The sequence below is a fragment of the Lampetra planeri genome, chromosome 29 (assembly GCF_965212315.1).
Source record: "Lampetra planeri chromosome 29, kcLamPlan1.2.h2, whole genome shotgun sequence".
NCBI lineage: Eukaryota > Metazoa > Chordata > Hyperoartia > Petromyzontiformes > Petromyzontidae > Lampetra > Lampetra planeri.
In genome coordinates, this window is record NC_136135.1 from 3,879,811 (window position 1) to 3,999,677 (window position 119,867).

The window sequence follows — 119,867 nt, forward strand, 5'->3', positions numbered from 1 at the left end:
AACACCAAAAATAGAAATAAATGATCGTTTTCTACGGTCTCTTTCTCAGTTTTAGGTTTTCTATAGATGTTTTGGTGCTAAGTGCTTTCATGTTGACGTCCCCCATCCGCTTTCCGTAACGCGATCTGACCCAAAAACCTATATTAGGAATAAAATATACAAGCAAGTACAATAGCGCAACATATTCGTCGCTAGAAAAATTATATATTCTAGATTTGAAGCTTTCGTGACTGCAAGGATTCATACTCTTAGGTTTTTTCGGTAAAGTCACGTAGGTAAAAATCTATTATAAAATAATATAAGTAATAATATAAATGTTTATAACTTCTATTATTTCTAGGTAAAATAAATAATTAACTATTTGAAGTTATAGTAGAAATAAAATAATTATTACTTCTATACTTTTATTTTTTTTTCATCTAGGTGACTTTACCCAAAAAACCTAAGAATAGAAAAATATATTGCCCACGATTCGGACAATGGCCCAAAAACGCATGCCGTTTAAAGCGCGATTAATATTGGTCGCGAAAGCCTCACGTGTTTAACAAAAACACTGTTATTGCACAACCTGGCAGACAATGTTTTCGAGTGTTACTCCATCTCGCATGCTTTGTGGGGTTTCTCCGGTTTCCTCCCGCATGAAAGCCAAGCTCACGTTTCGATTTAAAACTTTCGTGACTGCAGGGATTCATATTCTTGGTTCTTTCGGTAAAGTAACTTAGACAGGAAATAATAAAATAATAATAATCAAACATAAATAAAATTCTCACACGACGTTTCGGCCACAACACAAGCAGCTGTCCTGCTTGAATTTTATTTACAACACAAGCAGCCGTCGTGTATGATGTGTGAGTGAGTCAGTGGTAGTTTGAGTGAGTCAGTGTATGATGTGTGAGTGAGTCAGTGGTAGTGTGAGTGAGTGAGTGTATGATGTGTGAGTGAGTCAGTGGTAGTGTGAGTGAGCGTATGATGTGTGAGTGAGTGAGTATGATGTGTGAGTGAGTGAGTGTATGTGTGAGTGAGTGTATGATGTGTGAGTCAGTGAGTGTATGATGTGTGAGTGTCCTCCCCCTCTGCTCGCGCATCTCGTCCACCACAAACGGCCACGCCAACCGCTGGGAGCACGCGCCTCGTGTAGCCATCTTTCGTGGGGAGGAGAGTGGGAAGAAGAGGTAAGAGGAGAGTGGGGAGTGGGAGGAGAGTGGGGAGTGGGAGGAGAGTGGGGAGTGGGAGGAGAGTGGGGAGTGGGAGGAGAGTGGGGAGTGGGAGGAGAGTGGGGAGTGGGAGGAGAGTGGGGAGTGGGAGGAGAGTGTGGAGGATCGTGGTGGTGCTGGCGTGTTAAAGCGCACGCCGACGGCACTCCGCACGGCGTCCTCACGCCGTGGTCGCTGTCCCCCGGAGGTCGAAGAGACAGACACAACCACACACACAATCAGCCGCACAGCCACACACACACGGCCACACACCCAAACAGCCACACAGACACACAGCCACACAGACAGACACACACACACAGCCACACACACACAGCCACACGGCCACACAGACACACAGCCACACACACAATCAGCCGCACAGACAATCAGCCACACACACACACAGCCACACACACAATCAGCCACACAGCCACACGGCCACACAGACGCGGCCACACAAACGCTGTCCGTGTCTTTGCTGGCAGCGATGGCGAGACAAGGGGACTACGGATATTACCGGGTGACCATCTTCGCCGCGATGTTCGTGGGCTACACGCTCTACTACTTCAACCGCAAGACCTTCTCGTTCGTCATGCCGGCCGTCATGCAGGAGGTCACGCTCGAGAAAGACGACTTGGGTGAGGAAGGGGGGCCTGGGGTACAAGAGGGGGGGGGGGGCTGGGATGGAAGGGGGGGGGGCTGGGGTACAAGGGGGGGGGCTGGGATGGAAGGGGGGACCTGGGGTACAAGGGGGGGGGGCTGCGATGGAAGGGGGGGGGCTGGGATGGAGGGGGGGGGGCTGGGGTACAAGGGGGGGGGGGGGCTGGGATGGAAGGGGGGACCTGGGGTACAAGGGGGGGGGGCTGCGATGGAAGTGGGGGGGCTGGGATGGAAGGGGGGGGGCTGGGGTACAAGGGGGGGGGGGCTGGGATGGCAGGAGGGGCCTGGGGTAGAAGGGGGGGCTGGGATGGAAGGGGGGGGGGGACTTGGGGTAGAAGGGGGGGGTGGGCTGGGATGGAAGCGGGGACCTGGGGTAGAAAGGGGGGGGGGCTGGAATGGAAGGGGGGCCTGGGGGAGAGGGGGGGGGGCTGGGATGGAAGTGAGGGGGACCCTGCGTGGCTTCTTCCAAGGACGCCCCTCCACCCCCGTCCCCAACACAATTGATTCAGAATCAAGATTCGGGACGCGGTGCCTTCATGCGGTTTGCAGAACCCAGCCGAATGACTGTTCGGGTCCCGGGGAGGGATGTGAATTAATTCATGATCACCATCATCATCAGCCGTGATAAAGCCACTGCTGGATGATGAACGTGCAATAATTCACCGTTACATAATCAATCGTAAGTGCTTGGAGTTGTCAGTGCTGAACTGGTCGCGTTATTTTCCGGTCCGCTTTTAAATCCATCCAAAGTATACCAAACATTTACAACCACTGCGCATTGCATCCTTGCTGGGCTGCACGAGAAACTTAACCGGAGTAACCACAGCCATTGGGCGAGCGGCACAACTCGATGTTGTGTGCCGGGTGTGGATATATTCTACAGGTCACTAACCCGGACAGGCTCAGCTGAAACAAATAAGTATAACCCGTAAAAACAAAGTTTTTCACTATAAATCCTTTATATGCTTGGCGGCTAGAGTCCTCTCGTCCTCTGGCTTGAGATGGCTGCCACCTATGGGTCAGATGATTGCATTGCACCATTAAGCAATTGGTAATTAAATATAATATTTTTGTCCTAAAAAGTGTAACATTTTGGAAAAAAATTTCACGAACATTAATTGTCACGCACAACGAGTCTGTGTGGAAAATGTCAGCTCGATTTGATCACGGGAAGTGGGTTTAAAAACGACCGAAAGATTTGCACGGTCCTAAGCAAGCAAGCGAACTTAATATAAAAGATTTAATAAAGGGCTGGCAAGAGACAGTGGTGCTTGGTGGTGGTGGGTGGCACAGGAGGGAGCACATTCATGTGTAGCTGGGACACAGCGGGGATGTTGTGTGCAGTGTCAGGTCGTCTCTGAACAAAAATAATAAGTTCATACCTCTGGGCTTTACCTGGTAAGGTAAAAAAAACAGTTTAGTTTTTATTTGTATATTTTTCGATTTAAAGCTTTCGTGACTGCAGGGATTCATATTCTTGGTTCTTTCGGTAAAGTCACGTAGAAGGGAAACAATAAAATAATTAAAATATAAAACAATACAATTCTCACGACGTTTCGACTGCAACAGAAGCAATCATCATCAGGTGTGAAACCCACAGCAAGAAATTTTGAAAAAAGTGGCGGTTTTTTCTTAACGTTTTTTCTTAACGTTAAGAAAAAACCGCCACTTTTTTATATTTTTCATTAATTTGTTTAACTTTTCCTATACTTTGCGCTCCTGTTGTGTTTGTTGTATTGTTTGTTGTAACGTTTTGACCCCGTGCCCCTACTGGACAGCTGTGAAAATAGAGCTTTATACCTCATCGGATTTCCTCCAGTGTACAGAAATGTTCTGACAGAGTACTGTATTCTCTTCGTACGTGTGATGAATGTTGAGGTCTGCGTGCCTGGTCGAGAGGAGAATTCGTGTCGTTTTCCTCTCCGACCACAGTAGTTCACAATATACGGCCCAAAGTGTGGGTTTGCATGGCCACACTCGCACCACTGTGGCTTGTGTCTTTAAACACATTCCTGCGGAGGGAGCTGGTAGGAACGTTGGGTTGCTCGGTCAATGGCCAGGGTCAACGGCGGCGTGGTGTATTCCGCAAATATGGCCGACTGTGAGGGAGGGCACAAGCCGGCGTGAGTAGGTTCAACGTTGAGATTTATAAGGGCACCACGGGGTGACCAGCCCCTCCCTCCCTCCCCACCCAGCCCCACCCCTCACCCAGCCCCACCCTCCCCACCCAGCCCCTCCCCACCCTCCCCTCTCCACCCAGCCCCACCCCTCTCATTTTTGGATGCACGACGGACGGACACAATAATCCCCTGTGGGCTGGTGGAACCAGGTGGTTCCTACCAGTATGTATCTCTATTAATCTCTGTGAGTCTCTGTGTATCAGGATGTGTCACTGTGTTTCTTTGGGACCACTATACGGTCCACAGTTTGGGTTTGCATGGCCACGCTCGCACGACTGTGACTTGTGTCTTTGGGGCCGTCCATAAATGACGTCACGCACCTAGGGTGGGGGGGGGGGTCAGACATTTGTGACGATGTGTGACGAGGGGGGGGGTTTGAGAAATGTGACGTCACCTCAAAATGCACGTCATTTATGGACGGGCCCCTTTATTGTATCTCTATTAGTCTCATTGAGTGTCTATGCATCATTATGCCTCTTCGGGTCTAATATATGGCCCATAGTGTGAGTTGCATGTCCACAATCGCCACTCTGGCTTGTGTCTTGTGGTGCGACATCGGCCTGCTTGGTGTGATGTTCTGATGATGCAGTTGATGATCCCACCCCCCAGTGTCGTCGAGGAGGACGATTGCCAAAGCCAGGAGGTTGCGATGTCTGGGTCTCGAGTGAGCAAAGTGTTTCGTCTGTGTACCTGTGCTGCACTCTCTGTACGGCCGGAAAAAAAACTACGTTTAGAAAAATACACGGCGCACAATTAACACGTAACTGGTCAAATCAAAGAAAGTTACGAGCGTAACTGATGGGTGCGGATGATCTTCATTGTTGCCAGTTTGTGCGTCTTGCCCTCTCTTTTGGCTATGGCGAAGTGAAACTTAATCTATCGCAGCAGTCTGTGATTGATCGCTTGCCATGCATGCTATTCTATTCTTATCTATTCTTGCATTTGATCTAGGCCGAGGGACTGACTCCGTGCATATGGCTAACGGATGTGCGGCCGCTGTGCCATGGCCTGGTTTTCTGATGCTGTTCTGGGTAGAATAACATCTTGTTGGCTGGTGTGGTTATAGTCGGGGGTAAGGCTAGGGTCTAGATGGCTAGTGTGGTTATGGTTAGGATTACGGTTAATGCGTGGGTGGTTTTTGTGTGTGTGTGATGTTATATTAGCGTTTGGCTGTGGTTGTCCAGCGGGCATTGCCTGGTCAAAGAAACAAAGTCGCATTAAATAAATAGTAGTAGGCCAGATGTCGGGCGAACGTCTTGTTGACTGATGTGGTTAGTGGCTTGTGTTGACGAGAATGATTAGGCTTCGTGGTATGGCTAAAGTCTGGTTGGTGAGTGAGCTCTGCCACCCAACCCTAACATTACCCCCCCATCGCTAAGTTGAGCCGTTTCTCTTTGCATTCACTTTTCACTCGTGGTGTGTTCAGAGCTCTGGCAGCCCCTGGGTTGTGAATGACCCTGACCCCGTCCCTCAACCTCTCCCTCACCCCATCTTCTCCGCCCGACTCCAACACATTTTGACCGCCGTGCAAAAACCCAAATGTACCATTGGAACCTCATTTGCCAGTAGAAAAATATGATAATTGGTTTTTTACCCTTTTATCTTTTTTACAAGGAGTCATGTTGCGCCTTTTGGTGTCATCTGGTCCAACACCATGTGAGACTAGGCTCTAAGGAAAGCTGCCTCGGGTGTGGACCAATCAACTTCAAGGACAGTGCATACATTATCAGAGTTATGTTTTTTGTTTGCATTACGACTGCAGGTATTGTGGTCAATGCGAACATGACTCCTTGTAAAAAAGTGTCAGTTTTGTTGCCATATAAAAGGGTAAAAAAACCAACCCAAATGTAATATCCCCCCCTTCCCCTCCCTCCGCAACCTTCTTCTCCACCTCATCAATCTCCCACCCACCCTCTCCACCACCCCGTGGGATGCGCGCAGGCCTCATCACCAGCAGCCAGGCCCTGGCCTACGCCATCAGCAAGTTCGGCAGCGGCGTGCTCTCGGACCGGCTGAGCGCGCGGGCCCTCTTCGCGCTGGGACTGGCCCTCGTCGGCCTCACCAACGTGGCATTCGCCGGCGCCGGTTCTGCGTCCGCCTTCGCGGCCATCTGGTTCGCGAACGGCCTGGCGCAGGGCTTCGGCTGGCCGCCCTGCGGGAAGATGCTGCGTAAGGTGAGGGCGCCACGGCTCGCTCGCTCGTCGCTCCGCTCGCTGCTCGCTGCGAACACGAACTCCGTTCCTCACCCTGCTGCTCACCGCGATCTCCGTTCCTCACCCTGCTGCTCACCGCGAACTCCGTTCCTCACCCTGCTGCTCACCGCGAACACGAACTCCGTTCCTCACCCTGCTGCTCACCGCGATTTCCGTTCCTCACCCTGCTGCTCACCGCGAACTCCGTTCCTCACCCTGCTGCTCACCGCGAACTCCGTTCCTCACCCTGCTGCTCACCGCGAACTCCGTTCCTCACCCTGCTGCTCACCGCGAACACGAACTCCGTTCCTCACCCTGCTGCTCACCGCGAACACGAACTCCGTTCCTCACCCTGCTGCTCACCGCGAACTCCGTTCCTCACCCTGCTGCTCACCGCGAACTCCGTTCCTCACCCTGCTGCTCACCGCGAACACGAACTCTGTTCCTCACCCTGCTGCTCACCGCAAACTCCGTTCCTCACCCTGCTGCTCACCGCGAACACGAACTCCGTTCCTCACCCTGCTGCTCACCGCGAACTCCGTTCCTCACCCTGCTGCTCACCGCAAACTCCGTTCCTCACCCTGCTGCTCACCGCGAACACGAACTCCGTTCCTCACCCTGCTGCTCACAGTGATCTCCGTTCCTCACCCTGCTGCTCACCGCGAACACGAACTCCGTTCCTCACCCTGCTGCTCACCGCGAACTCCGTTCCTCACCCTGCTGCTCACCGCGAACTCCGTTCCTCACCCTGCTGCTCACCGAGAACTCCGTTCCTCACCCTGCTGCTCACCGCGAACACGAACTCCGTTCCTCACCCTGCTGCTCACCGCAAACTCCGTTCCTCACCCTGCTGCTCACCGCGAACTCCGTTCCTCACCCTGCTGCTCACCGCAAACTCCGTTCCTCACCCTGCTGCTCACCGCGAACACGAACTCTGTTCCTCACCCTGCTGCTCACCGTGATCTCCGTTCCTCACCCTGCTGCTCACCGCGAACACGAACTCCGTTCCTCACCCTGCTGCTCACCGCAAACTCCGTTCCTCACCCTGCTGCTCACCGCGAACTCCGTTCCTCACCCTGCTGCTCACCGAGAACTCCGTTCCTCACCCTGCTGCTCACCGCGAACTCTGTTCCTCACCCTGCTGCTCACCGCGAACTCCGTTCCTCACCCTGCTGCTCACCGCGAACTCTGTTCCTCACCCTGCTGCTCACCGCGAACTCCGTTCCTCACCCTGCTGCTCACCGCGAACTCTGTTCCTCACCCTGCTGCTCACCGCGAACTCCGTTCCTCACCCTGCTGCTCACCGAGAACTCCGTTCCTCACCCTGCTGCTCACCGCGAACTCCGTTCCTCACCCTGCTGCTCACCGCGAACTCCGTTCCTCACCCTGCTGCTCACCGCGAACTCCGTTCCTCACCCTGCTGCTCACCGCGAACACGAACTCCGTTCCTCACCCTGCTGCTCACCGCGAACACGAACTCCGTTCCTCACCCTGCTGCTCACCGCGAACTCCGTTCCTCACCCTGCTGCTCACCGCGAACACGAACTCCGTTCCTCACCCCATTCCTCACTCCGCTGCTAACCTTGCTCGTCACCTGACCGCAGCTTCCCGCTCCTCACCCCTCATCACCTCAGTGTCCACCCTCCAACAGAGGTCGCAACCGGGTACCCGATACCCGTACCCTACCCGATACCCGGCTACCCGTACCCGGCCGGGTACGGGTACGGGTAGCCGTTTGCGACCCTGGTGCGGCCGGGTACGGGTAAGGAATCAAAACCCCGTTTGCGACCTCTGCCCTCCACCCTGCTCAGCCTCCCTTGTTGCTCACCACCAATCGGCTTGCCCCCTGCTCCCTCACCCTCACTCCCCTCCTCCTCACCTCACTGTCGTCCCTGCTACTCACCTCCCCTCCCCCACCTCCTCGTGCCTTGATTAGACTACTATACACACTACTATTATACACTATTATAGACCACACTACTATACACCACACTACTATACACTACTCTTTACACTACCCTATACACTACACTACTACTATACACTACTATACACCACACTACTATACACTACCCTATACACCACACTACTATACACTACCCTATACACCACACTACTATACACTACCCTATACACCACACTACTATACACTACCCTATACACCACACTACTACTATACACTACTATACACCACACTACTATACACCACACTATACACTACCCTATACACCACACTATACACTACCCTATACACCACACTACTATACACCACACTACTATACACTACCCTATACACCACACTATACACTACCCTATACACCACACTACTATACACCACACTACTATACACTACCCTATACACCACACTACTATACACCACACTACTATACACTACCCTATACACCACACTACTATACACTACCCTATACACCACACTACTACTATACACTACTATACACCACACTACTATACACCACACTACTATACACTACCCTATACACCACACTACTATACACCACACTACTATACACCACACTACTATACACCACACTACTATACACCACACTACTATACACCACACTATACACTACCCTATACACCACACTATACACTACCCTATACACCACACTACTATACACCACACTACTATACACTACCCTATACACGACACCTGCCCCAATCGCCTCCTTCAGTTCATTCCCTCTCACCACCACCTGCCCAACCCCCGATTTCCTTCCTCGTCAAGATTCGTTGAAGTGCCTCCGCGCTCTTCACTCCCGGCGCGGAGCCCTCTGTTCATTTCTCCTTCGCGTCCGGCTTCTTGATGTTCTCTGCTCCCAACACGGAGATTTCACACAAAAACAGAAGTCTATGGGAGCAGCAGCAGCAGCTTCAGCAACAACAGCAGCAACAACAACAGCAGCGGGGTGGGGCAGTTTGGTGGCTGACCCGGCCTGTAGCAGGGTCTGGGTTGGGCCACATTATCTGTTACCAGCAAAACATGTTTGCTGCCCTTTTTACGCACATTCCTGCTGACACACAAAGACCTCGGCGATTGGCGGGAGGGGGTAGGGGAGGGGGGGAGTAGGGAGGGGAGTGTGGGGGGGGGGAGGTCACGGTTTGAGTGGCGGAGGGAGGCTGGTGGCGGAGGGAAGGAGGGCGGGAGGGAGATTTGTCGTGGTTTGGGACCCTTGCCATCGGCAGATGCCGTTGGTGGGCTTTCACGCCGCGTCACGTGGCCACCTTTGAGCCGCTGGCTGCGTTGAGTGTCTATCTACAGGGCCGCCGCCCAACCGCCGTGCCGGGGCGCTCGGCCCGGGTCAAATATTAAACAGCTCTGACCTCTGCCCCCGGGAACGACACCGAGAGGCAGGGAGAAGAACGCGTGGACATCATTTTGAAATCTTCTTGAGGACGGATGCTTGCGTTGTGGCCGAAACGTCGTGAGAATTGTATTTTATTATGTTTTATTTTTATTATTTCCATTCTACGTGACTTTACCGAAAGAACCAAGAAGATGAATCCCTGCAGTCACGAAAGCTTTAAATCGAATTCATTTTTAAAGTTAACCCTTTCCCGTACGGAGACGTCTGCAAGTTGCAGGGTGGGGTTCCCCTTTCGCCGCTGAATCACGGAACGGGAAAGCGGTTCGCGATAATTTTATTTAGGGAGGCATAGCGCCGGTTTTTTTCTTCAACACATTGTACTCACCGCAGAGAACTATAGCGACATGACCGGACTTTATGAAAGCTGGCGCCAAATTGTGCCACACGCCCTCCCTCCCTCCCTTGTGGGAGCCTCGGTACCGATAAAGTTAGTTTAGTTTGTATTCTAACGCCATTCCAATGACGTACGTGTACGTACGTGTAACGTCATTGGAACAGTACACGTACGTCATCAGTACACGTACGTTACCGTGTACGTCATCGGAATGGGAAAAGGTTAAGACGAGTGAATGGGCCTGGGCAGGACGCACGACTGGACGCAACGGACGAGACTGGCGACGGAATGGCAGCGAGGGGAGGGAACGCGTCCAAGAGGACGGTGCTACCTTAGGCCTCCAGCGTGTGCATGGCGTCTCTCTCACCGGTGACGCATTATTCTCACGGTGAAGTGCATCCGGCAAAAAGGTCACGGCCAAAACCGTTCACCGTCAGAAGTCGAGCACGGCTAATGCTGGCACCGCACTTCTGATGCCTGTGGGCAAGTCGAGTTAATATTTGTAATGGCTTACTGCGGTTACCCCGGGGTGGTTTATCTGTTACCCCGGTAATGGCTGTCAAGCCAAACGTTGCTGAGTGTAAGTGAAAGTGATGTACAGCCCCGTGTCGATCCGCTGCTGGATGAAGGTCTGCCCACGCCGTATCGGTTATTGGGGCGGGGCGGGCGGGGGGAGGGTTTGGCCATACTTCACCGTCATAATCGGTGTGCGAGGTTGTTGAAGGTGGGGGAGAGCCCAACGTTAGGGATGGAACTCGCATCGCCAGGCTCGTAGTGCAGTGCGCTCGCCGCCAGCCCGCCTCCGTACAATATACGGGGAAAAAAATCTCGCAGTAGCCAGACTCACTGTCAGCTGGATTTCGGCATAGGAATGTGGAATTCCCGCCGTGGGAGATGAGCACCGATAGCTCAGTGCTCATTTGAGTAGGAAATCACTTTGACTTTCTAGCGATCATTAACTGCTGTAAGCCGTACACCCCCGTAACCAGAAAGACTCTCCCTCGAATGATTGTGGCTTCTCAAGGTGTCACTTTTATGAACGGCGGGTGTCACGGTGCGGTCCCCCGGTCCCACCGCCGGTGGTCCTTGACGGTCCTCCAGGTGGTCCGTGGGGCTGTGATGTAAACGCAGGTTTATCCGGACAATAATGACATTCATATTTTACTTATGATATTTAAATGGGTAAACTACCCTGGTTAAACCACCCTAACCCTAAGGTCTAAATGCCCCCCTAAAAAGAAAATTATGGCTGCGTAAAAAAAAAAGTGCTTTTATGTTCCGGTAAATACGAATCGTTTAGTACGAGTGGTATTTAGAGAGAAAAGGAATTCGTTTTGTCACCAGGAGTGGTGGTGGTAGGGGCTGGGCGACCCACGCAAAGTGTTTGCATCGCCTGAGTGGTCCGCGGGCCTAAACAAGTCTGAGAAACAGCTGACTTGTTGGCGTGAAGAAAAATCAATTACCACACAAAATTATCAGACGCAATTATTATGCGAAATAACGAAGGGGTGGGGGGGGGGCGGAATGGTACCAGGACCGGTTCGGATATCACTGGCCATTGACATTAGCCGTGGCTGGGATTTGAACTCAGAATCCGCCGGGTTCACAGCGCCCTACTCGCGAACCGCTTCGCCCCATTGCTCCGCAGCGCATCGCCTGCCCTGGTTAACACACAACGCCTGTTCTTATCGAAGGTGCATTCGGGGCATGCTCGCTCGGTTTTACTTGCGCACCTGTTGGAATGTTTTACCTTCCAGCGTTCGTGTGGCTGTTCGGAGTCTCTATAGAAAGGCCACGGCTCACATCCAGTGGCGTACATCCGCACCGGTTCTGGACCATGCGTAGGTTGACTGGGTTGAAAATGAGCACCTGGCGTGGGGTGCAAACATCCAGCACTGGGGAGAAAAAGGTGGCTGGGGCGTGGTGCTCGTCACACCACCCCCTCGTGCGCCATGTGCTCGCTAACAGCACTTGCCCGAACATTCTGTTCAGGCTGCGTGGGGATCTTTGTCTTTTTGTGTTGAGTGCGGGGGAGCGCTACGACAGTGATTGTCGCACTGCGCTAAGAGCTACCTCGGTAAAAAAAAAATTGCGCACCGCCAAAATCAGCGGCGAATATCTTAACCACGCCCTGGGCATCCATCCCTGATTACCTGGCGCAATGTGAAAAGCAACATTGGCGCCGGATCTCCCGAGGCGGCCAGGCGTAGCATTGCCCACACCCCACACACCGTCGTGTCGTGCGCGGCGCCAGTCTCAATCGGTGTTTGCTAACAGAACTTTCCCCTCGAGCCCGCGTGGCTATGGGGGGGGGATCTCTGTGTTGTTCGCGTGCCCACTAATCACTCGCAGCCCACGGCGGTGTCGCGTTCCGCTTCCTCCCCGCCCGGGGACTCGCCGTGCCCACTTGCGCGCCTGACCTCGCAGTTCTCTTGCCGCTCCCCCACCCCCCCCCGGCGCTGTCACGTAACCCCCCTCTCCCCAGGCCGGCCGCCGAGGGGCGAACGCCCGCGGCCCAAAAATAGGCGGCTCGAGGGACACGTTGCGCCACCGCACGCTCTCGTGAGAAATATCATCGCCGCCGCCACCGCTAATTGCGAAGTTTTCGCAACGTTTCATTCGAGCCAGCGGCGTAAACACGCTGCTTGCACAGAGACAAAGATCCCACCCGCCCCCCCCCCCTCTCGTGTAGCCTTAGCAGACTGTTGGGGGCAAGCGCTGTCCGCGAGCAACTGTGAAGGCCGGTGCGACGTACGAGGCGGTGGGTGGCCACCAACGCCGCGCCCGGCCGTCTTTGTCTGTTTTACGCAGATACTCAATTAAGGCCGAGTCGACCTAGGGAAGGCCCTGGACTGGTTCAATTATTATTCAACAGTTTTATTGGTCGTGAGCGGGAATTGAATTCGGGTCGCCGGGTTCGTAGCGCAGTGCACCAACCACCACGCTACCGCTCCCCGTACACACGCGAGTGCACACACAGGCTCACAAACACATTCATAATCAACGTTTTTGGGTTTAGATCGCGTTATTTATAAATGTGTCGTAACCCTCCACCACCCGACACGGCCAATCAGTAAAAAAGTGTCACGTTTGCAAAAGACAAATAGTTCACTGCTTTAGCCCACCGGTGTGTTGAAGCGTGAAACCACAACATTTACAATTTGAGCACGACGTTTCGCTGGTAATTGCATCCAGCATCATCGGGCAATTCGCCGTGTCGGGTGGTGGAGGGTTTCGACACATTTATAAATAACGCGATCTAAACCCAAAAACGTTGATTATGAATAATATTGGTCGCGAAAGCCTACGTGTTAACCTCACAAACACATGTTCGCACGCGCACAACAAAGACAAAGATCCCTTATGTAGCTGTAACGGACTCTTTGTGGCAAGTGCTGCGAGCGAGTAGCACCTATGAAGGCCGGCATGGCACACGAAGGGGGTGGGTGGCCAGCACCACGCCCGGCAACACACAGGCACACAAACACACATGCTTATCAGAGCCCTAATAGGCTTTCGTCATTTCAGATGAACAAAATTGGTTTGCAATGGATATCTGCTTCTATGAATGAATTTGCTTTGACTGGAACATTAGCTCTGCGCTGTGAGCCTGTAAACACGAGTTTGATTCATCTTCTTGGTTCTTTCGGTTAAGTCACGTAGAATGGAAATAATAAAATAATAAAAATAAAACATTATATTATTTCTATTCTACGTGACTTTACCGAAAGAACCAAGAAGATGAATCCCTGCAGTCACGAAAGCTTTGAAACGAGTTTGATTCTCGGCCACGGCTAATGCCCATGAATGATATCTGGAACCGGTCCTGGGCCATCCCTCTTCAACAACCCTGTACCGACGAGTGTGGTGAAGTATGGCCAGACCATCGACATGACATAAGCAAGACTCGGCTGAAATAAATAAAGCGTTGGCAAGACAGTGGTGGGTGGTGGGTGGCACAGGAGGGAGAACATTCATGTGTAGCCGTGACACAGCGGGGATGTCGTGTGCAGTGTCAGGTCACCTCTGAACGAAAAAATAAGTTCATACCTCTGGGCTTCACCGGGTAAGTTAAGAAAAAACAACATAAAACAGTCTGCCTCAGCAGCAGACCATGCTTTCCCACCTGATGATGGACGCTTGTGTTGCGCCCAAAACGTTGTGATTTATTTTTATTTTGTACCTACGTGACTTTCCCAAAAGAACCAAAGAGTATGGATTCCTGCAGTCACGAAAGCTTCGAATCAAGATTAAAAAACAACATCGTTTAGTTTTTATTTGTATATTTTTAATTAATTTGTTTAACTTTCCCTATACTTTACAATCCTATCGTGTTTCTTTTGTATTGTTTGTTGTTGTAACGTTCTGACCCGCCCCCACTGGACATCTGTGACAAAAGAGCTTTGTAGCTCAACGGATTCTTACAGTCTAGATAAATAATCTCATTCTGATATTACGGCGCTGGGCGAGGTGACGCAAGTTGCTGAACCGGCGCTTTTGGAGGCAAGGGTTGGTGGATCGCTTGTGAAACTCTGCGAGGTAGGCAAGATGTGGGGTGTTGTGCGCATTCGTTGGATTTGCTCCAGGTTTTTCTGGTCTATCTGCCACGCACATAAAATAGCCCTTAAAATACGAAAATGAAAAAAAACGAAGAAAATGAAAAAAAACGAAGAAAATGAAAAAAAACGAAGACAAATTAATGGCATTTTCCCCCCCAAAAAATGTGCTTATACTGTAACAACACGACTGATTTTTAATTGGGCAATGAGTCGGCCGTATATGAGGAAGTACAGCAAGTAAGTCGTACGCCCGTTAAATCTCCCCTTAAAACGGGTTGGGCTTTCTCTGGACACAGCTTCCTCCAACATGCACATCACTTGATGAAGCAGGAATTGGCCAGACTTCTGAATATTGGATTGGTCAGATATTTTCTCATATTGTGCGTGGCCCTGCTGTGGTCTAAGCTCTGGGATGGGGGAGGGGAGGGCCTTGAATCACTTGTCCTTGCTAGTCCCCTCCGGCCACCCTCTCCTGCTGACGCGCGTCCCTCGCTCGCCCCTCGCTCGCGAAGCCATCTCTCTCTCTCTCGCAGGCAGCAGCGTGCTGATCATTCCCACCTCGGTGTGAACTTAATAACTCGCACGCCATGTGCTTGTCTCGCCAACTGCACTTCCTTGACCCCAATCGCCTCTCCCCCAGGTCTCCTCTCGTCTCTCCCTGGTCCCCATCTCCCCGCTATCTCTCTCCGTCTCCAACTCCCTTAATTTCAGTTGAAATCCTAGTCGGCTTTTCGCGACCAATATTATCCATGAAGATTTTTTTACGGGGTTAGATTGCGTAAATATAAATGTGTCATTAATCCACCACCACCTGACACAGAAGATTAGTAACGTTTGTGACGTAAACAAAACGTGTCAATTAGTTACTACTGGAGCACACTGGTGTGTTGGAGAGTAAACCCACAAGATATACAATTTGAGTCCGACAGAATTGTGAAGATGTTTCCCTTAATTTCGTTGTCATATCTCCCCCATTTAACTTCATATCCCCATCTCACCCCATCCTCCTCCCTCCCCATCTCCCTCCATCTCACCGCCAACTCTCCCCCATTTCACCCCACCATCTCACCCCATCTCCCCCCCCCCCCCCGCATCTCTCTAAAATCTCTCTATTTGGCTCTCCCATTGCCTTCACCGCCATCTTATCCACTTCCACCACGTTGTGCGAGGACTGCTGCTGCCCTCTATTTACGGACACCCTTCTTGTGATTACTAAAGCTTAAACAAAATTACTTGCAGGACAGATGACACCTTCCATCACAGAACCACTCGGGTGCGCCTCCCCACGCCTTGCCAGTCACGGGGATATTTTGACCGACCTTCGCCGCGCTTTTCCGCTTGCCAGTTGGTGAAGGGAGCGACCGAGGACAGGTTCGGTATTCACTCGACACTCACGTCAGCCGTCAGCTGTGCCCTGGAATCCGAGTTGACAACGGCTGTGCTTTTGCACCCACGGGCTTGCGGGCGGTGGTGAAATGTTAACTAGCTTGCCTGGTGTACAAGAGGTCGTGGGTTCGATCCCGACCCTGACGCCTTTTATATGTTGGAGTTTGCGTGTCTCTCTCTCTCTCCCCGTGATCACGTAGATTTTCCTCCGGGTGCTCTGGTTTTTCCCTCCACATTTAGAAGCATGCGTTTATAGTGTTTGGCTGCTGTAAATTTCCACTTGATAAGCCACTTTGTTGTCACGCTGTCATTTGTGGCAGCCAGGTCGCTTCTGAAAAAGTGCTATAGTATGTAGCTAGGTGTGCTTGACCTGAATAAAATAAAAAATAGTTTAGTTCAGTTTATCTCGCTGATCTGAGAGGGACTTCGGTCACCACCGTCAAGGCCGCCGCACCCCTGACCCTCCACCACGACCCAAACCCATCTCAACGCCGTGTCCGGGGGGAAGGGGTGAGGTCTAAACATACAGAGGCGGGGCCTAAACATACAGAGGCGGGGCCTAAACATACAGAGGCGGGGCCTAAACATACAGAGGCGGGGCCTAAACATACAGAGGCGGGGCCTAAACATACAGAGGCGGGGCCTAAACATACAGAGGCGGGGCCTAAACATACAGAGGCGGGGCCTAAACATACAGAGGCGGGGCCTAAACATACAGAGGCGGGGCCTAAACATACAGAGGCGGGGCCTATAGAAGAAGGGGCTTGTCCTGAAAAGGAAAGGAGCCCTACATAGGAGGAACTTGTTGATTTAAAGTGATCAATGTGTGTAATCAAATACCCACAGCAGGCAGCAGCACCTTTAGTGCCGCGGATGGCGGCCACTGGTCCCCTAATTATCGTTAACTCCTGGTACCACCCCCCGCACCCCCCACACCCCCCACCTCCTCCTCCACCCCCGCCGTGGCCTAGTGGTTCGAGCCGTCCCAGTTCGGCACGTGGTGGGCCGTGCTGTCCACCAGCATGAACCTGGCCGGCAGCGTGGGGCCGCTGCTGGCGGCGCTGCTGCTCTCCCTGGGCTTCGGCTGGCGCTCCGTGCTCTCGGGCTCCGGCGCCGTCGCCGTGGTGACGGCCGTGGCGGCGGCTGCGCTGCTCCGCGACCAGCCCAGCGACGTGGGGCTCCCCGACATCGACGTGCAGCCCGGCAAGGGTGGAAAGGGTAAGGGTGGAAAGGGTAAGGGTACGGGCGGCACTGGCAAGGGTGGAAAGGGTAAGGGCATGGGCAGAAAGGACACGGGTGGCGAGGGCACGGGCGGGAAAGATACGGGCGGCATGGGCACGGGCGGCAAGAGTATCGGCTGCAAGGGCAAGGTTTTGGGCAGAAAGGGAATGGGTGGACATCTGTAAAAAATAACTTTATAGCTCATTGCATTTCTCCAGTATAAATACATTTTCTGATTCTGAACTCTCAAAGTGACCCCAACGCTGAAACTCATCAAGACCGCTGGCACCCCCTTTAACACTCGGGCCGACCCGACCCCTGACCCCGACCCCTGACCCCGGCCGTGACCCCGACCGTGACCCCCGGCTAGGGTCTGGCGGCGTGCGGGACAGCACGCTGGGCGAGCTCCTCACCTCGCCGTACCTGTGGGTGCTGTCCGGGGCCTACCTCGTCGTGTTCGGCGTGAAGACGTGCCTGTCGGACTGGGGTCAGCTGGTGCTCATCCAGGAGAAGCTGCACTCGCCGCTCATGGGTAAACACGCGCACACACACACGCACGCACACGCACACACGCACGCACTCACCGCTCATGGGTAAACACGCGCACGCACACACGCACGCACACACGCGCGCACACGCACACACGCACGCACTCGCCGCTCATGGGTAAACACGCACACGCATGCGCACGCACACACACACGCACGCGCGCGCACACACGCATGCACGTGCACGCACGCGAGTGGAGCCGCGATGTAATCCGATCACTTGGGTGTAGCCGATCACCGTGCCGATTATTGGCTCGTCTACTCGACTGAGTGCGTAACCACGAAAATAGTTGCGGGGTGGGGGGGGACAAAATAAGCTGCCGTTCACGTGTGTGCCGCTGGTCGGGAGGTCATGGGCGGGGGGCTTGCAGGGGGGGGTGGGGTTTCCCACCTTTGGGGAAGCAGGTTGTGGCAGGCGGCCGGAATATATTTTTGTCTTGTGTGTGTTGTTTTGTTTGTACTCTAGGTCTCATCTGCACGCTGTGTTGCTCCGTCTCATTCATGTTGTTTAACTGTGTCGTGCGTACCGTCAATATCATTCGTGTACCGCCCGTCTCGTTTGTACGCTCCGGGGCGACGGCTGCCACGCGGAAATTCCACATTGTTGTGGCCAGAGCCGCCGGGTCCATATTCCAATCTCGCTCACCGTTGATCGTCTTCACCTTTCGGCGTGCGGCGCGCGTGCGGACACCTCGTTGTCGCTGGACACCTCGCTGGACGACGACGTCTCGGCGGCGGCGGCGGCGGCGGACGGCGCAGGCAGCTCGTTCCTGAGCGCCCTCGAGCTCGGAGGCCTCATCGGCAGCATCGCCGCCGGATTCCTCTCCGACCGCGCCGTGGCCAAGGTGAGGCCCGGCGGTGACGGTTGGGATCGGCGGTGACGGTGGGATCGGTAGCGCAACCGTGATCATTTATGCAGCGGTGATCAGTTGAGCTGCAGGGGATTGGTGGTACAAGTGGGATCGATAGTGCAGCAGGAATCGATGGTACAGAGGGGATCGGGTGGAACAAGTGGGATCGGTGGTGCAGCAATGATCAGTTGTGCAGCAGGGGTTCGGTGGTGCCAGAGGAATTGGTAGTGCAGCAGGAATCGATGGTACAGAGGGGATCGGTGGTACAGCAGAGATTGGTGGTGCAGGTGGGATCGGTAGTGCAGCTGGGCTGGTTCATTACCACCGGTAGTGCAGCCGAGAGCGTTGCCAAGGCGGTAGCCGAGGCGGCTGGGTGCCCCTCGCCACGCGGGTACCACGGTGGCGAGGGCGACTATCTTTACCAGCAGCTGTCGACGTCGTACAGCTCCAAAATCCATTGCTTGGCAGTTTCTGAGGCTCGAGGAACGCACGGCGACTCGAAGTGAGTGGGGGGTGGGCAGAGAGAGAAGCGGGCTCGGTGTCCGGTTACCCTGGACGCTCTTAGCGCCGTCCGTGAATGTGATCGTAAGACGCCCCTCCGATTGGCATGGTTGTGCGTACGTATGTTGGACTTTATTCGCACCGCACGTAGCCAACCGGGGTACGCAGTTGGCTACGTACGGTGCAAAAGAAGTCCGGAATACGTACGTGCGTCAAATGTAACCGTTGCAGAGAAAGGGAGGGAATTTCGGATGAGCTCGTGGTTTTGGCCTCCCTCCCTCGAAATGTGTTTAAAGAGTACGTTTGAGAATCGGTCCTCATTTTTGAACCCCTCTCCCGCATACCAGGCGAGGTAGGTGACATCATCTCGACACCGTGGCAACCCCTGTTGCCTTGACGACGTGCGCCCTCCGGTCCGTGCAGGTGGGGCTCAGCTCCCATGGCAACCCCCGCCACGGACTGCTCATCGGCATGATGGGTGGGATGGCGGTGTCGCTGTGGGCATTCCGCGTGTTCATCGGACCGGACTCACACCAGGTGCCCAACTCCAACCACTAACTTTCAACTTGGGGGACTGCGGGGGACAAGGGAGGTGGGGTCGGTGCGGGGGGGGCGCGACGAGTCCCTGGTTGACGAACGTCACCGACTGTTTGTTATGGAACGGTGGTGGTGGTGGTGGTGACGGTGGTGATGACATTGACCGTGGTGGTGATGGTGGTGGTGATGACAGTGACGGTGGTGATGGTGGTGGTGATGGTGGTGACGGTGGTGATGACATTGACCATGGTGGTGATGTTGGCGATGATGGCGGTGGTGGTGGTGATGACAGTGACGGTGGTGGTGGTGGTGGTGGTGACGGTGGTGGTGGTGACGGTGGTGATGACATTGACCATGGTGGTGATGGTGGCGATGATGGCGGTGGTGGTGGTGATGACAGTGACGGTGGTGGTGGTGACGGTGGTGGTGGTGACGGTGGTGATGACATTGACCATGGTGGTGATGGTGGCGATGATGGCGGTGGTGGTGGTGATGACAGTGACGGTGGTGGTGGTGACGGTGGTGGTGGTGACAGTGGTGATGACATTGACCATGGTGGTGATGGTGGCGATGATGACGGTGGTGGTGGTGGTGATGACAGTGAGAGTGGTGGTGGTGACGGTGGTGGTGATGACATTGACCATGGTGGTGATGGTGGCGATGATGGCGGTGGTGGTGGTGATGACAGTGACGGTGGTGGTGGTGACGGTGGTGGTGATGACATTGACCATGGTGGTGATGGTGGCGATGATGGCGGTGGTGGTGGTGATGACAGTGACGGTGGTGGTGGTGACGGTGGTGGTGGTGACGGTGGTGATGACATTGACCATGGTGGCGATGATGGCGGTGGTGGTGGTGGTGATGACAGTGAGAGTGGTGTTGGCGGTGGTGGTCATGGTGGTGATGTCAATAGATGATGGTGCGATGGTGGTGTTAGTGACAGTGGTGGTATTGATGGTAGTCATAATGGATGGTGGTATATTGGTCACCATCACGATGACTGTGATGGTATAAATGAAGATGATGATGATGATGGTGATGATTTTCATGATAGTGGTGACATTGGTGTTGTGAAACAGTTAATAATGGTACAGAAGGTGGTGGTGGTGATTACACTCATTTTTATTATTATTCCTTGACTTTAAGCTTTCGTGACTGCAGGAATCCATACTCTTTGGGTCTTTCTTTCAAGTCGCGTAGATAGAAAAATAACATAAAAATCACGACGTTTCGATCGCAACACAAGCAATCGTTTTAAAGCTTTCGTGACTGCAGGGATTCATCTTCTTGGTTCTTTCGGTAAAGTCACGTAGAATGGAAATAATAAAATAATAAAAATAAAACATAATAAAATAATTCTCACGACGTTTCGGCCACAATGCAAGCAGGACGGCTGCTTGCGTCGTGGCCGAAACGTCGTGAGAATTATTTTAATATGTTTTATTTTTATTACTTTATTGTTTCCATTCTACGTGACTTTACCGAAAGAACCAAGAAGACAAGCAATCGTCTTCAGGTGAAGAAATACAGCAGGCGAACTGCTGATTATTATTTGTAGTAATGTTGATGCTGATGATGACATTATGTCGTTAGGACAACGCCTATTCAAGTTTGCAGTAACGATGGTAACGGCGGTGGGCCAACGATGAGAATGCCGGCAGACGTAGCTTGCGGCTCACTCTAGGAGCGGTCCCCCCCCCGCCCCCCGCTTACCTGTTCTTCTTCTTAACCAGATACTGATCCTGGCTCTGGGCTTCGCGTTTGGATTCTGCTCCTACGGCCCCATCGCCCTGTTCGGGGTCATCGCCAACGAGAGCGCCCCCCACAACCTCTGCGGGACGTCCCACGCCATCGTCGCGCTCATGGCGAACGGCAAGGCAGCTCCCCGTTCACCCGCTCCGCACGATCAGCGAAGGGATGCCCGCGATTAATAGCCAAAATTTTTTTGAAAAAACGTAACTTTCATTTTTTACTTACTCCCAGGTAAGGCCCACTGTGATATGTGCCTATTTTTCAGAGGCGGCCTGGCTATTACAAATGATAGCCCAGCGAAAGGGCTTATCACGTGTACATTTATGGCACCCAAATACTCTAAACGCACGTTGATTCTAAATGTGGGAGGGGAAAAACACCCGGAGAAAACTCCAAGCGACCACAGGGAGAACGTGCACACTCCAAATATACAGCAGGCATCAGGGTCGGGATCGAGCCCACGACCTCCTGTATTCCAGGCCAGGTAGTTAACATCTCGCCACCGCTGATTCGACCTAGGCGGAGGCCCGGCACCGGTCCAGACGAATCGCCTACCGATGTCCGTCGATGGCGCGCAAACGACCAGCGTTGATTTCGTCAAAAAAATGATCGCCGATGAAAATGTTCGTCCTCACGTTTTTGTTTATTGTAAATAAATACCGGGGCGCAGAACAATTTTTTTGCTGGCGCGTTTGGTCAAAACCTAAACGAACGCTGCTCCCGCAGTTGGCGGCTTCCTGGCGGGGCTGCCGTTCAGCACCGTGGCCAAGCACTACGACTGGAGCACGGCGTTCTGGCTCGCCGAGGTGGCGCTGGGCGCCACCACCGTCGCCGTGGCACTGCTCAGGAACGTGCGCACACGCATGGGCCACGTGGGCGAGAAGGAGGACTGAGTGACGGAGCCTCTTCCCCCGCCCCAGCCGCTCCCCACCTTCCTTCTCCAGGTGCGTGTCGGCACGGCGGCTGCAAGGATGTGATGATTTGTTTTCTCATCAAGTGCTAAGCGGAGGTGCGGGGAAGGACAATGAACTAAACTCAAAAAGCGGTTCTGAAGAAGCGAGATTTCAAAGTGCACAGGCTCCGGTAGATAGCGTCAAGGTACACGCGCTCCCCACATATGGGGCTCGCGGATGATTACACTGGTCAACAAAAAAAACATTTTTTTCTGGCCTGGACTTTTGCAGCTGTTTTAGACTAATTTCAGGGTGCTGATTCCAAATCTGATCTCAGATTTGCTCTATCACATCTCATTTTATGCTATCGGCATACCCCATTTTCATTGATTTTACCCGAAATTAACTCTGTCACTTATGATTGCAAGTTGTTACGAGTCAGTGACTGCTTTAGTGTTAAAATATGGTGCTGTATTATTAGGATAGTGTGTTTATAATATCATGTTATGTAGATATCCACATTTATTTAATATTTTTCTTCCGCAGTTTTGATTGAAAATGCAATATTTGATATCTCAAAAACCTGATGCCAGATTTGGAATCAGCACCCCAAAATTACCTTAAAACCGTTGGAATACCTTGTGCCAGAAAAAGTGTGTTGACCAGTGTTATGGCAGCGGCGAACATTTGTGACTGTACTTGTGAGTCCTAATTAAGACGACACCAATCTACAGTTGTGTCACTCTTTACTTCACCGCTGCCTGTTGATGGGACGGCCTAAGTTTCATAAACTTTTTTGAGTCGGTGGTCTAAAACGACAACACGGCCACACATGCAGTTATTTTGAGCCAGTGGTCTGGATAAGGCTGAGAGGCTTTGTATACGCACGAGTGCGTTTGCACGCTGCCAACGACGCAGTAAACAGTCTGGATTTGTAAGGCCGGTAGTTTAGCACTGGTGTGGTGTGTGTTGTGAGCCGCTGTAAAATTAAACTATACTCGGTTGCTTTATTTACCGACTTACCGGTAAAACCCACTTACCTGTTAGCTTTTTTTTCAGAGGCAACCTGGCCACACGTGACGGCTCATAGAAGTGGCTCGTAACATTATCGCGCGCGGGAATTATAGGAGCAGCCAAACGATCTAAACAATGCGTGTTGATTCTAAACGTGCTCGAGGGCAAAACCGGAGGTTCCTGGAGAACAAGCCACGTGACCACCATGGGGAGAGAGAACACGCCGACTTCAGTTATACAATAGGCAGAGTCAGGGTCCAGGTGGAACCCACGACCTACTGCGCACCAGGAGAGGGAGAGAACATTTTCTTGCCACCAGGGTCGCAAACGGGTACCCGTACCCGTACTCGGCCGTACCCGTACCCTACCCGTACCCGGCCGGGTACGGGTAGGGTACGGGTATCGGGTACCTGATTGCGACCTCTGGGATGAAGCCATGTTGCAGGCGCGGGTGTGTTGATTCTAGGAACTTGAATTGTGAGAAGAGACAAGACGTTGGGAAATGAGTGACAAACAGTGACTCACCAGTGACTCACGGTCTACCCGAACCCGGCCACACCAGGGTCGCAAACGGGTAGCCGGGTATCGGGTAGGGTACGGGTATCGGATACCCGGTTGCGACCTCTGCTTTGAGTGCAGCGACACTTTGGCTGCCGTTAGATGAACGCGTCCCCCCTGCTCACAGGAGCAATGGCACCGCACTCATCTTAAATTGGTGGTTCTACACAACTTGGTGGACGCTCCAAGTTCCTCTGGCAGGTCCCAGTCCGTAAAGAAAAGAGCGCCATTTACTTCCCGGGATGATTCCTCGATTAAGTCGATCGATCGACCTAAACACTGTGATCGACTGATGCTTTTCTAGTCGATTATTAATTCCCCTTAAAAATCGCCGGCCACCCTGACGTCCTGCCTCCAGAAGGTAGGAAACCCTCCGACAAGCCACGCCCAGCGCGACGCAACACCCAGCCCCGCCCCCCATCACCTCCCGTCCAGCGGCACACGTGGGAACAGAGGTGAGCTGTTTTTTCCCCCGAGCTGTTTTCGTGTTATCCTCTTCGTTGAGTAACCGAACTGATCATCGTGTCTTGTTGTGTTGTGGCACCACGGTGGCTAGGAGATGTTAACTCACTCGCCTGGTATGCAGGAGGTCGTGGGTTCGATTCCGACCCTGACGCCTGCTGCTGTATATTTGGAGTTTGAATGTTCTTCCCGTGGTCGCGTGGATATTTCTTCGTTTTTTCCCTCCGCATTTAGAATCAACAAGCGTTTTAGAGTATGTGGCTGCATTCATTTTCCACGTGATAAGCCACTTCGTTGAGCTATCATTTGTGGCCATTTCCCTTCTGAAAAAGAGCTACATAGCTTAGTTGGCCTTTCCTGGTAAAATAAAATAAAAGTGCCTTTCGTTCTTGATTTGAAGCTTTCGTGACTACAGGAATCCATACTCTTTCGTGCCCGAATCACGTGACCTCTGCCCATAACACGACCCCCCCCCCCCGCAAACTCTCGTTGCAGGCCGACCCCCGTCGCACCACGACTGGGAGTCGAACCGGGATCCGCAAGGTTGGCCGGCGGCGGGCAGCATGAGCTTACAGCGGAGGAGGGTGGGGGCGGATACTAGGAGTGAGTGTGAGAGAGGTGTGCAATGTGTGCGTGTGTGTGTGTGCGCGCGTGTGTGAGAAACACCGAGGCTGAATGTGAAAGCTAAGGCCGCGTGAGCAGATCAAATGTGTTTTATTGTCAGCGACAGCAGTATTCAGAGTTGTTCGGCGAATGCGTCTTTGCAAAAAAGAAATGTGAGCGACTGCAAAAGATTGCGAGAAATGTTGACGCACTGGCCGCGTTTGCGCTGCGCGTTGGAAAAACGCCTGGCGACTTCTCGTGCAATACGACCACGGTAATTTTAGCTGCTGTTTTTAAAATGCGATGCTGGAACTAGGGTAGCATGCTATTAATCGTATTTTAAGATAATTTTAATTTAATGGAAAAAAAACTTAGATTGTTGAGATTTGCTGCTGTTAACAATAGGATTTAGATAATTTCGACGGTAAGCGGTGTTGAGTCAGTGGTCGGCAAACTCCAGTCCTAACAACCTATCTCCAGTCCGTATCTTCACATCAGCCAGACTTCTGTCCACACGCGTTACATGGCTGCACTCTTACGCGTCTCATCCTCTTGGAGAACCCTTCACAGCGATACACTCCCCTGCTCCTGACGCGGCTGTCTGGCTTGACCACCTGCACGTGAAATTGTAGTCGCTGCTCTGCATCTACATCAGCTGTACGACGACGAGCAGGAGGGACCATGTAACGTGGACCCAGAGTATGGCCTGAGGAATTGTGAGTGCGAAACCCACCGGCATAGCATATGCATCTCTGGAAGAGATAATGTGGAGATATTTCATTCCTGTGCATTTTCCCCTTATAGAACACGGACTCTCGCAACTGGCTGCTGTGAACGATTTTGCCAACCTTTGATGCCTTGTGTGTGTCCCCCCCAAACCACCAGTAGGGGGGAGCTGGCCTAGCTCAAGAGCGGCTGGCACGAGGCTGGGCCGGATATCCCGTGTCTCCACAGCAGTCCGGCCAGGGCCGCATCAATCCCAATTGGTTCACCCCCCACCGCTCCCTCCAAGTAGATCCCCCAAGGACCCTTTGGTAAACGAATTTCCACTACCTCTCGGTTATTGCACCTCCGATTAGCACGGTTGGCTACGTACGGTGCGAAAGAAGTTCAATGTACGTCGGTGGGCGAAAGGAATAAGCAACATATCTCTACGCGCAGGCTGGATTAATTATTGGTTGCTGCTCAACGCCACGGCAAGTAAGCCACCATCGGCACACACAAAACACCACCATCGGCACACAAAGACCCAGGTGACTTGAACCTTGCACATTTCACCCCAATCCACGCCTGCCTATGAACAAATCGGCCGGAGTGCTCACGATCTCGTCACATATTGAGAGCCGAGCAGAAGTGGCGGGGGGGGTCAATCCTGGACGATGTTTCGGGATGGGGGGTGATCACCACGCACGGCTGGTTGTTAGAGGTTGCACACCCGGTCAGGTGACCTGCTCTTCTGGGTTTGTATTTGCTTTTGCGGTTAAGGTTGAAAGAACAGGTGGATGGGGCAACCCCACCCCCTCGGATGGGCGGCGACTGCCACGCACGACGGCTTATTATATTGCCGGCCGCCTGCACGGCTACGTCATTTTGGCAAACGGAGGGAAGTGCGGCGATTCCTTTGCTATTATAAACTTCTATGCAGCCCACCTTCACCGGCCCTGCACCGATCAGCGTGGTGAAAGTGTGGGGAAATAACCGCCACAGACTGCCCTGCGAGGCGAGGCCCTCATCCAGCAGCGTGTGGACAGAGGGGCTGTACACGCAGATGCGTGCGTTCAAACTTTGTCGGCAACTTGTAAGCTCGATTTCCAAGCGCCGCCACTTGCGCATTGGTTAGGCGGACGGGAAGGGTCAGGGGTTTGTAGAGTAGGACGGGCCGAGTGCACGGAGCATCGTGGCTCACGCACCGTGGGGACACGTAGCCAAGGGAACGCGAAGCCAGGCCCTGGTGCTATATACCTGGGCTAGAACTGGGCCGGCAGGAGGCGGGTTTCCCAGTGGTCATGAAAACGAGGTGCGACATTTTCTGTATACGCACCGTGCCAAAACCGCTCCTCGCGCGAACTACTTCCAACGCGGTTGTGCCACGCGGTTGTGTGTCCGAGACTCGGTTGGAGGCACGACCCGGTTGGACATTGGTGTCAGCTCAATAAACGGAGCCATGTCCCCCACAATGTGTAGTGCTCGGTTCGTGCGATTGTTCGTTTTTAACGCCTCGCCAAAACTCCGGTAAGAGCGTGTGTGCATTAACTTTGCCCATCTGTTTTACCACCGGTCCATCCGTAACAGGGACACGAAGACGCCCGTAAAGGTGATCCAATACAAGTGAAACGTTAGTATGTTGTTGCCATTTGGGACTTAACTCTAAAAGAGACTGGACAAATTGATCAGAGGATTGTCTTCATATTTTTGAGATGTAAACCGGCACTAAAAAAGGGCCCAATTTTCGTGTCCTGACCCTGCTGTCCACGATGCACCCTCCCTGGCAAAGCCGCGATCCAAGCATCATAGTCAATCAACACTTTCCTGCGGAGGGAGCTGGTAGGGACGTTGGGTTGCTCGGTCAATGGCCAGGGTCAACGGCGGCGTGGTGTATTCCGCAAATATGGCCGACTGTAAGGGCGGGCACAAGCCGGCGTGAGTAGGTTAAACGTTGAGTTTTATAAGGGCACCACGGGGTGACCAGCCCCTCCCCACCCCACCCTCCCCACCCAGCCCCTCATATTTTGGTAATACAAGAATAAATTGAGACTTGTATCGAAACTGGTAGTGAATGCTGCTGGGAGTATTCACTCCCAGAAGGCCGTGGGCACCATGGGTTGTGTAAAGAAATACTTTCGTTACGTGGAGATAGGTATGTAAAGGACACGTCTGGTGATATATACACATTTTATAAATACAATGTTACTAGTGATGTGATTTGCCAATAGATGACATTAATTTTCATACACACGAGGGCTAGCACATCCTTCAGATGGAACGACACGACACCTTGACATTCACCACTCACCTGACTCGCCACTCAGCTGTCATCAACCTCACCAGTGTATACAAGCTGAGATTCAATGCCAGCTGCTCTCTCCACACACGGCTCTCCATCACATGATTTTTAAATGATGATCCAGTCGGAAGTCGTAGAACACATGCGCAGTGCTCGGAGCTGAATTATCGGGTCATGGGTCAATATTTTTGTTGACAACTTTCAACCTACACCATTGGAACCTCATTTTCCAGTAGAAAAATGTTTTTTTTTACCCTTTTATCTGGCAACTTCAAGGACAGTGTTATGTTTTTTGTTTGCATTATGACTGCAGGTATTGTGGTCTATGCAAACATGACTCCTTGTAAAAAAAGGTGTCAGTTTGGTTGCCAGATAAAAGGGTAAAAAAAACAATTATCAACTTTCAACCTGTCGGCATGCAATACATATCGCAAGCTTTCAAATGACTCATTGAAATTGGTAGATTGGTCTACGAGTTATCTCCATAAGGATATGTGCGTGCAAAGGTAAACAGAATCAAAGTTCAGTGAAAGTGTCAAGTCAAAGGGGGTTGCCTGCCCAGGTGAGTGTTGAAGCAGCACTCATCTCCCGTTTACAGCCGAGCCAGTGATGGTAATCCCACATTCCCATGGTGGGGGAAGGTGTAGCATAGTAGAACTGCTGTTAACTTCTACACAGAGTGGCGCTCATGTTGATAAACCACCAGAGGGGATGATGGGTCGGGTCAACCTCCCAATCAGCTTTTGAGCTTGCAACCTTCCGATAGCTCGCTCTGTCACCACACCACCTGGGCAGATCATCCACGTTCTGTACACAGTCCCCTGCGTCTAAATAGAACGTAGAGGGAGAGTGCTCATGAAGAAAATAAAGGATGAACATCTAAGAAGAAACGTCTGAAACAGAAGTAATTTATTCAAGGGACCAACAAAAAGACATAAATAAAAACGTGTTTGTTAACTGGCAAACATTTATACATATAATAATAATAATTACATTGCCCAAAGTTATCCCGTGAGATCAGTACAAACGGTTGGGAGTAGGTGTCGAGTTGCCGCGATATGGTAATACTACAACATACACATCGTACAGATTGTACATTTGCTATGAATAGATGATGTATTACAGATGTAGTAGGTTAAAATTAGGTGCACACACACGCAACTTGGAGGCAACACTATTTATTAAACGGTAAATAATATAACACTCTACATGAGGTGGTGACCACCTTCCTCAACTCACTAACACTCTGGAACACGACACAGACTGGACCAGGCAGGCAACGGCCTGCCTGGCCCAGGACGACGACTCGGGACTTGACGACCGAAGATGTCTTCACCTTGGAGTACAGTACAACAGCCGCCTCGCTCTGCGTTCACACCACGCTTATATTTGGTTTGGCGTGGCTGGCTCCGCCCCGGCGTGGCTGGCTCTCTTCAGGCCACGCCTCCCTTCCCAGGACACGCCTCACTTCCCCCACCTCTGGGAGGGTCCGGATCCCTCCACCACGTGACCCCCCAGGCACCCCCTTGGGGCCCCCAGCCTTCGTACGGGCCGACACAGTAGTGACCTTTCTCTGTCACTACATCACCCCCCCCTGTATAAACACACAGCCGTCCCCGGCTGTAACACAACTGTGAAACATCGAAAAGGTGTGCCTCCGAACCAACAACATCAATAAATGACCGGCGACCGATAAGAAATACAATCACGTAATATATACAGAATCGACGAGGGTAAAAGGGAACCGCATAGAAAACGGGGAATTAACAACAATTATACATGAAAACTGGCTAACCCACTTACGCTCCAGCACAGCCCCCCCCCCCCCCGTTAGAATCACGCATGCAATGACAGTCACCCGTTAGCACCCCCCCGCCTTTCCGACGTGGCGTCACAACTAGTAGCACGCGTCGGCCATATCGGGGGGGGAATTTCCATGTTACCACCCCACCGCCTTTCCGACGCGGCGTCACAACCAGTAGCACGCGTCGGCCATATCGGGGGGGGAATTTCCATGTTACCACCCCACCGCCTTTCCGACGCGGCGTCACAACCAGTAGCACACGTCGGCCATATCGGTGGGATTTTAACCCAGTCTCTCTCCAAGACTCGCATCGCAGCATATAGCTGTACCGACCGAGCTGAGACGACCCAGTCTCTCTCCAAGACTCGCATCGCAGCATATAGCTGTACCGACCGAGCTGAGACGACCCAGTCTCTCTCCAAGACTCGCATCGCAGCATATAGCTGTACCGACCGAGCTGAGACGACCCAGTCTCTCTCCAAGACTCGCATCGCAGCATATAGCTGTACCGACCGAGCTGAGACGAGCCAGTCTCTCTCGAAGACTCGCATCGCAGCATATAACTGTACCGACCGAGCTGAGACGACCCATCGTTCACTCATTGCACAACATGCACCCTAACAACTGAGGGATACAGTCCCAACGTAACAGGACAACTCCACCTGAACCTTACGAATCCCCAGCCCACTGTTTCAACGCACCTCCGAGTGTCTCACTCTCCGGGCCGTCAGGTCAAGCCATCAGACACAGCATGATGGGACCACACTCTCTGAGCCATGTGAGCGCACAGCCCACTTGGCTAGACAAGCCACGGAGTGTCTCGATCTCCGGGCTGTCAGGTCAAGCTGTCAGACAGCATGACGGGACCACACTCTCTGAGCCATGTGAGCGCACAGCCCACTAGGCTAGACAAGCCACGGAGTGTCTCGATCTCCGGGCTGTCAGGTCAAGCCGTCAGACACAGCATGACGGGACCACACTTCCCGAGCCATGTGAGCGCACAGCCCACTAGGCTAGACAAGCCACGGAGTGTCTCGATCTCCTGGCTGTCAGGTCAAGCCATCAGCCATTGCATGACGGGACCACACTCTGAGCCCTGTGAGCGCACAGCCCACTAGGCTAGACATACCACGGAGTGTTTCAATCTCCGGGCTGTCAGGTCAAGCCGTCAGCCATTGCATGACGGGACCACACTCTCCGAGCCATGTGAGCGCACAGCCCACTAGGCTAGACATGCCACGGAGTGTTTCAATCTCCGGGCTGTCAGGTCAAGCCGTCAGCCATTGCATGACGGGACCACAACGTTCATGTTAGACACGCAACACTCACTGGGCCATCCTGGTCAGGACCTGCGCCCCAAGATAGGTGACAGCCAGCAGCACAATTACAAATCCCTGGCAGCATGTCACCATCGCAATTTAACACCATCACAACACATACAATTTGAATTATGATCCCCCACAGAACTGATCCAATACCAAACAGGTACGCACAATTTGTGACGATCCCGAATATTCAATGGTCACAACAATACACCTCACATCCCGTATCCGTACACATCATCTCAGAGACTCGCATTGCAGCATGCAGCTGTACCAACCGAGTGGAGAGAGCAACGCAATTTGACGGCAATTAACGGAAACGCACCCCCGATCCATACAGAACACAAGGAGCATTCCCGCACAAAAGACATCATCTGTGCAACAACGGACAGGAACCAACCAGCGAGTTTGAAACAAACCGAACCTGTCATTTCTAAATCCCCTTCAACATTAACCATGGGACTCAGGGCATTCGAATTTTGAGAGCAAAAAAACTATACACAAACCCCAAGAATCGCCGAATTGATTAATACAGTATATGCAGTATACGAAGTTCGTACAGTAAATCGTTTGGCGCAATGCTCCATCCAGTCCCCACATGGCAACACACACAATCAATACTCCAGACAATCCGTACATAGTAAACAATCACAAGCAAGTACCCAACATTCCATACACTGTTAACAATTCCAAGCAAAGCTCCATACGGTCTGTACCTTGGCAACAATGACGATCAAAGTTTCTTACAGTTACACGTGGCAATCACGAGCGAAACTCCATACAGTATACACAATAACAACGGCGATTTCGCAACAAAACGATGTAACAACACGAGTCATTAACACGGCAACATACAGGATATCAACGGAGCTCGGGACACCAACACGAATTAATCATTAACTACACCCAGAAGATACCGATCTCGACGCCGTAATTAACAGCAACACTTGTTACAAGCAGAAACCCCCATGGTCGCCGCGTCAATTTATCACGCACACAACCGGACGAACACGCTCCGCAACCCAGCGAGTTAAAAAAAAACACACGCGATCGCAACCCGGCGCACGTAAGATGGGTGAAGATTATTATTATTTTTTCTTGGGGCCGGGTGCTTGTCATGTCACGACTCGCCTGGCAAACTGTGAATAGTGGAGGGCGGCAAGGTGGAGCACTGGGACGGCCCGAAGAATCTTTCATGGTGAACACGGCCTGCTCTTGCGAACCCATCCACCTCTCGCGCTCGAGCTGAAGACTGGAACTCCCCCTCTGCAGGCGTTGATGTCGGCGGGAGCGGCATTTCAGCAGCAGGAGCGGCGTTCCCGCCGCCGAAATGGCGGGAGCGGCGCTTTGGCGGGAACCGCGCCCCGACCAGCCGCCGAAATGGCGGGAACCGCGTGGCCCGCATGGCCGGGCCTCCCCTGCCAGCCCCCGCAGCGACGATGGTGTCCTCTCCCCGCGGCTCCGTCGCTCCATTCCCGATGGCGGCAAAGCAGCAGTGTGGTGCCAGTCCCGCCGCTCCGCGCGCAGCGCCATCTCTCTCTCTCTCTCTGTCACCGGGGCTGCCATCCCCGGGGCTGTCCGAAGGATGGTCGTCACACCGTCCCCGTTGTACGAAGGCGTCCAGGTGAGTTGTATATTTGTTTTTCGTGTGCCCATTTTACTTCCCTAGGATAACACCTAGCAATATTTATTTTTCCAACTTCTGACGCCAAATGTAGTAGGTTAAAATTAGGTGCACACACACGCAACTTGGAGGCAACACTATTTATTAAACGGTAAATAATATAACACTCTACATGAGGTGGTGACCACCTTCCTCAACTCACTAACACTCTGGAACACGACACAGACTGGACCAGGCAGGCAACGGCCTGCCTGGCCCAGGACGACGACTCGGGACTTGACGACCGAAGATGTCTTCACCTTGGAGTACAGTACAACAGCCGCCTCGCTCTGCGTTCACACCACGCTTATATTTGGTTTGGCGTGGCTGGCTCCGCCCCGGCGTGGCTGGCTCTCTTCAGGCCACGCCTCCCTTCCCAGGACACGCCTCACTTCCCCCACCTCTGGGAGGGTCCGGATCCCTCCACCACGTGACCCCCCAGGCACCCCCTTGGGGCCCCCAGCCTTCGTACGGGCCGACACAGTAGTGACCTTTCTCTGTCACTACACAGACAGCGAACTGCAGTCGAATGACTTTTTTTACCTTTATTCGTACTGAAAGCATAGAAACACTGGTCAACAAAAAAAACATTTTTTTCTGGCCTGGACTTTTGCAGCTGTTTTAGACTAATTTCAGGGTGCTGATTCCAAATCTGATCTCAGATTTTCTCTATCACATCTTATTTTATGCTATCGGCATACCCCATTTTCATTGATTTTACCCGAACTTAACTCTGTCACTTATGATTGCAAGTTGTTGCGAGTCAGTGACTGCTTTAGTGTTAAAATATGGTGCTGTATTTTTAGGATAGTGTGTTTATAATATAATTTTATGTTGACATCCACATTTATTTAATATTTTTCTTCTGCAGTTTTTATTGAAAATGCAATATTTGATATCTGATGCCAGATTTGGAATCAGCACCCCAAAAATTACCTTAAAACCGTTGGAATACCTTATGCCAGAAAAAGTGTGTGCTGACCAGTGTTATTTGTCATGTCGTGTAAATTTACATGGAAAATTCCCGAGCACGAAAAATGAGATTACGGAAACCCTGGGCGTGGCGAGACTCCATTGGGAGAGAACGGTGTCAGGGGAATTGCAGTTGTGATGTCGTCGCGTACGGCTCAAGGTCATATACCCGGCCCTGCCGTGCCCACTTTCTCAGCGGCTTCCAAGGCGGCCTTCAAGTTCTGGTCAAAGAGCTCGCACCTGCAAGGGGCAGATTATCGGGGCGAAGGTGAGATCATCATGAAGAATGAGTAACTTGCAACGGGGCTCCCTTTGCATGTCCATTAAATACTAGAAAGAAAAAAAAAATCACACGTACGCATGGATTCTGTACCGATTTACAACGTGCGGTTGGCTTCACAAGCGTGATTAATGAATGATAACGTAAGATTACGTGGCCCACGAATTGTTGTCACGCGGCACGTGACGTGTGATTTCGCAAAATGCACCACGCTCAATTCCGTCATCTCGCAATGCCACATTGTGATGACAATGTCGCCTTGGCGAGCAAAGGCAAACACTTTGGTTTTAACCATCATCAAAAGGGCAGATGGCCAGGTGCAGCCTATAACAAGCTGCATGTGCGTGGTGGTCACCCATCCGAGCATTTTTTAGGCCTAAAATCCTATATTCTTAGGTGTTTTCCACTTGATACAGCTATCGTGCTGTGACGGTTCCACCTGAAGACGGAAGCTTGTGTTGCCTCCGAAACGTCGTGATTTTTATTGTATTTTTATTTTACTTTTATTAATTTAAATTTTTTACCTACGTGACTTTACCGAAAAAACCTAAGAATATGAATCCTTGCAGTCACGAAAACTTCAAATCTAGCTTAAAATCCTGCTGAGCTTCTGAGATTTGACGAGATTATTTAACAGCACTGTGGGTGTTCCCGTGGTAACCATGGGTGGCGAAGATGGGAGCTTTTTCAAAACCCAACATACCAACAAGCGAGTGAATCTGTGAGCCTACGACAATGCATACCAGTTAGTGTGGACTCGCGAAAGGGGGGGGGGGGGGGTAGAAGCCAGGACGGATTGAGATATCACCACTGATGTTAGTCGTGGCCGGCAATCTGACTCAGGTCATCGGTTTCAGAGCAGTGCACAAGTCGCCAATCACTGCGCCAAATACTCCACCCCTGAACCATGTTACATTTCCCCGACATTATTTGCTCCGATGTCTTGGATATTCGGCCAGGTTTCGCCCGCAATGACGCTCACTGGTGTAGGGGTGTTACGGGAGGGAAACGGACAAGCACACAGGGGTGTCCACGTCCGCAAACGGTTACCGCCCTGGGGGGCTGTGGGTGGATGCTGGGATCCCACACAGCCCCACCCCTCGGTGGCAAATTGGTATAAAAGGCGGGGAGCGAGAGGGCTCGTGGTGCAGTGTTGGGGAGCTAAGGAGCGAAGAACCAGTGAAGACTGAAGACCGGGCAGATAGGCCCTGGAACTCCTTTGACTCGCCATCCTCAGAGCCGATGTTCTTCTAAGAGCCGGGTCTGTCTGGCTGGGTGTCGTGACCCGTGCCTTGACCAGGGCCGGGTCAGATAGCCTCTCCTAGCACCCTGAGCGGAGGACCTGGGAGCAGAACAGTTAGGCAGAGAGCCTAGGGGTGTATCCCAGTCCAGTACGGGTGAAGGGGCCGTTACCCCTTCAAGTGTTGTATACGTTGCCCTGTGCCGAGTGTGAAGTTATAATAAATAGTGTGCCTCGACTACATCGTCTCTGTCGCTTGTGAACCCACTACACTGGCAAGGAGTACCCTGTGAAGGAGATACCACCGTGTGCCCCAGAATGCAACGGCTCTCACCGTATGGGCATCTCTAGGGAGTAGAATGGGTTCTTGAGGGCGTAGTCCGCATACAACTCATACACTTTCCTCAGCAAAGCGTCCATCCCTGCTTGCCGGGGTTCACAGAGCACCATGAACTTGGTTCCTGCACACAAAGACAAAGATCACCCCGTGTAGCCTTAACAGACTTTTGGGACAAGTTCTGTTAGCGAGAACCTGTGAAGGCCGGCGCGGCACACGAAGGGGGTGGGTGGCCAACACCACGCCCGACCGGCTTTGTCTCCCCATCGGCGATGTTAACAGACCCCACTAGGTACTCATTTGAGGCTGAGTCGACCTAGGGGAGGCCCAGGACCGGTTCAGATAATCGTCATTGGTGTTGGCCGTGAGTGGGAATCGATCTCGGGTCTCCAGGTTTTTAACGCAGCGCGCTCTAACTGCTACACGACCACTCCTGCACACAGTACACAACACAGTACACACGCACATACACAAAGACCATGATACTTGGTGTAGCCTCATAGGCTTACATGTAGGTTTTCGCAGTTGTGCTCTATGGCTCTCCGATGAGATTTCCGGTTGTACCCCACCCTGTTGTTCAGCACGATGTCTCAGCATGATGTCTCAAGTGAAACTAATTCAATTGAATGGAATTTAATTCGTTTCCTGAAGCTCCCAGCATATTGGAGCCAAACGCGGGACATCATGCCGAAAAGCGTGCCCTTCAAATCGGAAAGCGCATCAAAAAGCCGCTTGCTGTTGAGGCCTAACTGCGGTTAGCGAGCACCTAATAAGGCTGCGATGGCACCAGTGGAGGTGGTCTTACTAGCACCACGCCCAGCCGCATACGTCTCCCCTATGCTGATGTTTAAACACCGCTCCACACTCATTTAAGGGTGAGTTGCCCTAGGGGAGGCCCAGGACAACTCGCTAGATGGTAGTTGTGGCCGGGAATCCAACCCAGGTGTCTGGGTTTGTAGCGCAGTCCGCTAAAGGTATCCACAAGCCCTAGTCACTTACAACCACTGAATTTCATCGGGTTTCCCACCACTTTATTAAATATGTAAAGCATGCGAGCACTCACCCGTAAGAGTTTGGTAGCAGTGCAGCTTGAATGTGTCGGTCTCCAGGACTTCTATGCCAGTGCTCTTGAGCTCAGGAGACAGCTGAGACCCAATAGCATAGAGTCTGCATAACACAGACAAGGCAAGGCGTGTACATTGTTAAACGGTGTAATAACAATAATGCGCCCTAAATTGTCAGTATTAGAGCAGTGCAGAAAAATTAATTGAACTGTACTAGATCAGAACGTCTATGTTGCCCGCCTTCATCAGCACGCACTGACCAATGTGGATTGACAAAAGGTCGTACGCATGCAATGTTTACGATCTTAATCCAGCAAAACTTCACGGGGTCCCGAGACCCTTTTTTCTGGAAGGTCCTGCTACATTTATTCAGGAAGGTCCTGCCATCATCCAGCAGTGGATTGAAAATGGCGCTGTACAAACGGATGAATTGAGTGATTCTCGGCAATCACTTATCCATGGATAAACACGAATAGGACAAGTTTTCATTCACTTCCAGGTGACTCCTCTTATCTGGATTCGTTTAACATTCCTGGGTGACCACTTCTGTGTGACCTATCCATAGACAAGCACAAACATGTGATTTTTTGACACTATTTAGGCCGTAAATAATAGGAGTATACAGGTATTAGGGTCTCAGATGAGAGGAGCCATCACCATTATATGTCACATATCGGTTCCATAAATGCCCCATGGCTGATGAGGCCTCTCATCACCAAGGTGGATCACTGCGCCTCACCGAGTTTGCCGGCTTGGTCAACTGTCCCCGACCCGGCTGTCGGTACGTGGGACACTCACACTAGTGGCGAGATGTTACCTACCTCACCTGGTATACAGGAGGTTGTGGGTTCAATCGTGACCCTGGCACCTGTATATTTGGAGTTCGCATATTACCTCGTCCCGTGGTCGCTTGGATGATACTCCGGGTTCTCCAGTTTTTCCCTCCACATTTAGAAAAATACGTTTAAAGTATTTGGCGGCTATAAATTTCCACATGATAAGCCACTTCGTTGGGCTACCATTTGTGGCCAGGTCGTTTCTGAAAAAGAGCTATACAGCTCAGTGGGCCTTACCTGGTAAAATAAAAAAGTGTAATTATATATTGCTGTATTCTTAGGTTTTTTCGGTAAAGTCACATAGGTAAAAAATTAAAATTTATAAAAGTAAAATAAAAATAAAATAAAAATCACGACGTTTCGGAGGCAACACAAGCTTCCCAGGTAGAACCGTCACAGCACGATTGCTGTATCAAGTAAGACTCTTACTTGATACAGCAATCGAAACGTCGTGATTTTTATTTTATTTTAATTTTACTTTTATTAATTTAAATTTTTTACCTACGTGACTTTACCGAAAAAACCTAAGAATATGAATCCTTGCAGTCACGAAAGCTTCAAATCTAGAATATATATTGCTGAGCGATATAAGTGACTATGTCATGCGATGCAGAACTTACTTCATGTATGTATGCATGCAGAACTTCCTTCGCACCGTATGTAGGCAACAGTGCTAATCGGAGGCACGGGGAGACCGTTCAATATGTACGACCTTGATGCCGATCTCGGCTTCGTCTGGTCGCTCAAGTCGCACATCACGACTTGGGGGGAGGGAGGGGTACTTACGAGTGGAACATGGAGGCGAGCATGAGCTTCTCGTTGGAGGAGAGGCGCGGGCGACCAAAGCGCAGGTTCAAGGGGTAACTGTCAGGGTTGTTGATCACCGCCAGGACATCTCGGCCATCCGGCAGCGTGCGTCCCACCGCGTCCAGGCCATTCACGGCCAGAACCGCGTGCCCCACTGTTGCGGGAGAGAGTGGCGCAGCGAGAAACAACACGGCGGCGGGCGTTGAGAGATTTTCAATTTAGAGCGGGCGGCAATTATTGGCATGGGCCCTGACGCAACAAATTAAACCTACGTTTTGTTCTAGATTTGAAGCTTTCGTGACTGCAAGGATTCATATTCTTAGGTTTTTTCGGTAAAGTCACGTAGGTAAAAATTTTTTTAAATAAAAAGTAAAATAAAATTCAAATCACGATGTTTCGGAGGCAACACAAGCTTCCCATAGTCTTGGATGGAATTTGCTTGTGAGCATTATTTTTTAGTGGACATACTGTATCGACATATGGAGCCCTTTCAATGTTGGATGAGGGCGTCCTCACGCTGCAAGGGACGTGGGGGTTGTTTGAACATACTTCACTACGCTGGTTGGTGCGAGTTGATGAAGTGGCTGGGGGCGGGCGGAATCGGTTTAGCTAAGACTCAATCTAGATTTGAAGTTATCGTGACTGCAGGGATCCATACTCTTTGGTTCTTTTTTTTGCCCACTTCAGCAATTGTTTCTCGCTGTGGTTGTCCCACCTGATGACGGACGCTTGTGTTGCGCCCGAAACGTCGTGATTTAATTTAGCTAAGACTCACCAACAAGGCTTCATTTCACTATTTTACAGACGCTGTTAGGCTGTCTCATAAGAGTAATTGTAGGCGTAAGGCACTACCACTAGAGTACAAGGTATGCATTTGCATACTCCTATATTGTACACTATAATCATATTAACAGACGTATGAAATTGGACGCATGGACTCACCCTATATATTAATATTTTGACTATTGTCAGTATATATTTTTTCGAAATCCATGGCTCAATACGAATAACTTCAAAATATGTAATTCTCGTAACATTCCGGGCTGGTCTGGCCAAAATGCCACAGATGCTTGCCACAGATGCTGTCTGTGGCCGGGTCTCTCCGTGTCTCCGTGTTCTCCTTCGTGTCTGCACGCAATGTCTGTCTCCCAGTGTGTGTCTCTCTTCATCTGTGCGTCTCCCTGTGGTTGTCTATCTTCCCGTGTATCCGTGTGTTGTTGTTGTTGTCTCTCCCCGTACGTCTCTCCTGCCCTGGGTCAATGTCTCTCTCACTGACCCTACGTGCTTCTCTCTGTGTGTGTGACCCCACAAAGTCTGTTAAGGCATACACGGGGGATCTTTCTGTACGTGACTATCTCTGTCCACACTCCGACCACACACACACAACGTCCGTGTGTTGGCTATCCACAAAGCAGTACTTATTTTATATACCACAGATGGTGATGATGGTGGCAATGACAGGAAGTAACACAAAGTCTACCACAAGCAGCAGTTTCAGCATCAACATTACGATTGCGAATTGAAGGTTAGCCACGGGTCTTTTTATCGACACAAATGTCAATTTAAGCATACCCGGATAGAACGATAATGTAAAGCCACACGTATAGTAGTGGCAGAAGCGTTATGTTTACAATTAACACCAGGGAGGCCGTTGCTAGACCACGGGCTCGGCTGGATCCTCATGCCGCCCGAGGGGCCTTAGACCCGGTACCGCCTCTCAGGCAAACACGGAGGGACGGGCCTAACCTGGGCCTAACCGGGGCCTCACCTCTAATGCCGTCCCTCTGGCCGAAGGCGACGACTATCTTCTCGTCGTGCACCTTCAGCACCAGATCGAGGGGGTAGCTGAAGGTTTTCTCCACCTCGGTTTTCGGGGCGTAGTTGTCATACTGGAATATGAGGCCCCCCGCCTTGTTGACAATGTAGACGCTGAAGATCGCCATCTTGGTGCGGGGTGGGGGGGAGTCGCGGGACGTCACGACGATGGCGCCTTTGGGGTCCCATTCCCATGTGCCGCCATCTTGGTAGGGGGGATTGTGTTAGTGACGTCACCGACCCCCCCCCACCCACGACTCCCCCCCCCACGAACCCCCACCACGACCCCCATTCAATGATTTCGACTTCACAAAATAAAAAAAAATCGATTTTGTCTCGTTTCTCGTGACACGTTTGTACGATCTGTCGTCTCGTTGTTGATCATTTTTATTTTATTTAAATTGTACTCAATGTCCCGCGTGTCTTAACCTCGAATTTGTTTTCTTCTTCTCCTTTCTGAACATTTGTTGAAAGGGAATTAATTTTGCACCAAATTAATATAATCGAACACCCGTCGTTGTTAATCTATTAGTACAAAAGAAGCCGAAAGCTCCAGTGGGCTTGACCTGTTACAATGAAAACATTGTTTAGTTTTTATTTGTGTTTATTTTTGTAAGTGATTTTGTTTACCTTTCCCATACTTTGCACTCTGTTGTGTTTTTGTATTCGTGTTGTATTGTTCTGACCCGGTGCCCCTATTGTGGGGGGTGGGGTGGTGGGAAAGCGCTTTATAGCTCATCGGATTTCCCCCAGTTCTAAATAAATATTGTGATCTCTCTAGAGGCCTCTAGATCTCACGCGACCCTGCAATGGATGTCAACAAACCATCTCCTGCTGCTGCTGCTGAAAACGAGCTGATTTCTCTGCTCCATCTCCGCGCAAGTGGTCGCGTTGCCCTCGTGCGCGGTGAAGTGTGTCGATCATTTGCCTCCTTCACGCCCTCGCAACACGAAACGCCTCGGCCGGAGATGACAAACATTTTGATTCTAATGATTCTACCAGGGCTTTTCATTCTGCGAAATGAACATGTGATCGTTATAATTGTACTCTCCATTTTGCTTCGTTCTACGACAAAGTTTAAAGTATTTTTTATAGTTATAATTACTTTAAATATTTTATAATTATGAGAGAATTTCAATATAATAGTGTGAACATCTGCAGTTTTAGTTAGACGCTGAATATTTTAAAGTGAATTTTATGCTCAATTGCAGCTTTCCCACGCCTCCTTTGTAATGCGTGTTTTCTCCTACAACATCAGAGTGCAGCGCCACATTAAATACGCACTACAATGACAATAGTTTAAAGCGATTTGAAGCATGTTTAATTTTCAAAATGGAAATATGGTTTCGGGGGGAGGGGGGGGGCAGAGCTTTGTGACGTCATATTTGAGGCGGGGGGGTCTGACTTTTTGTGACGCCGTGTGACGAGGGGGGGAGGGGGGGGGTCAAAACTCGTCCAAAATCGCGTGACGTCATTTATGGACGGCCCCTAACACCCTGACATTTAACACCCACCTGATGACGGACGCTTGTGTTGCGCCCGAAACGTCGTGATTTATTTTCTTTTATACCTACGTGACTTTACCGAAAGAACCAAAGAGTATGGATTCCTGCAGTCACGAAAGCTTGACATCAATACTATTAGGTTTGTTTCGGTAAAGTCACATAGGTAAAAATAAATAATGAAAATAAATAATAAAACGAATAGAAATAATAATAGAAATAAAATAATAAATCATGTTTCGGAGGCAACACAAGTCTCCGTCATCAGGTGAATTTACTGTATTAAGCTTCAAATCTAGAACTTCAAATCAATATTGAACAATCATTCCCGGGAAGTTGTTTGCTGTTATTCTTTGGTTCTTTCGGTAAAGTCACGTATAAAGATAAAATAATAAATTAAATAATAGCATACACACGTATAAAGATAAAATAATAAATTAAATAATAGCATCTTTATACGTGACTTTACCGAAAGAACCAAAGAATAATTCCTGCAGTCACGAAAGTTCCAAAATTAAGATTGTTTGTTGTTGTCTCGGCTGTCTCAGTTTTTCCAACTTGGCCCATAAAGTGGCGCTCGCGTCTCGCCACATGGAGCCTGGCGCTGGTTGTCTCAAGCCACGTCGCGAGGGTGGATGACTTCGGAGGCAGCTCTCTCGCTCTCTCTCTCTCTCCTCTTGTCTCTTCATCTCGGTGCGCAAAGGGGGCGTCCATAAATGACGTCACGCGATTTTGGACGATATTTTGACCCCCCCCCTCGTCACACGGCGTCACAAGAAGTCAGACCTCCCCCCCCCCTCAAATATGACATCACAAAGCTCTGCCCCCTCCCCCCAAAATAAATAAAACATGGTTCAAATCGTACTCTTTGGGTTTTTCGGTAAAGTCACGTAGGTAAAAAAAAAGAGAAAACAACTAAATTAAATCACGACGTGACTTTACCGAAAAAACCCTAAGAGTATGAATCCTTGCAGTCACGAAAACTTCAAATCTAGAATCAAATCGCTTTAAACTATCGTCATTGTAGTGCGTATTTAATGTGCCGCTGCACTCTGATGTTGTAGGAGAAAACATTTATTAAAAAAGTCGATTTAATTCAGTGGAACGTGTTGTCTATATTTATTTAAAGTTGCGCATTTTGATGTGACATCACATTTCTCACCCCCCCCGCCTCGTCAGTTGCCTAATCTTTTTTTGCTGGGGGCTCATAATGTCGTGAACAATGTCTGATGGTAACTTAGCTAGCACTGGTGAGACACGCTGGGTGCCAGTCCAGTGCTGGATCTCTCTCGGTGTGAAGTAGTTGCGACCGTCTGGACCTTGACAAACGGAGCCAGCATCACTAAAGCCCTGGCTTTACATGCCGGTGTAACAGGCCGTAGTACACCCCCAGACCGTAGTATACCCGGGGTTAAAACGACCTAGGCTAGATTATACCCGGGTATATTATGGCCTAGGCCAATTTGTACCCCGATAGGCCAAATCATACCCCCATGATAGTAATGGTGTTGAGCGATAAACACATGAATTACTAAATTTTTCCAACATTTTATTTAAAACTGTAAACACATAGACTGTGATTGCTTCAACCAGAAAAACTTTAATAATAATAATAACCCTGTCCCTAACCCTAAAAATGTTTCAATTGATCAAACTGAGATTCTTACTTCCATTTATACGCTTTTTAGATATCGATTGAAGTTCGTTTGAACTTTCACATGGGGCATATTCTGGCCTGGAGGGATATGGTCTGGCCCAGTCTAGTTTAAACCCCCGGGGGGTAGAGTTCAGCCTAGGACACTTTATCCCCCCGGATATACTCTGGCCTGGGACAAACTTTCATGGCTTTATTTTGGTGATTTCGAAAAGTGTATTGGTTTAGCCATGTTTGTTTGTTGTAGTACAGAGTTAGACTGATGGCCTTAATCTAAGTTGTCTTGTGGTTGTTGTTGTTGTTGTTTGACTTGCATCCCACTGGGATTTTTGCACACAGCGTTGGTGTACGGTGCTTTTTTCTGCAATATTTTGCTGTCTTTTCTTGGATTTTCTGTTTGCACTTAGTGACATATTCACTTTAAGATGTTTTTTGTTCATGTTAGTTTTTTGTTTGTTGCGGTTGCACCCGATTCAAGAGCCGAATGGCTCACAGGGCTATACCTAATAAATGAACTTGAAACTATACCCGGGTTTAGTCGGGGCAGGGGTTATATTAGCCTGCTACACCGGGAACCCTCTGGAGATTACGCCAAGTTCGGCCGCGTGAATTGTTTTGACGTGTCTGCCAGGTCGGTTGCCCGGTCACACGAAGAACAAAGGCCTCTGTGGTAATACAACATTTGACTTCATTTAATTTTGAGTGCGATTTCATTATTGCCCAACGCTTGTCTCCCCGTGCGATGTGCGTCATCTGAGGCGCCTTTTCCCCGAGAAGTGGAAAAAGTTGTTAAAAGTTAAGTTCATCTTCTTGGTTCTTTCGATAAAGTCACGTAGAAGGGAAATAATAAAATAATAAAAATTAAACATAAAATACAAATTCTCACGACATTTCGTTAAGTTGAGATGTTATCTGCCAGCCTGGTATACAGGAGGTTGTGGGTTCTATCCCGACCCTGACGCCTGTTTCTGTGGAATTTGCATGTTCCCTTCCGTGGCCGCGTGGATTTTTGTCCCGGTCCTCCAGTTTTTCCCTCCACATTTAGAATTAACATGCGCTTCGATTATTTGGCCGCTGTAAATATCCACACGATGATGAGCCACTTCGTTGAGCTATTACTTGTGCTAGCCAGGTCGCCTCCGAATTTTAGAGCTATATAATTCTAGATTTGAAGCTTTCGTGACTGCAAGGATTCATTTTCTTGGGTTTTTTCAGTAAAGTCACGTAGGTAAAAAAAATAAAATTAATAAAAATAAAATAAAAATAAAATAAAAATCACGACGTTTCGGAGGCAACACAAGCTTCCGTCTTCAGGTGGAACCGTCACAGCACGACTGCTGTATCAAATATTTTTATTTTATTTTTATTCTACTTTTATTAATTTAAATGTTTTACCTACTTGACTTTACCGAAAAAACCCAAGAATAAGAGCTATATAGTTCAGTGGGCCTTACCTGGTAAATAAAAAAAAAAGTTAAATAGATCATTTTCCCTTGTCCCTCAGATGTGCTGCGTGCGGCTGGACCACGTGGTCCAAGTGTGAGTGGGTTTAGCGCCACCACGTGCGATGGCTGTGGACGGCGTTGTGCCCAACAACCGGCGACAAGATCTTGAATTTTATTGTTGTAAATATTGTGACTTTGGAGGAAATGTGTAAATAAAATGACAAAATATCAAGTCTTGTTGCATCTCTTATTGTTGTTTTATCTGTACAGCAAATAGAAACATGTTCGTGGATTGTACACCATTCACTCTTGTATAGCACTGCAAATCAGTTATTTATTCATAGAATAGTTTATTGCAAAATGTATATACAGGACTACATATACAACAATCAAGCACCGATTACTGGAATGTTAAAAAGTAAAAAATATATTTGGACACAGACATGCAGTGCCGGATGCAATGATGTGTTTATAGACACAGAGAGCTGCTAAACAGTTATACTGGTAGGAACCTCCTGGTTACACCAGCCCACAAGGGATTATTGTGTCCGTCCGTCGTGCATCCAAAAATGGGAGGGGTGGGCTGGGTGGAGAGGGGAGGGTGGGGAGGGGCTGGGTGGGGAGGGTGGGGAGAGTGGGGCTGGGTGGGGGGTGGGAGGGGTGGGGGTGGGGCTGGGTGGGGAGGGGCTGGTCACCCCGTGGTGCCCTTACAAAACTCAACGTTCAACCTAGTTACGCCGGCTTGTGCCCGCCCTCACAGTCGGGCATATTTGCGGAATACACCACGCCGCCGTTGACCCTGCAGGCCATTGACCGAGCAACCCGACGTTCCTACCAGCTCCCTCCGCAGGAATGTGTTTTCAGTCTAAAACGCAAACCTTATCAATGGTGTGATGTGGTGTTAACAGAAGACACTCATACAGAACAACAATGTTATTCTCAATAAAATATATTAATGTCATTTTTGCAGTTTGGTACAGAACATGAGATGCAATGCGATGCGTAATATTTAGTTACAATATTCCCACGAGCAAATGTGTCCACATTCGTGCTGCCTGAGCATGCTTATTTAAAGTTTGCATTACCTTCTGCAGTGCACTGCACTAGGAACCGAACAAACAACTTTAGTTGGTTTTCCGGCCACAGCTAACACCTGCAGCAGCAGCAAGTCAATATCTAAACCATTCCTGGGCAGGCCCCTGGTCACCAAATACTCGCACTGACGACCGTTGTGATTTACCACACAACCCCGTGACAGAATTGGCCAGGATTAGCCTTTATCCAGCACTGGATAAAGGGCTATGCAAATTAAATAATTTTAGGCAATGGGACATAGCCATGAACAGGAGCAATATACGCCACAGTTCATGTAAACTAAACTTTTTTCATTTTACCAGGTAAGACCCACTTAGCTCTTTTTCAGAAGTGACCTGGCCACAAATGATATTTCAACGAAGTGGCTTAAATTTCTGGGGGCCAAATATTGTCAACGCGTGATGCTGATTCTAAATACGGAGGGAAAAAACCCGGAGGATCCGGAGAAAAATCCACACGACCACGGGAAGAGAGAGAGACATGCAATCTCCAAATATACTGGTGTCAGGGTCGGGATCGAATCCACGACCTCTTGTATACCAGGCGAGGTAGCTAACATCTCGCCATGTAGCCAGGTGAGAACTCGAGCCATCAGCAGGGTCTTATTTGCACGAGTGACCTGGGCCAGTTGAATCGGCGACTGGCACCGCCCAGGGCTCGCGGGCAAGGTCTCGGTGGCCGCTCGCCCATCGTCTGTCGCAGAAGCTTCAACAGTGAGCAGTCTGGCTGGGCTATTCCGTCTCGGGTATTCATTGTAGACACTCCTCTTCGCTGTAAATATTCGACGTAGAAAAAAAAAAGACGCCGAAACAAAAGACATCATTGTTTTTGGTCTCGTACATTTTCTTCATGTCGATGTTTTATATCGATGCCTTTATTTCGGCGTGCCATTATTCCCCGTTGCGATATTCCACAGGCAAGCTTCCTGAGCGCAGCGGCTAAAAGGGCCGGAAAAAAACATCATCGCGTCAGTCACGGCAGCGTGACGTAGCCACACGCGGAAACAGCTCCTGCGCGAGCCAGAGGGAGCGCGCTCGAACAAGCGACGACGCCGCACAGAGCCTGCTGGGGGTGCCCTGGTACCCAGTCGCCCGTCGCCTGTTCCGTACACCTCAACGGAAGGCAGTGAGCGCCGGGATACTCCACCACCAGCACGCTCGCGTAGCTCTGCATCGCCACCGCGTCGGCGTACAACTGGACGGCGATCGCCGAGGGCGGCTGCGGCTGCGGTGACGCCGCGGTCGCCGCACTCGCCGCGGGGCAGGCGAGCCGAGTCAACGAGGCGGCAAATGAGCCGCCCAGAGGGAGCAGCGCGGAGCCGGCGCCGAACTCCGCCGACGCGGCGAGGCCCTTGGGGTCATCGGCGGCGGCGGCGAGCGCCGGGCGACCTCCGGCGAACTGCTCGACGCCGCCGACCATGCGTCCGGGCGCGACCTGCTCCGTTTCGTTGCCTTCGGCGAGCCGTGGCGCCGTCTCCATGCGGATGTACTGCGGGGCGTCGCCCGCGCGCACCACGATTGCCGAGGCGCCGTCAAACGCTGCCGCCTCCGAAACGTACCCGTTGTGCATTTCAACGCCGTGATTGAAGGCGCACGATTCAACCCGTCCGCTGCTGGCCACCTGTTCAAGCGGTTCCAACCTTTGCCGCTCGTGATAATTTGACGTTGCGGTTCTTTTTTCAGCCGCAATGTGATCCCTGACGCTTTGGCAAAGCTCACCGCCTGAGTTTGTCATTTTGCATTCTGGGCCAGACAGGAAAGCTTCCCTGCAGTAATCAGCCAATGAAAGCCGCTCTTCAAATTCCACGCAGCCAGAGCGGCGATCAAGCTGTCCGTCGCTACTCAAGGGCATCAGGTTGTGAATCAAGGTCACGTATTTTAACCCGCCGTTTGCGCCGTTACCCTCCACGCCGGTTGCCATTTCAGACGACGCAGCCGCGCTTATCGAGACGACGAGGCCGGCAGCGCCCGCCTCGCCGAAGCCGATGATCGGCCGAACGTCTTCCCTCCAAAGCGCCGAGGGAGAGACGTAGTCGTCAGCGCCACTCGCGCCGCTCACGGAGTAGCCTCCTCCTCCTCCTCGTCGCGAGCCCCCTCCGTCCAGGAGCCTGTCGTAGGCTTGCGCTCGGCCTACGTTGCGCGGCAGAAGCCCCTGCGGCGGAGCGGTCCCCCGCGCGGCCAGGGCGGCGGCCCTAGACGGCGCCGCCCGCGTGCCGTCGAGGAACGGGAGCTTGTCGTCGGCGCGGCCATAGTACGGCGTCGCGTCGTCGTCGGTGTCGGTGTCGCCGCCGGCGTCGTTTGATTCGCGTGAGGCCGCTGGCAAGGGCCGGTGCCCTGGCGGCACGATGGTGAAGAGCGGCATTGTCTTTTTATGGCGCGCGATGCTGCTGTATCGGACTTGCATATGTTGGAGTTGACTGAGGTGGTGAGGCAGAGGTACCGGGAGGCCGAACAGCTTCTCCACACTGTTCACTTCCACCTCCGAGACCACTTCCACTTTACTTGGGGCCTGGTCTTCAACGATCCAGCCTTGAGGCTTCTTCTGTTGGAAGAGCTACGGGATGAAGAGAAAGTTGCAGGAATCACAATGGCGAACCGCTCTCACCGCCGCTCAAACGCCGTTAAATAAAAGCGATGGCCAAGCCCGGCTGAAGGTCGTGAGACGTCGCAACGACAGCGCCAACGTTCACGGCATCGACATGCAATCGGAGCAAAGTACAGGGTGGTCCAGATGTGTTGTGACCCCCGTTTAGTTCTCCAAAACTTCTTAATATTTTCACATACCAACAGATGTGAAAGCAGAAATCAATAAGCGAAGGGGGGAAACTAAATTTGGGGGGGGGGGGGGGTCAATTCATTGTGGGTCACAAGACATGCGGACCACACTGGACATTCGTGAAGAAGGAGGATTAGGGGCAGAGGGGTCAGGGCAGGGCAACGCTGCAGAGAGAGAGAGAGAGACGGAACGCCGTGGCACACGCAGCAACTGATGGCGAACGCCTGTGAAGGCGGAAGAGGGTTGGTGGGTCGCACCGATGCTGCGAAACTGCCTCCTTCCCGTGGGCATCGAGGCATCGTTCGGGTGCTCCGATTTCCCCCCCCACGCACGAACACTCATTAATCGGCCGAAAATATAAAAAAATATATGTAGAGAACCGTAGAGCTTGGGCAATTGTTGGTAGCGCCGGCTCACCGCCTGGTTGCTGCCTTTCCCGCTTGTCGATGATTCATCGTGCCTCCAAGTCGCTCTCCCTCCCTCTCTCTCTTCGAGAGTGAGGGAATACCGTGTCAATTTCGATTTAAAGCTTTCGTGACTGCAGGGATTCATGTTCTTGGTTCTTTCGGTAAAGTGGCGTAGAAGGGAAAATATTTTATTTTTTCCCTTCTACGTGACTTTACCGAAAAAACCAAGAATAGGAATACCGTGTGGCAACGCGTTACAAGTTGACATCATTATTATCGTAAACTATTTAAAAACGTATTTTATTTTACCAGGTAAGGCCCACTGAGCTATATGGCTCTTTTTCAGACGCGACTTGGCTATCACGAATGATAGCTCAACGAAGTGGCTTATCATCATCGCGTGGAAAGTTATAGCAGACAAATCCTCTGCACGCACGTCGATTCTAAATGTGGAGGGAAAAACCGGAGGACCCGGAGAAAACTGAACGCAACCAATGGGAGAACAAGCAAACTCCAAATATACAGGCGTCAGCATTGGGTACGGTACCACGACCTCCTGCATAGCAGGCAATGTAGTTAACAGCTCGCCACTGTGGCGCCTCTATTATAACAACGAGCCCTAGGGACAGCCAGTGCCGGCAGGCAGTGCCAAAGCGTCCCAGGGTATCCTCGAGAGAGAGAGAGAGGGGGGTGCCATTCGGCAAACGCGACAAATGACGGCACGAGTAAAGATGAGTTACCTGAAAACGGAGATCGTCGCCTTCCAAGATGTTCGTGATGAACGGTTCGAAGTTGGGGATATTCGGCCAAAACTCCTTCTTCAGCCTGTGGACGAACACAGATGGTTGAGATGGATGTGGAGGGAGAGACGGATCCCGATTCGTGTCGAGCAGTAAAACATCTGCGTTGGATAGTGTGTGCGGTATATACGCAGAACACACACACACACATGCGCCCGCATGCGTGCGCGTGTGTGTGTGGGGGGAGCGGTGGTGCTGCAGCAGATAGCACGATGCGCTACGAACCCGATGACCCGAGTTCGATTCACGCTCACAGCCACCACCAGTGATGATTATCTGAACCGGTCCTGTATAAATGTACGTTGAACTTCTTTCGCTCCGTAAGCAGGCAACCGTGCTAATGGGAGAGTGCCGACTCTGTGGCAGGCACTTTAGTATGTGGTGACCATCGCAAGGCCACGTGCCGAACGTGTGCAAGAACGGTGATGCCATCCTGAAATGCAAAGCATGCTGCGGGTTTCCGAATGAGTGTTTCCACTGAGTACACTTACTGCGTATAATAACTGTCATGTGCTTGCACTGGAATGATTTTGTTCGTAACATTGGTGAAACATAGCTAAGCAAGTGCTGCACGTGTAGTTTACGCAGTATAAACTTTACTCTGCAGTGCAAGGTGCAAATGCATACGTAGTCATTGTGTCACTGACGGATGAGGGCCATATGAGCCTTGGGAGGTTAATTGGACAATTTTTCACCGCGCTGCTCAATGTGGGGTTAACGACGGGGAGCGTAGCAAAAGGGCGGCTGATGGTTGATCAAGGGACTAATGAAGTCCAAACACATGGTATTAACTGGCTAACTGTTACCCATGTCACACCACGGGAAGGGGAGGTAGAGTCAGCAATATATTGTCAAGGAAAAAGAGAAAGGAACGAGAGAGAGAGAAGAAGAGGAGGAACGGGGGATGAGACGTAAAGGATGGGAAAGGAACAGAGACACGGGAGCAAAGGGAGGAGGAGGGAGAGGCTGCATCAGGGCATCGGTGCTTCTGTAGAGGTGTTACGGGAGGGCGAACAAACACACCAGGGGTGGTTATGCCGCACGCGGAAGGATGCTTACATCCACGTCCGCATCGGTTAGCCCTGGGGGGCTGAAACGGCGCTGTGATCCCCCATGGCCCCACCCCTCGGGGGGGGGGAGTTGCTATATAAGGCGGTGAGCCGGTGGGCTCGGGGTTCAGTGTTGAGCTTAAGCCAGTGAAGAAGGAAGACCGGCTAGATAGGCCCTGGGACTCCCCTGGATCGCCGTCCTTCTAAGGAGCGACCAGGGCAAGCCAGTGGCGTGGCCCCGAGAGCCCAGAGCCGATGCTCTTGTAAGAGCCGGTCTGGTGACTAAGGGTGCCGTGATCCCAGCTTGGCCAGAGCTGGGTCAGCTAGCCTCCCCTAGCTCTCGAGTGGAGGACCTGGGAGTAGGTTAGCCGGGATAGAGATTGTGGGATCTCCCAGTTAGACGGGTGAAGGGGCCGATACCCCTTCGAGTGTTGTATACCTTGGCCTGTATGGAGTGAAATGGTTAATAAATAAGTGTGCCTCCGACTACGTCGTCCAAGTCTCATTGAACCTACTACACTTCTGCTGCTGCTGTACGGAGCAGCGTCCATTTTGACAGTGGGCGGGGAGAGGGGTTCAGAGTGGGGGTGGCCACGTAGACGTCACGTGATATACGGGAGGCTTGAGCTGATTTAGCTATATGGGTGTGCTGTTCATAGCAAAGTTGATCAAGAGGGCATTTGCTGACTTTGTTGAAGAGTCATCATCAGCCACATTCAAATGGACATGAGCAAATGTTATGGGCTCATATTAAACAGTCTCAGTCAGACACAGCACCACTGCACTGTGGCGCACTTGCCAAGCCTACCTGTTTACGCAGTAGGCTAATTATAATTGAGGGCAATCGTACAGCTTCATGAAATAAAAATAAAACCTTTGGGGGAAAGAAATGCCTCGACACAATTTTCTATTTGAAAATCGGTACGAGGGTTTTTTTTGCAAAAAAATCGTAAGTCTTGGCATCTGCGCCAGTAGTTTTGATAAAATCCACCGCTTCTTCTTACCTCTTGCGATAAACGAGACACATCACCGACAATACTCCGCAGACGATGAGGCAGGCGAAGATGGGAATCACCAAAGCGATCAGCGAGCCTTCTTTAGGAACCGTGACTGAGCACACACCACAAACAAATCAAAAGACGAAAAGAGTGAACGTTGGTTATCGCCAGTGCTGGATTATCCTCGTCGCAAAAGTTGGTACATATGCTACGAGGTCCCGCACTTTCAAGTGCCCCACGCTAAATGCTTTCAAGCTATCAATTCCAGTTCAGTGATTCTGCGCTTGCTCTATTACTATAGTACTATACTGCCTTCAACTTTTATGAATGACTGAGTGTTTAAGGTTATAGCGATTTGTCGTATTACCTGGCTGTAGAGCAAATGAAAAAATACAATTACTTTACTATGCAAGTAAAAAAATGTGTGTTTTAATATTTATATATATATTTTTTCTTATTTAGGGCCCCTTTATAACATATGCTACAGGCCCCGCATTAGCTTCATCCGGCACTGGTTATCGCGCCATCAGTGTCGAGCGAGGCGCCGTGCTTCATAGGCGGGTGTCGTCTGCGGTTGTTTCACGGTCAGGGGGGGGGCGGGTGGGCGTGGGAGGGAGGCGATGTTGTGAAATGGCTTTTACCCGAATGGGTGTAAAGGTGTTATAAGGATAACAGTGAGCATACGAACAAAAATGCCATTCATAAATAATGCTTGGCACAAAGTGTGCAAAGGGGGACGGTGATGTCACCATTAAATGGTAATGCTAATCATAATATATATTACTGGTAGGAACCCACTGGTTCCACCAGCCCACAGGGGATTATTGTGTCCATCCGTATGTCGTGCAGGGAGGGGTTGGGTGGGGAGGGAGGGGCTGGGTGGGGAGGGGAGGGTGGGGAGGGGCTGGGTGGGGAGGGTGGGGAGGGGCTGGTTAGGGAGGGGGTGGAAGGCCTGGGTGGGGAGGGTGGGGAGAGGCTGGGTGGGGAGGGTGGGGAGGGACTGGGTGGGGTTGGAGGGGTGGGGCTGGGTGGGGAGGGGCTGGTCACCCCGTGGTGCCCTTATAAAACTCAATGTTTAACCTACTCACGCCGGCTTGTGCCCGCCCTCACAGTCGAGCATATTTGCGGAATACACCACGCCGCCATTGACCCTGGCCATTGACCGAGCAACCCAACGTTCCTACCAGCTCCCTCCGCAGGAAGAATGTGTTTATACAGGAGGAATCCGATTAACTATAAAGCTCTTTTTCACAGATGTCCAGTAGGGGCAAGGGGTCAGAACGTGATAATGATAATATGAAAAAAACATGCATCCACATTAGCCGCTTACTATGCAGATTATTCATAAAAATGTGTTCGTGACGATGTCTATAATAACTTGCCGAAATTCTCAATGACCCTTAAGGCAAGGTGGCACTGCAATTTACATACCAAAATATCACACTAAGCCATGTTTACTCCTCCACAGCTATGATAACACAGTAATCTTAACGATAATGACACATTTTCCAGTCCATTATCAATCCACTGCTGTATGAGGACCTCATCATGGTGGCACTGTGCCCCCTCTTCAACACGATGGTTAGTGCGGATTCATGACGCTTTGTTTTGAATAGAACGCATTCCGATACGCAGGGATATCTCAGGACACTTTGACATCGCATCGTCTCATCGTCACGCATTTGAAATGGAATATTTCAGTGAAGGCGGGGGAGTGTATATTCCACGTTAAATGTTGCCAACCATGCTAATTGGAGGTGTGGTTTGTATGCATGAATGTTGAATTTCTTTCTCACCGTACATAGCCAACCGCGCTAATCGGAGGCGTGTGGAGTGGGGGAAAGGACAACAAACTAAACACAAAAAAGCATTTCTAAAGAAATGGGTTTTTAATATAGATCATTAACAAGTATAACCCGTAAAAACTAAGTTTTTCACTATAAATCCTTTATATGCGGGGCGGCTAGAGTCCTCTCGTCCTCTGGCTTGAGATGGCTGCCACCTATGGGTCAGATGATTGCATTGCACTATTAAGCAATTGGTAATTAAATATAATATTTTTGTCCTAAAAAAGTGTAATTGTCACGCACAACGAGTCTGTGTGGAAAATGTCAGCTCGATTGGATCACGGGAAGTGGGTTAAAAAACGACCGAAAGATTTGCACGGTCGTAAGCAAGCAAGCGAACTTAATATAAAATATTTAAAAAGAGATCACCTTGATATGGGACCACTGCGCTCCATGGGCCCCAATGCCCAGTGTACAACGTTGTGTTCCTTATTCCTGCTCGGACTCGCAAGTTAAAGTCGCCGCCGCTCCCGAGATGATTCTTATTAAACATCAGGTAGTCCATGTCGGTCTCACGCATCGTCTGCATTAAACAGTCACGGACGCGGCAATAACGTTTGAATGAATAGACGGTAGGCATGACCCGCATTTCTACCGCGCCCGTAACGCAACACAACTCCCCGCACAATCCTGAGCCCCGCTCTCGACAACCCCGTGAAAGATCCCGGACGCAAAAACGGCCACAATTAATCTCGCCTAGGGGACCCCCCCCCCTCTCCTAGGAGGATGAGGACCATAGGGGCATGACTTCAAGTTCAAGTTCATTTATTAGGTATAGCCCTGTGAGCCATTCGGCTCTTGATTCGGGTGCAACCGCAACAAACAAAAAACAAAAGCATGAACAAAAAAACATCTTAAAGTGAATATGTGACGAAGTGCAAACAGAAAATCCAAGAAAAGACAGCGAAATATTGCAGGAAAAAAACACCGTGTACACCAACGCTAGGGGATCCCTGGGGGGGGGGGGTATGCCGTAGGGGTGGAACTCGCCGAATGGCAGCTTGTCCCTGCACAAGGGATATGCAGCGCCGACCCTGGCAAGTGGACATTATCCTGCCTGTACGAGGAGGGTGTGGGGGGGGGGCGGGGGGCGAAGTTCCTCGTCAGTTGTTCCCATCACATACGCGGGCGACTTGGAATCGATGTCGCAAACAATCCCAAAAAATCCGAAACAAACTGTCAGACTGCACGGATTTCAATTCGTCTCCGGGTTCGTCGTGCCGCGTGGCCCACGGCAACGGAAGACGGCGCGTGCCGAGACACCGCGGATGAAAACAAAATCGGGCCAAAGGGTTTAATATCACAAGGCGCAGCCCTGCAAGTGCTCGTTCGCAGCACTGCTGGGTGGAAGGGTTGTCCCACTGCAGGGAGCTCTAAGACAAACAAACTAAAAAATTCCGTTCTCTCGAGGGGTGTTTGGCCTACTCTTCTACGTTGGCCGGACATTATTACGCGAGGTGCGAGTGCCCACGCTTTACACCCAACCAGAAGCAACCCACCGATCGATTGTAGAGTAACCGACGGTAAATTTCGATTTAAAGCTTTCGTGACTGCAGGGATTCATCTTCTTGGTTCTTTTGGTAAAGTCACGTAGAAGGGAAGTAATAAAATAATAAAAATAAAACATAATAAAATAATTCTCACGACGTTTCGGCCACAACGCAAGCAGCCGTCCTCAGGTGAAGACCAGGTCTGTCAGAAAGACAGACCTGGTCTTCACCTGAGAAACGTCGTGAGAATAATTTTATTATGTTTTATTTTTATTATTTTATTATTTCCCTTCTACGTGACTTTACCGAAAGAACCAAGAAGATAACCGACGGTAATTAAGCAGGTGTTTATCGTGCCACAACCATTGAGAGTACTGGTAGTAAAATTTCACTGTTCATAGTTGTTCCATCTTATATACCGGGTATTAGTCTATTTTACCGAGTTAATTGCATCCTCAGCGTTTAGCAGTGCGGCTATTTTGCTTTGGACGCCATCATCGATCTTGGCAGTGATCGTGGTGCCTCTTTGCTCTCAGCGTCCCTGCAATACTCCCACTCCTCTCCCCATTCGCCCGCCGCCCCCCCCACCCTCCCCCTCTCTGACTTATTTAACTGCCCTAACCCTGGTTTATCTCCCACTTCAGTAAAAATGTCCTTGCTGTGATGATGAATGCTTGTGTTGCAATCGAAACGTCGTTGTTTTTTAATTTCTATTTTTTTTTCTATTTTTTTTATTTTTCGCCTACGTGACTTTACCGAAAGAACCAAAGAGTACTGGTGGTTGTTTACCTTCCACTTTCCGTCTGGAGCCTTTTGGTAGCTGACCTCATAATTATGAACGACGTGAAACCCATGTTTTTCATTCCATGACACTCTGTACATCATGTTGTCGGTCTCTTCCACTCGTAATCCAGTCGGTGAGCTCGGAATGACTGCAATGAAATTGAATATTCCCGCATTAAAATCTCGACATGCACACGCAGCCTGTCACACGTAACATCGTTCGCCAAACATTTGACAAACTTTATTAAGCTTTTCAAATAAGGCTGAAAACATGTTCGAACAATCTCTGTGCGTCCGGACATTACAGGTGGGGAGAGAGGGACTGTGACTCGTGTTAAGATGATCAAATATGCAAACAACTTTAGCAGTAGTACTAATCGCATATCTGCATTTCCCATAAATATGCTAAATTCCTCTTGATATGCAAATTATTTTGTCTAGGCTCTCTTCTCCCTCCAACCCAGCTTAAATAGATGCTCCAAACCTGGGGTGTTTCATTCAGACGCTGTCTTTCCGACAGACCTGTTCTTCACCTGAGGACGGCTGCTTGCGTTGTGGCCGAAACGTCGTGAGAATTATTTTATTATGTTTTATTTATTTTACTTTATTATTTCCATTCTACATGACTTTACCGAAAGAACCAAGAAGACGAATCCCTGCAGTCACGAAAGCTTTAAATCGAAATTTCACTTTTGCATAGAGTGGCATAGAGTTGTGTTGCTATTGGGGAATTAGCCCAGACAACACACGCCAAACGCATAAGAATTGTAAAGTTCAGGCAGATACGATGACTGATCATCCGGTCATCCTCGCAGCAGTAGCGGCTTTTAGGCTGCCATCGAAAAAAGCCGGTTACCGCATCGCGCGTTTTCGGGTGCGCTTGTGCGGCCGTCTGGAACGCTCTTCCCTCACGTATTAGGAAGCCACTGGAGCTCTGCACTTTTAAATCTCGATTTAAAACTTATTTCTTTAAAACTGTTTTTTCGCGATTAGTTCTTCTTCCCCCTGCGCACCTCCGATTAGCACAGTGGGCTACGTACGGCGCGAAAGAAGTTCAACATACGTACACAGATGCGTATATCAGCTATAAAATGAGTGCAGGGTACCCACTGTATCTGTACAGATTGAAGGGGTGGTCACTGACACCGTCCAGCTGCTTCTCGCTCACTCCATGGCTCCAAGGCGCCACGCTCACGAATTCTATTGAGCTAGAACTTCCGAAATAGTTGTTGATTTGGCAGTGGTCCCAGCAGCCCTTACTGCCACCGGCCACAGGCGACGCATCATCTTCGCACTTGCACGACAGGATCGCTTTCCTTAAAGGACGGAAGGGGTGAGCGGAATAAACGAGAACGTGCGAGCATGCTTCCTCATTAACGTCGTATTCACGTATGACTGTAAAACTGCGATATTCCAGTATGGAAATGACACTCCAATTCAATGTACAGTAGACTCTCGATTATCCGTTATGATGGCGGGGAGGAATGGCCACGGATAATTCAAAATCGCGGATAATAAAAAAAAGCTATTTTACGCGGAGCTCTATGCCAAAAACCACTAATATAGGTAGACATGATGTTCACGTTGAGAAATTTGGGTTAATGAACAAATACTGACGGTCGACCGATCGATGCGCGCACTCAGTGATGACACTTTCCTGAGCCCGCGCAGAAGACTCGATCCACTAAGTGGGTGACAGCAGAGCCACGCCAATCAACATCAATCAAACTCCGCCCACCGTTGTAGAGATATGCAACTACTGTACTGTAGAGGCAATCACGTGGATTTCGGATTTACCAGAGCACATTTGTTCTGTTTAAGCACGCGACTTGCAATCAACATTTCCAAGAATAACAATGTATAGCTGTTTTTAGATTATGAATTTGAGCTGAAATGAAAATCCACGAGTTATTAATTTATGTCAAAATGTCAGGTGTGCGGTTTTGTCCGCGAATCGGATAAACCGCATGCGGATAATCTGTAAATATATTTATATAAATATATATATATATAAATATATTTACAGTACGCATCTATTGGTTATGTATCGATCTCAGGCGTGCTTCTTTATCGAGATAACTCCTCCTAGTCTGTTCTACCGATTTCAATGGATGAGGAGTCAATTGAAAGCTTATGATGTGCAAGGTTTTGGGGATAAGGTCGAAGTCAGCATTTCAACGTAGTCAAAGAGAGGTCAGCAGATTTCCAATTTCACGTTGATTTCCACGTAACAGATTTGAACGCCAGTGGGAGCAAAATGCTGAAACGATCACCACAACTTCTTGGTTCTTTCGGAAAAGTCACGTAGAAGGGAAATAATAAAATAATAAAAATAAAACATAATAAAATTATTCTCACGACGTTTCGGCCACAACGCAAGCAGCCGTCCTCAGGTGTCATTCAGACGCTGTCTCCCCGACAGACCTGCTCTTCACCTGAGGACGGCTGCTTGCGTTGTGGCCGAAACGTCGTTGAGAATTGTTTTATTATGTTTTATTTTGATTATTTTATTACTTCCCTTCTACGTGACTTTACCGAAAGAACCAAGAAGATGAATCCCTGCAGTCACGAAAGCTTTAAATCGAAAGATCACCACAACTTCAAATGGTGCAATTCACGAATGCAGGGGGCACACATTATAATTAAATTCACTTCCTTTTTACCTTCGATGGTCTAAAAAGGAGACTCTGTAGGTGACGTTCAATGCTTTGGCGTCACGGCCCGGTGTCCATGTGCACCGGGCATCCCAGGTCAAGTTGACATTTTCAGACGAACACGACACGCGCGTTGCGTGCACGCCATCGTGGCCTGCAGGTCACACAACGACAACGGCGCACGAGACAGATTCCCCCCCGTTTATCTCGCTCCCCGCGTAGCCGTCAACGGGCTGGTTTGAGGCTCGTTCTGTTTATGAGCAGCACAACACCAGGGCGGTGGCGTGGCCGAAAAACCACGCCGCCAGCTGCACCTTCTCCCCAAGTGCTTATGTTTTATACACACCGCACCAGATACTACATCAACCAAGGGAAGGAAAGACCCAGCACCGATTTTGATATCATTCGTTCACCCGTGTTAGCCATGGCCGTGAATCTAACTCAGGTGTGTGGCTTCGTAGCGCTGTGCGCTAACCACTGCGCCACCGTTCCGCCAGAAGAGCACACGCGCACGCATGCCTCATGACTGGGAGATCGAAGTGCAAAATGTTACGTTAAAACTGTAGCAGGAATCGGAATATGCAGTTGAACATTTGCACGTAATATATTTCTTGGAGGAGGGAGGTGGGGGTGGTGGTGCTAAGCAGACTGCACCATGGAGCCAAGGTGACCTGAGTTGGATTCCTGGGCAGAGACAACATCAGTAGCGAATGATATGTGAACCGATCCTGGGCATCGCCCCTCAACCAAACAACCATCATTACCAACTGGGTGTGGGAAGAGGCCTGCAAACGACAGTAGATTGACACAGGCCTAGTAAAATATACATAAATTGTATTATGACAAAAGTGAGAAAATTGTAATCGCCACCTTTTGTTGACGTATTTATTGCTGTTGCGATTGAAAACGAATATTATTTGGGTCTTTCGGGAAAGTTCACAGCGTCTGAATGAACCTGTCTTTCCGACAGACCTGTTTTTCACCTGAGGACGGCTGCTTGCGTTGTGGCCGAAACGTCGTGAGAATTATTTTATGATGTTTTATTTTTATTATTTTATTATTTCCCTTCTACGTGACTTTACCGAAAGAACCAAGAAGATGAATCCCTGCAGTCACGAAAGCTTTAAATAGAACACAGACCGTGAGGTGGACATATAGAGTGGTGTCGTTCAGAGCCAAAGCGACCAATTTGAATGTCCTCCGAGTAAAGGTGGTCAAGCCGGTGGACCTACCCGTTGCCGACGTGGACAGGGCATGCAGGGTCACCTGGGACTCCAGACCCACGACGAGGAGGAAGAGGAGGAGGAGGTCACCTGCTCCCCTCATTACGGCCACCCAGCAAAGGCACTTTCTCAAGAAGCTGTGAATAAAGGAACGGCAAGCGGGGGGGAGGGGCGGATTACTGAGTCAACGTACATTATGCATGTGCATTATGCGAGCCCTTTGAACTTGATCATTGGTTTTTTTACCCTTCTATCTGGCAACAAAACTGACACATTTTTTACAAAGAGTCATGTTTACATAGACCACAATACCTGCAGTCATAATGCAAACAAAAAACATAACTCTGATGATGTGCACTGTCCTTGAAGTTGATTGGTCCACACCCAAGTCAGCTTTAAAGCTGAAGTTGATTGGTCCACGCCCGATCATATGTTTACTGGCAAATGAGGTTCCAATGGTGTAAACCCTTTGAGCTTGTCCTTCCTGTCTATTGTGTTGTTTAAAATAGCCCGACCAACGGTAATCCCTAATGAAGTATAGTGGCCTGTATAAGCATGCATTTAAACAATGTATTATTTGATGATTCGCCTCCACGCAGCACTAAATCGGTAGCTATCCGAACGGTTCAAATAATTGTGATTTCCTTAAATTTCGATAGATTATCTAATTAGTCTTGGCCAGTAGTAGCTAGTTTTGCACAGAACTTCAACATTATCAAATCAGTCACGTGAAGTTACGTCACATGTTGCTCTTACGCATATTAAAATATTCCCTGATGTGTGTGGCCTCTCATACCCATGCCAACGAAAGCTGAGAAGATTAGGAGTAGATTGCAAATGTATATACAGCTTGACTCATTTCCATGAGACCATTCATGTGCGTAATATATCAACCCACACTGCATGCTCATTTCTCTGATCACAATCTCTATTAAAAAGCATTTCATTGACAAATCTACGAATTGATTCGTCAAACGCTGCCCTTGCTCGTGTCAGCACCATTGCTGACACGTGTTTTGCCGAGGTTGTGAAACCGATTAAAGGCGAAAATGGTAAAAAAAAAAATAAGAGTATGATTTCCTGCAGTCACGAAAGCTTCAAATAAAAAATAAAAAAGAAATGTGTGATGACATCACGAAAAAGGGTAAAGTAGAAAAAAACACATTTAGTCAAGCAACTATGCAATGTCACGGACCACGATGGCAAATGTGTTCGGGAGCTGAATGCCAATGTTGAGGCCTGCTAGCCACGAGAGCGCTTGGGGAGAGATGTCTCGTGCAGTTATTCATTCGATTCCTCCGTTGAAGGGGCCCATGGCCACATCGGTCCACTATATGGTCCATTCGTTTGGGTTGCACGGCCACAATCGGACTACTGGGGCGGCCTGTGTCTTTGATTTTTTCATTCACGGAGAGATGCGCGGTAGCCTTCCCGTGGTCCGACAGTTAAGTGAGTTCGTCTTACACTGAACACAATACTGGTTTGTATCGTCATCTAGGCGAAATTGAACATCGTTAATTGGAATAACGCAGGAGGGGTTTATGGGCTTTTTAACGGCTGAAACGCCATCCTGTAGTACTCTGAAACATCCTATAGGTTAAATTTCGATATAAAGCTTTCGTGACTGCCGGTATTCATCTTCTTGGTTCTTTCGGTAAAGTGAGAATTATTTAATTATGTTTTATTTTTATTATTTTATTATTTCCCTTCTACGTGACTTTACCGAAAGAACCAAGAAGATGAATCCTATAGGTTCTGTAGTAATTAAAGCCGCAGCATCACTGTGCTTGTTATACTACTACTACAACTACACCAGTCGTGTGCCGAAATTAAAATGGCTTGTTTGTTACAGTTCGTCCGAACGCTGACGTAGCTTTACAATGAGTGGAACGAAGTGTGCCGGTTAAACAGTGAAGGGGCCGGCCATAAATGACGTCACGCGATTTTGGACGATTTTTGACCCCCCCCCCCCCTCGTGACACGGCGTCACAAAAAGTCAGACCCCCCCTCAAATATGACGTCACAAAGCTCTGCCCCCCCCCCCCCAAAATAAAAGATGCTCAAAGTCGCTTTAAACTATTGTCATTGTAGTGCGTATTTAATGTGGCGCTGCACTCTGATGTTGTAGGAGAAAACATTTATTAAAAAGTCTATTTAATTCAGTAGAACGTGTTGTCTACATTTATTTAAAGTCGCGCATTTTGACGTGACGTCACATTTCTCACTCCCCCACCCCCCTCGTCACACATCGTCACAAATGTCTGACTCCCCCTCCCCCCCCTAGGCGCGTGACGTCATTTATGGACGGCCCCGAAGGGAAGGAAATGAACATGCAAAGAGGAGCCCCTCTCAAAGATTTAAACAGCCCCGTGCCCTCCTCCCCCGTATCAAACATAATCTGGTCCTGGTCATGCCACGCATCAGATGCAGCTCATCGTCCAGGGCTCGACAACCTGCGGCTCCGGAGAGGCGCACGCGGTGGCTCCTTAAAGGACCGCTTCGTGACGCTACTTATCGAAGACCACGACCGTCTCGTTACCACGTTGCAGAGGTGGGACAAAGTCATTGTTATGCAAGTCCAAGTCGAGTCGCAAGTCATCAAATTCATGACTCGAGTCTGACTCGAGTCCAAGTCACATGACTCGAGTCCACATCTCAGAGGTGGGACAAAGTCATTGTTATGCAAGTCCAAGTCGAGTCGCAAGTCATCAAATTCATGACTCGAGTCTGACTCGAGTCCAAGTCACATGACTCGAGTCCACACCTCTGCCACGTTGCATTGCGGCTCTTGCAGTGCCGGATTTTCCTCGTAGCAAAAGTAGCTACATCACATGTAGTAGCTACTACTACTACATATGTAGTAGCTACTACATAGCTACTGGCCCCGCACTTTCAAGGGCCCCGCGCTAAATGCTTTCAAGATATCAATTCCGGTTCAGTGATTCTGCACTTGCTTTATTACTATAGTACTATACTGCCTTCAACTTTTAAGAACGTCAGACGTTGTTTTTTTTTACTTTTATTTTAAACTTAATTTAGTGTAAAGATACTAAGAGTATGAATCCTTGCAGTCACGAAAGCTTCAAATCTAGAATTAGTGTAAAGATAATTGATTAAATATGGCAGGGAACGGGGTCACTATGGAATGTCTTGGTGAAAACGAAATGTACAAACTGCATTGTTAAAGATTAATCAATGGAGGATTATACACTAAACAGACGCGGTTTATTCCATCACCTATTTTGTTTATTAATTCAGACTGTGTGTTGTTGTTGTTGTCTTGCTGTATATCTGTTGCTGCTGCTGCTGCTGTTTGTGGACAAGCAGAGTTGTGCGTGTGATGCGGTTCTCAAATGATTTTGGTCAAAGACTAAAAGAGATGACAAATGTATCTTCTTATTCTTTGAGAGGTTGTCAACCCATGCTCTCTACGGCTAGACTCCAGTATTTGCAGTCCGTACCTTTTACCTGCAAATGATGAAACGTACCTACAGAATGCATCCCCGTCAACCCCTTGTCAGTGCCCTACCTTATTATAGACCAATTCAGAGCTTATTGGTCACCCCGTGACCCTTATAAACCTCAACATTGGAGTCTATGAGAGACTTTAACATTGGAGTCTATGGGAGAATAAAAAATTGGAGTCTACGGGAGACTTTAAGATTGGAGTCTATGGGAGAATAAAAAATTGGAGTCTACGGGAGACTTTTAGATTGGAGTCTATGGGAGAATAAAAAATTGGAGTCTACGGGAGACTTTAAGATTGGAGTCTATGGGAGATTTTAACATTGGAATCTGAGAGACTTGAACATTGGAGTCTATGAGAGAATTTAACGTTGGAGTCTATGGGAGACTTTAACACACCTGTAAACCCCTTGTCAGTGCAATAACTTATACAGACCCAATTCAGGCCTTATTGATGACCCCGTGTCCCTTATGAATCTCAACGTTCGCGCTACGAAACACAAAACAAATTGACAAACAAACACAAAACTCTGTGTCCGTATTAAAACGGCTGTACGCCGTGTGGACCTGCAAACTCAATTTCCCTGCACAAGAACACGGCTCCACCCGCATTTGGTGCTGTTGACAGCTAAGAAACGTGCAGTCGGGGACACCTACGGGGTTATCTGCCCGTAGTCCGAGTGTGGCCGTGCAACCCAAACTAATGGACCATATCGTGGACCGATGTGGCCATGGGCCCCTTCAACGGAGGAATAGTTCAAGTTCATGTATTAGGTATAGCCCTGTGAGCCATTCGGCTCTTGAATCGGGTGCAACCGCAACAAACAAAAAACAAAAACATGAACAAAAAACATCTTAAAGTGAATATGTGACTGAGTGAAAACAGAAAATCCAAGAAAAGACAGTAAAATGTTGCAGAAAAAGCACCGTACACAAAAATGTGCAAAAATCCCAGTGGGATGCAAGTCAAACAACAACAACCACAAGACAACTTAGATTAAGGCCATCAGTCTAACTCTGTACTACAACAAACAAACATGGCCAAACCAAAAAAACGTATCGAAAATCACCAAAATAAAGCCATAAAAGCAATGAAACAGTGATCATAGGAACTGTGACCGAATTTTCACAATAAACGACGTAAACAACACGTACCACCAAACTCTGCAGCCATCGCTGGCTGCATGAGTCACTCCACAACAGCAGGAGCATCAGTCGGAGTATCAAAATTTTCCAATGCACCTTTAAGATCAGCGCACTAAATCAAAACACAGATCATACTTTGCAGCGATCATCCGGAGCGAAACATTTTATTTTAGGCCACTAAATTGCAGTGGCAGCTAGGGGGGTGTACAACTCCTCTAGAGCAGTTTTGAGTGAAGATCTCATAAGTAGTGACTCAAGTTGCAGAATAACTATACACGAGACATCTCTCCCCAAGCGCTCTTGTGGCTAGCAGCCCTCAACATTGGCATTCAGCTCCCGAACACATTTGCCATCATTCGTACGAATAGAATGCGATGATAAAGCCCCTGACATTGCATAGTTTGCTCGACTAAATGTGGTTCTTCCCACGACCTTGTTTAACCTGTACCCGTATACAACAGGGCCGGGCTCAGGGAGGGGTCCTAAGATGAACTTGTTGTTTCAGAAAATCGCTCTCAACACATATACAGCAACCGAAACTATCTTTGGCCAGCAAGGGATTTTTTTTCTCACTCCGGCGTGAAGGAATTAACAATCGCGTTGAGTTGAAATGACGAAATAAGACGTTCTATAGACGATTATTTAGAGAAAAAAAAGTTAATATATCGACATGGAGGATGAGCTTTAAAAAAAAGAATTTACCCGGTAATCGGAAAAACGTTGAGTGTGAATGAGTAAGTGTGTGGTGCGTGAGTCATTGACTGTAGCTCTGTGCGAGTTTTAGAAGCTTAGCAACTCAACTGTGACACGTTGCAAACATGTTTTGCTTGTCCCTGCTGTGCGCTACGAACCCGGACACTCGAGTTCGATTCCCGCTCACGGACACCAAACACCTGGTCCTGGGCTTCCCCTAGGTCGACTCGGCCTCAAAACGAGCACCCGGTGCCGTGTTTAAACGTCGCCACCGGGGAGACAGATTGCTTCTGGCTTTCATAACTGCCCACAACAGTTTGTTAAGGCTATAGGGGGGATATTTGTATGAGCCCAATACTACATGAGTAATACTACGGCGTACGTGTTTGTATGACTTGTGGTGTTGGGTGGCCTGGGGGGGGGGGCTGTGGCTTGAATAGGGCTTTACTGGAACACGCAATGAAAGGCTGGGAAATTCCCCTTAATGACAGCAGCACAGCAGGAACTCACTGGTTTCTCGGAAACATCTCGCGTGTCTCTCTCTCTTCCCCAGTGCGATGCCTGTCTGCTGCCTCTAACGCGGCCAGCACCACACGAGGCAGAGGTCGCAACCGGGTACCCGATACCCGTACCCTACCCGATACTCGGCTACCCGAATACGGGTACCCGTTTGCGACTCTGGTGCGGCCGGGTACGGGTAGGCCGTGAGTCACTGGTGAGTCACCGTTTGTCACTCATTTCCCAACGTCTTGTCTCTTCTCACAATTCAAGATCCTAGAATCAACCCACCCGCGCCTGCCACATGGCTTCATCCCAGAGGTCGCAATCGGGTACTCGTACCCGTACCCTACCCGATACCCGGCCGGGTACGGGTAGCCGGGTATCGGGTAGGGTACGGGTACCCGTTTTCGACCCTGGTGCGGCCGGGTACGGGTACGGGTAAGGAATCAAACCCCGTTTTCGACATCTGGCATGAGGTGGCCGGACGTGGTGCTGGCCACCCCCTCCCACGTGCGCAAAGAGCACTTGCCCCAACAGCCTGGTACAGGATACACGGGGGATCTTTGTCTTTGTACGAGCACTCGAAGTATGAGTGGAACACGTGTGCGCGTGTGTCTGTGTGTATGAGTATTAGAGTGTATCTGTGTAAGGGTTGTTAGAGCGTGTGTCTGTGTATGAGTATTAGAGTGTACTAACTGTGTAAGAGTTGTTAGAGCGTGTGTCTGTGTGTATGAGTATTAGAGTGTACTAACTGTGTAAGAGTTGTTAGAGCGTGTGTCTGTGTGTATGAGTATTAGAGTTTACTGTGTAAGAGTTGTGAGAGCGTGTGTCTGTGTGTATGAGTATTAGAGTGTACTACCTGTGTAAGACTTGTTAGAGCGTGTGTCTTGAGTGTATGAGTATTAGAGTGTACTAACTGTGTAAGAGTTGTTAGAGCGTGTGTCTGTGTGTATGAGTATTAGAGTGTACTAACTGTGTAAGAGTTGTTAGAGCGTGTGTCTGTGTGTATGAGTATTAGAGTGTACTAACCGTGTAAGAGTTGTTAGAGCGTGTGTCTGTGTGTATGAGTATTAGAGTTTACTGTGTAAGAGTTGTGAGAGCGTGTGTCTGTGTGTATGAGTATTAGAGTGTACTACCTGTGTAAGACTTGTTAGAGCGTGTGTCTGTGTGTATGAGTATTAGAGTGTACTAACTGTGTAAGAGTTGTTAGAGCGTGTGTCTGTGTGTATGAGTATTAGAGTGTACTAACTGTGTAAGAGTTGTTAGAGCGTGTGTCTGTGTGTATGAGTATTAGAGTGTACTAACCGTGTAAGAGTTGTTAGAGCGTGTGTCTGTGTGTATGAGTATTAGAGTTTACTGTGTAAGAGTTGTGAGAGCGTGTGTCTGTGTGTATGAGTATTAGAGTGTACTACCTGTGTAAGACTTGTTAGAGCGTGTGTCTTGAGTGTATGAGTATTAGAGTGTACTAACTGTGTAAGAGTTGTTAGAGCGTGTGTCTGTGTGTATGAGTATTAGAGTGTACTAACCGTGTAAGAGTTGTGAGAGCGTGTGTCTGTGTGTATGAGTATTAGAGTGTACTACCTGTGTAAGACTTGTTAGAGCGTGTGTCTTGAGTGTATGAGTATTAGAGTGTACTAACTGTGTAAGAGTTGTTAGTGCGTGTGTCTGTGTGTATGAGTATTAGAGTGTACTAACTGTGTAAGAGTTGTTAGAGCGTGTGTCTGTGTGTATGAGTATTAGAGTGTACTAACTGTGTAAGAGTTGTTAGAGCGTGTGTCTGTGTGTATGAGTATTAGAGTGTACTAACTGTGTAAGAGTTGTTAGAGCGTGTGTCTTGAGTGTACGGCGTAATTGCCGCTGTGGTTCCTGTTGTTCTCGTGGCTTGAACGTGAATCGCCTCCGTGACAATCCCTCCGAGGGAGAGCTGTGGAGTTACTGATGGTCATCGGTTCGATTTCCACAGCCACCGAAATGGTGGGATCCACACAACAAAACCAACACCTCGGCTGTCTCCTCCGTTCAAAATAGAAACTCGAGGTGCCGGTTCTGTTCGTCAGGAGTCACGGCTAACGTCAGCGGCGAAGTGATGTACCGGTATCAGAACACTTATTGACATTGGAGGAATCCGATGAGCTATGAAGCTCTTTTCTCACAAACAGTTACAAACAAACAATGTAAAAAAACACGATAGGAGTGCGAAGTGAGCCGGTGCCCGATCCATCTCTTCACCATCCCTCTGTGTGACCAACGTGGTGAAGTATGGCTCAAACAAACCCCACCCATCAAAGGCATGTAGTGTACAGGGTGGTACAGATGTCGTGTGACCCCCCCTTCCCCCCACATTTAATTCTCAAAAACGGTATTCATTTATTTAAAGCAGAAATTAATATGTAAAAAGAAAAAAGTTAGGGATCAATAATGATTAATTGGGGGGGGGGGGGGGTCATAAGACATGTGGACCACTCTGTACAGTCAGTAACAGGCATTTATCCCAACAGGTACAGCAAAATCGAAACTCGAAGCAAGCGTCGATACGACACTGCCTAGAATAAATGTTAGCCGACGTTTTGGGTAATGGGCCTTCACAGCGCAAAGAGCGGTCAGCGGTAGATTGAATTAAAGAGCCGTGAATCACAATTGCGTGATTGTAAGAGCGTAATCATTCTAAAAGGGATTTTTTTTTGCTGATGGAAAAAAACTTTTACAACGTAAATGTAAATAAAGTACAACTACAGCAAAAACTCCCATCGCCAACTGGTGTGGTTTTCACTTTATAGTTCCACTTAGCTTGCGTTACTCGTAACCACCGCTTCTCAATACTGTACAACAATATATAGATGTGGATCGTAGTCTACAGATATTGTATAGTGTTTGCAATCACACGTCTCTGTGAGATCATTTAACTCTACACACCTATATGAGCTAAAACGACTCCGCATAGCTATATGAGATAATTTCGCTCGACGCGCAGCTCGTAATATACTTTCAATCAACAACACATCCGTGTGAGACAATTTAACTCAACACATCTGTGCAGAATAACTTAACTCATCCGCGTGGAATAATGTCAATCGACACGATCCGTCTTCAACATATATGATGGCGCACAATTCACAAAAACGAAACGCACCCAAATCAAATTCGCACAACCGCCGTGCCTCTTGGCCGCTCTCGTCCCTGAAATTCCACCCGAAACGGTTACCGGTTTCCCGACTCGTGTGAACCGGTTGTTGTAACGGACTGCGGGGCAACACGGGCGCGTGTTTTGAGTGCGACTTCGTGTCCGTTTTTGTTTTTGTGTTGTTCGTGCCGACGATGACCACGTGCGTGCGTGTCGTGCCCTTTAATTCCACTCACCCTCTCGAGCTCCGGCAGATGCTCGTGGAACCACGAGCGGCGGACGGAGGGCGCGCATGGGTCCGGGTTGTCGTTGTCGGGCTTGGTGGTGGAGTTCGTGCGGGAACCGACGGAGAAACGAGCAGCAACGACACAAAAACGACCAAACAATCGGCGTTGGGGGTTTTCTCTCTCTCTCTTTACTTTTGGAGTCGCGCTGAGCCGAGCGGGTTACGGGGACGACCTTCTGCGAAGTGACGCGGACGGAAATCCCCGCCCTGTTTGCGCGCCTCCGGCCAGACGCGCATTGGGCCACGGTGAGAGATGTTTAAGGTTGTGTGGGTGAGTGGAGGGTGAGTGGGTGGGTGAGTGAGTGTGCGTGAGTGTGGGTGAGTGAGTGTGGGTGGGTGAGTGTGGGTGAGTGAGTGTGCGTGGGTGAGTGAGTGTGGGTGATTGTGGGTGAGTGAGTGTGCGTGGGTGGGTGAGTGAGTGTGGGTGAGTTTTTGGTGAGTGTGGGTGGGTGAGTGTGGGTGGGTGAGTGTGCGTGGGTGAGTGAGTGTGGGTGAGTGTGGATGGGTGAGTGTGCGTGGGTGAGTGTGGGTGGGTGAGTGGAGGGTGAGGGGGTGGGTGGGTGAGTGAGTGTGCGTGAGTGAGTGTGGGTGAGTGAGTGTGGGTGAGTGAGTGAGTGTGGGTGGGTGGGTGGGTGAGTGTGGGTGAGTGAGTGTGCGTGGGTGAGTGTGGGTGAGTGAGTGTGCGTGGGTGAGTGTGCGTGAGTAAGTGTGCGTGAGTGAGTGTGGGTGCGTGGGTGAGTGTGCGTGGGTGAGTGTGGGTGAATGTGCGTGGGTGAGTGAGTGCGGGTGAGTGTGGGTGAGTGAATGTAGGTGAGTGTGCGTGGGTGAGTGTGCGTGAGTAAGTGTGCGTGAGTGAGTGTGGGTGCGTGGGTGAGTGTGCGTGGGTGAGTGAGTGCGGGTGAGTGTGGGTGAGTGAATGTAGGTGAGTGTGCGTGGGTGAGTGTGCGTGAGTAAGTGTGCGTCGGTCAGTCGACCCGTGGCACCTGCTGGGTCTGCCCCGTGACCTCCTGCCAGCGGGCGTTCGACACTTCACGTGGCCTCAAGGTGCACATGGCCTGGCACAAGCGTCGTGGTGACGTCACCGCCACTTAGTGGCGAATGGCGGTTGTTGTTGTTGTTGTTGTGAGTGAGTGTGGGTGCGTGAGTGAGTGTGCGTGGGTGAGTGTGGGTGAGTGCGTGGGTGAGTGAGTGCGGGTGAGTGTGGGTGAGTGAATGTAGGTGAGTGTGCGTGGGTGAGTGTGCGTGGGTGAGAGAGTTTGCGTGAGTGGGGAGCGGTGGTGTAGCGGTTAGCGCGCTGCGCTACGAACCCGGCGACCAGAGTTCGATTCAAGCTCACGCCAAACATCAGTGACGATTATCTGAACCGGTCCTGGGCCTCCCCTAGGTAGACTCAGCCTCAAATGAGTACCTGGTGTGATGTTTAAACATCGCTGCTAGGGAGACAAAGGCGGCCGGGCGTGGTGTTGACCACCCACCCCCTCGTGTGCCGTGCCGGCCTTTATAGGTGCTCGCTAACAGCACTTGCCCCTACAGTCTGTTAAGGCTTTACGGGGTATCTTTGTCTTTGATCTTTGTGGGTGAGTGAGTGTGGGTGAGTGAGTGTGAGTGAGTGTGCGTGGGTGAGTGTGTGTGCATGGGTGAGTGGGTGTGTGTGCATTACGCCTGTCTCTACTGTACGGCGTATCCCAGAGGTAGTGAGCGTGTCTGGTGAGTGTCTCGTCAGTTGTGATTGCTTAGTGAGTCAATCGTGTTAGGTAAGCAACCAAAGTAACAAGAAGAGCCATTCATTCAAATTCGGTAACCCCCTCCCCCCCTCTATTTCAAGAGTGGGAATACACTGTGTGTGGTGAATACGGGGCTTGGGTCCTTCATAAATAAATAACGTCACCAAGCAGTCTTTCATGAGCCGACTCCTGCCCATGGTAAATTGGACTTTGATGGTGAACTGGACTCCCATGGTAAACTATACTGCCATCGTGAACTGGACTTCCATGGTGAATTGAACTTCAATGGTAAATTGGACTCCCGTGGTGAACTGAACTGCAATGGTAAACTGGACTTTGATGGTGAACTGGACTCCCATGGTGAACAATATTCCCATCGTGAACTGGATTTGTATGGTTAATTGCAGAGGTGTGGACTCGAGTCATGTGACTTGGACTCGAGTCAGACTCGAGTCATGAATTTGATGACTTGCGACTCGACTTGGACTTGCATAACAATGACTTTGTCCCACCTATGAGATGTGGACTCGAGTCATGTGACTTGGACTCGAGTCAGACTCGAGTCATGAATTTGATGACTTGCGACTCGACTTGGACTTGCATAACAATGACTTTGTCCCACCTCTGGTTAATTGGACTCCCATGGTAAACTGGACTTTGATGGTGAACTGGACTCCCATGGTGAACAATATTCCCATCGTGAACTGCACTTCCATGGTGAATTTGACTCCCATGGTGAACTGGATTTCCATGGTTAATTGGACTCCCATGGTAAACTGTACTCCCATGGTATCCAATATTAAGAAGCGACTCTTGCGGGTTTTTTTTTAAAGAAACGGATATCCAGTAGAACAGGGTCCCGTCGAGGATTGAAAATGCATCGTTCATCCCACGCAAAATCTGGACTGTAAGTTGTTGTTTTCGTGGCATCAATGGCCGTTGTGGTCTTGCAAATGGATCATCACGAAGTCCGGGGCAAGTCTGTTGAAGCATCTACCTCAAACGCTAACCGAAACTATTTCACGGAGCTTCCTTTAAACGTACGCGAACAATCGTGGTGCTGCGGCAGTAAGTAGTTTCCATGCATGTTCAACATTGTACAGTACTAGTAGGGGCCGTCCATAAATGACGTCACGCGATTTTGGACGATTTTTGACCGTCCCCCCCCCCCTCAAATATGACGTCACAAAGCTCTGCATGCCCGCCCCCCAAACCATATTTCCATTTTGAAAATAAAACATGCTTCAAATCGCTTTAAACTATTGTCATTGTAGTGCGTATTTAATGTGGCGCTGCACTCTGATGTTGTCGGAGAAAACATTTATTAAAAAAGTCTATTTAATTAAGTAGAACGTGTTGTCTATATTTATTGAAAGTTGCGCATTTTGATGTCACGTCACATTTCTCCAACCCCCCCACCCCTCGTCACACATCGTCACAAATGTCTGACCCCCACCCCCCCCCACCAGGTGCGTGACGTCATTTATGGACGACCCCTTACACAAATTGCACACAACGTGCACGGCACACACGCACACGCTGTACTGCCGGGCAAAATGTTTGCGTTAGTAAACTTGCATCGCTCTCAAGGGAAAGGGAGCATGTGCACACAACACAGACACCCGAGCCAAGCTATTCAGACTGCATGGACATTCAACATACACACACACACCGGTGTCGCTGTACTAGTAACGGATTGCCATTTTCTGTTTACGTGACAAACCTTACTAATTGGCTGTGTCGGGTGGTAGCGGGATTTATATTTATGTGATCTAACCCAAAAAGAAAACTATATTATAGACATGCAATATTTCGATTTAAAGCTTTCGTGACTGCAGGGATTCATCTTCTTGGTTCTTTCGGTAAAGTCACGTGGAAGGGAAATAATAAAATAATGAAAATAAAACATTTAAATAATTCTCACGACGTTTCGGCCACAACGCAAGCAGCCGTCCTCAGGTGAAGACCAGGTCTGTCATTCAGACGCTGTCTTTCTGACAGACCTGTTCTTCACCTGAGGACGGCTGCTTGCGTTGTGGCCGAAACGTCGTGAGAATAATTTTATTATGTTTTTTTTAAATTTCCCTTCTACGTAACTTTACCGAAGGTACCAAGAAAATAACATGCAATATCATTTGACAATGCTGTACTGTATGGGCAGTTCACCAAATAACAATGACGAATATCTCCCGTGTGGCCCTGAAGTTTTGTTAGCGACAAACACCCATGAAGTCCACGACCCACGGCAGCCTGCCCGTTGTCACCCCAGTGGCGATGTTTACCCACCGTGCCAGGGTACTCATTTGAGGCTGAGTCGACCTAGGGGAAGCCCCGGACCGCTTCAGATAATTATCGTCACTGGTGTTGGTGGCCGTGAGCGGGAATCGAACTCTCGTCGCGGGGTTCGTAGTACCCACTGCACGACGCTACTCCCCAGTAAATAACACACGCACTAGACACTGAATTCGCCTGTTCTTGGTTCTTTCGGTAAAGTCACGTAGAATGGAAACAATAAAAAATAATAAAATTAAACATAATAAAATAATTCTCACGACGTTTCGGCCACAACGCAAGCAGCCGTCCTCAGGTGGAGAACAGGTCTGTCGGGGAGACAGCCACCGCGGCTCCCACTGTTTGCAGTTTCGGTTCTCTGCGTGATTTCCTTCCTCGAGAAGCATCAAGAAGGATCAACGTGGTTAAAAGAGAGCACGTGCACATGTAGAGATGACGCATTGACTGTTTCGAGAGGCGAGTGAGAGAAGGGCATAACGACACATCGTGGTTAAGAAGGTGAATGATTATATTATTATCGATGGACGAGACTGGCGACACAGTGGATTTAGTCACCGTGATTTCCTGCTCAAATGAGCAGAGGCGGTGTTCGTCTCCTGTCGACATCCCTGAGCCCGTAGTGGAAATTCCACATTTCTATGACGGAGGCGATTATCTTCTTGGTTCTTTCGGTAAAGTACTCGCCGAGCTGCTTTACCGAAAGAACCAAGAAGATGCATCCCTGCAGTCACGAAAGCTTCAAATCGAAAAAAGGAGGCGATTATATTCACTGGACAACCAAACTTTCCCATAAAGTGGTACTCTTTTTTATCAATGCCTTAGGGATGATGGGGCTCAGTCAAACCATAAACCAGGAATTGAACTCGCAAGCTTCCCATTCCACTCGCCGCCTGGTGCTTAGCCACCGGGAAGCACACGCTGGGAACCTTGCCAGCGATGCAGAAAGAGAAAAACACAGATCGGAGTCAAACACGCCAAAGTGAAGAGACATCACATCGTCAAGAACAGTCACAGGGATTGGAGCACAACACGGCGCTAGAATGGATGATTATGGCTGATGGTCAAGACTCAACAACAAAAACCATGACCAGGCTGCAGTGGTGGACAACATTCTCTGTGGCGTGCCGTGACGGGTGCTGCAAGATCTCACCGTGTCCCTCCAGTACTCGCCGAGCTGCATAATAGAGGTGTTTTGGGTTAGATCGCCATGTAAATATATAAATGTGTCGTTAAAACCCGACACCACCCGACACAACCAGCTTCATCAGGCTGTCGCCTGATGAAGCTGGTTGTAATTACTGGCGAAACGTCGTACTCAGATTGTAAATGTTGTGGCTTGGCTCTCCAACACACCGGCGTGCTGTACTAGTATACTACACTATACACTACATTGTACACTACACTATACACTACACTATACACTACACTATACACTACTATACACTACACACTACTATACACTACACTACACACTACTATACACTATACACTACACTATACACTACTATATACTACTCTATACACTACACTATACACTACACTATACACTACACTACACACTAGTGCTGTACTAGTGACGAATTGGCCACGTTCTGTTTACGTGACAACGCTTACTAGTTGGCTGTGTCGGGTGGTGGCGGGTTTTAACGACACATTTATATATTTACGTGGCGATCTAACCCCAACACCTCTATTACGGACACATTGCCAGGTGGCACTCGTTAACACACACGAAGTGCTTGCCCACAAATGAACCACAAGACCTCGGCGATCTCGGTGAAGAAGCATGAACCATCACGCGAACTCCGATCATCCTCGGAGCAGCGGCTTTTGACTGGAACATCCAACAGAGACGGGTCACTCCATCTCGCGCTTTCAAATGTTGCTGCTTTTACGGCCCTCTGGACCGCCCTTTCGATGCTAGTTTAATGCGAGCAAGGAATGAGGGGGCGGAGTCTGGGTCACGTGAGGAGAAGGAGGAGTCAGGGTCACGTGAGAGAGAGGATTTAGGGGGAGAACCGGAAGGGATCTGGGAGTTGAGAAGGAGTGGAAACAGGAGGAGGCCACGCTGGGCAGTGGCGAGAGGGTGGCACGATTGCCACGTGGTGGGAGGCCACGGCACCGTCGGCCGGTGGTGTACGTGGGGCACAGCAGAGCTAGCGGAGGAGAGCTAGTGGAGTGTTGGAAGCTAGCCGGGCGTGAAGAGCTAGCAGAGTGTGCGGGGCACACAGAGCAGCAGTGTGGCTGCGGACCGGAGCAGCAGTGTGGCTGCAGGGTACACAGTGGAGGAGGTGCGGGTCTGAGCGAGGACGCCGTAGGGGCGAGAGAGACAAGAACCCGAATAAAGGACAACGGAGATCTACGCTGTTGAAGAGTCCTTTATTACACTAGGAAGCCACGGGAGATGTGCACCTTTAAATCTAGATTGAAAACTCACTTCTTTAGGAATGCTGTTTGTGTTTTAGTGGGTTGTCCTTCTTCCTGCGCACCTCCGATCAGCGAAAGAAGTTAATCAATCTGTACAAACGAGATAAATGACGGAGTGGTAGCCACGGAAGGGTAACGTTCTCGTAGAGTATGACTCAGAGGTCGCAACCGGGTACCCGATACCCGTACCCTACCCGATACCCGGCTACCGTTTGCGACCCTGGTGCGGCCGGGTACGGGTAGGCCGTGAGTCACTGGTGAGTCACTGTTTGTCACTCATTTCCCAACGTCTTGTCTCTTCTCACAATTCAAGTTCCTAGAATCAACCCACCCGCGCCTGCAACATGGCTTCATCCCAGAGGTCGCAATCAGGTACCCGATACCCGTACCCTACCCGATACCCGGCTACCGTTTGCGACCCTGGTGCGGCCGGGTACGGGTAGGCCGTGAGTCACTGGTGAGTCACTGTTTCTCACTCATTTCCCAACGTCTTGTCTCTTCTCACAATTCAAGTTCCTAGAATCAACCCACCCGCGCCTGCAACATGGCTTCATCCCAGAGGTCGCAATCAGGTACCCGATACCCGTACCCGGCCGGGTACGGGTAGGGTACGGGTACGGCCGGGTACGGGTACCCGTTTGCGACCCTGGTGCGGCCGGGTACGGGTAAGGAATCAAAACCCGTTTGCGACCTCTGGTATGACTACTGTGGAGATGGCAGCGATGATGATGATGATATCAGCTCGTGTACGACGGCGGGGGAGGGAGTGAGATAGATCGTGAGCATCGCATGATTATCAGGGCATAGTACACGACGTGGGAATGGCGAGCTCACGATGCATTATTACGAATGTCAAGTGAGATGACGCGTCCGTGCTGGGGATTAACCTGGGGTGACTTAAGAGGAATACGAGGTGCTAGTGGTGTTGGTGACAACACGTGACACAACTTGGAAAGTAAATACAATAACGTCGTGCAAAAAAAGTATCGGGAACAAAACAACATGTTCACTTCACCATTGGAACCTCATTTGCCAGTAAAAAATATGATAATTGTTTTTTTACCCTTCTATCTGGCAACAAAACTGACACCTTTTTTTACAAGGAGTCATGTTTGCATAGACCACAACACCTGCAGTCATAATGCAAACAAAAAACATAACTCTGATAATGTATGCAATGTCCTTGAAGTTGATTGGTCCACACCCGAGACAGCTTTCCTTAGAGCCTAGTCTCACATGGGTTGGCTCTAAGGAAAGCTGTCTCGGGTGTGGACCAATCAACTTCAAGGACAGTGCATATCATTATCAGAGTTGTGTTTTTTGTTTGCATTATGGCTGCAGGTATTGTGGTCTATGCAAACATGACTCCTTGTAAAAGGTGTCAGTTTTGTTGCCAGATAGAAGGGTAAAAAACCAATTATCATTATAACAGAACAACATGTTCACTTCAATTTTGATTTTAAACTTTCGTGACTGCAGGGATTCATATTCTTGGTTTTTTCGGTAAAGTCACGTGACTTTACCGAAATAACCAACAATATGTTCACTTCAGGCGTGAAAAGGCTTTGGCCACTGACAAGGGGGAGCTTTATTGGCCATATTATTCCTGTAAAATATTTTACAATAAATACAGAAATATATGTTTTTTTAATTATGTGACAATCTTGTTTGGTGATGGAGAGTTTAATTACCCCCCCCCACCCCCCTCTTCATTGTAAATAGCCCCTCGCAATCCCTAAACCTCAAATTACATAAAAGTCACAAAAAATACCCAAAGTTATCCTCTTTCAAAGCTTCTAGAACTCACTTTTCAAACAAACACAGGAGGGCATCGCTACCCACGCCCATAGATCCCCCGAGTAAACTCCCTTCCCTTCATTATACTTTCTTTGAAACCACATTAAGCGCGCGTGATGTGTGTTTGCCAGTTATATTTCTGAAAACGAAACGTGCAAAATGAATTGCGAAAATATGTCCGGTGAAGGCCCACTGCGAAACTGATTTAAATATAGTACTGTACAGAGTACATGTTTACATGCCGGTACATTTGCTGTGGTTAAGTCTTTGGTAAATCCACTGCTGGTTGGAGGTTTTCCAAGCCGTGTCGGTCAAGGGAAGTTGTTTGACCATACTTCACCACAATGGTGGGTTGGTTGATGTCCCGGGATCCGGTTCAGATACTACTCGCCACTGGTGAGAGCCGCGGACGCAAAATTCGAATTCAGGTCACGCACCTAGGGGGGGGGGGGGGAGGGTCAGACATTTGTGACGATGTGTGACGAGGGGGGGGCGTGAGAAATGTGACGTCACATCAAAATGCGCAACTTTAAATAAATACAGACAACACGTTCTACTTAATGAAATATACTTTTTAATAAATATTTTCTCCTACAACATCAGAGTGCAGCGCCACATTAAATACGCACTACAATGACAATAGTTTAAAGCGATTTGAAGCATGTTTTATATTTGTGGGGTGGGGGGGGCAGAGCTTTGTGACGTCATATTTGAGGGGGGGTCTGACTTTTTGTGACGCCGTGTGACGAGGGGGGGGGGGTCAAAAATCGTCCAAAATCGCGTGACGTCATTTATGGACGGTCCCATAGTAACCACTGCGTCGCCGCTCCCGTGTGTGTCACGTGTCATGTTACTCGATCGATTGAAGGATGGATTTTAACCAAGTGAGAACACAATGAGAATTGTCAACTCCTCTTACATTTAACGTGCAAGTGTGTATGTTATTTTTGTGTGTGTGTATGCATTAAGTATGTATACGCAGAATTTGTAGATTAGCACGCGTACATTTATCTGCATGGATGTATATGAGTACATGTATGAGAATTGCGTGTGTATTATGTACATGGCACATCATTTTAAAGCCGTTTTTTGGGAGCTTGGTGGTTAAATGAATAGCATTTAATAAACTCAATTCACTTTGGCAATGATTTACTTTCATTTTCGTGTACGAATGGTGATGGCGATCGTGATTGACTTTTCATTCTTGTGTCTGCGTTATGATCATCAGTCATGATCCATCCGCTGCTGGATGAACACCTCCACCACTATCCGTCGTGGTTCAGCGACGCAACCGCGCGCTCGTGAACGTGATAAGAAAAGTCTGCCAAGTGGGGTGCAAGATTAAAGTATCACACGAGAACAACAACAGTCGCCTTCAACGAGTTTCGCTGAACGTGAATCTGACAACTGGAAACACACGTCAAGAGTGACGTCGGCCACTCTTTACGTGTGGAGAGGCAGATGATGTCATTTTGGAAAACTGAAATTGACAACGATGAGCAACGTTAGTGCGGTATAAGTGGAACAAATTGTTTGGTGATGCCGCTGCATTGGCAGAGGCGCACACGCGCAGTGAACAGCACAAGTTAACGTAATAAGTTTTACCCTTTCTGGCAATAAAACAAGTTGTGTTGAGATGTTCAAACGCCAAATAGAAACCTTTTGCAAGGAATCAAGTTCGCATTAACCACACGTACTTGCGGTGAGCATGCAAACAGACGTGCTCAAAAGGTTTCTATTTGCTGTTTGAACATGTTAACCTGTTTAATTGCCAGAAAGGGTCAAACCGATTCTTTTTTTTCATACTCAACACTCTCATGGGCAACACTGTGCGCCCTTAACATAAAGAACTAAAACTGCCAACGTTTCAGGCACCGGGCCTCTCTTCATAGCACATAATCAGATGCGCCAGGACGATAGAATTGATAACAAGAGTTGGAGACTACACTGCACACCATGGGACCTGATGAGAATTATATATATTTTTTGTGTTTTCTGATTACCATTTTTTTAAAATAGGCACTGAGTAGCAAACAAACTCTTACAAACTCTTTGGTTTTTTCGGTAAAGTCACGTAAAAAAAAATCACGACGTTTCGGAGGCAACACAAGCTTCCGTCGTTGGGTGGAACCGTCACAGCAGAATTACTGTATCACTTGTATCAATTTATTTTAATTTTTTACCTACGTGACTTTACCGAAAAAACCAAAGAGTATGGATCCTTGCAGTCACGAAAACTTCAAATCTTGAATAAACCCTGACAAGTGTTGTCGGCTTACCGCGAGAGTCCAATGTTCCATGATGGCCTGGCCATACGATTCCACAAAAATACTTACATCCTCATAGCAATCTTAATTTTTAGAACTTTCGTGACTGCAGGAATTATTATTTGTTTCTTTCGGTTAAGTCACGTCTAAAGATAAAATAATACATTAAATTAAATAATAGAATACGACGTTTCGATTGCAACACAAGCAATCATCATCAGGTATAATGAAATAGCGACATAAAATCTAACCAGAAAACTATAGACAGACATATTAGCAGACAGATATCACCAAGATACATAGAGAGAGCAACACAGGTAACAGAGAGAGGTGGTCGTCTCTGTGGGGTGGCCTTAAATAGACAGAGGAGGGCGGACGCAGAGAGAGGGAGGGGGGTTAGAGAAAAAATTAGCATATCAATGAGTGGACAACAAAACGTGGTGCTGCGAATGCGATGACACGGCAAGCAAGCCTGAAAATCAGGAGAAGGACACACTAAAATTAAATAACTTAGTAAAATATCGAAATGTAATGTAATACAACACAGAGGGTCGGTCAACACACAATTAACGCATAGCCTGGTTGATTACGTATTTCAAAGATTGCTAAGTTAGAATTTAAGTGTGAACATTCCAAAGAGAGGACACAGGCAGAGAGAGCAAGTAGTCAGAGAGAGAGAAAAAAGAAGATAAGTTAAAACTTCCCCGTAGAAGTGGTTAAATTCTAACTTAGCAATCTTTGAAATACGTAATCAACCAGGCTATGCGTTAATTGTGTGTTGACCGACCCTCTGTGTTGTATTACATTACATTTCGATATTTTACTAGGTTATTTAATTTTAGTGTGTCCTTCTCCTGATGTTCAGGCTTGCTTGCCGTGTCATCACACTTGCAGCACCACGTTTTGTTGTCCACTCATTGATATGCTAATTTTTTCTCTAACCCCCCTCCCTCTCTCTGCGTCCGCCCTCCTCTGTCTATTTAAGGCCACCCCACAGAGACGACCACCTCTCTCTGTTACCTGTGTTGCTCTCTCTATGTATCTTCGTGATATCTGTCTGCTAATATGTCTGTCTATAGTTTTCTGGTTAGATTTTATGTCGCTATTTCATTATACCTGATGATGATTGCTTGTGTTGCAATCGAAACGTTGTATTCTATTATTTAATTTAATTTATTATTTTATCTTTAGACGTGACTTAACCGAAAGAAACAAATAATAATCCTCATAGCACTTGGCATAACCCTGACATTTCTTACAATATACGAACGAAGACGAGATATCGTCACCACACCTCTGATGTCCAACAAGGACTTCACTGTGTCGCGTGATTTTATTCATGTTAAAATCACGCAGGCTTTTTGTCTGAGCATTTTGCCATTGTAAGTTTCGCCACAACCCCCTGAACTAGGAACAGCATGACCACCAGGAGGAATTAATCACTGAAACCCATTTGAAGTTCCCCTTCAAAATTTCCGGTTTTTCGACTCCACATTTTAAAAAAAAGATTTGTAAATGTTGTGGTTTCACGCTTCAACACAGTGGTGGGCTAACGCAGTGAACTATTTGTCTTTTGTCAACGTGACACTTTTTTACTGATTGGCCGTGTCGGGTGGTGGAGGGTTACGACACATTTGTAAATAACGCGATCTAAACCCAAAAACGTTGATTGTGAACCACATTTAGAAACGTGCGTTTTTGAGATGTTTGGCTGCTGTACATCTCTGCGTAAAACCACCAGTTCTTTGAGCAATCATTCGTGGCCATGTCACTTTGCCTGCTCAAAATAATAATAATAATAGTTCAATTTGTAACGGGCGCAAATTTGCAGACGTAGTGGCCGCAACTCAGAGGCGCGGAGCCAAGCTCAGAGTCGCTCGAAAGCACATGGTTATAGAGGTGAGTTTTTAAGACTCTCTTGAAAGAGGCGATTGAGGTGAGGCTGCGAATGTGCAGAGGGATGATATCGTTCCAGACTGTTGGGGCTGCCACCAAGAAGCGGCGCATAGACATGCCCATCCTGGATCTTGGTATCAAGAGGAGGTCGTGAGTCGCGCTGCGCAAAATCAAACATTCCGTGAGTCATACTCGCTTCCGGTGTCTCAGGCACCTGAGCCCACCACTTGAAGAAAAGGCCATAACATCGACGCAACTCAAGCCCGAGTTACGAGAGCCTTACTTCTACAGCTCTTCAAGGCGTCGAAAGAAAAAAATTTACGAAGCCGCGTTGTCACAAGCAGATGGTGTCATCTTCTTGGTTCTTTCGGTAAAGTCACGTAGAAGGGAAATAATAAAATAATAAAAATAAATATAAAATAATTATATTTTATAAGGGAAATAAAAAACATAATAAAATAAAATTATTTTATTATGTTTTATATTATAATAAAATAAAATTATTTTAGTCTTTTTATTTATCTTATTTTATTATTTCCCTTCTACGTGACTTTACCGAAAGAACCAAGAAGATGAATCCCTGCAGTCATGAAAGCTTTAAATCGAAATTTAAGCAGATGGTGCTTTCGGCTCAATCTCCCCCCGCACGTAAACGAAACATGCCGATTGGTTACTGGTTCAGCACACCGGTGTGTTGGAGAGTATGTCCACTCCACGACGTTTACAATTCGATGACTACTATTTACTATTTTTATGTTACAAGATAAGGCCCACCAAGATATGTTGCTCTTTAGTCAGAAGTCACGTGGCCATCACAAATAACAGTCCTCTGGTTTTTTTCCCATCCACATTTAGACACATCCGTTTAGAGTTTTTAGCTGCAGTAAGTTTCCACCTGATAAGCCACTTGGTTGAGCATTCATTGCCAGTTCGCTTCTGAAAAAGGGGGCTAAATAGCACAGTCGCCCTTACCTGGTAAAAAAAAAATAGTTTACCATTTTTTTTATTATTTAGTTTTTTTTTCTTGGTTCTTTCGGTAAAGTCACGTAGAAGGGAAATAATAAAATAATAAAAAATAAAACATAATAAAATAATTCTCACGACGTTTCGGCCACAACGCAAGCAGGACGTGAGAATTTTTTTTTTACTTCCATTCTACGTGACTTTACCGAAAGAACCAAGAAGATGAATCCCTGCAGTCACGAAAGCTTTAAATCGAAATTGATTTAGTTTATCTTCGTCTGTTAATGTCGTGTACTTTGTGAGTCGTGCATGTCTGCATGAGTTCCTTGTTTACACCAATGTCCATGTGCCAATAGAAGAATGTGTGTAGTACATCAGCGTGGGCACAACTGCTGTGCCATGGATCAGACAAAATGGACATTGACAAAAAAAATGTTTACGAGAAGCTGAAAGATGCACAACGTTGCAAGAGGCAGCAAGAGGAACACGGACATTCAAGGAAATGCGCAAATTAAAACAACCCCTACCCCCCCGCCATCTTATTGACTGTTGAGAAATGTAAAGTAGCCGTGGGCATGTGTATGCACGCCTGATATGGTCATTTTCAGTCTCAACGCCTCGTATCTCGTTTGGCTACCACATCTTGACCGATAGATAATTTACGACCACGTCTTCACCATTATCGCCATTGCTGAGAATATAAGTGGCAAAATAAATAAGCGGAAAATATGTTTTTTTACTATATCTGTTTATCAGGCAAGTAAAACCCATTTCACAGTATTTGATTTACACATCCCTTTGGTTACTCGGCTTTTTGGGAGTTCACTTTTTTTCCACAGCTCGTGGTGTGTGCAGTTGTGGGGCGGATTGCATGTGTGTTTGTTTTATGTATGGATTTTGGTAGTACATGTTGTTTATGTCATTTATTGTGAAAATTCCGTCACAGTTCCTATGATCACTGTTTCATTGCTTTCATGGCTTTATTTTGGTGATTTCGAAAAGTTTATTGGTTTAGCCATGTTTGTTTGTTGTAGTACGGAGTAAGACTGATGGCCTTAATCTAAGTTATATTGTAGTTGTTGTTGTTGTTGTTTGACTTGCATCCCACTGGGATTTTTGCACACAGCGTTTGTGTACGGTGTTTTTTCTGCAATATTTTGCTGTCTTTTCTTGGATTTTCTGTTTCCACTTAGTCACATATTCACTTTAAGATGTTTTTTGTTCATGTTTTTGTTTTTTGTTAGTTGCGGTTGCACCCGATTCAAGAGCCGAATGGCTCACAGGGCTATACCTAATACATGAACTTGAACTTTCGCACCGTACATAGGCAACCGTGCTAATCGGAGGCTCGGGAAAGCACAAACAGCTCTCCACAAAACTCAGTTGTAAAGAAATGCGGTTTTAAATTTAGATTTAAAAGTGGCCTAGCTCCAGTGGCTTCCTAATATCGGAAGAAAGAGCGTTCCAGACGGCCGCAGAAGCGCATCTGAAAGCGCGCGATGAGGTGACCGTCTTTGTTCGATGGTGAGCCGAAAGCCGCTAAGAGGATGGCCGGAGTTCGCGTGACGGTTACTTTGCAGGATCGTGGTGGCAAGAGATTGGGGAGGCTTTCATCCGGCAGCGGATTGAGCATGGCTGCTGCTGCTGCTGCTGCTGATGATGACCAAGAAACTCTGCATCTTGCATATTATAAAAAAAAAATTAATGTCTTCATCTTCTTGGTTCTTTCGGTAAAGTCACGTAGAAGGGAAATAATAAAATAATAAAAATAAAACATAGTAAAATAATTCTCAAGACGTTTCGGCCACAACGCAAGCAGCCGTCCTCAGGAGAAGAACAGGTCTGTCGGAAAGACAGCGTCTGAATGAACACCACCAGGCTTGGCAGCGTATATTTAAGCTGGGTTGGAGGGGGAAGAGCGCCTTGACAAAGAAACAAAAATTGGATGCTTACCTTTCTCAAAAGCCTGCTGCAATGTACATGACACATTCGATCGTGACGTGCGGCTATGTTTCGAGGGATATTTTGGCCGATTTTGTGGCGCTGTCTACATGTTGTTTCCGCTTGTTACTTATTTGCTTGATGTTTTGACAAAAATACAGAACATATTTTTCTTGGGTTAAAAAAGAAACCCCACTGGCTCCGTGTTTAGATTCGGGCTGCCGCTTGCTCATATCTCTATGGTCCAGCAAGAAATCTCTAAGAACGCGTGGGTAAGTTTACCACAAAGCGAGTTGATACCAGTTTGAACTTTATATCTCAACCTGACCACAAAAACCCCTGCACACGTCACGATGTTGGGAGGGGGTGTTAATACAAAGCACTAACATCTGGGGGGAAATAAGGAAATTCACCTCCGGTGTTTAAGTACGCAGACCTGTCTGTTCCTGTGCATGTACGGTGTACAACTACCTATTTCAACGGGGGTGGGTGAACAAGATTCAACTGTGGCCCCCACTCCTTTCTCCCGAATCACTTTTACTGAAATAGCTTCGGATATGTTTAACCCGCATGCAATAATACGCTCGGCTGCAACTACATATCCATTTTCGTTCCACCCGTGTATTTGGGTTTTAGAGGAAGACAGTGTCACGGTGACAGTGTTAACAAACAGACTGATTTAAAGGGTCAATACTCACAATATAGAGTCATCATTGCGTCTTCCTTTCACGCGCATGTCAGTTCGCAAACAAGCCGGTGTTCAGTAACACACATCAGGAGCGCTACTCGATGTTGTCATTCGTAACGATGCTTTTTTTGTCGCATTCGTGGGTACTTGTTGGAAAATATGTAATCGGAATAATTTTTCTTATATTTTTTTCAACTTGTTTAGCTGTTGATTCGGGGTTCCCGTTTGGCTGCAGGGTTTGGTGGTACATGTTGTTTATGTCGTTTATTGTGAAAATTCGGTCACAGTTCCTATGATCACTGTTACATTGCTTTTATGGCTTTATTTTGGCGATTTCGAAAACGTTTTCTGGTTTGGCCATGTTTGTTTGTTGTAGTACGGATTTAGACTGATGGCCTTAATCTAAGTTGTCTTGTGGTTGGTGTTGTTGTTTGACTTGCATCCCATTGGGATTTTTGCACACAACGTTGGTGTGCGGTGATTTTATTCTGGAATTTTCGCTGTTTTTTTCCTGGATTTTCAGTTTGCACATAGCCACACAGTCACTTTAAGATGCTTTCTTGCTCATGTTTTTGTTTTTTGTTTGTTGCGGTTGCACCCGATTCAAGAGCCGAATGGCTCACAGGGCTATACCAAATAAATTAATTTGAAACTTGAAAACTTGTGGCCGACTTGAGCCTCTATGCGTCGCATAACGCTGCCACATACCCGCTTAGTCGCGTCCCTGGTGCCTGTACACCAGCCCTTTAGACTACCCATTGTACGGAACTTCTTTCGCACCGTACGTAACCAATCGTGAAAATCGGAGGTGCGGAGGGGGGGGGGGGGGAGCTGGGCCCCAGCCACGGCTAATCGTAGTTGCGAATTATACTTAAACCGGAGCTGGGCTGTAACGATTACATACGTACCGCAGTAGATGATGAAACTGTACCGACTGTCGGTTCAATTGCTCGATTAGCGTTAAATAGATGGCTCAACAATGAGGGGTGGTGTAACACATGGAACTGGCATCCGAGTGCGGATTGCTGGCCTGCACCCGAGTAGATCAAGTGTCCCTTGAACGTGAAGTAACTACCTCGCTTGGTATAACAAGGGGGGGGGGGGAGGGGAGACATGGGTTCGATCCCGACCCTGGAATTTTGCGGTGTTTCTCTGTGGTCGCGTGGATTTTTCCTCTGGCGGTAACCCCGGGTTTTCCCTCCACAACACATTTAGAATCGACATCCACGCGGTTCAGAGAGGACTTGGCGGCTGCTGCTGCTGCTGCTGCAGCTGTAAATTTCCACAGATGTTGATAAGCCACTTCGCTGGGCTGTCATTTGTGGCAGACAGGTCGCTTCTAAAAAAAAAATAGCTACATTGTTAAGTGGGGCCTTACCTGGTAAAATAAAAAGCCAAAACATTTAGTTTTTTAGTTTAGTTTGGAGTTTACAAAAAGAGCCGTCGGGTAAATAAATACCCAAGTCGATGAATTGACTGACGTCTCAAATATCGTGCAGGTCGATGATTCGGGACTCCAGTGTGGGGAGCTTGACGTGTTCACGATTCCTCTTCTTCTTGAGTGCTGCCTAACGGCGTGTGCCACTTCACGATGATATTGGTCCCGGTCTAGCACGGCGTGTAGAGTTTGTGCTGCTGTTGTTAATTGTAGCCATGTTTTGATGTTACTGAGCCATGTCGTTTTTGGCCGCCCTGGTCGTTTTTTCCCTTCGATTTTTCCTTCCAGGATTTGCTTTAATAGCCGGTATTTGTGGTCGTTTCGGGCAATGTGGCCTAGGTAGTAACACTTCCTGCTAATGACGGTCTTCAGCAGTTGCCTGTCAGTGCCCATATCTTGCAGAACTTGTGTATTGGTGGTTTTGGCTGTCCATGGGATTTTCAGCAATCTTCGATACAGCCACATTTTGAAAGCTTCGAGCCTTTATGTTGCTGTTGTTCACGATTATTAGGATTAATTCGAAAACCGGACACTAGTTAGCTTACTAAATAAACCAAATCGCAGCACAGGAGGAACCTAATACTGAACAACTTATTACACGAGGAAGCGCTGGGTCCATATACCGTCTACTTATAACACAATTACGCTATTACACAACCCCTTATCAGTGCCTGCCTTATTACAGACCAATTCCGACCTTTTTAGCCAACCCTGTGCCCGTTATAAACCTCAACGTTCATCCCCCAAAGTCTCATCACAAGAGAGAACAAATAGACAAACACAATTCATGTGCCCGTGTTGAAACGCCTGTGCGCCGTATGGACCTGACAACTCAATTTCCCTGCACAAGAACACGTGGTCAACCGTATGGGTTGACGGCGACGATATCAGGTGCATGAACACGGTGCAATAATACATCGCTCTGTAGTTTCACAGTAAAATGTGGTCGCACAACTAGCAGCTCGAGGCGCCGTTTTGGTTTCAAAATGTTTATTACGGCACCGTACACGCAACTTGCAGACACTGTACACGCATGCACGTGTACAACACGAAACAAACAAGTCGCGACATCTACTTACGTCAATGTCACAGCTCTGTGGCAACCTACTGGTGAATGGTGAAGGCCTTTCTCCCCACGCCGTGCCGGGCGTGGGTGTTGTTTCGTTGACCACCAAGCACGTTGCCCACCCCTCATTGGTATCGTCGGTTGCCACTGGATCGGTTCAGATATCAAAATTGCAAATAATTGTAGCCATGGGCAAGAATCGAACTCGGGTCACAGAATTAATTGTCCAGCTCGCTGAGCTATGCACCAAGGCAGACTTTTGGGGGCAAGTGCTGTTAGCGAGTAGCACCTATGAAGGCCGGCACGGCACACGAAGGGGTGGGTGGCCAGCATCCCCCCCCCCGAACGCCTTTGTCTCCCCAGTGGCGATGTTTGTACGCACCGCATCCAGGTACTCATTTGAGGCTGATTCGACCTAGGGGAGGCCCAGGACCGGTTCAGATAATCGCCGCCTTTGTTGGCCATGAGCCGGAATCGAACTCGTTTCGCCGGTTTCGAAGCACGCTACCTGCTACACTACCGCTCCCACCACCGCCACACACACACACACTTAATAAGATTAAAAAAAAATGTATTGAGAACTAATTTCTTTAGAACTGCTGTTTGTGTTTCGTTTGTCGTTCTTCCCCCGCGCCTCCGATGAGCGCGGTTCGGCTACGTACGGTGCGAAAGAAGTTCAACGTCCACACGGTACAGTGTCATTCCCTCCTCCCGTAGTGCTGAGAAGAGGACCCTTTAAAACGATGGCCACGTTCCACTAAAATCCGGGCCAGTGCGGTGAAGCACGGTCAAACTTGAACCGCGAAGAGTTATTCATTCAACAACAGCAGCCAGCACATTTAATGTTCTTAGGTTTTTTCGGTAAAGTCACGTAGGTAAAAAATTAAAATTTAAATTAATAAAAGCTCATCCCCCCCCCCTAAACCAGTATATATACGGGGTAGTATCTCTTGGAATTTCTCATTTACTTGATACAGCGAGCGTGCTGTGACGGTTCCACCTGAAGACGGAAGCTTGTGTTGCCTCCGAAACGTCGTGATTTTTATTTCATTTAACTTTCATTAACTTTAATTTTAATTTTTTACCTACGTGACTTTACCGAAAAAACCTAAGAATATGAATCATTGCAGTCACGAAAGCTTAAAATCTAGAATTAGCGCATTTAATGTTCGATCAAGAGCCTTAGCCCGGTGGGTAACGAGCCTTAGAAATTATCAAGAAAGTCTCAATCTCTGGATTTCGGTGAGTCAGTGTCGTAGTCCGGTCGGCTAACGCAGTCAAACGATTTAGTTCACTCCGAGTTATTAATGCTGCTGAGAAATCCCCAATATTAGGTCAGTCGATTCGCAAACGTGATCTTCCTGCGAGTAATGCAAGAAAACAAATATAGTAAATTATATGTAGTAAATTACCACAATCTGGCCTCCCGCAGTCCACTGTCGTCTCTGATAAACGACAGCCTGTTCTCCTATAACGCAATTGTTGCGTACCCGAAGAACGCCTCGTTATGGTAAAATCGCGTTATTATCAACAATATATAATATAGGGGTGCATAGCGCTGTCCCGCGATAAAACGTGCGAAATCCCTACGCAGACTGAACAGAGACGAATGCGCGCAGGTAGCATCTAGAAGCATCCAGCAGCATCCCACTGCCTTGTGTGATGACGCTATGCCGAGGCAGCCGTACGATCGCTTATTCCTACTCGCGAGACGTAGTTCCATTCACACTATGAGACCTCCTTTACCAGTGGCAAAATATAGTAGTAGGTTTTTACCCTTTAAACTGGTACAAAAACTGGCACCTTTATACAAGGCATCATGTTTGCAATAACCACAACACAAGCAGTCAAAATGCAAACAAAAAGAAACAACTCTGATAATGATAATGATGCATATCATTATCAAATGCAAACAAAACAACTCTGATAATGATAATGAAGCATATCATTTTTATAGTAAAATAAAATAAATGATGCATATCATTATCATTATCAGAGTTGTTTCTTTTTATTTGCATTGTGACTGCTTGTGTTATGGTTATTGCAAACATGCTGCCTTGTATAAAGGTGCCAGTTTTTGTACCAGTTTAAAGGGTAAAAACCTACTACTATAGTTCCATTCACTCAATCGCGTTATTTCCAAATTCGCGTCCGCGTTATATATATATAAAAATGTGTTCCCTTAATACGTTCATCGCGTTATATCCAATTCGCGTCGTGAACGCGCGCGTTGTAGCAGAACAGACTGTCCTAGATTATCTCGGTGTGCGTCTTTCGACTCGCTAATCTCGTCTCGTTGCAGTCGTTGGCGGTTAGTCGTAGTCATCGCCACGCTCGATGATTTTCGTCCATTCGTAACCATCGCCAGGGCTCGATATTTTCCGGACCGCTGTTAGGCTTGGCTTGAAGTCAGGATTATTCGCATGAACACCAACTTGCAGGGTAACGCCTATCCATAATACCCAAAGTTATTATTATTATACCCGATAGGTTTTTTTTATAATCCTATGAACAGGCTTATAGTAAAATAAAATAAATGGACTCACCGAGATGGATGGAGGGCGTCAATAATAATTAGAACAATCATAACCAGCGTGCTGGACTGGTTCCGGATGAAAATTAAGCAAAAGTCTTTAATGAAGAAGAAAAATAAGAAAATATGTAACTTTGTTTGACGCATGTGTGTCCGTCACTAATTTCGTGAACACTCCGAATGCAGCGCGATTCCGCGTATTGTAAAGTCACCTTTGCTCGCTTCCACAGAATTGCCTTCGACGAAATTCGCCAAACAAATGCAGCACAGTGCTCACTCACCGCTTCACGTGAAGTTGAAATCCTGTGAAGTTTGCGCAACTTAGCGATAATTTCAGAGGGGAGTGTTTGCGTAATACTTGCAAGTTTCAGTGGCCCTGCTACAGGCAATGTGGCAATACCCTTGTTCGTATAATAAATAGTGTGTATATGGTGCAGTGCAATGTGGTTATCACATTCCAGACCGCTGCCCATTCATTCTACGCTGAGCCGACTTGATTCACTGGAACTACACAATAGTCACATTGAGTTCTATACTTGAACTGGTGGTCTGAATAAGCTTTTGTACATGAAATGCACATCTCTGTGTGTTGTTACATCTGTTAATTTCCAGCCCGCCCTAATTATTATATTGCGATGGGGTTTCTCACCATTTCCAGATCTGATGTATTTTATGCAAGTGCTAATGAGGTTCCTATAGCATATGTAGGAATCCCAGAGGCAGATGGCAGCAGTGGGCATTGATGACTGCGTTGTACTGATGAGTCCCAATGCGCACGAAACGGATCTAAAGTTGCGTGTTTTTTTTCTTCCGATTCGCATATTCTACTGGAGGCATTCATAGACACGTGCGCTCTGCAGAAGACAACACGGTTGTGTGTGCGGGAGATTACGATCGATGTTTTGTGTAAGAGTTCACAACTAAATACATCATTCATAATAAACTTTTTGGGTTAGATCGCGTTATTTATAAATGTGTCGTAACCCTCCACCACCCGACACGGCCGATCAGTAAAAAAAGTGTCACGTTGACAAAAGACAAATAGTTCACTACTTTAGCCCATCGGTGTGTTGAAGAGTGAATCCTCAACATTTACAATTTTTGAGTAGTACGACGTTTCGCTGGTAATTACATCCAGCATCATCGGGGAATTCGCCAGAATGGTGAAGCCCTCCACCTGCTCCCGGTCTTAAATAGAGCAGCAGGGTGACGTCATCATTTAACTTCTTTTTTACTGATTGGCCGTGTTGGGTGGTGGAGGGTTACGACACATTTATAAATAACGCGATCTCACCCAAAAACGTTTATTATGAATAATTTTGGTCGCGAAAGCCTACGTGTTAAACTAAACGACATAATAGTGCATTATGTTCTTCATGGCTCTACTTAGTTTTAACTTTTGTGCATTTTGGTGATGCAGGTCACGAGCACATTGGTTCTTAACCTCGCACCCCTTGGGTTCGCAATCGTAAACAAAACAAAACGGGTAATGTTAATTACTACAGAGGTTTGATGTGAGAAAGTAGTAGTTGTGTAGTTAATTTGTGTTTACGATGTATTTTCCTTCTCAAAAAAAAACCTGGCCATGCCTCGCACCCGCAGAACGGCAATCCCGCACTCCCATGCGATGGCGTGATGCATCCCAGGTTAGAAACCACTGCCCCAGCAAATGAGACTCCATCCTGATCTCTCTTTGGTTCTCGTCACCTGCTTAAACTAAAATAAACTTGACTTCCCCATGATGCACGTATGCTACTGTCGCTGTGTAGCGTAGCGTCCCGACACGTAGTTCCATGCAAACGCGATAAAATATTAAACTAAACAACATTTTTTTTTATCTTAGCAGGTAAGGCTCACTGAGCTACATAGCTCTCTTTTCAGAAGTGACCTGGCCACAGACGGTAAGCTCAATGTCGTGGCTAATCATGGCGTGGAAATGTTTCGCATCCAATTTATACGCTGAACGCGTGACGTTGATTCTAAATGCGGAGAAGAAAAACCGGAGGACCCGGAGAAAAATCCACGCGACCACGGGAAGAGAGAGAGAGAGACACGCAAACTCCAAGTATCCAGCAGCAGGCGTCAGGGTCGGGATTAAATCCGCGATCTCCTGCATACCAGACGAGGTAGTTAACATCTCGACACCGTGACGCCCATCAACATTCAAGGGGGTTTAGCCCGATGTCAGATCTCGTGTTAAACCAGTCGTGGTGAAGTATGGTTAAATAACCATCGCGGCTAGCAAGGTGCGTGGGGAGGCCCTCATCCACAAGTCAATTGACAAAACGTGCACACAGAACTGTGCGTACCAATGTTACAATAGCAATGCAATGTGGACGCATAGAATCTACAGCGGATGCATCCGAATACCCTGGAGTGCGAGAGCACAGGTTTTGCTCACACCCTGATGACGCTGGCTGTATTCTTCAGCGAAACGTCGTACAGCATTTTCAACTGTTGCTTGCTTTTCAGCATTCTGCCGGCTTTTGCTGATAAATCGAATCAACGTTTATATTTGCCCACCCCACGTGGCAGCTTGATTCGGCTGACTATGTCGGGTGGTGGAGGGTTATACGGCAGTTACAAACAAGTATAACCCGTAAAAACAAAGTTTTTCACTATAAATCATTTATATGCGTGGCGGCTAGAGTCCTCTCGTCCTCTGGCTTGAGATGGCTGCCACCTATGGGTCAGATGATTGCATGGCAGCATTAAGCAATTGGTAATTAAATATAATATTTTTGTCCTAAAAAGTGTAAAATTTTGGGAAAAAAATTTCACGAACATTAATTGTCACGCACAACGAGTCTGTGTGGAAAATGTCAGCTCGATTGGATCACGGGAAGTGGGTTAAAAAACGACCGAAAGATTTGCACGGTCCTAAGCAAGCAAGCAAGTGAACTTAATTTAAAGGATTTAAAAATGGCATTCATACCAAAGCGACCTAACCCAAAAGAAACTCGTTACGAGTCACAAGGACTGTGCTTATTTAATGTACAGCCAGATGTGTAGTCTTGCAGTTCTGGGCAAGAGGAGTTGCAAGTTGGATGTCTTTTTTCGATTTAAAGCTTTCGTGACTGCAGGGATTCATATTCTTGGTTCTTTCGGTAAAGTCACGTAGAAGGGAAATGGAAAGACAGACAGAGACCTGTTCTTCACATGAGGACGACTGCTTGTGTTGTGGCCGAAACGTCGTGAGAATTGTATTTTATCATGTTTTATTTTTTATTATTTTATCATTTCCCTTCTACGTGATTTTACCGAAAGGACCAAGAAGATGAATCCCTGCAGTCACGAAAGCTTTAAATCGAAATTTAACCAAGAAGAAGTTGGATGTCTCTTCGTTCGGGCTTAGACTGGGGGCAGGCAGTCGACAACACGTACGGCTGGGGCAAGAGAGTTGCAGACTACAGACCAGGGGTCGGAAACCAAAATAAGAAGAACAAAATGCGTTCCAATTCAGTCTTTAAAAAAAAACTCAACATTTCAAGAGCGGCGATGCTCTCGCGTGGTGAATACGAGACGGTGGCAGTCCTTAATGAACAGCGGTTACGAAGCAGCAGCTCTTGAAAGAGCCGCACATGCAGCATCGGAGCCGCATGTTTGCTGGCCCCTGCTATAGACGATGCAACATAGGAGAATGAGCCACTTCGCGACTCAGCGATGGCGGTGAATTGGAGGCTTCGAGAGAAAACCACTCGGCATTTTTATTTTATTTTACTGAAACACTGCCTTTGCATTTGAATGCACCGTGCACATTACGCGAGATAAGGTGTACCGATTTTTTTTAGTTTGTTTGTTTAAAAACGAACAAAATGTAGACGCGTTTGCTTTTAAAGTGGTCGGATACGATTAAGCAAAACTAAATAATAAATATATCGTGTTAAGATCTTTTATATATACTACTATTGCAGCGGTGCATTCGTCGCATGCATAATGCACGTTTTATACACACGACTGTTATGCAAATTACTAAATTGTGAAGAAATGTTTGCGGCATAATTTAAATACCGTCAACCCCCCCCCCTCTTGTTTTTAGAGAAATACTGAGTGGGATTTTGTGCAATTCAAGGTATCGAGTTTTCTCAGAATTCGCAGCGTTCTGAAAACGGGGATATCTGCTCCAACATATCTCGGACTTAGAGACCGCGAGACGAAACACACCATAGTCCAACTTTTAAAGAAACGATGTTTGAAAAAGTTGGCAATGTGTGTGTGGTGTGGTGTGTGTGTCTGTGTGTGTGTGACACACATTGTGGGGAGCGGTGGTGTAGCGGTTAGCGCTACGCTGCGCTACGAACCCGGAGACCCGCGTTCGATTCTCGCTCACGGCCAACACCCAGTGACGTTTATCTGAACCGGTCCTGGGCCACCCCTAGGTCCACTCGGCCTCAAATGAGTACACCGGTGCGGTGTGTAAAAATCATCGCCATTGGGGAGACAAAGGCGGTCGTGCGTGGTGTTGGCCACCCACCCCCTCGTGTGCCGTGCCGGCCTTCATAGGTGCTACTCGCTAACAGCACTTTCCACAACAGTCTGTTAAGGCTAGTACATTTGTTTGAGGATGCAGCGTGGTTTTTTCTCTCAAAGAATTCTACTCGATACCGGTAGTTTTACAGGTCGTGGTCGATTCACTGCTGGATGAAGGCCTCCCCACACCGCGAGCAGGTTGTTCGACCATACTTCACCACGCCGGTCAACATTGACGACAACACACAAACTCGACGCATTCGTCGTCAACAACACTGCCTTAAAAAAAAGTAAACAAATATATAAAATCAGACGTTTCGGACGATGGCCCTTGTTCACAGCACGTGAGAGAGGTTCAGAGAGGTACCGGCGTGAGCGCTGACATTAAATCGATCGTTCACGGCAGGAAGCCGACAATCTCTGTGGATTTGGACAGCGGCGAATGCACACTCAGTGCGCACACGGGATCATAATCTTGATGTAAGCGGCTTATAGCAGCCCGTGCACCTACATAGCCACGCCTTTTCACGCACAACAAGACACTAAGTGACGGAGACGTCACCACGACGCGTGTGCCAGGCTATGTGCACGTTGAGGCCACGTGAAGTGTCGAACGCCCGCTGGCAGGAGGCCACGGGGCAGACCCAGGTGCCAAGGGTCGACTGACTGAGACGACCGAGATGACTGGCTGTTGCACCATCTGTGCCCCCTACTGTGCCAACTTGCTGTGCTTTAGCCACCCGGCGCTCCGCTCGTTGTTGTGAGCGTCGCTCCTCCGCCCTCCGTTGTTGCTGGAGGGCGACTGTCTACAACTGCCCAGCAGCGTCCTTCACGAGCCTCCTCCACAGAGGCCGATCTTAACACCGTTGGTGCCAGTCATCGGCAAGTCCACCCAGCTTCACATTCACGCACACACACAAACACACACACACACAAACACGCTTACGCACCGCGTGTAATGGGGTTGCACTCCGTTAAATAACGATTCTACAGCAATAATTACACAATGCACACGATGCATTATTATCTCAAATCCACCCCCCACGGCGAGATGGAGCGATGGAATCGGACCACGTGTCCCGGCGTAGGGGTGGCTTATTGTTACGTCACATGATCGAACACCGTGCCCGAACAGCACGTAGCGGTACAACCCCTACACGTGCGCGCCAAGAGAGCGAACCTGCACCCTGGCGCCCAATGGCACACAGCACACGCACGCACGAATCCCATCACTGGTACACACACACGCACACGCGCACACAAATACGCAGCAGCAGCAGCAACAGGCTGCGCGATGGCGTCATATTCATCTGGCCGACTCATCCTGCGCAGGGATTACGAGTTAGCTAGGGGGGTCCAGCATCTCGCAGTCAACATGTGGCACACTAACCCCCCCATCCCCCCCGAAAGGGATATTCCGCCTGCATAGCGGCGGGGGGGGGGGAGATTAATGCATCCCACCCCGCTTTTTGCGCAGGATCACACATTCTGCGTGCGAGCGCGCAGTGGATTATGATGCCACCGTGACTGCTGCTGCTGGTGGTGGTGGTGCTGGTGGTGGTGGGATACGGTGAACTCGGGAATTATCACCCTCGTGAAGATGATGACGATGACGATCGCCAACTCTGTCCACAAATCGTCTCCCTCCTTCCTCGCCAAGCCGCGACAACTGCAACATCAATAGGCATGTGCTAGGAAGAAGGGCTGTTGCCCGAAACGTCACTTATTTTTTTTTTCTTCTGAGGCCACAGTGTTAGTGACTAATGCGTTGATGTGTGTGTGGGGGGGGGGTTAAATATCCTAGACGCACCACTTCCAAAGCAAACGGCAGCATCACCTATTAATTAACACGGGGTACGGATCATCATCATCATAATCAGTCGCCACTGAGCGTCTGAACCGTAGAGGCTGTGGAGGTGATGGAGGTAACGAGTACGCCTAATGCGAGAGCGGATTTTCAAGAATAGTGTGGGGTCATCGGCGCGGACGTTATGATAGGCGGACGTGAGCGACTGAATCAATCGCGAGTTGAATTCGCATAAAAAGCCCCACCCCCTCCCCCCCGTGTCTGTAGAGCAGTCGTAGGCGAAGCTGGTGACTTCGCAAAATCATCGAATCAGGTACTCTGATGGTGGGTAGTTTTAATTCTTTTTCGTTTTCCTATGCACTTCGCTTGATTGTGTAGTAATTACAATGAATATGTCGTCATAATTATTCTTTAAAAGAGCAATGTTGAAACGAAGTTTTTTGCATGTGAAAATATGTTGATTCGTTAATTATGTTATAAGCATGGTGGTCGAATTGTTAGTTGTGTTACCGCACCATATAAACAGAATTATATAACCTCCGAGTTGTTAAAATTCATTGTATCTATTCATCACGAGTATGATATATAACGACCTCAATCATCGTACGTATAAATATTACCCGTCAGCTTATGACCGAATGCATCCTTTGGAATTAATGATTTGGAATTAATAATTTGGAATTAATGATTCCGAATGAATAATTCCGAATGAATCATTCCGATTGAATAACCACGAATTAATAATTACGAATAAATCATTCCCAATGAATCATTCCGAATAAATCATTCCCAATGAACCATTCCGAATGAAGAATAACGAATGAATCATTCCGAATGAATCATTACGAATGAATCATTCCTAACGAATCATTCCGAATGACGCAATTCGAATCATTCGGAACGCACTCGATCTCGTTGGGTCTCGTTCGATTGAACTCATGATGAACAAAGTACAATTCGTGACAAGAACTTGACCTGTAAGGCCCATGTCACGCGTATGGGAGCATTCGGAGTGATTTGCTCATTCACACGCGCGCACACCCACACCCTGGGTCGTGTGTGCGAAACGTGTGGGAGCGGTGGCGGCGCGGTTAGCGCACTGCGCGACGAATCCTTTACGGACCAACATCATTTCGATTTAAAGCTTTCGTGACTGCAGGGATTCATCTTCCTGGTTCTTTCGGTAAAGTCACGTAGAAGGGAAGTAATAAAATAATAAAAAATAAAACATAATAAAAATATTTTATTATGTTTTAATAAAATAAAAAAAACATAATAAAATTATTTTATTATGTTTTATTTTTTTATTATTTTATTACTTCCCTTCTACGTGACTTTACCGAAAGAACCAAGAAGATGGACCAACATCATTTCGGGAGCATCTGAACCGGTCTTGGGCCGCCCCCCCAGTGTCGACTCAGCCTAAAACGATTACCCGGTGCGGTGTGTAAAACATCAGCACTGGGGAGACAAAGGCGGCCGGACGTGGTGCTGATAGCCACACAATCCCGTCATGTGCCGTGACAACATGAATAGGTGATCGCTAACAGAACTACGAACCCGGCGCCCCGAGTTCGATTCCCGCTCACGGCCAACACGAGTGACAATTATATTATCTGAACCGGTCATGGGCCTCCCCTAGGTCGACTCAGCCTCAAATGAGTACCTGGTGCGGCGTGTAGTAAACATCGCCACTGAGGAGACAAAGGCGGTCGGGCGTGGTGCTGGCCACCCGCCCCCTCGTGCGCCGTGCCGGCCTTCGCAGGTGCTCGCTAACAGCACTTTCCCCAGTAGTCTGCTAAGGCTATCCTGGGGGGGAGGGGGGTCGATCTTTGCCTTTGTGTGCGCGTGTGCAATTGCAGCCTCCGGCACTCGTGGGGATCTTGAGCATGGGGTCGCACCGGGGCAGTCTGATGACCGCGGAGAGCAGCGGCCTTCTCGCCTCCCTGGGGTTCGCGGGGGGGCTGGGCCCCCCACCCACGGCACGGCGTCATTCCATCCCCGTGGCCATGGGACGAAGCGGCCCCCTGCTCATGCACGACAGATACTCGCAGCTCACCGCAGAGGTGCCCCCTTGCCAATGCCGGCGTGTGTGTGGGTGCGCGTGTGTGTGTGTGCGTGTGTGTGCATGTGTGTGCGTGTATGTGCGTGTGTGTGTGTGTGCGTGTGTGTGGGTACGTGTGTGTGCGTGTGTGTGTGGGCGCGTGTGTGTGTGTGTGTGTGCGTGCGTGTGTGTGCGCGTGTGTGTGTGTGCATGTGCGTGTGTGTGCGCGTGTGTGTGTGCGTGCATGTGTGTGTGGGGGGGGCTCTGACTTTTTGTGACGCCGTGTGACGAAGGGGGGGGGGGGGTAAAAAAATCATCCAAAATCGCGTGACGTAATTTATGGACGGCCCCTAAATACTGTGGGATTTGTTTTTTTTACGTAGAATTATATTGATGTGTTTAGCTCTATATGGCACATTGCAACCTCCGGGTGAAAGGCGGATTGGCAGTATGAATGATGATCGTTGATACATGCGGTCACACGCCTTGATATTGTGACAAGAAATAAGAATAGGTTTCACCCTTTCTGGCAATACATGAGGAGGTGTTAAGATATTGAAACACCTTTTGCGAGGAAGAAAATGAAAATGAAGTTTCTATTTGGTGTTTAAACATATTATCACCTGTTTTATTGTCAGAAAGGGTAAAACCTATTTTTTTCATACTTTGATACCGGTTAAAAAAAGGTCCCGTTTCTAACGAATCTCATCCAACTCGGTCGTTGTTTAAAGTCCACGCGTCACTCGTGTCACCACGTCTGTCTCGTGTGTCGTGCCTCTCTCTCCCTCTCACGTCCCACTCCCCCCTCAAACCCATCTCTTGTCCGCATTTCTCCCACCTCGCAACATCTCCGTCACTTCTCCACACAAGCGTCTGTTCTCTCTCACATCGGCAGGAGTTTTAGACACTCCGTTCTCCTGCAACGCCGCGCGTTGTTTTCATAACGCCAATTGGGTACAACGCGACAAATTTATTTGGGGACGCTTTTTTTATATAACGTGGACGCGAATCGGATATTACGCGATCGAGCAGACAGAACTACGTCGCGCGAGTAGGAACGAGCGGTCGTACGGCTGACTCGGCGTAGCATCATCATCATCACAGTCACACAAGGCAGTGGGATGCTGCTGGATGCTTCTACGCATCTCACGCGTTATCGCGGACTTTGCTTTGCCCTATATTATTTATTGCAACGCGGTGTTGTTCAGGAACGCAACGACTACCGCGTTGTAGGAGAACAGGCTGCACATTGCAATGGGGTGCTCTGAAGATAACTTCTGCTGAAGGCTTCCGGTTGAGCAGCACCACAGCCTCGTGCGTGTCGCGTGTTGATGGGCCCCCTGATCGTCGTAACTCCGGTGCAGGTGCACTTCCTGCACACACACCCACGGCTACGTCACTGGGGAAAATGAGAGATTGTTAAATGATTAAATCGCAACTCCGATTCATAAAACAAAATTCCTGGACCCACTTTTTTGCGAGCGGGGGAGAAGGCGGGGGGGGGGGTAGGTGGTGAATTTGCGTAACGCGTCCAATGATTCATGGTTGCTCACTTTCAGCGAATAATTTTTTCATTCAAGATTTCCCATGTGTCGCCGGAGGACTGCACTAGGTGGTACGTGTCTCGTGGTCGCCACAGCCATAGCGTGAGCTATACTGTATGTGGTGTGCCGAGTGCGAGACCGGAGTAGGTGGCACGTGCCAAGTAGTAGCCACAGCCATAGAGATCCGTATACTGGATGTGGTGTGCCGCGTGCGATATTATGAGTCACTGCTAGATTGGAGTGGAGTGGGTGGCACGTGCCTGGTAGCAGCCACAGCCATAGAGATCGGTAGACTGGATGTGGTGTGCCGGGTACAGAAAAATGTCCCCCGGGGGGTCGCCTACCCAGTACAGACAAGTTCAAGTTCATGTATTAGGTATAGCCCTGTGAGCCATTCGGCTCTTGAATCGGGTGCAACCGCAACAAACAAAAAACAAAAACACGAACAAAAAACATCTTAAAGTGAATATGTGACTAAGTGCAAACCGAAAATCCAAGAAAAGACAGCAAAATATGGCAGAAAAAAACACCGTGTACACCAACGCTGTGTGCAAAAATCCCAGTGGGATGCAAGTCAAACAACAACCACAAGACAACTTAGATTAAGGCCATCAGTCTAACTCTGTACTACAACAAACAAACATGGCTAAACCAAAACACTTCCAGACGTGGCTGAAACGAAGCCTTTGTCCGTGCGCGTTGCCCCCCCGTTGTCAGTCCGACCCGGACCTGTGGGAGGACTTCACGGGCAGCAGCGAGGACGCGAGCGGGGGACGTTCGTCGCACCGGTCGAGCAGCTCCGTGTGGACGCGACCGAGCGGCAGCGCGTCCGTGAGCGGCTCGCCTCGCCCCGGTGCAGAAGTCGCGGTGGATATCGAGGGGCAGGACGGGTCGGAGAATTCAAGCTTTGTAGACTCGGAGAACGGTGAGATTGTTGTTGTGGTTGTTGTTAAATATGCGTCCCCTCGGACAACTGAAAAGCACCACGGCGGGTCAAGGAAAAGTAGCTGTCGAAACGTCAACGCCGCAAATGTATTCTGAGTCAGCGTTCTTCGTTGCAAGGTCCGCACGGGGCCAATGGCAGCCAACTGGTGGCCTTTAGTGCGGCCCCTGACGCACCCCATCATCATCATCATCGTGCTGCTGTCAAACCTCCACAATGGTTTCAAATGTGTTGGCGGCCCTCATACTACTGATGATGTCTTATCGGCGAAAGTGAAGAACACTGGGATGGAGTGTTTGCCCCATCACTTGCATGGGTTTCCTGCGGGTGATCCGGTTTCTTTCCACGTGTGAAAACATCTTAATATATAGAGGACTCGAGAGCTTGGGCAATTGTTGGTGGCGCTGGCTAACCGCCTGGCAGCCTTCCAGGTTATATGTAGTTCCCACTCGGCGATTCTGAGATGCAATTTGCATGAAAGACACTAAAACAACTAAACATTATTATTATTATTTTCTATGGGACCCTTTTTGCCAATATAAGATTAAAAAAAACTTGTCTTTACTATTTTTGCCAGCCTTGATCTTTTTTTTAATCACTATTATCATTACTCTTTGGTTCTTTCGGTAAAGTCACGTATAAAGAGAAAATCATAAATTAAATACTAGCATACGACGTTTCGATTGCAACAAATGCAATCATCATCAGGTACAAATGAAATAGAAACACAAATCTAGTATACTTAGAAATGTAATGTAATACAACAGAGAGTCGGATAACATGACAGTCCACACCCCACCTGGTTGATTACGTTCTTCCTGAGAATGCTAAATTTGAGAGAGAGAGATAAAGCACAGCACCAGAAACATATAGACAGACCTATAAGCAGACAGATATCACAGAGATACATAGAGAGAGAGACGTACATAGGCACACAGAAAAACCACGTCTCTGTGTCGAGGCCTTATCATTGACCATGATCTATCCACTGCTGGATGCCTCCTCAAGCAGTCGCCATCTCTCAGGGTCCTGGCGTGCAAATGACTGTACACTGTGGATACATTCTGGGTCAAATTCCCAAACTGCTGCGATTTCAGAGACAATAGCCATCGCACTTCTGTCGCTGACTTCCCTGACTATTGTTATCGGCCAAGCTTCCTTGGGAAATCGCGTGCGTTTGTCCGAGCACGACAATAGGCGCATCGGAAAAAGAATAACGCTGGCGAGTCGAAGTCTGTTGATGGGGGTCGTGGCAATGTCGCGTGACTGAATACTGAGTACAATTGTGGCTCTGCTTTGGGTAAACATCGCTTAGGGTAAACATCGCGTTCATCTTCTGTCTTCTTGGCCGTTAGCTTCACACTGCTGGGCACGACAACAGGACGTTGATCATCCATGCTGCTCGCTATTACCACTCTGCACTGACAAGTGTGGTGAAGTATGGGCAGATAACCACCGTGACCCGCACGGCATGATGATCATTATTAGAGCTGCTATAAATGTCCAATTAATAAGCCATTGTGTTGAGCTATCATTTGTGTCCAGGTCGCCTCTGCAAAAAATGATATCTCAGTGGGCTCTACCTGCTAGGAGGACTCTTTGGTACTTTCGGTAAAGTCACGTAGAAAGAAAATAAATTAAATGACAGAATGCGACGTTTCGATTGCAACACAAGCAGTCTTCATCAGGTATAAAACAAACCTAGTGAACTTCTACATTTGAGAGAGAGACAAAACACAGACGCGGAGACACACAGACAGACACACAAGCAGAGAGAGACAACACAGAGATACACAGAGACAGTAGGTCGGATTAAAATAGTTCAGTTTTATTTGTTTCATGTTATAAAAGTGATTTCGATTTAAAGCTTTCGTGACTGCAGGGATTCATCTTCTTGGTTCTTTCGGTAAAGTCACGTAGAAGGGAAATAATAAAATAATACAAATAAAACATAATAAAATAATTCTCACGACGTTTCGGCCACAACGCAAGCAGCCGTCCTCAGGTGAAGAACAGGTCTGTCGGAAAGACAGCGTCTGAATGGGCACCACCAGGCTTGGCAGCGTATATTTAAAAGTGATTTGTTTACCTTTACTATACTTTGCACCCCTATCGTGTTTCTGTGTTGCTTGTTGTTGTAACATTCTGACCCGCCCCTTCTGGACATCTGTGAAAAAAGAGCTTTATAGCTTATCGGATTCCTCCAGTATAAATTTAAAAAAATACATTCTGATGGAGATGCTCTTATCTAGTAGTCGGTTGAAAAAAAAATAGGTGTGCGTGGACATGGACACACACGAGCACTGACGGGGATAGAACTACACAGTCCACTTGTAGTATTGCTATTCGCATTGAACAGGGTCCCATAGTTTACGTGGAGTACGCTTGCCAATAATATGTCGTTATCCAGCAGCATGCGTTTAACAATCCTGCCACTACCGATAATGTTGTAATCAGAGAGTTGAAATCGGTTCAGAGTTTGCGTGCATTTCTATTTGATCATGTTGGTCTGAAAAGCCAATGGACTCAGCTATATAATTTTCCACCAATGACCTAATCCGCTTAGTGGAGTATTATTGGTTTAACGAGTCTGACTCTACTGGTCAGGTGACCCATAAAATAGCAACCGGTCCAGAGTTTGCTTGCGTTAATACATTTTCTACTTGATAATTTCGTTCTGAAAAACCAAAAGAGGCAATGCACTCAGCCATAAATTTGCCTTAAAAAAAGTAACCCGTAAAAGCAAAGTTTTTCACTATAAATCCTTTATATGCGTGGCGGCTAGAGTCCTCTCGTCCTCTGGCTTGTGATGGCTGCCACCTATGGGTCAGATGATTGCCTGCCACCATTAAGCAATTGGTAATTAAATATAAAAAAAAATTCCTAAAAAGTGTAAAATTTTGGAAAAACATTTTCACGAAAATAAATTGTCACGCGAGTCTGTGTACAAAATGTCAGCTCGATTGGATCACGGGAAGTGGGTTAAAAAACGACCGAAAGATTTGCACGGTCGTAAGCGCGCAAGCAAGCAAGCAAGTGAACTTAATATAAAGGATTAAAAAAAAACAATTTTCCACCAATGGCCCCATACGCGTATTTTTCTGACTTCACTGATGATGAGACCCATAAGGTAGCCACCGTTACAGAGTTTTCCTGCACATTTATACTCGATAATGTTCGTCTGTAAAGCCAACGGACTAACCTATAACTCTGCCTGGTTTTTGTTTAATTGTACGCTTCATTTTGTCGAGTTTCACCGCAGACTTCACGGCGTCGCTGCTCGGCAACAGCGGAGGCTACCGGCAAAGGGAGGAAGGCGAGGCCTCGGTCGCAGTCATTATTGAGGAGGAGGACGAGGAGGAGGAGGTGGTGGTGGGGAAGGTGGACGAGGAGGAGGGCATCGACCTCATCACCCAAGGGGAAGCCCTGGAGCCTCAGAGCTGTAGCAACATCTCCATGGCAATATCGACGGGGCAGAAGCAGCCCAGGCAGCTGATCGGAGACGGTCCTGGTGGCCCCGAGAAGAGGGCCCCGCGCTGCAAACGCATCGATGCCCAGGGACCGCAGGTGTGTGTGTGTGTTCATCACCGTCACGTGTTAACATCCCCGCGAGGGAGACAAAGGCGGCCGGGCGTGGTGCTGGCCACCCACGCCCCCCATCGTGTGCCGTGCCGGTCTTCATCGGTGCACGCTAACAGCACTTGCCCAAATTGCCTGTTAAGGCTACACGGGGAGCCTTTATCTTTGTGTTTGTGTACGTCAGGGTGGATGGATAGAGCGGTGGGCGGCAGTGGTCAGCTCAATGCCCTACAGAATTGCAGAGTTGCTAGACTTACATTTCCGGCCACAGTCATTCCTACATCGGTGGTGGATATCTGAATTGGTCATGGGCCTCCCCTAGGTCGACTCTGTCTTTCCGACAGACCTGTTCTTCACCTGAGGACGGCTGCTTGCGTTGTGGCCGAAACGTCGTGAGAATTGCATTTTATTATGTTTTATTTTTATTATTTTATTATTTCCCTTCTACGTGACTTTACCGAAAGAATCAAGAAGATGAATCCCTGCAGTCATGAAAGCTTTAAATCGAGTATTATTTAGACAGTTTTATTTTATGTTATTTTTTGGCCAAAGCTGCTCCACGCACAATACGCACATCCGTGTCTCCCACAAACCTCCCCCGCATCAACGCACATTCACAGGAGGTTTGGCTCCGGCCAAGTTCAAGTTGATTTTTTTTTTTACCAGGGCGAGGGGGCTCGCGGGAGAGCAGGTTATTAAGTACGCCTCGGTGTGCGCGCGTGGCCTTTGTGCCACCGAAATGACGAAAGGCAAGCGGGAACAGCGTGGAGCGCCGTGCGTACAGCGATGGAGTCGCTTGAAATCGGGGCAGAAAAACAACAGCTTCAATTGCGTCACATTACAAATAAATAAATATTGCACAAACATTAATTTTTATTAAATTTTTTTTTATTCCCGGAGTGAAAGTTGGCCCAGGAAAGATTATTTTGAGACTGATCTCAGCACAGCCTGTTCCCGAAGAACACCGCGTTATGGAAAAATCGCGTTGTAATAAATCATATATAATATAGGGGCAAAGCACAGTCGGCGATAACGCGTGAGATGCATACACAGGCCAAACAAATAACTGAGGCGCGTGGGTAGCTTCTAGAAGCATCCAGCAGCATCCCGCCCTGCGTGACGCTTCGCCGAAGCAGCCGTACGACCACGTGTTTCCTACTCGCGCGACGTAGTTCCGTTCGCTCGATCGCGTTATATCTAATTCGCACCCGCGTTATAAACAAAAATGTGTTCCCCTAATACATTCATCGCCTTCTTGGTTCTTTTGGTAAAGTCACGTAGAATGAAAATAATAAAATAATAAAAAGACGGCTGCTTGCGTTGTGGCCGAAACGTCGTGAGAATTATTTAATAATGTTTTATTTTTATTATTTTATTATTTCCATTCTACGCGACTTTACCGAAAGAACCAAGAAGATGAATCCCTGCAGTCACGAAAGCTTTAAATCGAAATACATTCATCGCGTTATATCCAATTGGCGTTTTGTAAACACGCGGCGTTATAGGAGAACTGACTGTATCATTAAGTTACAGAATACTTGGCTAAGGAGCGGCCTGGCTTCTCCGTATCCCGACAACAGCGGGGATCGCTCTTAACAGCGTCAAAGACAAAGATCCCCCGGATAGCCTTAACAGACTGTTGGGGCAAGTGGTCTTAGCGAGACGCACATCAACAGTGTCCCAACGACAACAACGAGGCATGGAAGGATTCCCTCCGTAAATGGAAGAGACAGGGACTCACCAAACTGAGAATGTGCTGAGTTGTAGAAAACTATAAGGACGCAGAAAATTCTAGCCTTATGAAAGATGATGATGATGAAGAAGTAGAAAATCAGATGCTTTAAATAGATACAGGGTGACCATTGAACGAATCGGTAAGCCGGCAAAGAAATATATATGCCGTACGACATTGTAATGGAAGTTATCGTAAGTGAATCGAGAGTTTATAGCTTTAAATAGAGCCACTGACCGCATTACCGCACGAGCCAAAGGGGTAGCTGGTTACGCCAGCTGGGATGGAAAATTATTTAGTTTGCACCGTGGGTAGTATCCACCAACATGAGCAGAAAGTTTGGTGTAAATACTGTGGGTTGGTTTTTTTTAACGTAGAATTCTATTTATGTTTTCAGCTCTGTACGGCACATTGCAACCTCCAGGTGAGAGGTGGGTTGACAGTGTGAATTATGATCATTGTTACACATGCTGTCACACGCCTTGATATTGTGACGAAACATAAGAAGAGGTTTTCCTCTTTCTGGCGAATAAAACAGGAAGTGTCTAGAGGTTCGAACACCAAATAGACACGACACCTTTTGCAAGGCATCAAGTCTGCATGAACCACACACGTGGTTGTGGCAAAACATACCACCAACAAACATGCTGCGATTTGAAGCTGTCGTGACTGCAGGGATTCATATTCTTGGTTCTTTCGGTAAAGTCACGTAGAAGGGAAACAATAAAATAATAAAAATATAAAACAATAAAATTCTCACGACGTTTCGACTGCAACTCAAGCAATTATCATCAGGTTTTTATATTTTTATTATTTTATTGTTTCCCTTTTACGTGACTTTACCGAAAGAACCAAGAATAAAAATGCCGTGATAATATATTCTGATTAATTGATCTCAAGGGGAATAATACGCAGAGGGAAAGCATGTTCGCGTGTTTCTTTGCTTTCGTTTTAAACAAGTTACGATTAATGCTGCATGGAAAACAAAAAGCGAAAACTGGAATAATCCGCAAACGTTTTTGAGTTATGCTGAAAAATCAAGAGTAGGGTTGACCCTTTCTGGCAAATGAAAATTACCACAGTACTTTTTACCACAGTAATTTTGCTGTGGCGGTTCCACCTGAAGACGGAGGCTTGTGTTGCTTCCGAGACGTCGTGATTTAATTTAGTTGTTCAAGTTTGTAATTTTTATTTTTTTAATTTGTGATTTAATTTAGTTGTTCAAATTTTTAATTTTATTTATTTAATGTGTGATTTATTTAGTTCTCATTTTTATTTATTTAATTTGTGATTTAATTTAGTTGTTTTCATTTTTATTATTTTTTTACCTACGTGACTTTACCGAAAAAAACAAAGAGTATGGATCCTTGCAGTCACGAAAACTTCAAATCTAGAAATGAAACAGTTATTGAGATGCTCAAACACCAAACAAAAATAAATTTTGTCAAGGCATCACGTCTGCGTTGACCACACACACACTTGCAAGTGCCAGAGTGCAGCTCACCATTACACGTCGGCAGATGGACGCTTCTTGTTAATATTGTCGATTTCCCATTTGAGAGTGTTGTTGTTATTTGAGTCGGATTGCTTTACTTGATTGTTGTTCGTTTGCTTTCGTCGATGTTGGAGGCGCAGGTTGATTGCCAACGAGAGATATGGGGCCGTCCATAAATGACGTCACGCACCTGGGGGGGGGGTCAGACATTTGTGACGATGTGTGACGATGGGGGGGGGTGTTTGAGAAATGTGACGTCACATCAAAATGCGCAACATTAAATAAATATAAACAACATGTTCTACTTAATTAAATAGACTTTGTAATAAATGTTTTCTCCTACAACATCAGAGTGCAGCGCCACATTAAATACGCACTACAATGGCAATAGTTTAAAGCGATTTGAAACATGTTTTATTTTGGGGGGGGCAGAGCTTTGTGATGTCATATTTAAGCTGGGGTCTGACTTTTTGTGACGCCGTGTGACGAGGGGGGGGGGTCAAAAATCGGCCAAAATCGCGTGACGTCATTTATGGACGGCCCCAATCTCTGTCCTGGTAATATTTCAAGTTCCCAAACACAAACTTGAACTTCCCGCGGAGGCTGCAGAGTTGGCATGTGCTGCCCTCTGCTGAGCGACTCTGAGTATCACCCTTCTACAACCAATTACTGTTTTGGTCATTGGGGAGATGTCCTCCTGCATCGGTGTTCTTTATTTGCAAGGGCCCGCGCGGGCCAATGGCGGTCGCTGGTGGCCTTTAGTGTGGGTCCCTGACAATTCACAAACGTGAAAACCTCACCATCGTGCTGCTGTAAAACCCAACAAACGGTTCATCTTCTTGGTTCTTTCGGTAAAGTCACGTAGAATGGAAATAATAAAATAATAAAAATTAAACATAGTAAAATAATTCTCACGACGTTTCGGCCACAACGCAAGCAGCCGTCCTCAGGTGAAGACGCTGTCTCCCCGACAGACCTGGTCTTCACCTAAGGACGGCTGCTTGCGTTGCGGCCGAAACGTCGTGAGAATTATTTTATTATGTTTTATTTTTATTATTTTATTATTTCCATTCTACGTGACTTTACCGAAAGAATCAAGCAGATGAATCCCTGCAGTCACGAAAGCTTTAAATCGAAATCCAACAAATGGTTGCAAATGTGTGGCGGACCTCACGCTGACGATGTCTTATCGGCGAAAGTGGCACCCCCCCCCCCTCTCTGAAATGTAGTGAAGAACACTGTCCTAAAGGAATTCATCAGGCATCGGCTAGCGTCATTATTTGGTGATCCTGCATTGGTAGTTTTGCACAAGGACAATTAATAAAACAAAAATGACACGATGGGTTCATTAAACTGTGGCCTTAAAATGAAAAATACGTAATAGATGACGTTTTTTGGCAATCGCCTTCCTTCCTTCCTTTATGTGCAATGAAGAAGGTTGATTGCCCGAAACGTTGCCTATTCAATATATGTTCATTCTACTATGGGACCGCTTTGAGATGTTTGAACGCTTGGATGTGGCGCGTTGATGTCTCTATCCGTGTCGCGCAGCGCTCTTCACGAGTTTTTCAGAGGGGGGCCACTGTGGCCGATAAGACATCATCAGCGCTGTGAGGGCCGCCACACCATTTTGAAACCATCGTTGTGTTTGACAGCAGCGCGGTGACGATGATGGTGATGGGGGGGGGGGTGTTGGGTCACCATTTGTGTTTCGTGTCGGAGGACCGCGCACCTCAGGGGCCTCACTAAAGGCCACCAGGGACCCCCAGCGACCCGTGGGGCCTTGCCATGGAGAACGCCGCTGTGTTGTGGTGTAAGCAGGGTGCAAGTTCTGACTCGATAGTTTCTGGAACACTGCAAGGCCGGCTAATTCTACACAGCAGCATTGTACCCTGTATTCCTACACACAACCGCAATGCTCTATAGACCAGTTGTTCTTAACATTTACTGCAGCGTTTGCATCCCTTTTAAATAACAATCTACAATGTTAATAAATACGTAGAGGATTTGATGAAACAAAGTAGTTGTACTCACGTGCCCGTGCTTAATTTGTGTTTTCGATTATTTACCTTCTAAAAATATCTGGCCATGTCTGGCACTCCCAGAAAGGGCATCTCGCACCCCAGAGGGGACGTGCACCCCAGACTAAGAGCCACTACTATAGACCGATGTGTTCCCATCTGCCTACGACTGACTTCCTTTTTCTGTCCAGCAAATGAATATGTCCACTGTTTCTGTACAGTGTCTTTAGATGTGCTCGCATTTAGATGTAAATCGTATTGTGTAGAAGACTCACACGGAGACCTTCAGACTCGCATAGAGTCCCGTGTCCATGCACAGGGGCCCATACACTCACACAGAGACCCAATGATTAGTGTAGGAACCCATAGCCTCACATCGAGACTTGGGACTTGGACGCCTCTCTGCAAAATAAATATTCCCCGCCGTGTCTGCGTAGCGCCTTGGGGTACGATACCTTGCTGATATTGTCAAGAAGCATGAACCATCACGGGAATTCTGGTCGAACAAAGAGGGTCACCGGATCACGCGTTTTCAGATGCGCCGTCTGGAACGCTCTTCCTTCCGATATTAGGAAGCCACTGGAGCTTTGCACTTTTCAATTCCGATTGAAAATAATTTCTTTAGAACTGTTTCTTGTGTTTAGTGTGTTGTCCTTGCCACCCGCACCTCCGATTAGCACGGTTGGCTACATACAGTGTGAAATAAATTGAACATACATCCATACCAATCTGGAAATCTGACATCCTAAAAAAAGGTGAATTCGAAACTCACCCTTATTACATACCAGCGCAGCAAATGATCCCAGCAGTGGGCTATACCGGCCACCAGAAAACCCACCGCATTCAAGACTACGTACGGTGCAGAAGAAGTTCAACATGCATACGATCCATTTAAATCCACGTTGCAATCGCATTTTATGAACTAAACACAAAACTATTTTTATTTTACCAGGTAAGGCCTACTGAGCTATATAGCTCTTTTTCAGAAGCGACCTGGTCACAAATTATTGCCCAACGAAGTGGCTTATCACGTGGAAATGTATCTTAGCCAATCGCTCTTAACGAATGTTTCTAAATGCGGAGCTGAAAATCCCAGAGGGCCCGGAGAAAAAGCCACGTGACCACGGAAGAGAGAGACGCGCAAACTCCAAATGTACGGGCGTCAGGGTCGGGCTCGAACCCACGACGTGCCGTGCACCAGGCGAGGTTGTTAACATCTCGCCATCGCGCATCGCCCATTCACCCTCCCCGCACCACCGCAGGCAGCCGCCCACACGGCCGGCAAGTACAAGCGGCAGCGCTACGTCACCAAGGATGGAAAGTGCCGAGTGCGGTTGGGCCACATCCAGGACAAGATGCGCTTCCTCTCCGACATGTTCACCACCATCGTTGACCTCAAGTACCGCTGGTTCCTCGCCATCTTCACGCTCTGCTACCTGCTCACGTGGTTGCTTTTCGGGCTCGTCTACCTGCTCATGGCGCTCATCCGAGGTGACCTCGACCCCCAGGAGGGGCACCAGGCGTGCTTCGACAACGTGGACGGCTTCCTCGGAGCGCTGCTCTTCTCCGTCGAGACCCAGCGCACGATCGGGTACGCCGACGGTCAAGAGCCGGGCCGTCCGACTGACCACGGCGTAGTGATTGCGCCGAATTGTGGTTTTGCTGTCCGCGGAGTTTCTGTGCCCCCCACCCCTTGCTCGCCCATCGCCCCCCTCTCTCCGTTCGGAGCTCGTGCCAATTTAGTAAACTAGTCGGCACGTTTTCGATCACGTGACAACACCTTGCTGATTGGCTGCGTCGGGTCGGTGGCGGGTAAAACGACGGCACACAATCTCGATTTGAAGCTTTCGCGACTGCAGGAATCAGCTGCTTCAGCAGTTTTTCTCTCGCTGTGGTTGTCTCACCTGATGACGATTGCTTGTGTTGCGATCGAAACGTCGTGATCTATTACTTTTCTACCTACGTGACTTTACCGAAAGAACCGAAGAGTACGGCACACACATTTTATTGCGATCCAACCCAACACAACAACAAAAATCTTTACTAATTCCGCTGCACGTTAAAGCGATCGTCGCCTCCGTTCTGCCCCCAGGTACGGCACGCGGTCGGTGACGTCACAATGCCCCGAGGGAGCCATCTTGGTGATGGTGCAGTCCATCTTGGGCTCGATCATCGACGCGCTCATGGTGGGCTGCATGTTCGTGAAGATCGCGCGGCCCAAGAAGCGCGCCGAGACGCTCGTGTTCACGCAGCGCTGCGTCGTCTCGCAGCGCGACGGCCACATCTGCCTCATGTTTCGCCTCGGCGACCTGCGCGACACCCACCTCGTGGGCCCCAACATCCGCGCCAAGCTCGTCCGCTCGCGCCAGTCCCAGGTGACCGCCGCCGCCACCGCCGTCGTCTCCACGAAAGAGACGGCGGCGGCGCGATGTTGTTACATTTTATTATTCTTCTTCCTCTTCGTCTTCTTCCTTTTCTTCGTATTTTCCTTCTTATTTTCCTTCTTTTTTATCTTCTTCTTTTCCTTCTTCTTTTCCTTCTTATTTATCTTCTTCTTTATATACTTATTTTCCTTCTTTATTTTTTCTTTATCTTCTTATTTTCCTTCTTCTTTTCCTTCTTATATATCTTCTTCTTTTCCTTCTTTTTTCCTTCTTCTTTTCCTTCTTCTTTATCTTATTTTCCTTCTTATTGATATATTTATTTTCCTTCTTTATTTTTTTTATCTTCTTATTTTCCTTCTTTTTTTCCTTCTTCTTTATCTTCTTCTTTTCCTTCTTCTTTTCCTTCTTCTTTTCCTTCTTCTTTTCCGTCTTCTTTTCCCTCTTCTTTATCTTCTTATTTTCCTTCTTTTTTTCCTTTTTTTTCATTCTTCTTTTCCTTTCTGCTTTTCCTTCTTTTTCTTCCTCTTTATCTTCTTCTTGATCTTCTCCTTTATCTCATGCATCTTCTTCCTCCTCTTTTTCTTAACTTCTTCGCGATCTTCTTCCACTTCCTCTTGTTCTTCTAGCAGAGAGGTCGGCAACCCGCGGCTCTGGAGCTGCGTGCGGTGGCTCTTTAAGGATCGCTTCGTGACGTTGTTTATTAAGGACCCACCATGCATTGCGGCTCGTGAAATATTGAGGGTTTTTTTTACCCTAATATTTTCATTTCAATTGTCCCATCATTTCAATTGCCCTGCCATTTCAATTGCCTCGTCATTTCAATTGCCCTGTCATTTCAATTGCCCTGTCATTTCAATTGCCCTGTCATTTCAATTGTCTCGTCATTTCAATTGCCCTGTCATTTCAATTGCCCTGTCATTTCAATTGCCCTGTCATTTCAATTGCCCTGTCATTTCAATTGCCCTGTCATTTCAATTACCCTGTCATTTCAATTGCCCTGTCATTTCAATTGCCCTGTCATTTCAATTGCCCTGGCATTTCAATTGCCCTGTCATTTCAATTGTCTCGTCATTTCAATTGCCTTGTCATTTCAATTGCCCTGTCATTTCAACTGCCCTGTCATTTCAATTGTCTCGTCATATCAATCCTCTCGTCATATCAATCGTCTCATAATTCCAATCGTCTCGTCATATCAATCCTCTCGTCATATCAACCGTCTTATAATTCCAACCGTCTCGTCATTTCAACCGTCTCGTCATTCCCAATCGCCCCGCGTCACTCCCTCCAATCGCCCCCCCCCCCCACCGTCACTCCAATCGTCTCGGGCGGCAGGAGGGGGAGTTCCTGCCGCTGGAGCAGTCGGACATCAACCTGGGGAGCGAGACGGGTAGGAACAGCCTCTTCCTCGTGGAGCCTCTGCTCATCTACCACGTGATCGACGCGAGCAGCCCCTTCTGGGAGTTCTCGGCGGAGTCGCTGCAGCGCGAGGAGTTCGAGATTGTCGTCATCCTGCAGGGGACGATAGAAGCCACCGGTACGAGCCAGAGGTCGCAAACGGGTTTTGATTCCTTACCCGTACCCGTACCCGGCCGCACCAGGGTCGCAAACGGGTACCCGTACCCGGCCGGGTACGGGTAGCTGGGTATCGGGTAGGGTACGGGTATCGGGTACCTGGTTGCGACCTCTGGTACGAGCTCTGAAACTCTGACCAATTAGGGGCCGTCCATAAATGACGTCACGCACATGGGGGGGGGGGGGGATCAGATATTTGTGACGATGTGTGACGAGGGGAGGGGGTGAGAAATGTGACGTCACATCAAAATGCGCAACTTTAAATAAATATTGACAACACGTTCTACATATTTTTTCAAAATTTCTTGCCGTTGATTTCACACCTGATGATGATTGCTTGTGTTGCAGTCGAAACGTCATGAGAATTTTTATTTTTTATATAAATATTATTTTATTATTTCCCTTCTACGTGACTTTACCGAAAGAACCAAGAATACGTTTTACATAATTAAATATACTTTTGATAAATGTTTTCTCCTACAACAACAGAGTGCAGCGCCACATTAAATACGCACTACAGTGACAATTATTTAAAGCGATTTGAAGCATGTTTTTTTTTGAAGGGAGGGGGCAGAGCTTTGTGACGTCATATTTCAGGGGGGTCTGACTTTTTGTGACGCCGTGTGACGAGGGGGGGGGGGTCAAAAATCGTCCAAAATCGCGTGACGTCATTTATGGACGGCCCCAATCTCTGTCCTGGTATTATCTCAAGTTCCCAAACACGAGTTGTACAACAAAGATGAACGGAAGACAATTTGTTTTGTGCACGTGAAGACGTAATCCTTTAATATAAGCCGCCCATGGCGAGAGTGTACTTTGTTTTTTACCCAAAGAACCAAAGAGTATAATATAGTATGTTCAAAACAATAATGAAGTTAACATGCTGTGCAGAAATAGTATCTGTGGTATATCATGAACACGGTAAAAGTGTCTTCCCTGTCGACTGATTTGACTTTCATAATACAGGATTTATTGGGGGTTAGATCGCGTACTGATAATGCACGTAAATTACCATATGAATAACCCAGCCGGGTAATGAGTACCCATTGCAATGTATATGCATGAATTAATCTCCCCCCGCCCCTCTTCGCACGTGAAGGGCTCACAATCGATGCCATCACAACCACCCCTCTATTTAAGGAACTAAACAGGAGGAGGATTTCACCACAAATTTGGCTGTTCGCCTGATGGTGCCTGTTGTAATTACTGGCGAAACGTCGTACTCAGATTGTAAATGTTGTGGCTTTGCTCTCCAACACAGCGGTGGTGCTGAACTAGTAACGAATTGGCCACGTTCTGTTTACGTGACAAACCTCACTAATTGGCTGTGTCGGGTGGTGGCGGGTTTAGCGACACATTTATATATTTACGAGAGAAACCCCCCAAAAAAACCTGTATTGTGGATGATATTGGTCGCGAAAGCCTCCTGCGTGTGAAACTGATTTGACATTCCAAGAACCGACCAAACATCCTGAATTGGCCACAATACTCTCGACTATCCAACGGCTGCCTCGATGCCCTGAAACGTCGTGATTTATTTGATTTTCTACCTACGTCACTTTGACCGAAAGAACCAAAGAGTATGTATTCCTGCAGTCACGAAAGCTTCAAATCAAGATCATACCATTCATATTCTTTGGGGGTTTTTTCTTCGGTAAAGTCACGTAGGTAATAAAAAAATTTAAATTACATTTTTATTTTAAAAAGAAATTAAATTTAATATATTTTTTTACCTACGTGATTTTTCCGAAAAAAACCTTAGACCATGAATCCTTGCAGTCACGAACGCTTCAAATCTAGAATCAAGATCATACTACCACTCCGTGTTAAACTGGGCTTTTAACGTCTCAGCAAACACGCGCACACTCCAAGGCAACCGGGCAGCAACGACATCGTCGAAACGCTCAATTTGAACGTAACGCGCTCCCCCCACCCACCCCACCAGGCATGACGTGCCAGGCGCTGACGTCCTACACCAACGACGAGATTCTGTGGGGTCATCGCTTCGAGCCGGTGATGTCGCTGGTGAAGGGCGCCTTCAAGGTAACGGGCTTTGCAGTGAAAACGAACACGGAGTCACGTAGGAAAAAATAATAATAATACAATAATAAAAAAATAAGTGAAAATAACTAAATTAAATCACGACGTTTCAGAGGCAACACAAGTCTCCGTCTTCAGGTGGGACCGTCACAGCCAAATTTACTGCATCATACAGTAAATTATTATTCTTCTTGGTTTTTTCGGTAAAGTCACGTAGAAGGGAAATAATAATATAATAAAATTAATAAAATACAATGATATTTTGTATTTTATTATGTATCGTAAAATAATAAAAATAAAACATAATAAAATACAATTGTCTTTTGTATTTTATTATAATTATAAAAATAAAACATAATAAAATACAATTGTCTTTTGTATTTTATTATGTTTTCTTTTTATTATTTTATTATTCCCCTTCTACGTGACTTCACCGAAAGAACCAAGAAGAATAATAATTTACTGTATGATACAGTAAATTTGGCTGTGACGGTCCCACCTGAAGACGGAGACTTGTGTTGCCTCCGAAACGTCGTGATTTAATTTAGTTATTTTCATTTATTATTATTTTATTTTATTAATTTTAATGTTTTACCTACGTGACTTTACCGAAAAAACCTAAGAGTATGAATCCTTGCAGTCACGAAAGCTTCAAATCTAGAACCGGAGAGGATTCTTTTGCTTGTTTTCGTCCGAGTAATTTTTATCCTCCAGGTTGTTGTTTATTTTTTTAAACCCGGCGTGAGTTAGATGCATATTCACGGGGTGGAGAATGAAAGACGACGAGTGGAGTATAAAGCTCTCGGTGTGATGTAGCGCCATTCACACAAGTCCCTCTCACCTCGCTTTACAACACAATCCCTCGTAACATTAAAACTAAGAGGGTATACGACCCCTACACTGACGGATACGCAAAGGAAAATAAACGTGTTTTCAGACGAACCCTAAAAACCTCGACTGACGGAGTCGTCTCTGAAGGCATGAGGATTTTAAATAAACAATGGACCAACATCTTCTTGGTTCTTTCGGTAAAGTCACGTAGAAGGGAAGTAATAAAATAATAAAAATAAAACATAATAAAATAATTCTCACGGTTGTCATTCAGACTCTGTCTTCTCGACAGACCTGGTTTTCACCTGAGGACGGCTGCTTGCGTTGTGGCCGAAACGTCGTGAGAATTATTTTATTATGTTTTATTTTTATTATTTTATTACTTCCCTTCTACGTGACTTTACCGAAAGAACCAAGAAGATGAATCCCTGCAGTCACGAAAGCTTTTAATTCGAAATGGACCAACATTTATTGCGAATTAATAATACAAAATAATCAACCTCACCGAAATGGAACTCTTTCCGCATCTCCGCAGGTGGACTACAGCTGCTTCGAGAACACGTACGAGGTGAACTTGCCGACCTGCAGCGCCAAGGAGATGTACGAGAAGCAGCAGGCGGCCCTTGGCCTCATCTGACATCACCGCCGGACGGCAGGGGCCGCCCAGAATGGGTCAGTGGGGCGGTCGGGCAAAATTGCCCATTTGCCACTTTTGCCCCAAACAGGGCCCAACAATTCGCATGGTCTTTCCGACAGACCTGTTCTTCACCTGAGGACGGCTGCTTGCGTTGTGGCCGAAACGTCGTGAGAATTATTTTATTATTTCTAGATTTAAAGCTTTCGTGACTGCAAGTAGTCATATTTTTAGGTTTTTTCGGTAAAGTCACGTAGGTAAAAAAAGAAAAAAATAATTATTTTATTTTTATTTTACTTTTATTAATTTTGATTTTTTTTCCCTACGTGACTTTACCGAAAAAACCTAAGAATATTATTTTATAATGTTGTATTTTTATTATTGTATTATTTCCCTTCTACGTGACTTTACCGAAAGAACCAAGAAGATGAATCCCTGCAGTCACGAACGCTTTAAATCGAAATTTCAATGGTTATTTTTGGTTAGGGTGGTTTAAGGCCCCCCCCCCCCCCACGTGGCATTCTGTGTTCCGGGCTTTCCCAAGAACCTCGAGGTGACCCTGCTGGAAGGTTCCACCAATGCTATTAAATCGACTGGAGTTGGGACGATTCGTCAGCTAGGTCAATGAATGAGTCAATTGGGTCAAGTCGTCGATAGAAAGGTGGCCACCCCAACATTCCGTCTCCCAAAGGTGAGAAAGCCCTTTACCAACTCCACACATCACCTCCCTCGGAGGTCAGAGCGTGGAGTTTGCACCACTGAGAGTTCAAATCCGGGTTTTCTGCTGCCCTTGATTAAACTGTGTTCTCAATTGTCGTGAGTTGATGGTCTGTCTCATCTTCTTGGTTTTTTCGGTAAAGTCACGTAGAAGGGAAGTAATAAAATAATAAAAATAAAACATAATAAAATTAAACAATTCTCACGACGTTTCGGCCACAACACAAGCAGCCGTCCACAGGTGAAGAATGAGACACTTCAAGCTAGGAACTTACATATAAGCTGGGTTGGGGGTCTGTCTCAGCCCCGTAAACAATGACTGTAGAAAAACACCACCCACGAAATTTAATGTGCCTCTGCACTTAGCTTTGAAAATGAATTTTACTTTTGGTCTAACTGTCATATCACAAGCATTACTCACGGTGGGAGGCGGGTGAGAAATGACAGTGTCGCCTGATGTCATTAAGAGGCCAGTAGAAGAGATTACAGATGTGATCATGTAATGTCGACCTCCACGGATTGTTCTCCTGTTCTCTCACACAGGGTGATGTACTTCTCTTTTAGAGTTCAAAAATAGATTCTTCATATTCTTTGGGTCTTTCGGTAAAGTCGCGTAGATAGGTTCAAATTAATAAAAACAACTGCGACGTTTCGATCACAACACAAGCGATCCTCATCAGGAGGAACAAGTATAACCCGTAAAAACAAAGTTTTTCACTATAAATCCTTTATATGCGTGGCGGCTAGAGTCCTCTCGTCCTCTGGCTTGAGATGGCTGCCACCTATGGGTCAGATGATTGCATGGCACCATTAAGCAATTGGTAATTAAATATAATATTTTTGTCCTAAAAGTGTAAAATTTTGGAAAAACAATTTTCACGAACATTAATTGTCACGCACAACGAGTCTGTGTGCAAAATGTCAGCTCGATTGGATCACGGGAAGTGGGTTAAAAAACGACCGAAAGATTTGCACGGTCGTAAGCAAGCAAGCGAACTTAATATAAAGGATTTAAAAAATACGGCGATCGCTTGTGTTGTGATCGTAACGTCGTAGTTTTATTTTATTTTATTGTTATCATTTGAACCTATCTACGTGACTTCACCGAAAGAACCTAACAATATGAATTCCTGCAGTCACGAAAGCTTTAAGTATTTACTGTTTACTATTAAACGACTATGCTTATTTTACCAGGTAACACCCACTGAGCTATATAGCTCTTATTTCAGAAGCTCAACAAAGTCGATTATCGTGTGGAAATGTATAGCAACCAAATACTCTAAACGCATGTTTCTAAATGCGGAGGGAAAAACCGGAGGACCCGGAGAAAAATCCACGCAACCACGGGGAGAATATGCAAACTCGAAATATGTAGGCGTCAGGGTCGGGGTGGAAGCAAAATATAGTAATAGCTTTTTACCCTTTCAACAAGGGTAAAAAAAGGGTAAAAACCTATTACTATATTTTGCCACTGGTAAAGGAGGTCTCATAGTATGAATGCTTGCCCCGAGCTCTCAATACTCTGATAGTGCGCTGTTGTTGAGTTGTACGCCTTTTGGCGTCGTCTGGTCCAACACCAATGGAGACTAGGCTCTAAGAAAAACTGTCTCGGGTGTGGACCAATCAACTTCAAGGACAGTGCATATCATTATCAGAGTTGTTTCTTTTTGTTTGCATTTTGACTGCTTGTGTTGTGGTTATTGCAAACATGATCCCTTGTATAAAGGCGTCAGTTTTTGTACCAGTTGAAAGGGTAAAAACCTACTACTACTAGGATATGAACACTTTCGTATGCTTAAATGATGAGGAATGTATTTGACTTGTATTGACTTGTTTACCCAAGACAGCCTTGCTGAGTCTCAACACTCTTAGTATTTAGCATGTTGGAGTAAACTGGAGTATCCATGGAATACCCATAAATGATTGGGTAACAGGTAACAATGCACACCAAAAGTCAATAATCGATTGCTGTACTGCCACATGGCCACCTTGGAATCTACCAAGATTACACACACAAAGGTACAATACTTTATTACTAGTTGTAAATAATAATACAAACATTTAACATGTGTACATTAGCCACTGAGTGTAATCTCCTCTCCATATATATA

At 48.0% G+C, this 119,867-nt stretch overlaps 4 protein-coding genes across 4 annotated transcripts; 2 read left to right on the forward strand and 2 right to left on the reverse strand.

The window, feature by feature from the left end:
• Positions 1-1,350: 1,350 nt before the first annotated feature.
• Positions 1,351-27,010, forward strand: SLC37A4 (solute carrier family 37 member 4). Its single transcript, XM_078608125.1, has 10 exons — positions 1,351-1,401; positions 1,682-1,834; positions 5,978-6,210; positions 16,865-17,111; positions 17,485-17,646; positions 18,422-18,507; positions 19,438-19,551; positions 21,285-21,423; positions 22,030-22,247; positions 24,726-27,010. Exons 2-9 carry the CDS (start codon positions 1,684-1,686, stop codon positions 22,194-22,196), a joined length of 1,299 nt encoding a protein of 432 aa, XP_078464251.1. The 5' UTR covers positions 1,351-1,401; positions 1,682-1,683; the 3' UTR covers positions 22,197-22,247; positions 24,726-27,010.
• A 6,146-nt stretch (positions 27,011-33,156) lies between these two features.
• Positions 33,157-40,132, reverse strand: TRAPPC4 (trafficking protein particle complex subunit 4). Its single transcript, XM_078608126.1, has 5 exons — positions 39,931-40,132; positions 38,142-38,316; positions 36,519-36,622; positions 35,453-35,579; positions 33,157-33,838 (listed from the first exon to the last, which is right to left on the reverse strand). Exons 1-5 carry the CDS (start codon positions 40,103-40,105, stop codon positions 33,760-33,762), a joined length of 660 nt encoding a protein of 219 aa, XP_078464252.1. The 5' UTR covers positions 40,106-40,132; the 3' UTR covers positions 33,157-33,759.
• Positions 40,133-45,509: 5,377 nt separating this feature from the next.
• On the reverse strand, positions 45,510-71,768 carry LOC144728594 (uncharacterized). The gene is made up of 9 exons (XM_078608127.1): positions 68,862-71,768; positions 59,709-59,836; positions 58,486-58,630; positions 56,933-57,138; positions 55,829-55,971; positions 53,919-54,072; positions 51,709-51,814; positions 49,596-49,680; positions 45,510-48,226 (listed from the first exon to the last, which is right to left on the reverse strand). The coding sequence occupies exons 2-9, from the start codon at positions 59,800-59,802 to the stop codon at positions 46,646-46,648; spliced, it is 2,514 nt and encodes an 837-aa protein (XP_078464253.1). The 5' UTR covers positions 59,803-59,836; positions 68,862-71,768; the 3' UTR covers positions 45,510-46,645.
• Positions 71,769-104,133: 32,365 nt separating this feature from the next.
• LOC144728595 (G protein-activated inward rectifier potassium channel 4-like) lies at positions 104,134-117,121 on the forward strand. Its single transcript, XM_078608128.1, has 6 exons — positions 104,134-104,318; positions 110,841-111,169; positions 111,671-111,953; positions 113,295-113,496; positions 115,480-115,577; positions 116,941-117,121. Exons 1-6 carry the CDS (start codon positions 104,208-104,210, stop codon positions 117,040-117,042), a joined length of 1,125 nt encoding a protein of 374 aa, XP_078464254.1. The 5' UTR covers positions 104,134-104,207; the 3' UTR covers positions 117,043-117,121.
• Positions 117,122-119,867: the final 2,746 nt, after the last annotated feature.

Coding starts and splice junctions, on each gene's coding strand:
- LOC144728594 (XM_078608127.1), bottom strand. CDS start 59,802: ATGAGGGGAGCAGGTGACCTCCTCCTCCTCTTCCTCCTCGTCGTGGGT. Junction 58,631..59,708: donor CCTGTCCACGTCGGCAACGG/GTAGGTCCACCG, acceptor TGTGACCTGCAG/GCCACGATGGCGTGCACGCA. Junction 57,139..58,485: donor TCCTTTTTAGACCATCGAAG/GTAAAAAGGAAG, acceptor CCGTCCTTTAAG/GAAAGCGATCCTGTCGTGCA.
- LOC144728595 (XM_078608128.1), top strand. CDS start 104,208: ATGGCAATATCGACGGGGCAGAAGCAGCCCAGGCAGCTGATCGGAGAC. Junction 111,954..113,294: donor TCCGCTCGCGCCAGTCCCAG/GTGACCGCCGCC, acceptor CTCGGGCGGCAG/GAGGGGGAGTTCCTGCCGCT. Junction 113,497..115,479: donor GGGGACGATAGAAGCCACCG/GTACGAGCCAGA, acceptor CCACCCCACCAG/GCATGACGTGCCAGGCGCTG.
- TRAPPC4 (XM_078608126.1), bottom strand. CDS start 40,105: ATGGCGATCTTCAGCGTCTACATTGTCAACAAGGCGGGGGGCCTCATA. Junction 35,580..36,518: donor CTGCTACCAAACTCTTACGG/GTGAGTGCTCGC, acceptor CTTTGTGTGCAG/GAACCAAGTTCATGGTGCTC. Junction 33,839..35,452: donor TCCCTAGAGATGCCCATACG/GTGAGAGCCGTT, acceptor TGCCCCTTGCAG/GTGCGAGCTCTTTGACCAGA.
- SLC37A4 (XM_078608125.1), top strand. CDS start 1,684: ATGGCGAGACAAGGGGACTACGGATATTACCGGGTGACCATCTTCGCC. Junction 1,835..5,977: donor GCTCGAGAAAGACGACTTGG/GTGAGGAAGGGG, acceptor GGATGCGCGCAG/GCCTCATCACCAGCAGCCAG. Junction 21,424..22,029: donor CGTCGCGCTCATGGCGAACG/GCAAGGCAGCTC, acceptor CTGCTCCCGCAG/TTGGCGGCTTCCTGGCGGGG.